The sequence below is a fragment of the Molothrus aeneus genome, chromosome 6 (assembly GCF_037042795.1).
Source record: "Molothrus aeneus isolate 106 chromosome 6, BPBGC_Maene_1.0, whole genome shotgun sequence".
Lineage (NCBI taxonomy): Eukaryota > Metazoa > Chordata > Aves > Passeriformes > Icteridae > Molothrus > Molothrus aeneus.
Window position 1 is genome coordinate 23,151,688 of NC_089651.1, and position 144,179 is coordinate 23,295,866.

Sequence of the window (144,179 nt, forward strand, 5' to 3'; positions counted from 1 at the left end):
AGCCATATTTGGATGTTTCAAACTGCTTTTATTAGGCTTGATAGCCATAAGGAGTTTAAAATGAGCACCTTACATTAAACTTTGTCTTCAAGACATAGTCTCAAAAGAGCAACTAGAAAGTTCCTGCTGACCATCTTAACAGTAATTTTTTTCAAGTGCATCTACATGAGGACTTCAGTGTAGGTGTGTTTAATCTAGAGTTACACTGAATCAGGAGATGTAATCAGGCAACGATGACTTTACTGTGGTTAGCTGCTGTTTCCCTCCCTGGTGTATTAAAACTATCTGAAGCATATCTGACTACAATCCACTGGAGTACTGGCAACAGACCACTGAGAAATAGATATACATGATGAACAGAACTTTTCCCACAGCTTCACCATCTTCCAGCAGTTATGGACTAAGCACTATTACAGCAAAATTCAATTAATTTATAATTACACAGCAATAATGATTATGTTTTCTTTTTCTCTGAACATCTGTTAGAAAATGTTTGCATCCTCACTGAACATTAGTCAAACACCTGCTTCTCTGAGCTGTGATGCTGCAGGGAATCATTCTCCAACAGGGGTTTGATATGTGCTCAAAAGGGAATGAGTATCTTTGCCTTTAATTAACACAGAGAAATGTAATAATACCAAAATCCTCTAACACCTCTTGGAAGCTGAAACATAAACTTAAGTTCTCTTTCACACTGAGCTGAACCACTTGAAGACATTTCAAAATAAGTATCAACACCAATTATGAGGGGTTTTGTATCATTAATCTTCAGGGCTCAGAATTCCTCCTCCTCTTTGACACATTTCATTTCCTATAAAATCAGGACTCAAGCATATTAGAGTAGTTTAAGTGCTTGTGCTTTGACTTCGCACATGCAATTCAATCTATGTTTCCCATTCTCATTCCTCGTATATAAATTCTACCTTGTTTTTACAAGAAATTGTCAATTACTTGGACTGAAAATAGATAAAATGTACATGACCACACTTAGAAAACAGTAATATTGTGTTTAACAAAATCTTATTAAATGATTACTGTTAATAAATGGTGACACAGTCTGAACTCAAACACGAGGTTCTTATGTTTCACATATTTTAAGGCTTGTATTACACACTGGTAGGCTAAAAGCTGTTAGTCCTGCCACTGGCCTAATCTAAATGATGTCAGGGCAGCTGCAAATAGAGATCACCACCTGGTGACATTTTCATGAGTAATGTTTAGGACCATTAGCATTTTTCAGAATATATGCGCTCAAATTAGGCACGTTTCCCAGCCACTACAGCTTTATCAGTGCCAACTTCTGGAGGCCAACATGGCTCCTGAAAATAAAGAAATACAGAGGAAACCATAGTATACATAAATGACAATGCAGTTGAATAAATGATAATGGAAAAGTAGTGAATGAACCAGAATATGAGACATTGTTATAACTTCAGTAAAGAAATTAGCAAGCTGCAGCAGGTGGTTACAACCATACCTACGGGGAGAGTTCAGCTCCTGCTCCTTTATTCTCTTTCTGGAGTGAGACTTCTGAACACCAGTTTTTTACAGTAAACCTCTCCATACACACAAAAAGCCACGGCCCTCATTAAACAAACTGCTACATCTCAATTACCATTTCAGATACTATATTGCCAAAGTGCAGTCTCCATCAAGAAACAATTCTAGCATTACTTATGCACAGGCTATTGATATAACCATTTGGAAAACAAATTTCAGGGATTTCTTCTCTAACCACAAGAATACATGGAACAGTGCTGGATGTGAGGGTTTCATTGCACAACAAAGCAAACTGCTAGCTGAGTTATGTTTAGCACCTGTCTCCTAAACTTGCGTAAAGATTAAACTAATTTTGGCCTGAAGCACTTAAATTCTGCAAGGGGTAACTGGGTTTTACTAAGTTGCATCTTTTAATTCTGCTGAGCCAGAGAAGGACTTTTGTAACTTTTCTCAGCTATACTACCACACTGCAATAATAGCTATGGATAGTGGGTGGCTGGTGCTGATGGAGACAAGGCTTTGCAGTAGTGCTAGAATCACTGCCATTATCCTGAGCTAAACTTTGTATCTAGTTCAAAATTTTGAGATCTCAGGTCTCCTTAGGGCCTCATGCTAGCATTATATAATTTAATGACAAAGGAAAAGTCACACTGGTTTCAAGAAAATAATTAAGCAGGCTCCAGTTCTGGTAAGATCATAATATAAAACTATATGGATCTTGGAACCAAAAGAATTGGGGCTAGATGGTAAAAACATTATTTATTCACACTGTTATCTACACATTTAGAGTGGTCACCATGATTTCTAAATACCTGGACAATAAGGAAAAAAAATCCTAACATGAGTGACTTAAATTTTCTCATAAAAGAACCCAGTCTGCCCTTACAACATTCTCTCAAAATACAAAGTCTAAAAATAACATTGACAGAATGATATATACACACATTCTAGAACATGGATAAATAATCATTAGTCTGTGATGGCTAAACCAGAAAACTGTCACTATGAATTTGGGAAAATTGTGTGGGGAAAAAGCATTGCTAATTATTTAATCTCTTAATAAGGCTGTAAGGGAAAGAACAAAGAACTGATCTGGGTTTCTTGCCCTAAACCCTCAGAAAGAGCTATTACAGACCAAGAGTGTAGTGGCTGATAACTAAAACATCCATGACCCCTCATACTGACTAGCAGAATAAATATATAACTATCAAGAGAAGAGCAGATGCACAACTATCTCAATATTAAAACCCTAATTATTAAAAAATACATATCCATTAAGTATCTTATTTTTTCCTAAAGTCTTGCTATAATGTGCACTCCACTGGGGCTGGGCAGGCACCTAGATCAAGAAAACCGAGGCTCTTCAATTCCTAAGTACACTTCAGAACGACTTAAAGGAAACACTCTATGCTTATTTCTTTTTCATTATGGAGTTCATGAGGTATAAAGAAATAGAAAGCAAGTGGAGAGCTGGGGAAACTCGAATACATTAGGGAACAGCACACAACAAACATAACTGTTAAAGGCAATTAGCTTTTCTCTTTCTTGACCTGCTTATTCCTATTCAGTTGACATTTTATTCCAATCAATGAGTGCGGTAAGAAATCAGTCCTTTTCCAGAACTGATGGAAGGAATGACTAAATAAAAAACATACCCAGAAAAATAATTGTTAAACATATTTTGGAAAAGGTCTCTAGAGAAATCTATGTTATTTTCTTGTACTGGCCAATGAGTTAAGCTGGTGAAAATTTTTGGACATGCTTGGATTACACTGAGCAGTCCTGTCCTTGATCATTTACAGCACTGCACTCCACTCATATCTAGTTTGAAATTTTCGGGTGCAAACTGTAAGACTTATAAGACTCTCAAAAGAGACAAAATATGAACAGCTTAATTCCAAACCAAGTCAAGATTACAGTCATTATGATACCTGAGCTGTGTACATTTATCGGTATTTTTAGGAGCTTTGGTTAGGATTCAATGAAAATTTTGTAATGATGAAACACAGACTATATGCATGTGTCTAGGGCCTTCTGATACCAAAATTTTCAAAAGACTCTTCTAGCTACTGCAGTCTTAAAAATGCATACATATCACAAAAAGACAAAGGCAACACATGCATGAAGAATATTACAAAGAAAAAAACTTGGAAATTTTAATGGAGTATAAGACAAGGGATACTGCCTTTTAAGGGACAGAAGACTCTAATTGATGGCACAAGGTAAATCCTTGGAGTGGTCCAAAACTTCCAAAGAAAACTATGACAAAAACTACACTCATTATCATCAGAAGCTGCAGTTAAACAAACAACTTTATTTCCATATCTATTTTTTTGTAGATATTTTTCCTGGTATTCAGATTAATCTTTACTTGAATGTAGCCTGTATAGATCAGAAATGCATACAAGAGCAATCTTTCTAGATGCTGTTGAAAAATGTTACAGCATGAAACAAATACTTTGTCATCAGTCAGAAAATCACTGTTTTCCCCACAAAGCTCTCAGATGATTTGAACTACCCTGTGGACTAAGCTTCTCTTGTCTATGAAGAAATTGCCAGAATAAAATGCTTCAGCTAAATTTCTGACACGTCTCAGTAGCAAAAGAATTTTAAGGAACGTTTCCATCAGCACACCTCCCTGGAATCAAAAATGCATGCTCAGGGAAACAAGTATTCCAACAGCCTCTGATAAAAGGCTTGTTGCCTTCCTTTGCAAACAGATCCATCACTAAATGGTACTACCACTGAAAATAAGGATCACTCATCTAAGCAATTTTCAATTGTGATTCCTGGAAAAACATTTTCTCTAATTGCAAGCATGCTAGAGATACTTAACTTCAGTATTGATATGATAATCTGATGATGCTCTCAGGCATTCATTCCAGAGCACTAACAATAATAATGTATACAGAAGGAAAAAGGATTCATGGAATTTGGAACACCCTTCTTTGCTTGTGTATATATTACTATATTGTCATACATAAACAGAAGCTTGATCTATGTGAGGAATTCTAAGAAAGGATTACATCAGCAACATAAAATTCCTCAGACTAGTAGTAATAGTAGAAATACATGGGTACAGTGCACTGTTCTGATATACACTTGGAAAACTGAATCCTCCCCAGACAGAATCTCAAAACTCCAGATCAGAGAGTTTTCACTGAAATCATTATGAGCATTTTTGTCCAATAACATGTTCTTAAGTGATTTGTAAGATTCAACTAGTCTTTGACTCTGCTTCCAATAGTAAAATGTAGTTCACATTCTTGATTACTCAGTCACTGAATAATTGCCATCAAAAGCAAGTGGCAGACTTCAAACTAAAACTGTTGATCATAGATGCTGTCCTTTATAAAAACCATCCCAGTTGGAGTGGACAGTGAATTCACAAATCATTTGCTAGCCATACTGCTGTGCAGTAAACACTGATACACTCTGTACTTCCCATGACTTGAAAATGATTAATTAACATGACACATCAATGTATCGCCTTATGCATAAACAGCTGTTCCTATGCTTTCCAGATGGATATACTTAAAGTTTTATCATTCATGTTATATGACACTCACAAGTGGTGATCCAAAAACCTCAAGGTACAAAACTACTAAATACTCTAAGAGAACATCAAGGTAATCTTGTAGTAAGACTAAAAAAGTCTTGAGACTAAATTTCATAGAGCTGTTCTGACAGGCAGCGTGCACACTAAAGAGTCTGTCCAGTTCTACAGACGCAAATTAATGCTGATTCCTTACAGATAAGCAGCAACTTACATGAGCTGTGAAACCAACAGGGGAAAACCAAATTATAATCCAGTGAATTTCCACTCTGGCACTCTCAGTACTCTTTCATGCAGTTCTACTCTTGGGAATTCAATAAGCTTTCTATTTTTTATTGTTTGTGCTAGGGCTAAATGATCTACTGTTTCTGGAAAACCTTTACTCCTCCTAGAAACCTTTTTGTCTATTATTTTGGGATTAAGAAGTCTGAACAAAAAGGATTTTTTTTCTTTCTGAGAACCTGAAATTTAAACATGTGATATATAGAATATAAAATCTGATTAAAAAATCAGATGTGTTTATAATATCTTTGCATTTAGTTTTCTGTTTTCAGTTTTTGTTCATATTCAGGGTTTTTTTGAGATATAAAGGCACAGAGTAGAAGACCACTCTGTGTATAAGCAGACACAGGGAGGCAATCAGTTGGAAACAAAAGAAGTTGGCAATAGCAGTAGAAAACTTGCTGGAGAAGTTATTGCATAAATGAAGAGAGTATAGGACATTGTGCCTTATACTAGCAGCATGCTAAGAAAACTTATTTACAACTGCCTTTCAATCAGACAACACTATTTCCTTGTTTCTAAATTCTAAAATTAATTCAAGCTGGATAAAAGAGACTTAGACAAAACAGTGGCAATGTTGAGAGAAAAAATCGTATCACATGGAATTAGCTCTAACTAGTTCTTTTGGACTCCATACATCTGCTGTCAGGAGGGGTTACCACTCTTTCTCAGACAGTAAAAAGAGACAGAAGTACTTTCAGAGACTTAAAGCTTACTTTCAGCACCAAATTTTTGGCAACAGCTAACAGTAGTAACTACTTGCTACAGGAGAAAAGTTAAAATCTACCTTGTGGATGTTTATGCCAGCAAGGCCAATCACAGCTACTTCAGAAATAAAATATCAGACTCTTATCAGTAAAGAATGATATTTTCTTTTTTTCCAACCACTGTGTGTGGCTTTACCAAAAGGAAATCTTTCAAGAGAAACTATTAAGAGGAAGTAGCATCAAAAGTGCTCTGAGGAAACCCAGACTGTTTTACTAGGGAGGCAGTACAGCAGAGTTACCTGCATTAACATGATACATCTTATCAGAAAGGAGCAGGACATTCCTGTGTCCATCCAGCATGAAGTCACAAGAAAATAATGTCTGTTAAATCAATCCTGAAGGGGCAGCCCAGGAAGAGAAAAACAACACGACCTTCAGTTAATTACAAGACTGGCACATCTTTGTATCAAGCCAAACATTACCTTGGTTGCATCCTGGTCTTCTTGAGGCTTTTTCAGATGCTTCAACAGATTTTATCCCTTCGTATAAGATACATAACTGTCTATGTGTGCAAGAATGAAAAAGGGCATGAGCAAGCTCTAGGCATTTCTCCAAAAGGTGAGAAAAGCATGTTATTCCAATGGCTCATTCACTTATTCTACTCAATTTTAAAAGCACAGAAATTAAGAATATACATTCCTGCTTGCTGCCAAAATTATCATTGACTAATATATACCAGACCAATCAGCATGGAAAAGAACCTGTTTCAATTCACAGTTAAGTAGATTTAGCATATACATGCTCACTTATTAACTTCCAAGAGGAGTGAGAGCACAAAAAGTACACAAGATAATTTCTTAAATCACTGTGCTGTTTCAGAACCATATATATAAATATACTAGCAATGAAAAAGGTCATCAGCATGTAGGAGATAGCTAAGATAAATTCCTGAATCTGACTTCTAATACTTGGATTCCTTGAGGGTTGAGGGTTTTTTTTCATGCACGCATAATGGCAAATAAGCAACATATATAAGTAAACAAAACAATAATGTTACATATATAAAAGCAAGCACTACAAAATCCGATTGAATTTAGTATTACAGACATAAATGTTTAAGCCATTTTATGGCTACAATTATAATCCACATTACTGTACTGCCTAGGGATCCTACTGAATGAAGAATCCCACTGCGACAAAGAGGTGGAAATACAAAAAAGGGCAACTCCTGGATCATAAATCTTAATAGTCTAAACACTGGACAAAAGGAATGAGCAATACACTCAGAAATATACAAACAAGCTAATACGAATCAGTGTAATAAAAAGCAGTCATAGCACATCACCAGCCCTAAAGAAACACATTTTGAGCAGGGAGATACATTGCAACTATAACTTTTTAATATTAAAAAAACAAAATTTTATGGCTTATAAACAAAAGGAGCAGTTAAGGGAACAAATCTACCAATCCTAAATTTATCACATAAAGATTTTCTAGCCCCTGTATAATCTCTACTGATGTACAGGTAATAAAAGGTCAAGCCAGCCTACCAAGTTTTTTTCTGTCTTTGCTGAATAACTGAATCTTATTCATAAGCAACCATCATTTTAAGAAAAGCTAGCACACCATCTGAGGCAAGAATGAAACTGTCTAATTCCACAAGGCTGAACTTACTGTGTATATAAATTTTATTCTCAAGCGAAAACAAAATTTTGTAGATGTTACAAACTGACCAGAGATTTAGAATTATAAACTCATCATCACAGGTCATTCTCCAGCAATAACCAGAAGTACTGAAGCAAACTACCTCCACCAACATAACACAGGCCCAATTCCTTCTTATTCACAAAGAAGTGAGTAGGATGTCCTGGTTTTTGGTCTCTTTCCATTCTTCCAGTTTGCTACTGCTTGGAAAGGTGTCAGCAAATATCCTTGGCTTCTTTAAGAGATGGATCTTCTGCAGACAGTCAAACTGGAGAGCAATCTATGCATTCAGTGGCTTCTCACAGCTGAGCTGCAATATCCTCACAGCTCTGCTTGCAGTGGACTACTTAACTGAGAACGGTGCAGCTGTATTATACAAACCTCCCCCATCTTGCCAGAGAGGAACACTAAACCTAAGTTAATAAAAAGGATTCCAAGGCTGAAGAGTAGCAAATTATCTGTATGGTCCTGTAAAAAGACTGCATCCACATTGTGTCTCTTGCAAATTAAGCTGCAGCCAAAAATAAATAGGGAATGCTATGAAAATACATCCTTCATCTGGTTAAGATACTTGTCATGGTATGAGTTGTAAACCTTATTATTAAAGACATTTCTATGCCTTGTAAGTCTTCTAAACACTTACCAGGCACAGCAGATTATAGTGTTTCGTCTTTGAATCCTTGACTATACTAATGAAGGACAAGACAAAAACGCATTTGTAAAAAATAAAAACAAAAATGCAAATATGCCAGAAATACAATTTACATGTTATTATGAAATACCATATACAGACTTGTCCCTTGGAATCCTGGTCAAGTAATGACCACCTGGTAGAGAAATCAAAATATGTGAAGCAGAAGGTTCATACAACCACAGCTGATCGAGATCAGATACAAGTAAGTGGTAGGGCTAACAGAAGAACAAAAAAAGTCAGAGTCTTCAGGAAATTTCAATCTATCTGCTTCTACTAAAATGGTGCAACTATAGTATGTCTTTAAGACAGTTAAGAGGTAATGGGATGAGGTCTGTTATATTTCTTGAAGAAAATGTAGCATATTTGGGACTTCATCTCACCATCCTCCAGAAAACGCTTCATAAATATACTAAACAAAATCTTGAGTCTGGATAAAGTGGAAAAATAATACAAAACTGAAAGTAAAACCATGTACATGTACTGCCAGCAGCTATAAAACACATAGAGTATAGTGCATTGGAGATGGCTCCTTCCCTCAACAGCACCTCCCAAGGAGCCAGCCTGAGTGTGACATTAATTCCGAGCAATGGCAAAGACATTTTTGTGCAAACAAATGACATGCCTTTGCATTAATCCAAACTTGTCTGAATTGCAGTGGCAATAGGATTCTGCTGACAAGCTGAGTCAAAGGAAACAAGCCTAAAAAAATAAAGGGATTCCAGTGAATAGCAAATATCACCAGCAGTCTGTGCACAGTACTGAAAGGGCTAAAGACCAGCAAACATCAGTGGAAGGGATTCAGTAGTAATGCTGAAAGACCTAAACATTCCATAGTAACGCTGAAAGACCTCTGTCTCAAGTACCTGGATTTCTAAATAATCTTGTACACAGTGAATGCAACCAGTAATGCAAGCAAGCAGACAAGCAACTCTTTTCTGCAGACTTGGGAATCTTATACTAACCTCTTATTTGTATCATGCAATGGCATGTTTCATGCTTTTAAGAAATGAACAGGATACTATGAAGTCAAACACAACCAGTATGCATTTCATATTTATAAATTATTTTCTTTGCTTCAGTCTTGCTGCAGGTAAGCTTGCAGGTAGATAGGGAGAACCTTGACAAAAGTCTGGAGACTATAATTACAATTCTAGGGGGTGCCTTAGGGAAGTAGAATTTAAGTGAGCTTTAAATGTAATTTTAATGCCATACAATAAGAAAACCAAACAACCTTTTGAGCCCTTTGACAACCTGCTCCCACGCCACCAAAACAGGAATGAAACTGTAGTATAATAACAACCAATAATCAGAGTATGACCATGATGTTTATACACAACTCAGACTGGTATTAGGCAAAATCAAAAGGAGGATTGCAAATTCTATGTATGATTTCACTAGCAGAGGTGCTTAACCCAGTACAGAAATGTTTATTTGTGGCTTTATAAGATGATGTAGCAACTTATATTAAAAGCACAATATCATGTCTTATTACACTCTCTCTCCTTCCCATTTCCCAAACTAAGCAAATTATTTTTATCTGGGTTCCTCAGTCACATCAGAGATTACATTGTGAAGAAACTAATGATCTGGAAAAACCAAGTTCAATTCACTGTTATGAAAATGTTCTAAATGGTAGGTGCTATTCCACTGGCATGAAGAAAAATATCCCTCCCTCAGTATCAAGAATTTATCATGAATATTATCCACTTATTTTCTATTATGTCCCTAGCTCAGAAGACCCTTATTTTATAATTGGAAACCAAAGAAACATAAAACCCATTATGAAGGAAACATCTGCATTGCGAATATCTCTCTGTAAAAAAAGGTATCACCAGATCTCCTTTCAGAAAATTGGTAAAGGAGAAGAATCTGGTTTCCCTAAAGTTTTCTTAAAATTCAGTGATAGAAGGGTTAAACAAAAGACTTATCTGAAGGTAAACAAGGTAAACATTTAAAAATACGTAAAAACTTTGAAATAAAACATCATCCTTTTTGAACAAATCCATAATACTCAGCAGTTCACATGGGCAGGATATTGGCAGAGAAAGCCTGTAAATCTCACCCATCTAACCGTGGGCTGGCCTGAAAATCAGGAACTGAGGTCAGTGGTACAGCAATATCACAGAAGACCAGTTAACTGAATCACTCAAAATAAATTTCTTAGCTTCTAACCAGCATGTAGAATATGAAGTTTCCAAAGACGACATTTACCTGGCAAGCATTTACCGAGAATGTGACAGTGATAACGTAAAATAGCGAAGAATGCCAGAGTGCTGCTCATACTGGGTTTTATGTATGCAACATGCATACACACACATGCACCAAAGTTTCCTAAAGACAAAAAATTAAATTAAACAGCAGTTGTTTAAGGGGGTATGAAGGCTTGTTGTTTTATGGGTATCAGAGAAGGTGGTTTGGTATGCGGCAAAAATTAAAGACTAGATTGCTGCAGGGCTACAAGGTAAACAGAAGAAACAATGTATTCTTGCTTCCTCGCAAGCATTCTGGCTAGTAACTTAATGAGTTCATAGCCTTCAAAAGATTCAGCTTTCTCCCAGGTATTCAAAACAAAATTTTATTTCCTATTATTTCACTTTTCTGTGAGCTACAATAAAAATCTGGGGGGTCTCTTTTCCACATACCCATCGATCCTTCTATATTACCTGGACCCCACTGTACAGCGAGAATAAAGTCTCAAATATTCATTTTGTTTAATATAAAACAAAATCAGTTTTAATGTACCAATGTCCCAGGATTCCAAAATATAACTAATTGGTAGTCTTAAAGGAAACAAATCTCTAGAAACATGCATCCAGCAAGCAGGGTATTGCTAGATTTCTTCCTCTGAGAAGTACTGCACTTTGAGCACTAGAGGATCATATGACCCTGGGGAATAAGATCATAGCATCTACATTAGTACATTTTTGAATTATTAACAGTAATGCTGTAATTTTGTACAACTTCATGATCATTTTCTCAAAGATGATGACCTAATAATTCATTAGGTACTAAGAATATGTAAGGAGGTATGTGTACCTTGCCAATGTTTTGTCAGATACAGTCTGCTGAGAAATTGCCACATTATATAGGTACAGCTTCTACAACATCAGTGTTTTCAGTTCTCTCATTACCACACCTGCTTTTACCTTTGGGCTGATCTTGGATATTCTGTTATTCATCTTATTTAATTGTATTTTTAACTGAGTTACCTAACTACAGGAAAACTTTAGTGTTAATTTATTTATGAATACTATTTCTGAATCACACTCTAAGAAATGAGCTAGAAATGATGGGCTCTGAAGCTGTAAGTAAATAGCTTAAAAAATAAAACATTTTCAAAATCTATAAATCTATACCAATTAGCTAATGTAGTATTTGTGGAAAAACAACTAAACTAGTTTTTCAAAAAAAAAAAAAAAGCATTGATCTAATTGCTGAGGAAGAAATGTTCTAGAAATGGGTTTCTATTTTTTCAAGTTGAAAAGGAAAGTAGCAGTAGCTTTATATGTACAACTCAAAACAAGTTAAAAAAAAATTATTTATCCTACATTTGTACCTCTGAAATAAGCATTTGCCTGAATTAGTGGAAAATTTAACAGTATCACTTAGACAGGAAACTTACATAAAGCTGTTTCCTTACCAGCTCCAAAATACAGAAATGCCAGTTGACTCTAGGCATCTTTTGTTGCAAAAATTCATCTTTAGCACTTTTGGCTGCTCTTACTAACTTTCCATTATATTTCAATCAGTCTTTATATCTCATTTGGTATCTAAGCTCATTTTCACTGATATGTCTATTCAACACTATGGTAAATGTATATTTTTTTCCCTCAGAGATTTCAACTTTGATTTTGTTGTCCTTTTTCAAGATGCAAAATAATTTTTCAGTTGAGGGACATATTACTGGAGGGGATCTACAGGATTGGTCCTGAAAGCAATGTCAGAAAGTACTACTTTGTAATTCCTTCACATACCAATCCAGTTCCATCTCAGCACTATTTCAATTGGAAGCCTGCTGCTGAATGGAACATTTCCAGAGATTTCCTTTTAGTTTTCAGCCTAAAATTTATTCATGGTCAAGTGCACCCATTCGCTATGTAAACACTGTCCTTGGTCTATTCATAAATATAATTAAGCATATTTTTGCTTTGCTAAGGTCAACTAGCCATGCTGTTTTAACCTTTACTCATATGGCCTTTCCTCAGCCTTTGAACAGTAAACATTTTCTGCTCTCCAGTAATCCAAACTGGATTGCACTAGAAGCCATAAAATGCCATTAAATATTCTTTTTATTTGGAAACAATCTCTTGTCATCTTACATATTATATGTATCTATATATACAACCATCGAATCTATGAATTTGTTGGTAAGATTATTTTATAAATTATCTCTTTTCTTAATGAGAGCTGACTGGCATGAGATTTCAAAATACTAAGAAGTACTAATAATCTTACGACATGCATAAAACTTCATCCTTGTATATTTTCTTGTAACCTACTATTTTTGGGTAAGCTGTTAGATTTTTTTTAAGTAGTCCAGACTGACAGGTTCTATAAATGGGATAACCTGAAGTATTTTACTTAAAAGTAATTATATTCAATGCCAAAATTCTAAGTGGCCATCCATAATACCCTAAACCCTGAATTATTTTCAGAAGAGAAACAGAAAAGGTAAGAAAATAGTGTCAGAGGGTAAATGTAAGCAATTTAGCCACTGGAATAATCCTGCTGTTACTGACTGTCCACAAAGCTGAGCAGCGCTGTGCCCTACGCAACTGCTGTACTACACAAGTGTTTTAAAATTCAATGAAACTCCGGATACCTTTTCCTTCTTTTGTGTATTTTGTGTTGTTGGTTTTTTCAATCAAAGGCAATGTCCAGAAATTACCAGTACTAAAGAATCTGTTCATGGCATTGTTTACAAAAGCTCCTAAGAGACAGTGACTACTTGATTGTTGAATGTAACCTTTATTTTATTAATGATGAGAAGTAATCAATGGAATGCTAAAAAAACCCCCAAACTTGTAAAGAAATCTAGTCTGAAATCTGAATCTCTTGTTTGAAGCAAGTTCAGTGGTCATGGTAACACCAGATGAAAGTGGACTCTTGCCCATTGTGAAACAGGCATGGCTCTTCTAAAAAGGTCACAAACTTTTCAAATATAGGCACCATGTTTCAAATTTTGCACATACAAAATATGTTCATGTCACTCAAATTACACAATGTGGCAGTGTTATAAGTCTGAACATTATTGTCAATTAATGGCGGAGAAAAGAGCCCAAAGCTCACGTAAGACTAATGACCGGGACAACTCCTGAAAAGAGACAAGAAGTATAAAACAACAGTTTTCCTGCTGTACGTGGGTTTGTGTGTGCATGTGTGAGAGTGCATGTAACAAAAATGTTTAAGAGTAAGTTCAGACAATAGCCCATCCACTTGTTCTCAGCTTCTTGTCCAGTTTCATTGCAAAGGCTTTGATTTTAACCGCATGATAAAATGCAAATTCAAATCCCATAGAAACCAAAAGTTAGTGCGTTGTTGACTGGTTTGAACCAATCAAAACTGAGTTTTTTATAATAACTGCTGAACGTCTTCCTTTTAATCTACTTGTCAGCCTCTGGGTATGTAGGATACTTGACTGTCTCAATTTTCTCCTTAACTTTATAGGATGGGTACAGGCCTGTTCTTCCTAATTTTCTATTGATGCCTTTTGAGTAACCATCCCAGTGGTTTCCAGCTACTCCAATTATATCTCCAGGTTCCATAGGAATTTCATCAGCAGTTCGTGGATGATGAGCATAAATAGCAATCTGGTTGTGAGCATTCTGTCCCCCAAAGTAGTAGATATCATCCAAAGAATGGAAATATGCCGAAGCATCTGGATGCAATGTCTGCATAATTTCATAGGCAACTCGACAAACCTTAGAAATAAAAACAGAAGTCATTAATATTGTGTGAGACTGAAATATATCACAGAAATCAACAACTAATGTATAGTAATATTTCCCAAGAATATCAGGGTCTGGAATGTCTGGGTTAAAAAAAAACCAACAACTAATCAACCAACCAACAAAAACAGCCCCCCAAAAATAAACAAACGAAACCAAACCAAAAAAACTCCACAGAATCCCTGCATATTTGCTACTAAAAAGCATGAAATTTTGCAGAACCTTAATTAGGCCTCTGGTGATCAGATTTGGTAAGCAAACAAACAAATAAATAAATAAATAGATAGATAAATAATTAGTATCATCTACTCTTCAGTTTAAAATGAAAACATCTCTATGAACACTAGCAACTCTGCTTTTTAAAATTAATGATCTTTAGCCAATCAAATGTAAAAGCAACTTTTCTTTTTCTACTATAACCACTAAAAATTGCATTTTACTTCCCTTTGAACCTTTAGAATTTACATTTAAATTTATCCTGCAATAATGAAGCCTTGCATTTACTTTTCTAAAGGAAGTTCAAATTTTCACAACCAAACAGTTCCACAAGTCCAAGGCTTTAAAATGCTGTTTATATTAGTACAGTGATAGAATTGCTGGCAACTTAGAAGACAAATAAATGAAATTAATTCCATGAAGACAATTATTATGTCGGTGGGAAGATGCATTTTTACTTGTCATTGTACCCCATTTTATGAAGGGAATTTTCTTCAGACAGAACACATGTTCCCACATCAGAATTATATTGTATTTCTCAGAGTTGCCAGAAACACACAAGTATACCACTACATTAAAAAAAGTTTTTCAACAGCTGGCTAGAAGGCTCCTCTCTGTCAGGTGTCTGACTTGGCTGCTGTGGGTTTTCTGGTTTCTGACCTCCATTACTGTATCCTTCTCTAATTTCATGTAAGTTTGATAAAGGCTGATTAACAATACAGCAGATTTCTCCAATAAAAAGAAGCATTTCAGCTTTTTCATAATTTTCAGTCTATGTTAATATAGTAAAGCTTGATTTTACTTTTATTTTCTCCCTTTGAAGATACAGTGAATAGAACTTTGATCACTCATATGAGACATATTTGTACTTTCTTAGCTCCTTTGAGAGAGGCATTTTCTTTAAAAATGTAATAGATTTCCTTTTATCCCTCTGCATCTGAACTTTAAAAAAACTTTTCACAAGTACCTTTCAGAAGATCAGGCTGAAGTTAATTATTTCAAAGTACCTGTTACACACCACAATATAAAAACAACTTTGATTACCCATATATTTGCAAAAGGCTATTTATTTTATAGCTTCTGTGAGAGTGTATTTGTTTTGTTCTCTGCATGTGTGTGTACCCCAGGAAGAGACATACATAATACACACTATAATGATTTTAAATCTTTTCAGTAGAAATGCTTTAAGCAAGTGTTTTGTGCATATCTGACACAAAACATCCAGTGCCTTCACTCAGCAATTGTTTTCTTTGTAGCACCAAACCTGGGTGACTAAACTGTAAACTGTGAGGACAGCAGGCAAAACATCCACATGCAGAAATATAGCTGAAACCAGCCTCCCATTTTTTATTCCCAGATCCCATGTTCTGCAGCCTGTATACTTACCTGTACAATGAAAAAAACAAAGACTAATAAATTCTGGAAGAAAATGAAGTTATATCAGTCAGAGGGAGCTATGACTTCATGAACACTAAATGAAGAATGAAGAGACAAAAAAAATCTTTGTTCGAATGTGTAATCTTAATTCTACTGTGTTATGATTTGTGTAACTCCCATGCGGTTTTCCTATAAAATTAAAATAATCTATTCAATTAATGTGACGTTGCTGAATGTAGTGCCAAGGTAGGTTGTTTCCCTTGACTCTCCATTACATGATAGGACCAATTCTTTAACAACAGTATTTTAAAGAAATACCTATTCTTCAATTTCTACCAATGTTCTTTTAGTTAATTAATTTTTGTTAATTAATTCCTAACTAATACAGGGGAATTCCTGATTCTATTCACATATAGCATAATTTTCTCTTAATACCTCTGTTAAGAAGTTTAGAGTCTTTTTGGAAAATTATAAAACAAAGTCAGCATAGAATTGATTAATGAGAAAGTCCAAAACCACAATAGAAATAAATAAGAATACATTTTTAACTTTATTTTTTCTTCACACTTATTGGACAAAAGATGGTCATTAACTGACTTATTTTGCTTACCTTCAATGCCAAAGTAAATATCAAATAGTTTATTTAATTGATGAAAGGACAGGGATAGCAATTCAAATGTTAGAGATAAGAGAATCAAATTTAAAACCCCTTAAAAGAAAACTTTATGAATAGTGGGAAAACCTTGCAACAGACCTTAGAAAAGCCCAATATATGAAGATTCTGTAGAGATCCACAATGTTGCATGTCCAGAAAAACTGTATTAAATTATTTTTGAGGAGTTTGAATTATTACAGCACAATAAATTGCCTAGAATAAATTAATTACTGGACCAAATTCATAGTCCAGCTATTGACAGTAACACCCTAATATTGGATCTCCTATTCTTCAGTAGAATTTTCTACAACTCTAGAAGACCAAATATATTATCCAATAAACAAGTCTACTGTCAAATGCATGGTGAAAGAGAATGAGAGCTGTGCTCAAAGGCACCATGTACCTCAAAGGGGGTTTTGACAGGTTCCCTCCAAAGGTCTTGATCAACCTGTATCACCTTAAGTGTGTTCATGTATTTTAAACACATATTCTTTAACACTTAAAATTCAATTACAATATATTCTGGCCAAGCCATTTGCAGCTATATTTAAACTATGTTTACACCCAGAGTTTTATTTAAAGCAAACATTTATCACTTTTAACACAGCTATCTGAATATAACAATAGCAGAAACTGTTACAGATTTTTCACTATGTCTTTATCCAAGACTACATAATTCAAGACTACATAATTCTTCCTTCAGACTATGAACTGTCTCTACACCAATGCATGTGTGGCACTTAAGACATGCAGCTGTAGGTTTTGTTTCTTTCTCTGTGATATGCATTCAGTGGATGTGCTTCAGCTAAATCAAACATTATTATTAAACTGGATGGCTCCTCACAGCTCTTCTTAGTGAGAATTTTTACTTTGGATTTTACTCAGGTCCTTGGTCTGAAACAGCCTGTATTAATAACCTTCTAAATATGCTATAAAATGTCATTCTCTCCTACAGCATGTTGTGAATGGTAAATAAAGTGTATGCACAAGCATGATTGAAGGATAAGAGGTTTTTCTATATTTTTGTAGTGTTGCTGTCTTCTTGCTACAGCAATTGTATTAAGAATTGTGCCTGTCAAGGTCAATATATCACTGTATTGACCATATATTAATATGTGCTTGTTTCTATTTGTCATTACAGTGCAGCAGAAAATTTACATTTGAGGTTGTGGAAAACATTTAGTTTTTAAGTGAATTTTAACTTTTGAGTTTAGCATCCACTTACATCTAACAGTACAATCATGTGTCATTCTGTCACCTAAGAGAATAACAACAGCAGCAAGTAAAAAACATTCAATCTGATAGAAATCATGTCTTACCATATGTGAATTAGGTGGATCAGCACATTTGCTACATTAGCTTGGTAACTTTTTGCTGTGCTTTTCATCTTAAAACAATTTTTTATAAAGAGAAGCATGAAGAAAACTAAGATTTAGAACTGGTACATATAATCAACACTGTGTCTGCATTGCACATTACCTGGGATGAAAACGTACAGACCAGGAAGTCTGCCTGAGACAAGAAGTGAATATCCAGAATGACTCCTCTTAGGGAGTTTTCAGTGTATCGGTTATGGAGTCCAGCTGACCAGGATATGGAGTTATCACTGATAAATTCATAATTTGGATACCTGTGAAAAATACAATACACAGTTAATAGAATTGTTCTGTTTATTTTTTTTAAGAAGCATTACCTCTGCTGCAAGATAGGGTTGTTAATTCATTTTAGGTGAGTCTCTGCTTTACAGGAAATTAATTACAATTTTGCTGAACCCTCTAGAATGTCACTGCTGCCTCCAAGCATGCCCTCTCTTTATCAAGAAAAAATAATTAAATAAAAACATCCTGTACATCTGTCAGATACATAACAAAGTAGAAGTGAAAGACACAGTAGGAAGTATATACCACATTCTGCAAATGATTCTGATTTTAGATGAAATATACTCAGACCACTAAGTTTTCTCTACTGCCAAACAGGATATGGAATTCTGACTTTACTAGGCTACACTTACTACCATCTTATTAGATACTGATTGGGACAATGTGCAAAAAAAAACCAGTCACCTGTGAAAGGGACATATCAAATAAATGCATGTAAACTAATGAAAATAATAAAAAAGTCTTTCACAGTTCTTAAGGCCACGTGGAGAACAAATTTTGCAATTCACTGGTCATAAGGAAATAGATGTAAAATTCCACAGCAATACACTTTTCTTGACTTATTACAAAAAACATCAGTACTACTATAAGTAAAAAAGTTTTTTATTTTGAAATATGAAACCTTAGTTTATATCATATTAAAATAAAATATTTTCTCATGTAACAATGACTTAAAAATTTTTAAAAATCCTTTTTATTTTTTTCCACTCTTACGGGAACAGGAAGACGAGAAATCAAAAGAAGGTGGGGAAGAGAGAGAGAGAGAGAGAGTTAAAAATCTTTCCTCCCTGCACTTTACAGCCTCAGAGAAGGGTACAAATCAAGCACAGTTATAGGACTGTTTCAAGTTTCCATTGGTTTCAGAAGCTGATCAACTCGTGTAACTACAGCTTATCACTGCAGGTGCAAATCAAGGTGAGCCCCAGGCTCCTGTTCTCAACTGCTAGGCCTGTGGAGGTGTCCAGAACAGGCACTGAAAATTTTCTTCCCTCTGAAAGAATATTGTGAGTATATGTGTAAGCAGATTGAGTAAGAAATAATGTGTTTTCTCAGGTCTTGCTCTAAAAAAAGTTGGAAAATACATGAGCTGTTCATTAAGTTCTAGTACTTTGAAGCACTGCTGAATTCTGTATATCAGTCATACTATGACTTGGGGGGTGGGGAGGGTAAGCCAAACTGCACAGAGTAGAAAGGGAGAAAAGATATTAACCTGCTATTGTGGAAGTAAATAAATAGTAAAAAAAGGAGAAAAAAGAAAATACAGATGATGTTTTACAGGAAAACATTCTGGAAGGAAGCATGCCATTTGTTGAATTTTTGTGCTCATGTACTAAAGAACAATACCTAAATAGGTTCATATACAAACCAGAAATATATTAAATATGGTCTATTTAAGAATTTATGTATATATAATCTGTATTATTTTGAATACCTTAAGGAGTGAAGATACTGTAAGAGTATTATGGACTAAAAATACATGTACTAGACATTCAAAAATTTGCATGTGAAAACGATTAAATCAGCCAAAGAAAAAGCAATTTACACCATCCCTAACACATCACTTATCCAAGATAAATACCATGACCTCTGCTTACCAGAAGCTGTCAAATGCTTTAATCCCCTGATCATTACAGTTGTTGAACTCTCAACCCTGCTACTCTCTACTAAAGTTGTTCTACATGATCCTAATTCTGAAAATATATCACCTCTTTCCTTCTTTTGGAAATAGAACACAAACACTCTACAAACTGGTGGTAGTGACTGCACTATCTTTACTAATGTACTTGCAGTTGGTAGACATCTGTCTGCAAGGGAAGTTTCTGAAACTTAAGTCAAAACATTTCTGGTTTTATGACTATGATTAGTTTAAATACTTCTCTTGCTAGAAACAACATGCCTATTCATGTGAATGTTGGCTAAATTTTCTTTACTTAAATGCCAACGCTGTTTGACAGCCAGTCACTCTCTTGTAGAGAGATACAGTACCTAGGACTTACTGATATTATTGCACAAAATAATGAATGCAACATAAGCTACTGCAATGTGACAGCTGTTTCTATCAAAGCTTGGTAGTTCAATGTGACTAGAACATTTTTGTCAGAAGCGTAAACCAATTTATAGTTGATTTCACAAGAAGAGAAAGAAAAGCTTCTTTGCTGCCAAAACATGACCTTAACCTGCCTTCAGATGCTATTAAATGCCCAAACATCAAATTGCACCCTGCCTTCTGTGAAATCACAGGAAGTTTCAAATGCCTTCTACTCAAGGCATCTGAAGCTGCAAGCAACAGTAGGGTGCAAGCAACGTAGGAAATTATGTTTTAGTGTAAGCTGTGACCTGAAAACCCAGCAGTAACACATAAAAAATTCTTCAATACTTACAGATTCTATGCCTTTTAGGAAAAAACCATAAAATTAATGCTATATGAATGAACTGTACCATCCAAATTAAATAGTGATTTGAAATGGACTTGAGCTGCAATTCTTAATAAAATTCAGTATTGTTTTAATGAATAGGTTACAATTAGTTTTTTTTGCTATTAAAACCTTGAGATTATATGTTTACACAGGTAGAGCATCTCATTACTATTCACAAAGAATGCTAAGGTTTGAAAATTAAACAAAAATAAAGAAAAATGCATAACTAAGATTGTTACATCAATATTGAATTCTGTTATGTTACAAATAGTTCTTAAAGTTATTTAAGACAATATAATGAATTAAATATTATAACCTCAACTTCATATTACCTGTCTTTTCATTGTTTAGATTTGCACTTTAAATGCTATAATTGTTTCTACTATTATTCTTGCCTTTACACATACAAAAAAGGATTAGGTTGCCATCATCTGGAGTTGAGTATGTTCATTTAGTTTTCACAAAACACCATCATTTTAAACAGCAGCCTTTTATAAATATGAAAGAAAAACAGAAACAGCACAGTTGAAATAGGTTTTCAATGCCGTAGAAAATTATTCTACTACAAAATAACATTTTCTGCTTGCCTTGCATATGCCAAAGAAAATCTATTATATAGTATGTTATCTTACATATTTTTCCAAGAATGTCACCAGGAACAGAACAGTTCAAAAATTTGCCACTACTGAGTTGCTTTGATTTTAGAAAGTATTAATCAATTAATTAGAAGTATTAATTTACAAGGAAATACAGGCCATCTAGGAGTAAATGAAAGTTTACTGTGTATCCATGTTCTAGAGAGCTAGAAGAGGATAGAGGGACAAAAAAAAAGGGACAAATACACTGTAAGAAGTTGAGAATCCCTATATTTAAGGACAAAATTATTCAACATGTAGATGCAAGTCTTCTATGTTATCACTACGGAAGTCCTTCTGAAAGAGGGAAGAGCTGCACCATAAGCTTTTCAACCCACTTAAAAAAATTCCTCTGGCAAATGCTCACATTTTTTGGACAGGTTTTATATACTTCTTGATATATTAACCAGGTTTTACAATATTTCTAATTAGTTTCTTTTTAATATGTATGTTCAGTAATAAATGCTGTGTGTTTATTATTTATATTTTCTATTGTTTATGTATATATTATTTTTATTTAACTCCGTTCTACAGCATTGATTTGTTTTTACATAGTCACAGGTATCTTGTTCAACTCTTCCAGATTTTTAAGATTAAGCTTTGAAAAGCATACTTGGGAGAAAAAAAACCCAAAAAAGCATATCTGAGAGAAAAATCAAAATCACTGGAAAATTAAATGTAGTCTTAACTGAATAAAGGACTAAAAAATATTATACTAAAACTTGTGGTGCACAATAGTCAGAAACTGTAAAGCTAACCAGAAGGAAGGAAGGAACTGTAATATAAACATAATTCATCTTACTTGGATTTTGCCTCTTGCAACAAGGAAGGGTCATCTGTAGCCAAATACACTCTTTTTTTATCCACGTGCATCCTGCGAGCAAGAAGCTCAAAGCGCTCTTCCACGTGCACCATGTACTCTTCAATGGGGTGAAACGCTGCCTCAGTCCCCACCTTGTCTGTCCTTCGGACGTGGACACTGGAAAAGGGAAAATCTAGGAATTACATTTATAAACACTATACATACTTCAGCAAATGAAATTTTAGATTGAATGTATACATAAAATAACGAGGGATTAAAACTCATCCATGTCCATCATGACACACTGACAATATGAAGTCAGTCTGTTCTCAAAAGCAATATAATAATCTGACAAGGAAGGCAAAGGGTAACTGAAAGAAAGGAATGAAAGACATTGAATTATAGCATATAAGGTGGCATTCCTTTCAAGCACAAGGTTAAGTTATCTACTGAAGATAGATAATGCCTGATCCATACAGGTGAAAAGGAAAATAGGAGTATTTGCCTCGTATAATGCATAGTCTGAATTAAGGTAGTTACAAATGCATTTTTTTGACCTCCTTGAAATGTCTCCAGACACAGCAGCAGTGAGGTGCCCACTGGCTCAAGGACAAAAGCCAACTAACATTTGGATAACCTACTGTGTACTCCTAGATAAAGTTTAAGGATTGAAGGAAATTCTGGCAAAGGAAGAGGACTCCAGCACAGCAGACGCATTTTTCAGACTACATGATGGAAAAGCCTTTCTCCCACAAGCTGCTTTTTACTGCTTTTCTTCCTTCTCTCCATATCTCCCCACGCAGGCCTTTCCAATTCATCATTATAGCTGGGAAACAACAACTGCAAAAACACCAGCAGGGAAGGGAATGGCACATAACATGTTCATATGTAGCCAGTGATAAAATTAGTCGTGGCATGTAAATTATAGGCTTAGCCTTTTTTCTCTCAATGTAAAAGCTACAGGCACTGGAAAGAAGACATAGACAATAAAGTGCCTGGAATACAAGCTGTAAGGCAATTACACTAATGAAATTCTGTATTACCAGATGTGGAAGGACATCTGTTAAAAAACCTTCTGTTGAGCTGCCTTTTACATATCTGTCCAACGGCAGGTAGACAAGTGTGCTGAAGAAGTACTTGTAATCAACTTGTATTATGCACAGTTAAAAAATAAGAGCTTTATCTAGAAATCACATTCTCTCCCCACAAAATACTTAGAGACTCTGATTATCATCATAAAACAATTTTTTCCTGAACAAGAATCACTACATACACATATTAAAGGACAGACAGTTAAAAAGAAAACTAAATACCCACCCGATCACTGGATGTTTGAAACCAAGTTTCCTTGTGGCTTCCTCTATTTCCTTTTCTAGCCAAGGCTGTGGACGAATCAAGTATTTCACAAACTGTGAGACCCACCACACTGCAGGATCCCCATGTACACGAATTAGTCTATCAGCCAAGTCTTCAGGGACAGCCAAGGGCAAATAGGGTGGCCGTGGGTGTAAGCTGTCAACAATGGGAAGTTCCACCACCTGAACATCCTTATCATTAGTCTCACCTGTTTTAAAATATATACTATGATGAGTCAAGTACTTTACTTTATTCATAAGCTTTACCACTGGCAAATAATATCCCAAACATATCAATTCACCTGTATCTTCAATTTCAAAAAGACTACCTAAACCTTGCTCTACTTTTTCAAAAACAGCATTAACAAATCTAATAAAAATCATAATTTTAAATGAGATTTATATACAAGCTGGATCTAACAATGACCTCAAATAGAACAAAACTGAAAGTTCTTGAATTCTTAGCAGCTGCTAGTTAATAAAATATAAAATGTATTCCTGCTTATATATTGATACCTTCTTATATGCAACTATACCATTACTGTGTGCAAAGGCTTATCTGGTTACCTAAAATGTCTAAAATTCAGTTACTTCTTTAAAAATTAAACATTTTAAGGCATAGGAAATAGTTAAAAAAATAAATAGAGCTCTGCTGCTATTTTGACCCCCTTTTATTCAGTAAATATTTTTGTTCAGTGACTCCTCCCAGTAAATTTCAGATATCATTATAACCACTGAATTAGCTATTCTGTTGTTAGAAGAGGAGAAGGACAATTCCTGTCCTCAAGAACTTAAACTAAACTAGTAAATTAAAAAGACCATGGAAAACACAAGCACTGTATAAGCATGTGATGTACCTACAGGTAAGAATTTGTTATATTTAAAGTATTAACTACAGTAGAACATACAGATGGTTTAGATGGGATTTAAAAATTACACAAACACAACTGTCTACATAACTGGTAATTCAAAGCTATGTTCATATACTGAAAAAAATTATAATACATGGCAACATAAAAAAAAACATTAAATTTTTAAAGCACTGAACATTTAGCTAATATTTCTAGTATGCCCATTTCCTCCAAAATAATGTTTCCATTGTCTGTAGTATTTACTGGCAAAGATGGTTAGTTCTCCCTCTAGTGCTCACCAACCAGGAAAAAAAAAAACTGCTTTAAATATAAGCAAGTCAAACTCATATAACTTTTGATGACCAAATAAATCTTAATGCTGAAAAAAAATCAATTCAAGGAAGGAATAATGAGTTTAAGAACAATTAAAGATTCAAAAGGTTACAACACTTTTGCAAGACTAGTCAAAATTCTGCAGTAACTCTCTGAGATAGTTATTTAAATAAGGAATGTTTGTTATGCTCAGGTTTATTTCCAATTCATTTTTACCACATTTGGAAATCTATCTTCTAAGATGTCTCAATATGTAAGTATTTTACCACTGTATACCATCACTCTAAGGGATTCTTTAGAAGAATTTCCTATATTACAGGTATGGATGATTCTTTTTAATTCAAGAAGCCAGTTCATTTTTTTACCATCTATTAAATCACACTCACAGGAAAATATTTAATAAAAGTTCATTAATTCAGCAAAAATATTGAGCATTTAAAACTTCTTATAATATGATGGATAATACTTTATTAGTATGTCTTCAGAAAGCTGCAATAAAGAAAAGGAGCATGAAGCCAGGGAAGTGCTAAATGTGGTGCAAATGTGAAGTATCAGGCAAAAGTCTAGACAATAAATGTTTAGCTTGGGAATGGTAGGAAAGAGTGCTTGAGGTTCCATTACCTTTTTCCCCTCAGCTGAGAATGGGAGAAGAAACAGGATGGCAAATAAAACAATAGCAGTCTTAGCCAAGAGAAGAAAGAAAAGACTTCAATCTTAAGTTAGAGAAAGAAATTTGCTGCAAGCCTTTTATGGGGAAAAAAGCAGGTAATGCAAATTTGCATATAAAAGGTAGATTTTTATTAAGTACAGTATCACTGACAAGCTTTAAAACTTTGTTCTGTGACTGAATAAATGTGTTGGTCTGTAAACAGTCATTTGTAAAGTTTTGCTATTGATAAAGCTGATTGAGCAATCTGACCCACTATTTGACATTCCTACCCTGAAAAGCACTCAATACATTGTTCCATCCTATTTAAAGGATGAGCATGCTTCTAAAAATTTCCATAGGTTGTCTTAAGGTTTTGAAGAAAATGAGATTGGCCAGAAAGAACTAGGAAAACTCTCAGCATATATAGCAAACTATATTGAAGTATACCAAAATCACAGAATATCCAAAAAGATTGTGCAAAAGAATCAGATTTCATCTTTCAACTCTACATGATATGTTGTTTGAATAGTAACGAAGTTGCAAATGTATTTCATTAAGGAAAAACAATTTGATTGTTGTTGACACTACTAGGTTGAGTGTTGTCTTTAAAAAAATTTAAAAAAAAAATTTTACTCAAATCATAAATTTGGTCATGGCTATTTCAATTATGTTGTAGCATGTTAATTTCTTACATACAATCACCATCTGCTGATGTATATGTGTAGCTATGTGTACAATTCCAGAAAACCTTATGGCAACTCTCTAGACTGTATTAGCTGTACCATCATATCTCAATGAAGGAAAAACTCCCTATCAGTCTTCATTCACTTTTAAAAGTATGAGATAGTAGATGCAGTGAAAGGAAAACTGACAGCAACTGTTTGCTTTTGCACAGAACCAAACCAGTGTAGAGTAACTCCTTAGTAACCCTGAAGGAGTAAACAGCCTTGCAACAGCCATACAGGCAAAAGACAGCATTCTTACCCTACTGATCACTTTTTTTTTTCAGTATTTGTGAAAAGATTCCTAATAGGCAATGAGCTTGTCCTATTTTCAACAGGCATAGTTTAAAAAACTGTTATCCTTTTTTGGGCAGCAGGATATTGTTTCATTCTACTCAGAAATAAGCTGCAATCAAAATCAATGATTCAGGAGATAACCAAAACTCAGATTAACAGACAAGCAGATATATTAGAAAACTATAAGTCACATCACTGATTCATACGAATTTTCAACTGAAGATAATGAAACCAAGTTAAAAATACAGAATTAATTTTTAATCCACACTTCAGTTGTTAGCTACATTTTCTCTAATTTGTAAAATGTTTGAGTTTTTTCTACTTCACAGATGTATTTTGTTAAGTAACAGACAAGCCATAAAAGGTAATAATCCATACTAGTGTTTGCATATTTTTCTCATGTTGGAAATGTAAATCACAGCATCATCATGTCAATCAGGTCCAATTCCCTGCTCAGTGGTGGTACAATTTTGATATTTGATACAGAATCATAGAATTATTTAGGTAGTGAGATACCTCTAGAGTAGTTATACATAACTTACACGTCAGCAATACTTCAAGTTACTTCTGATGTGATTTATTTTACTTTTACAGTTGTCAAAATTTTTCACTATAATTCTATTTACAGCTTAACTTTCATATGACTCCAGGTGCTATTTTTCAGTTTGGAATAATCTAAATAATTGTCTTCCAGAGTTCTGCAACTTAATCCTGTTTTGGATTTTACTTCACTGAGCAACCAAAGATTGAGTGTTTTTGCAAGAGTCATAAAATACTGCAATATTGAAAACACACACTCTTACCATAACAACGTACTCAGGAGGAAGGTCCTGGACTGAAAATTATTTTAATTCAGATGACCGATGCCAGTTGTACCATCTAGCTCTTATTTATTACCAGTTTTTGGATATGTTCATCACTAATACATCAGTAACATAGTTTCAATTTTCACAAGACACACTGAATACTTTTTAAGCACTGCAATGAGCTCTGTGTGTTATAAAAAGCATAACTTTGCTTCATTGCAGTATCCCAATGTGCCCTAATCACTTTATACCCCTCAGGACTTATATAATTTTTGTGATTTGGCATAACCTTACCGTCTGTCTACTTCTCAAACTTACTCTAATTTAAAGCCTATTTAAAAAAATTTGCTGTTTGTATCTTTCTTATCAACTTCTTTTGGAAGCCTGAAAAATGTTGATTTGACTCAAAAAGATCTTTGGAATTTTGTCATTTTAGGTAAGCTTACTTTCTGCCATCTGAACACTGGCTCATACCTGCACTTGGATGGGCATTTTCATTGGGTGTTTATTAATTTCTTACCTGAAAGGAAGATGACATTTTACCACGCAATCACTACTATTAGTTAATGTTAACTGAAAACCTGTTTGATCATTCACTCTCCTGATATTTCAAAATTCATCAGCTAATTTTAATTTTTTCAAGAAGTCCTTAGAAGTATGCCAAAGAATGCCATGCTAAGGACATTCCTGTCTTGTAACTGAGAATTTCAATTTAATTTCAGTTTGTCTTGCTAGCAACACAACTGAATAAACTGATGTAAAAATGGAATAGCTTCCCTGCTTTTCTGTTTCTATAATATACTTAATTAAGCTGATATTAACTTGCATAGACTTATCACAGATCTACTTAACTAAGCTCTACAGCACAAAGACTGACTGCCAATTTGGAACCTTACCCAAGTGAACAACTCTAAATTCAACTGCAGGAGATGTCAGAGTGCTGGGAAAGCTGTTTGACTAGCACAGGGCACGGTGAGAGGACTGTGCTGAACTCTCTCAAGGCTCCTCAATGTCCTGCTGGTTCCTGTTATGTATTGCAAAAGACAGCAGGTTCAGGGCTTATGCTGATACTTCAGTGCTTTTCTTTTCAGACATAGTAAAAAATGAAAACGATGCAAAGTTATGTCATGTTATGCTCTTCATGAATACAAAGTTACCTCACAATATCTTTATGCCATAGTTGAACTATAAAATGTAATTGCCATGTGTGACGGTGTTCACAGGGCTTTTCAGGTGAGGGAAGAGACAAGAATGTTGACTCCATGTTCAGAAGGCTTGATTTATTATTTTATGATATATATTACATTAAGACTATACTAAAAAGAATAGAAGGAAAATTTTCATCTCAGAAGGCTAGCTAAGCTAAGAATAGAATGGAATGAATAATAAAGGTTTGTGTCTCAGACCGAGAGTCCAAGCTAACTGGGCTGGGATTGGCCATTAATTATAAACATCCAAGATGGGCCAATCACAGATCCACCTGTTGCATTCCACAGCAGCAGATAACCATTGTTTACATTTTGTTCCTGGAGCCTCTCAGCTTCTCAGGAAGAAAAAATCCTAAGAAAGGATTTTCATAAAAGATGTCTGCAACAGCCATGAGGTAAAAATCATATTTTTCTTTTAAACTAGTCAATGTAAAATACAACTCATAGATCTAAATGGGTTTTTTTCTCTAAGCTTTTACTTTGTACAATTTTAATACAGAATTTTTGAACTTGGTTTTCTGACCTATTTCTCACTAGTGTTCCACTTACTAAGTTTTTAATCATCCTTTATGTAATCAAGCCATTTAAGGCAGACAGGTGTTGAATAAATTTGGTGCAATTCTGATTTAAAGAAACTGAATATAGTCCTTCTTTTTCCCAGGTTTCACATGCCATATGGATAGTGTTGTCCCATTTGTCATCCCAAGGGGCTGAATCTTGATACCTTCAGGAGTGAATAAACCAAAATGTTTTCAAACATGCCAACATGCCTTCTATTACTTTTCTCAATCCAGCACTTCCAAGGCTTTTTTCCTGCAGTCTTTCCTCTCCTCTCCTGCACAACTCTTGCAACTACCCTCACTTGCTCTCACATCTCTTACCTCTCTGGGTACCGTTTGCGTGTTGAAAAGTGGCATCTGTGATCAGTCACTGCCTCTCACTTCCTCACAGGCCTGAATGTTGACTTCAGTTGCTCTTTACACACACACAATCTACCTATTTTGAGGACTTTTAACAAGACCTATTTATTTTAGTCAAATTTGGCCAAAATTCATCCAACATTCAGGACTTAAACGAAGTTAGGTTTAAGAAGAGCAGATAGAAAGGTAAAGCATGAGGACAAGACTTTTGCTCTCACAAGAAACTTGTCTAAAATAAATCTGTAAAGATATTATTTTATCATCTCCCTCCTGAAAAGTAGAACTTTAATGATAGTCTTTTCTGCTCCTGCAAAAACTGTAACTCCCAGAGCTACTGAACTACCAACATATCTTTGTAACACAAGTGACAGTATTGCAATAACATTTATTTTCCCATGTTATTCTGGTTCTTTGATAATCCTACCCATAATCAAAACCACAGCACAAAGATTAACAGTGCTCTTACTGTCCTAACAAGTGATGAGATTCCAGTGAATGCTTTCCCTTTTGACCTGATGGAGGTCTCAACTGAGCGCAACAATTTCTGCATTTGCAATAGCTCTCTCTTAAAAAACAAAAGCAGTGGGGCCTTTAGAGCCTCTTGTTCCCTCTCTAGCAGTTCGGGTGAGCTGCCTTATAAAGACCTATATTTCTGTTTCACTCTACTGAAAACTTCTCATCGCTTACCAGAAGCTTTATGTTGGCAACTGTCACATCACTTTGAGAGAGCATTAAAAAGTAAAGATTTTTCCCATCCTCAATTATTTAGATACCCAGCATGTCAGCTGGAAAGAGATCTGGAAACAGATTAAGAGATTGCACAAATGGACTTCACAGAGCAGTCAGAAGACCATCAAACTAGGTAGAAATCAAGAAGCTTACTAGCAATTTATTTTTCCTTTTATCTTTATATATTCAAACTGCTTTTGAACAATGCCCCATTTCATCTAAAGAGCTGATATGAAAGGGGTACCTGCTAAAGAGGAGCTCCAATTCCCTGGCTACCAGAAAATATCATGAAATGTATTTGCAAAGGCAAATACACTTCTATAAATGCAAAGGGGTTTTTCCATGTTACCCAAGTCTAGTAATTCAAGTAAACAGAATTGATGTTTTAAAAGTAAGATCATATTTACATTAGGATAGTTGAAATAACTCAGGAACACATAAAAAAGACCATTACAACTATATTGATGAAAAACCAGTATCGCATTTGATTTCAAACAATTGCACTGAAGCTTATTCTCTATTTCAGTGTAATGTTAATTATTATATATTTGAAAATAGTTCCAAATATTTGCTTTGAATATTAGGTTATCTTTTCTGGAATAGAAAATAGCTTATTTTTACAATAATCCTTCAACAGCTTCAGGGACTTATCTCTTGCCTGCATATGCTGACTGGACATACACTCAAGCCTGTAACAGGCATGTATAAGCATGTAAAAAACAAGACAACATGCAGATAGTACTTCATATTTCATGCCCTAGAAGCTTCCAACAGGTCGTGACAATGGAGTTTAATATTTGTAGCTGCCTGTCCAGGCATCTAATGGAGAAGCACTCCCAGTTTAGACAAGACATTTACTGTCTCTTTGAGATACTGGTTTATAACTCCTAATCTTGTATTGTTCTAATTTGAACACTTGGAGGACTCCTCTTTCAATGAATTAGTAGAAGTACCTCCATATGCAAGCCCAGATGGAACACAGCTCTCAAGGTATTTGTAGACAAAAGGACACTTTAGTTACCCATAACTAAAACAGGAGAGAATAAACCTTCCATGTTGTTTGAGATTCATAGCAGTGAAGCACACGTCACCTTAACAATGCATCTGAAAGAAACAAGGATGCATTCTACTTCCTATGGTGTACCAACATGAAAGGAGAAAATCAAGGGTGTAAGCCTGCAATAATGGAAAAGGAATTTTTTTTGATCTTCAGTCATAGGGGAAAATGTAAGGGAAGCATTAAGAAAAAAATCAAGAAAAATCACACAGAAATAGAGATGCTTGCTCCATAATTATTACAGTAACAAACTATTGTTAATTTTCACATTATAGGAAACTTAAAAGCACTAGTTTAATTAAGGCTACTTGCAAAAAAAACCCACCTGTTTTGTTCAGGTTTGTATTCAGGATTTATGTAATACCAGCTAAAGGGAAACATCTTCCAAAGATTTCTCTACAATTAGCACAATCATATTCATGGACATGCAGTGCCAAAAATGTGGTACTAAAGTAAGTAGTATTGTTTCATTTGAAATGCTAAATTAAATCAAATGTTAAAATTAATGTGGGTCTTCAAAAATGGCTAGATCAGTGCAATAAAAGGCAGCTTTTAAAATTTCTTATCTGTTCACAACACTAGAAATAAATCAGTTGGCTGAAGGCCCAAAGATTGAGAAATAAACATAAAAAATGCAAGAAAGTATTTCTGCCTTAAAAGTCTTACTTTAACTTTCAGTTGTTTCACATGGTGGAAGAACTTTATTCAGAACCATTTGCCTATAAGCAGCTTTTCAATATGACATTCTAAATCTAGACAAGAGATATATCTTGAGAATTAGCTGATATTTTAAGGTTCTCTTTTAATTCATTACTCAAATGTAAAAAGACAAAAACCTTTTAGGACTTGGTGAAGTTACACTGAAACGAATGAAATGCCCAGCCTTGTGCCACTGTAAAGAACTAAGAGTAGCTGCATGAAGAGGAAAAATGGCCACCAAAATAATTGATATATTCCCAAGCACCAGAGCCATAACCCATAGCACTGGCAGTGCTCTGGGATGTCTCCCACCTGGAAAAGACAGTAGTCATTTTCAAGATGTAGGAAGGGTTTGGATGACTTGAATTCAACTCCACACCTGCCAGCTCAGGCTACCCTTGTTTAAAGACTACTTTAAAATAGGTAATATTACTTAACTAGAACGTTGTAATGACCAGTGTAATACATTAAAAAGTTGTTCAAAACTTCAATGCAGGTTCTAATTCCCCAAAAACCTAACAATGCTTCAGTTTGGATTGAAATTTTTGCAGCCAAACAAAGAACTCAGATTCACATTTCAAACTTTGCAGTTTGTTTGAGACCTAACATACTTAGTTTACCTCATGCTATCTCTTCATATATTAAAAAAACCCTGATATTTTTCATTTGAGTACAAAACACACTATTCTTCCCTACTGTGCATGCTGGAGTACAACTTTTCAAGTAAAAAAATTTTGAAAAAAGCTTTTCAAAATAAAAATAAAATAAACTCTAATATTAAGCCAATTTGTAGCTCTTTTGCTTATTAAACAATCCTTAGAAGGGTGACAATTAAGCAAAAACATTTCTTCCAGTTTGTAATGGACATTTTGTTTACCAATCTGTAATTTTTCATCCATGATTTAATGCTCATGAGGAAAGTTTGCAATTAACCATTAACCTCCAGGTACTAGTTTGGCTACTACATTGTGGGGGGGCAACACCAACCTGTTAGGAAAAAGGGAAAGTCATGCTTCAAAGTGTAGTATTTCATGCAAACAGCATAAGATCTGTGATCAAATACATGATCGATTATTCCTACCACTGAACAGAACAAAGCCAAGAATCCTTTTCCCCACCTCCATGCACTCTTTGGATTTCTAAGTCTTCAGCTTCCCCTTATCAAGAAATGTAGGGAAAGAAGCCCCCGCTTTTTGGAAAGTAATTTTCTTCAGTCAGGGCACATTTAGGTTACCTTCCTTCATTTCAATGCAGTTAAAGAATTCTCATGGAACATGTTTCCTAATCTGTTTATAGTCCTGCCCATGCAAGGAACTATTATCAAACACTCAACTGCATTTTATGCAGACATCAAATCTCCACCTAAATTAGCAACGACAAAGACAACTCACTGTATACAAGCCCAATGTTTTTGCTTCTTTAACATTTTTTGACAGATAGCATGATTATATACATCAACCTTTAAAGAAATACAGACATTCTTACTTCTGTTGTCAGAAAATTTACTGGACAATAGCTGTATTTAAATTAAATTATTTCCCATTTATCTCCCATCCTGTTGAAAGATGCCACTGACATGCAAAACAACTTCCAAGAACACCATTCTTTTACCAAGAATGGATTAGATCTGATGTAATTCCTCATATAATTAGATGAGAATCAGTGGTACGTTTAGGCCACGTAAATGGCTTAATTGATTATAGCGTGAAAGAACACACAGATGTATTTTATTACAACCTCCTTAAAATACAAAGTAATTTAGTTTAGTATGGCAGATTTGGGACTGCACAAGTGAACTTCATGACACAAGTTTTAAGACAATACTAAAAGTATTACTACAAAACAAACAAATTAAAAAAAACCCATAGCCACTCCAAAACACAAAAAGGCAAATATTCTTCTGGTTGAAAATCCCCAAAAGAAATAAAGCTAGTTACAAGAAAAGACTTCATCTTCTGTAATTCCAATGTCAGATCGTGCCTTTTTTTTTTTTTGCTTTTCTGTTTCTGGACCCGTCGCCATAATAGGGGTCAACAGCAGCAGCGAGTCATTGTTAAAAGCAGACCTCATCTCTAATCAAAATAATCCAGCCACATCTTTGTCTAAAAGTAGAAATATTTCACATATAGAAACACCTATAAAATGTGGCAGGACCAGCTTTTAAAACTTGCTTTATTTTAGAACTGGTTTTTAATCTCCAACTGTAAAGCAGATTTTTTTGTCCTTGAATCAGTGTAGGTCTTTCTCAGAATCCTTTCATATTTATCAATATTCATTTGGAAGGCCAGATAACAGAAGTAGACAGTGTCCTGCAGCCCCTCTTTGCTCTGCACAGTGAAAATAGCTTCTTGCCATTATTCCATAACCCTCCACTCAGACATGAACAAGGATCACACTTAGCTCTTTTAGGCTACTGCATTGCTGTGAAAGCTCAGACCTACTTCATTAGAATTCCAAGGTCCTTTTAAAAGTTACCACTTCCTAAATATATTCTGTGTTTACTCAGACAAATGTCTTTACACAGAGTATCTTACAAGGCACCTTGAAGACAAAAAATCTACACAGCATCAGTAGCTTGATTTCAAGATTAACACAATTGAAAAAAGGGAAAATTCAGAGGTTGCTGTTCCACTCTGTTCTCTCAAATCACCATTCTCCAGCTTGCTTCATAGAAATGGAACTTGTTTGAATTAAAATGTAACTAATGAAAGCCACTCTATAAACACAATGTTAAGAATTAGAACTAGAAATTAATCCATTCTTTCAGCAAATGTTTATAAATAAGAGTGAGATGTGGGGGCAAAACATAATTCATACAATTGTATGCAAGTTAAAGTGGGTTTTTTTAGGCCAATACTAAATATTCAGCTGATTTCCATTAAAAACTACTGTCCGGGAATATCTAGTTCATGGAGTGAAACTTCTTAATTTATTGCAATTAATTCTGTACAACTTTTTATGGTTTGATTTTGCAATTTTTATTTAGTCCTTTTGATTGCTGTTGCCAGATAGACTTTAATAAATTAAACATTCATTTTGTGTACCCACAGTATCCTCATTCTTGAATTATACATATAAACATATTAGTTAATTTATATTTTAAGATTGTAGTTTAATTAATACTTAAAAGCTGGCACTACCAACAAATGAAGAGCTCTGCCATTTTCTCCCCTCTGGGTATCCCTTCCTCAAAAGCATTAATTCATCAAACCATAGTTAGAGGCAGCAAAATCAATATTCAAGGATAACTGCAGGAAACTTTGTTTCAGGTTTCCTTTTTCAAGTTATCTTTGATCTTTCTGGTTTTTAGGCCTTATGGGAAGGAGCACATACTGTTATTTAAAGCAAGTAGATGGCTTCTTTACCTCTACATCCCTTCATTCTCCAGCTTGACATGCAAATATGACTTCTAACAGTACATTAATCTGTCCTTCCTATTAATTCGTTTTCTTTTTCATTTATGATTTTTTGGTCTAGTTATTTTGTAGACCTCTTTCAATTTATTACTGGGGAATGCCACCATAACATCATAAATCAGCAAGGAAAAAATGGTAAGAAGAGGCTCCGTTTTAGCACACAGCAATGATAATAACATTATGACCTGGCAACTAATTAATTTAAAGAAAATCAATCAAAAATTTCATGATAAATATGTCTTCAGAAGTTCTCTACATTTTGGCTCTTATTACTAGTAAATCATTCACGCTTCTTATAAAATTTCCTCCTTAAATTATTTATAAAACTATATATATATTATTATATATATAGTTTGACCATAGCTTTCAAAGGAAAAACAAATTACAGGCAAGGTGCAATTACAGGCAAGATAACAATTTTAGAACTAAGAAGACAACCATCTCTCAAGATTTTTTTCTCTAGAATGACAGTATGAGTGAAACAAAGGACAAGGAAAACTTATGCCACAGTGTTGCATTTACAGAAATCTGCAATAGCATTCTCAATCATTTAATATGTTTAAGCCAGAAAAGCTGAACTTGATTCCAGAACTACCACATCAAACACAAAGAACAACTCCTCCAAGATGTGACATGGGCTGAGCTGACCCTTAATTCTTCAGCGATGAGAACACGTCTTACTAATCTTCTGCTATTGGGCAAGTATCAGCTTGCTCATTAAAAGTCACTCTACTTCCCAAATCCCAAAAACAAGCTTAGCTTTTATACCCAGTTAGGAGAGGACTGGACAAAGAAAATTCCAGAACTATATGCATTCTCAGCTTATATAAGCTTCTTAATTCTTGGAGAAGGTATTGCATTCTAAATTGTTTCACTGAAGATAAAGCTCAGAAAGTGCAAAATTTTGTGTTGCGAATAAAACTAAAAAATGTCAATCAGGAGGAATTAATAGATAAACAAATTTAAACAATTTTGTCATGAAGCACATTTTACTATATTATTATCTATTCAAGTCTACAAATTACATGAAAGCATAACTCTTAGAGGATATATTTTTCTGACTTGTTGGCCTATTTCCATAATTTACATTGAACACTTGCTAAAATTATTCATTAGTATGAATAGTTTTGAAACATAATTTTAAAAAATTTAGAAATCCCTACACTACATAGGAGAAATGTTTTGTTTATGAAAAATGAAAATTTATAAATGTCAATGCATTTGAATACATTTATTTTGAACTTATAGAAAATCTCACGCTGATTTTTCAGAATTTGTAGAGAAAAAAAATTAAACGCATGGTTTTGCAAACCAACTGCTCCTAACTAGAGTTAAGAATTTCAGACTTATTGGTCCCTGAAAAAACAGGCAATGAATAAACAGATATATAAGTAAATAAAAATCTATATAGATTTAGGGAGACATAAAAAGCTCACAGAAATCTTCAGCAAGATACACTGCCTCTAAAATTAATTTAGCAGTAATAATGACTCCCACTGAAGCCAGGCTGAGGCTAGTAAAGAGATCCCTTGTCAGAATCATTCATCCTCACTGACCAAGCCACTGCACAAGATGAGAATTTAACACAGTTTATAGCATGTGTGGCTGGCCAACATACCAACTACAGAAAGATTGTCTTTCATAACCCTCTAGCTCTAGAATACCAAAACTCAAATTAGTGGCATTCATTATTTAAAAAATAAAAAAAAAAAAAAATAAAAAAAAAAAAAAAAAAAGGAAAGTACCCAAACTGTAGGAACCTAAAATAAAGCATTATTTGTATTTTCATCAGCAAAAGCCTATATTGCAGGAAACCATCATCTATTTAAATAGATTTTCATTAAAATATATAACCTTTTGAAGCCATGTGTGCATGACTGAACTGTTTTCCAGCTTACTGGGCTCTGAAGTTGTTCACAAAACTGCCTGCATCTAAATTCTGGAGTCACATATAGGAGTCCACTGAGAACCATGTCCAGACTGTAGTCTCACTTACTAACTTATCCAAACACAAATAAAACTTAATCTGGAGTTCTCAATATCTGTTGTCCATTTATAGTTGTTTTTATAAAACATCCAACCATTCCTAAGAAACATATTTTGCAAAAAAAAAAAATCTCATTCACAAAAGCTAACTAGAATTCTCAAAGCTAATTTTGTAGCATCTTGAAGCTCTGAAGAACAGATGCTATTTCAATGTGCAAATGCTGTTTCAATGAGTAAACACACAAGTTTACATGCAACCTGTAAACCAGATTTTGTAAATCTGATTAAGTTAATTTCAGACCTGTAAAATTTTAATAGTTACTTTAAGATTCCATATGCACTGGGTATGCAGTGTCCTAGTGAAAAGACTGAAGATGTTGATATGTTTTGACTACCAATCACATGAAGAAATATGTCATTTAAAACAAACACTGTTTACTTTGACACAAACAAAGCTACCTGATCCTCCAAACATCAGTGTCCATCTACTAACTCTAGGCCAATTGTTCAGCATGATATAAGAAAGGAACAACTTGCTGATATACAAATAAAAATTCATATTTAACATTGCCATTATTTTTATAGCACGAATTTTGGATCTGTTCAGCTTGCATTAGGAGTTATTTCAACTATTTGTTTATTTTGTTGGGGTGTGACTATTGGACACCATTTCTTTTCTATTTCAATTGCTTAATATTGGAAACATTCTTTATTTCTTAAAAAGTTTATTAACAACACCCTCTATTTAATACTCTCCTCCCATGAAAATTAGAATATCTAGCAGAGAACACAGTAGCACCCTGGTGAAAAATTGTAATTTAAGTCTCAAATACTAAACTTTTGTATTATAAAGACTCTACCAATGCAGAGCTATCTTATGAAGGAATTTGTTTTTAAATACAGTGGGCAAATAAGATGCAGAAGGTGCTTACATACCCAGCTGCAGGCACAGTTCTCATGCTCCACACAACACCAAGGAGACAACAGATTAATTCTATGGGAACGAAGATGCACAGAAGCAGGAGAAGCGCCGTGGGTGGCCCAGCCTTACCTGACCAGTGGCCCGTGGTGGCACCCGCCCTGTCAGTGCAGGTCTCGCTGACGGGCCGGAACACGGTCTCCCAGCCGCCCGTGGCATAGCGCCAGTTCTGCGACTCCAGGATCAGCGTGCGCTGCGTGCCATACGCGATCATGAAGCAATACACCACGTGGTGAAGCTGGCAGCCATAGCCACAGCCTTTGTTGATGTTACACACGAGTTTCTTAGCTTTGCTGCAATCCTTCGGGTTCTGTAAGGATGGGTGAAAAAGTGGAGCTGAAGAGAAGCTACACCAAAGGCTTGCATTTTTCTGAAAAACTGGCAAATGTCATAAATCACAGAAGCCGCCCTGCTATAACACATCTCTGACTGGAGACTAAGCTTGGATGGATGACTAAGCTTCAGCTCCATGAAAATTTTATGTGAATTCTTCACTGCGAGCATGAACAGTTATTGAACATACTTCACTATCCTAATATAAAATAGAATACATTCAAGATTTTAAATTACTTTCTCATTTGTAAATCTGTCAGAAAAAGTCAACATTTGGACTCCGAGTTCACATTTCATCAACATGATTCTCAGTGTTAGAATGCTTTTTCCTTTGGCATTTTTTCAAGTTTGTTAGTTCTCTTTCAATAAGCATGCATGTCACCCAATAAAAGAAAATTTCCACCTGTCTACAACATACAGAATAAAAACAAATGGTACAGAATAAAACAAATGCTTATTAAGGGACTACTTCCCAGGCTAGCTGACCACATAGCAAATGTAGAATGTAAAACACATTCCCAAGCAGAATGATAAAGGACAGAATTTTAATCTGCATACACTTTCCATAAAATAACGTATTTCACTTCCACAAACCAAAAAAGCGTAAGATAGCAGGCAAATGCCTACATTATTTGAATGCTACGTTTAAAGGTACAAACTAATAAATATTTTCAGGCATGTGGAATTTTTAGGTATATGGACAACACAACATCATAATCAACAGAAGTTTTTCTTTACATAAAAGATAGTACTTTTTTTGTATTCATACTTGCATGGCTCTAGACATAGCTCTAAATTCCAGAAAGGTCTTCCACAAAATCTCAAGGATTAACATTTCATATAGGGGACAAGAATACTGATATTTGAGCATCAATATAAATTCTGTTTCTCTCACATCTAAACTTAAAATAAAATTTTCTGTAAATTAGCAACAGTCAAATCCAATCTTCAAAAAACAGTGATCCGTGTCCGGAGAACTGAAATCCCTCCTTCAAGTGATCTAAAAGATAATCTGAATATTCTGAGTCCTAAAAAAATTTAAAATAAAAATTTGTGCATTCAGTTATGTAAAGGAGGGGATGACAATTCAGATGGGGAGGGGTGGAGGTACCAAAACAAATCCAAAACTCTAAAACATGTGCTATACCATCAGCATTTTATTTTTTTCTTTTTAAATACACCTGATTCAAAGCCTAAGTAGGTATGAAAACAATAAATAAAATAAAATTTTTGTTCAAGATTTTTATTCCTGAGACCAGGACTTTTGTCATCACAAATTTAATGGAAAACTTGAGACTAAATCCAACAGGTATCTTTTGAAATTATAACAAATGCATTTCCCACAGTCTTCCAGAAGAGAAAGAGGGCCTTTCTAGTATTCTGTAGAATTTCAAATAGAAAGAACTCCATGAAAAAATACCTTCTCATATCATGATTATCAGCAGTATTATATTTTTATTATTACTATTGTCATTAATATTATCATATTTTGCTTGGTTTCAGTTATTAAACTGTTCTTATCTCAATACACAATGGAGTTTTTTTGAGGGTGGGTTTTTTTGTTTGTTTGGGTTTTTTTCCCCATTGATTCTCCTCCCTGTCCTACCAGGAAGGAGGAGGGAGTGTCTGGGGGGTATTTGTTACCAGCTTGGGTAAAGCTACAACATTATTCTTTTTGAAAGGAATAATGTCTGCGAATTTTTAGAAAATGACCTTAGATAAGCTTTCTACACTTGTAATTACCTCCAAATGCTTGTGTCCTCTAAAATGAAAGCATTTAATCAATGGCATATTTGAAATATTGTCAAGGTATGCCCTTCTGACTTTCTTTCATGTAAAGGCAAGCTTCATATAATAGCTTTTGAACAATATTATGGAAATCAAGTAGTAATCACACAATGGAATGTAATTTGATAGTGTGACTGCTTATCAACGTTAACATAATGCACTTACTTGGGATTTATCATTGTTTGTAGCCTTAACTAAAAACTATATATATTAGTATCAGTTTGTGACTTAAGGAAGCTATTTAACTAATTTCTTTATGACTGTGGTGTTTTTTCGAATTGCTGTATTCAAGTAGCAAAAAGACAAAGCACTATCTGAGCTTCAATTGTCTATTGAGAATTTTAAAAGAAAAGGAGAGTAGAGATACTTGGATATAGTGCAGTTTCAACTGGTTTCCAGAAAAAGGTGAAAATATTACCCGTTGATAAGGAAGAAAAGTTACATTTCAAGCATCAGAATAGTTTGGGTGTTCATAACCACAACTGCCAACCAAAGCAACCAGTATTGAGCTGATAAAGAATAACAATTTCAAAACCAACGAAGACTGGCAAAAGATTTTTCCTCCTGCCACAAAGTCACAGAAAAGGATTATAAATCCCTGATTTGAGTGGGTAGTACATTCTGTTCTCAACCATAATGACACTGCTGATCACACTCCTATCTCCAATTTAATGATCTATATAATCAAGAGAGGGATGAAAGGGACCTCCATGAATGTCAAGTCCTGTAAGGTAACAGCCATAAAACTGCAGTAAAAAGAAATACAAAAAAAATCCAAACAAAAATTAAACAAACCTACATAAAATCACAAACAAAAAACCTACACCTGACCAATTACACAAAACATACTTCAATATATAGAAGATTAGATCATCAAGCCATTCCAGAGTTTACACCTTTTATCTTCCTCAGAATAACTTCTATGAACAATGCAACTGAAAAAATTAACAAATTTTCAGAAAAGCAAAATGGTGAGAATTACCTATTTCTATGAAAGAGAATACCATCTAAAATAAAAGTAGATTTTTCAAATGGCAAGATGGATATAATGGTCTTCCATCACAAAGAACATGGGCATATACTGTTGCTCTCACAAAATTCAGGGTTTCCACTGTACTCCTCTTCCAGGGCTCTTGGTTGGCCTATTCACAGAAAGCAGGCTCAGGTGGGACTAATGTCCCAAGTGCTGCCTCAATGCCTCACCATCCTCCAGTGCTTTCAAGTGTGTAGTCAGCCATCAAAACAAATGACAAACTGGCAAAAGTAAACCCCACTCCTTAACATACATTTTACTGCATGAGAAACCGCTGTGTTGTTAATGAATTTACAGTTCAGAGAACTGAACACAGTTCAGAGAAATGTACTTAATCCAATGAATCACGACAGATTAGAGTGGAGTGGGCAAGCATTCTGCTACCATTTACTGAGTAACCTCATAAACACAGTAGGATGCTCATTAACAAAGTTGTTCTTTTTTTATATTTTTAACAGATGTTTTATTCTTTGATGCTACACAGTCTGCTGGAGAAGAAAGTCCCACTCAAAATCTTTGGAAAATCCCATTTTTTAGAGAAATGTCAAGAATTGGTGTTTCTCATCCTAGTTATCACAAATGTAATTAATACCATCTTCTATTCCCCTTATTTTGTGATGTCATTTGTAATCCTTCCTTTTCATAACAGCTCCCCTCAAGAATTTGGAGGCAGAAAAATTCCACGCAAAGAAACAAAAAATCCAAACAAACCCCCAGAAGTTTCTTTCAGCTGCGGGAAGAAAACATTCTTCTCTCCCTAGTCAGAAATAGTAGGTATTTGATTTGAGAGCCAGAGATCTCAAACCTTCCTCTAATATAAATTCCTCTAGTTTGCACCTACCCTTCTGTGACACAGAAGTTTCAGCTTGAGTGAAACATCCCAGCATGCACATGGACTTTAACACAACGTGTTCCTCAATCCTAGAGAAAGCCTCACACAGATATCAGCAGTAACCACACTTCCTTAGGTGGTTATTATACTAAAAACATATAATATGATTTGATTGATTACAGTTCTATAGGGTGCATCCCCTTGCATGTATGCAAAGTGCCCAAAACATTTTTTATTGCTTTTGTCATTTTAGTATGAGGACTTTTATTAAAAATATGAATCAGTAATTTTAATGTGAAGGAGAGAATTTAATACACTTTAAGACAGAAAAATCTAAGTGACGCATTGAACCACAAAAATACTGCAAAGTCCAGAAAGCTCAGAAAAAAGTCTTGTGACCAACTTTCTGCTCTTTGCATACATACAAAGCCCCAACTAAATAGTATAGCAGAATATGACTTGAATATGGCAAACTATGACTAATAGAATTGATGTGTTGTTGAGTATTTAGTAACCTTTCTCACCTGATTGCATTTTTAACCTTCAAAGCTGAACAAAAAGTTTTGGATTCTTTTTAAATCAGAGGCAAAAATATTCTGCTATTGTGAGACTGCATGCTGAATCACAAACTTCCTAAAATAAACAGAACAAAAATAGGCACAAAAGAGAAGGGACAGAAAACTTCTGCCTTCATAATTATTTATTCACTTGATTACAGCACCACAGGTGCTCTTATCTGACTTCTCTTGCACATTTTCTACACCTGTTTGATAAAAAACATCTCTGAAAATAAGGCCTTTTCCTTAAATATAAAGTCCTAGCTTTTAAAATGTTGCTCCAACTATAGGAGACTAGTTACATGTAGCCTCATTAAATCAAATTTATGGTAATGTCATCCAAATGAAGTAGCAGTCATCACTACTCACAATCATTCAGCTAAATGATTTCCCAGGGAGATGTCCCAAAATAATGCAGCTGTCAATGTTCAACATGTACCAGAAAAAAGCTATGCAGTACTTTCATATTTAACTAAAAAACAATTACAAATATGGCCCATATTTTTTTTTTTGCATCGACTTGAGGAACAAGGGTTGTTAAATTTTTTCATTTTATTTTATTTTTAATACAGCTTTATCATTAATAAAGGTATATAAATGTGTGTAATTTCAAACCATTTGACTGCTTTACGTTGGTGCATATTTGTTAAACAAATAATTTTGTGCTCTTTTTGATGACTAGCACAGTTATATTACTAAACAGGACAACAAATGGAAAGTGAAAGACAAGGAAAAGGTAGAGAAAGGCTACATTTATCAGCATGAAAAGTAGTTATGGTATACTACTGCCAAATAGTGGTATCAAAATGAAAAAATAAGGAACAGTTCTCAGAAAGGAGTTGAAGAAGGACAATAAAAGTGATGACTCCTGCACAATTTAGAGATGTTTTTTTCCTCAGAAGGGTGTCTTTTTTTATTTAATAAGCAACAAATACATAGCTTGGTCACAGAAGAGAAGGTTCTAACAGCTGAACTGTGATATAATGAAAATCTGAGAAACAAATTCAGCTATTTACACAAGAGAAAAGATTGGGCATTAGGAGTGACCATACAAAACAGCTCCACACATGCCATAAAAAATAAACCAAGTATGAATAAAACAGACTAAATTAAATATCTTTTTGATCACTACATAAATAGCTGCATGCATTCAGTCATGAAAAAAAGTCCCAACACCTTCAGATCACGTTTTATTTAGATTTTATTCACACACACACAAGCACATATATTAAGAAGTCCTTATCAACTCGAAAAAATGAGCATCTAGAGAAGTCTCAAACATCTGTTGAAACAATCTAGGACTAGACAATACACTATAGAAGCACTTCAACTTTGCTTCCCTATGTTTTTAAAAATGCACTGCTAGTTCAGAAGTTTTATACAAGGACTTTTAAATTTTTAAAACTATGCAAACAAATTAATGTGTTTTGATACTCTAAAGAATAAAATTAAAAAAAAAACAACCAGACAATTATTTTTTACAATAAAGTGAAGAATTCAAATAGGTAAGTACAGCCCAGTAAAACCCGTGGATCCAAAAAAAACACCCACAAAGAAACAAATAAATCAAAATAACCAACAACAAAAATACAAACCCCAATGATTTCCTTAGAATATTACCTGCCCTATACATATAAAATAATGTTTGAAACAAATGTAATAATTTATTTTCCACATAATACGTTCACATACCAACATTCATTTTTAAACTGTGATGTAATTATACTACAAGGTTTTAGCTAAGCACTACATTTGTAAGAAGAAAAAAATGTTTTCCTTGATTCAAAAGCTCTATACTCTTACCTGTAAATAAGTTATTCTTCTCTGTACCAAATCTGTTAGATCTTTGGCCTCTTTTTCTCGCCAATCTCCAGCTCCATCTGTTTGACTGAGGTAGTACAAGTCGGTCATTATTGACCTATAAACAACAGCAGAAAAGAATCTTAACATTAATAATTTGGAGCATTAAGTGAAATCAAAGACAAATTAAAGAAGTATTTCAATTGCAGCTTCAAAATCAGTTTCTTCATGCCACCTCCTTCTGCACAATTCAAACAGCAGCCAAGACAGACTGATTGCATCCTTCATCTAACAAATGTTCCACACCCATCAGCAATTAAAAATTAGAAATTCTAAACAGACTTATGGCCATGCAAGTCCATACTACAAAACATGAACTTTGAAGAATTATGAAATACTAAACTGAGATTATCTAATACATTAGAGATTCTCTTCTTAGGGCTATAACATTTCATTGGCCAAATAAGAGAATAAAAAACTCATCATCACAAAAATAAAAATGATATACGGCATTTGTTAAAATTTGCAGGTAAGTCAAAATTACTGATTTTGTCCAAACAGTACCACCCTGAAAAAAAAAATAAATCTCTGTGGCTTTTGGGAAGAAATAGAAAACTAGAGACAAACTATTCAAAGTGTTTCTAGAAATGTTAATGGTTATTCTAAAAGTAAAAGATGGCCCAACTCAGAAGCATTAATTTCAGAGTTGGTTTCATAGATTGAGAATATTTAATATTGCTAAACACTTCTCCATAACAATGCTAAAGTTATAAGTTTGAACCACTTTTCTTATTACTTTCATCTGAACTTCAGATGCTGCTTTTATTGCCTGAAATTCTTGATAAACCAAAAGTTTGAGCACTAGAAAGAGAAGCAACAGAACAAAGGCAGAGAAATTTGGGAGGTGACCAAAAAACAGTGTGAAGGTAAGAAAAATACATTTCCTAACAACATTTGAAGTGGTCTTGTCAGGCAGTTGGCAGCACTTGTTAGCACTGGAAGCACAAATCCAATTAGCCAAGGCTACCCCATGTCCATAATTGAGAGGCTGCATATCCCTACTAGGAAACTACTTCAATGACCCAATATTGAGGCAGTAAACATTGAGATAAAGCTAGAGCTGCCCTAATTTGATTTATCAGCAGAGTTATCAGAAAAACTTTTCTTGCTAATTTAATAACTGGATTTATGGATCTGTAATTTTATTCTCAAACATTCATTCTGGTCTTTATCCTCATGCTTCTACACAAGGTAACAGAGACACTGACTATAGCATCCACTATTATTGTATTAAACATTTTACCCAAATTATTCAGCAGCCGTAATCCTCACCTTCTGTCAATCAACTGGAGGAACCTTATCTACATTGTAATCTGAAACTATATAAAGTCGATTTTCTTTTAAAAGGTAATTGAGCTTGAAACACCCCATTGTGGCTTTGCATAAAAATTAATTTAAAGCATCACCAGGTAACTAGTTTTAAATCAGTAACTATTAAAGACACATAATACAGTAGCATGCACACACAGTTCAAAGAGAATTAGAACAGAACTAACAATGGATTAGCTCTAATACAATGCATTATATACAGATAACTGGACACATAAAGGGTTTGCTCTTAAGACAGTTTCCCTATTTACAGAAAACAAATAGGCTAGTAGGCATACTAGAAATGGAAACCAGTGCATTTTCTCAGGAGTTTAAATATGTTTTTCCTCCCAATCAGAAGGTAACCAAGTTGGGTGTTTAAAGAAAAAATACAAAGTCAAGGTTTCAAGGTTCAAACATTATTTTAAATCCTCTTTCATTAAAAGCAGCCATGCAACCACATAGTCACATTTTAAACCTTTTTCAAATGCTCTTTCATTAGCCTTAAACAAGTCATTTCACTACCTGTGATGCAAGTAACCAGTGTACTCTCCCTATATTTTATAGAAATATATTTCCATTAAATATTGGAAAAATAACCGAAAATACAAAGTTTACCAATTAAAAAACAACAATAAAAATTCTGTCAGCTCTTAAGTAATTTTTCCTATTTCTACAGAAAAAAGTGTTGCCCAAATTTTATTTTTATATTATTGGCTATGGTGACCACGACAAAGAAAAGGCAGTAGCTTAGTTTTAATAATCAGCCTTATGGATGAATTATAATTACTTTGATAATTTTTGAGGTAAGAGAAATGGGTGAGAGTGTCCTTACACAGCCTCAGTGACTCACCACATTAAGTAAAGGCAGCTTTGCTCAGTAGAAACCATAAAAAGTATCAAATGATTTGCAGGAAATGTTACAAATTCATGAAAGAGTTTTCAGACAGTATCCATAATCTTCTTTAAAAAAAAATTATAAAACCCTGAAGTAAACCAGGAAGTGAAAAATTCACAGGTGTTATCACAGAGAAATGATTAGAAAGTAGTGCTATTTTGAGACACAGTCACAGAGTGCTTTTTTCTTTGATTGTTACTGCTCAGAAATGTGCATTTTCTAGCTACATCTGCTAGGGTTTTTTGAGTGTGACAGATCAGTGTGATAACTTATTAATACAGACTTAGAAGAGACGCAAATACCAAAGAACCGGGTCGTGCTCCATGCTGAGAGTTAAAAGCACAGGGAGAGGTGATCCATGAGCCCAAGATAGCTCAGTGCAGACAAAGGATGAGCCTGCACAGGGTTATTAGAGGCTACTGCAGGTGCTGAAATGGCAGGAAACTTCACACAGTGGCACTGCAGATATCTACTGCATCAAACTTGCTCTGGGCTACTAACCAACAACATCAACTTGGTGCTGTTGTTGCTTCATTTCATAAAATAAATCTTGGAGCTGCACTTAGAAGTATTTTTTTCCTGGAAAGCAGAATGGAGGAAAAAATCTGTCTGTGTTTCATCTGTATTTGATTGCCAAAATAAAGGGGGAAGGGTGGGCGTTTTTAGCAATCAGTCTAGACATTTATTCCAGTCATATGAAAAAAATTAAATCTCCTAAAATTTTACATCAACAAATAAAAACTCAAAGGAAAATATGTAACTCAAAGGAAATAATGTGAAAATTTCTCCGAATACTGTGCATCAAATGTTGGTCAGTTACCACAAAATCCCTGATGACAGCTACTCCCTGGGAGAAGGAAGAGAACTAACTCAGTAACAGCCACCTTGCAAACAACATTTGTCAACACAGGAAACAACCATGACAACTAGAGGATTAATTTGCTCCGTTTTAATAACTCAATATCAAATAGTCTTTCCAATGTTTAGATGAATTTACTCTCAACAGCCCTCTTTCCTATAGCAACTATGAGAATACAATTATGTAATTCTCAAGGAAAATCTTGTGTTGGGCAACACTGTTTCTCAAACAGAATCAGTACTGAAATACTCGACAAATACTTAGGTGAGACCAGCACTGCCTTGGAGAAAATCCACACAGCTCCTAGGGCATAGCCAACAGTGATTAAAGCATCCAACAAGAAGGACTATCATGAGAGTAGTAAACAATTTGCTTAACATCACCAAAATGAACAAAGAACTCTAATACTTGTCCAGAACCAGAGAAACTAAAGCTTATCATCTCTTAAAAAGCAAGTCTTAATCTATGACCCTGAAGACTTTCCTCACCAACAAAACAAAATAAGCATGAGCCTCTCTCCTTACATAGGTACCTCATCATTTGATACCCACGTCTTTTTTTTCCCACATAAGGACAGCATGAAAAACTCCCTTAAGTACTTATAATAAACACTAATCTTTCTAATCCAAACAGTAGATTATAATATATATTAAAACTTCTGAGATATATTTATGTATATTTATGTGCATGTATATGTATAAAAGTAATACCAGCTGCACTTCCAGTGTTCCATTTATCTAAAATATAACTTTTTTAAGACAGCACTGTAAACAAAAAAGCATTTGACAACATTCAACAATTTGACAACATTCCTTTTTTTAAAGGAATTCAACAGGTTGAATTCCTTTAAAAAAATTCAAGAAGTGCACATGTACTTAAAAGACCAAACCAAACCAACAAACAAAACGGACAAGTAAAAAACAAAAGTGAAGAGAGAAAGGAAAGGATTTTATCGTAGAGTTTTAATCCAGAGTTTTATTCCAGGATGGTAGACCTCTGAATCTGTAACAGCTCCCAATAGAACCCCGACTGCATGGTCCCATCTCCTTTTAAGCCCCGGGGACAGGGGGAGGGGAAGGGAGAGGTGAGGCACCAACCAGGTGTGAGGAGGGGAAGGCTCAAGGGATACAGACACTTGGACAGGCCAATGAGCCCAGACCTGAGGGGCATCTTTTGAACTTCTGCCAACCACACCACTGACCCTGCTGGAATGTTAAGATTGATGGACAGCTCTTAGCAGGAGGGCAAAGGGGGAGGGGAAAGGAGAGGTTGGCACACCTGGGGGGTTGGGATAGGTGAAACAGGAAATGGCATCACACTGCAACATAAAAGAACAAAAAAACCAAACAAACAAAACCCCAAAACAGACCAAAAAAAAAAACAAAGCAAATACCCATGCTTCTCAAAGTGAATGACAAACATCTGATTTGCTCATTCCGAACTTATGTTCTGTTCCTTTCAGAGAAGCGAGCAGATGGACAGTGTGGAGGGAAGATGAGACTGCTCCTTCCCTGGGGAGGTACTGTGCATTGTAAGGGCAAAGAAGACCCCAGAGGCAGCAGTGCATCACATGCCAAAGGATGTGCACACAAAACGGGAATCTTCCTGCAATTCACACGAGACTGAAAGATTAAAGGGAAAGAAGGAGACAGCTCGACCACAAAGGTGCAGGAAAAAACTTCCTCAGGACTAAAGGCAACCAAATTGTGCATTCTGCAACACAAGATAATTCTACTGCTTGAAGGCAACACTGCAAATGCACCAGGAACACAGGCTGAATATCGTAGAAACATTTTTTTATCTGTTTTTTTCTAATGCAATTCCTTTTAATTTCTACACTACAAACAGATTGTCTAGATTCAGTTTAATAAAGACTAGTTTATGGCTGTTTGATTTTAGCTTAAATTACTTAAGTCTTCTTTGAGGACCTCACCAGATAGGAAGATCTACACAGATCTATTACAAAGACTAAACAGCCTTCAGATTATTCTATATTTAATAACCACCCGGACAACTGAAAGAATACTTGTACTCAATACAAAAATTCTCAGAGGAAAAAAAAAAGAGCAGTTGTGATTGCTTGCATGATATACAAACTTCTTTCAGTACCACAGTGAGATTCATCTCAACTTCCAGAGGTCTACAGGGCAGTTTTATAACTCCATGCGAAGGAGTTTATGCACCTCTCAAACGGGTTTCACCTCATCCTGAAGTACAGTGACATGTGAATTGTAAGGGTGTCAGAAATGGAGAAACTGGAAAATTAAGACTTAATGAATTTATAAGCATTGGTGTACAATGGAAAGGACTAAGGGAAAGAACTCATCCTGGAAGGCAGCAACGTAAGAACCTTCTGGCACCAAGCACACACATCATTATTCAAAGTTTCACTGTGGTGACTGCCTCATCCCGGCTTTATAAACAGAGCAATAACATGCACATAAGTGATTCTGTTACCATGACAAATGTCAGAAAGTCTGGTATTAGACTACTTGCTCCAGTTTTTAGCAGAGATAGTTTAAAAGGTACATAAGAATCCATGACCTAAAGTTCAAGAAACCCAGATGGAAATAAGTTATGTGGAAAAAAAATATTTCTGAGAGGAGATAACTATTGAAACTGCCCAGGGAAGTGACACTTCTCTGCCAATTCACTGTTCAAGTGAAGACCTCAAGTCTTTTGGAAAATTCCACTTCAGCCAAGCACTACTTTTATTTCAGTCAAATATATAAAACTGCACTTGGCAGAGAACTAATTGGATGAAATTTAATCATGTCTTCTATATAAATAATAACTCTCAATAATTGAATAGTCCCTTCTCACTTTCAACTCAATCAATCTGTGACAAAATGGATTTTGGAATTGTGGAATATTAAATTACAAAATTTAATGGACTATACTATTTGCCCATATTAATAACCAAATTCATATTGTCTTTATGTTTTAAATAGTTGTTTGCATTATTTCTAAGGAATTGAAAATTCTTATGATTTTTTCCCTTTACTATGTTATTATTTTCAAAGGCTCTTGCTTTATTACAGATGTTCATACACAGAGATCACAGCTTTTTTCAGGGCAATGATTTAAGGTAGTGTATTTAGTTAATTCAGCTATTTTTGTATAACCCTTTACTGATGAGACACAAACTGTCATTGCAATCCTGTTGGGAACAGTTATAATATGCTTAAAGACAGATGTCACTGAATTTTTAACAGTTCTTGGACTAATTTTGTTCAGCACAAACAAAACTCGTGCAGAATATTTTAATAAAATACAAAAGGTACTCCAACAATAAGGAGGCCTGATGATTGACAACAATGAAAAATATAATTGCCACACATCTTTGAACAATATAATGACAGTTAAATTAAAGGTCAGAACCAACTAATGAAAGTACCTTTCCTGATGACCCAAATCAGACAGAAATTCATCAATGCGTGTTTGCAGTTCACTTCCTTCTAGATTTTTTAACTTCTTCAGTTCACTCTGGAGGAAAAACCAAAGTTCCTTAGCCCCATTTTCAATCCTCCTTCTCAGTATTTCATGGTCTTTTCCAAGGCCGCCTACTTTAAAAAAAAAAAAAATGCATAAAAGCATCAGTAATTGTAGCTGAATTATTTGTTAAGAACCCAATACATCTGTGATATGAAATAGCAAAACATCAAAACTTGTTTTAGAATTAAAAGAAAAATTATCTACCAACCATCTCCTGTCCGCTTCTTATAGTTTTCTATCTGTTCTTTGGCCTTTAGAAGTTGCTCCTCTAAAGCATGTACCTTTCCTGCAGCTGGTCCCTGATCAATGGGACCATCTGGTATCCTAGGATACAGAAAATAAAGAAATTGCATAATTTATAAATATAATTATTTGATAAATTATTTGCATTAACAATTCAGCTCTCCACTCATTTTTTATTTCATACTGTTTTACTGACAAACCTTCATCAGATTTCCTTAAAACCAGGAGAAATTAAACATATTAACATAAAGATTTTAGAAGTCCAATCCCATAGGAGAAAAACAGTGCACAACACAGCTGCAAGGTCCTGATCCTAAACTGTGTTGTTTACAAGACTTCACTCACCAATAAAAGAACAATCCAAGGCTCTGCTTGTGAAAATAATATCTGTGGCAGTTTAACTGTTAACCCGACTGGCACACAAACAAATCCATTCTGCTCTTGAGCCCTGGCCATATCTTCTAGGAGAACCAGGGCTCCAACACTTGATCTCCAGTTATCTTAAGATCCAACTATCTTAAATGTACCACTATCATGATTTTTTTATGACAACTCTAGTATTCTGAAGTGCAGATCACCTAAAAACCCATCAGCAATTGCAACATCCATTTGTTAAATTTCTGATATGTGAGCACAGGAGAAGTATGGAAACACATATCCTGAAATCTATGAGCCATAAATCAGCCCTGAGGCCCTTACTGAAGTTTGTTCATCATCTCAACTTGAATCCACATATTAATAAAGCAAAATTATTAACATTTAAAAATTAGATGCTAACTTCTTCTTGCCTCAAATTTAATGCAGGGAAATTAAAAACCCTTTTCATTTCAAGAGAAATTACCCTTCTGGTTAAAAATCATTCCACATTTTATAATGTAAGAGCTGACCCCAGAAAGAAAAAGATACACAATGAGAAGTCTTTAGAACTGCAAAGAATACAGAATTCTTGCAAAATATGAAGATGATTCTTCTTTCATAAAGGAATATGAGCATAAAAAGAAACAGATACTCTCTCCACACACAAACACACAGAGTTTCACAGCACCCTACACAGGAAGAGTCCTTGACAGACAAAAGATGCCTCTGGCATAGAGAAAACAGTGGTTTGAGGGGGCACCTTCCCTGTAAAAAAGAAATTCAAGCATTCTAAATATTCTACTGAGATATTATTTCTTTAATGTCTCTCAGGTCTGGATAACTAAATTCCAATAAAATTTCAGGGACTGATGAAAAGTTCATTTTCCCTGGAACAGGTGAAGAGAATACCTAATGTGAGCATCAGAAAAGTGCATCACATGAAGCACAGCATTCAAGCATGTTTTTTCAGAAGGGAGTCGGAGAGATGGAGGAAGAAGCAGCTACATAGCCTGACAGAAATTCAGTAAAAAACTCTGCAGTCTTAAAGCTTCCCACTAAAGCTATCCTATCCCTATCCTACTAGGGATAATTAAATTACTGAAAAAAATATTTGTGTTCTAAAACTACCATGGTAAACAAAAAGGAATTATCATTAACTGCTTGTACATCTGCTTTTTCATGCAATGATGGAACAAGCATGTCAGAACTGTGCAAAATATCCTAATCTTAAGCATGTGCACTCCCTAAATATAATCTGTTTCAACAATCAATTTGTAAATTTGTTTCTACAACAAATGTATGGTGTTATATCCTACTGAGATCGAGTATTGGATTGCCATGTACAAGACGATACAAACAAGCCTTTAAAAAGTATATTGAAAAACATTTACATTCTTACACTAATTTAAAACCACCAGATGGAAATGTGTTTGTGATCTGCTAGCTTGGTACCACAATTTGAGTTGTGAAAGAACAACTAACCACAAAATTATGAGACAAAAATGGAACAGTTTATCCCGTACAAGTCACATACCCTAAAGGTAGAGTCTGTGAGGAACAATAGGGTGAAAGGATAGAAAATCATTACCATAAGAAGTCTTGAGACAGTGCACACATCCTCTTAGCATAAGGAAAGTCTGTAAAGTAGCAATTAGAGAATCCTACAGAAGGATGGTTGTGGATGATATGAAAGAAGCACAGTAATGTTGAGCATTTGATATAATTAAGATCTTAAAAAGAAAAGTACCATTTTGCCATTTAACATTCATCCTGCTTTGGCACACTGCAATAAAATTTTTTATTATACCTAGACTGTTAGATAAAAGAGGTGGGAGGGGGGGATATTCTCTAAGCTAGTTGCTTAGACTTCCAAAAATCACATCTTTTAAGGATTAAACAAAGATAGCTTATTCTTTTTTCAGTTGTGTCTCTACATCTGTTACCTCATCAGACTGGGAATTGCTGTCTTCCTCACTTTCATCCAGTCTCAAAATTAGGGAAAAGATTCTTCTCTGCAACCAGCACAGCTTGGCAGTTATTACCCTCTACAAGTACTTCAGCTGAGCTGGATATAACATTTGAGGGAAAAATGTTTGAATTAAATTCCTTGTCTAGTCTCATGGCATCCATGCAGGTAACTTCTAGTGCAGAATATCCTAGTAATTATGCGTACTCATGAATAAGAATGCCTGTTGAAAAACAGAAATTCTTATGGGAAAAAGAATTCTTACTGAAGTCCTGACAACTATTTTACTCCTTAAAATGTGAGAAGTGAGTTAGTAAGTTCATCTAAACTAGGATGATTCTAAGCAGTAATAAAAAAACCCACATCAGTAAGCATCTAGTACAGAGTATCCTTCACTTATTACTATGGTAAAACTGTCATTAAGTTATGAATCCAAAATAAACATCATTATAAGCCACTTAAATGGTCAATCAAGCTAATAAACAAAGCTTATTTCAATTCTCTATAGTTATAAGGTGTGATGTTTGCATACTACTTCCTACCATCTGATAGCAAATATAAATTATCTTTCCCATAATCAATTAATCAAATAAAGATATTACTGGATAACTCTAAACATCAAAAAGTTGTAGAGATAAACTGTTTCTGCTTTGTCCTTTGCTAACAACCCAGATTTTAAAAAAATAATTCTGTGCACATAATCCATATGACTGAGGCCACTTTCTCATCACCTTCAGGTGCAATGACAAAGGGGCAATGACAAAGCAATGGATCTCTAGTCTGGATCTCTGAAGGCAAAAAGAACCCCTTAAAAATTAATCATAGTGACATTCAATTTAGCCAGAAGAACTGCCATACTGTGTAAAATAATTGTAAAAATAGTTTTTAAAAATCCATAAATTATAAAAACCATTCTAACCTTTTCCTATTTCCAAGATATCTAAAAGGTTACACTAATTTATCAGCAAAAGGAAAAATGTAAGATTTCACTAGTTCATACTCAAATACTTTCTCATTCTTTCATTTATATCCAAGTTCTTTGTAAGGAACTAGGATTGTAACTACCTAAAGCCACATTATGATTGCCTTTTCCCCTCTCACTTTTTTCTCTTCCCAAGAAGAAAATCATGTTCAATAATTAATGACCACTAGCACACACAAACAAAAAGAACACAGGCTGTCACTTCATCCTCCTTAGATAAAACCTCCTCAGTAAATAAAACTGAAAGAAAGAGTCAATGTTATCTGCAAATAAAGAGCAACATCCCTTATCAATTTAGATCAGCATAGACCTGATCAGCACTGATTTATATCCACTGCACGCCTTGCTTCCCTTAACTCAGAATTGCACAAAAAACCAGTAAAAAGAGCAGAGGTGGCCACCATTTAGTTCAATTATCGTCATTCTTCCCACACTGTGCAATATCCTCAGCTTCAAACTTGAGATATTTTAAATACATGTAATAGGAAACTGTACTTTAGTATTTAAATTTTTATCAACCCAAAACCATTCTTCTATCCCAGCCCCTTTAATGTTTTCTACAGGTTTAAAGGACCTAAAAAATTGCCCAGAGTAATTGACAGAACTACTTTAATACAGTTGTTTAGGATTAATTGATCGTGAGTTTGGATTCTCTACCAGCCTCAGCACCAGCTACATTAAAGCAACTCTAGTGCTCTTTCAAAATTAAATCCGATCCCTTCTTTCTGAAGCTACACTAAGAAATGTAAGAATAATATGTAGGTGTTTGGTTTTATGTGTTTGATGACACTTTGACCCTTTTCCACCTCTGTTCTTCTTTATAACACACACTCCTAATTCAGAGTAAGAAACAGGCTATCATATTTATTAAGAGAATTTCAGGTTCCACAGAATGCAATATTTAAAAGAGTCTAGGAAGCAAATATAGTCCAAATGTGATGTATTCATAACATGAACACAGTATGAATCCATTTAACAAGATTTTCTATTCCCCTGAGGAGAACTCCAAAATTACTGGTTCCTAAACTGCCAGGTTTATCTTCCATCAAAATACCCTAAAATATAAAAATTTGACTACCACCCAGTAATACATAAAGAAGCACATGAATATTATGAAGCATTCATGTATTGCAAAAATAAAGAAAGCCTAGGACAAGGATGAAGGCATACACAGCTTCACAGTTTCCATCCAAGAAAATGGGACATTACAAAAGTTGTAATTTTAAGCTCTCCTATTCCTAAAAACCTTGTATCATCCATATGTAACAGGGACAGTCTTTGGAAGTCATATCATAATCCTAATAGAAAGCAAAACTTTTAGGTAAAAGTACTGGTTTTAGGAAACAACATTATGTAATACTTTTATTTGATTATTACTCTCTCTCAAGTTTCCTTTAAACAACTACAAAAATTGTAGTAAAGATTTCCAGTTTTGCAGTCACACCTACTACATCTGTAATAAGTGTCCTTGAAAGGGCTCTTCCAGGGCTACTGGATACAGAATAGTGAAAAAACAACCTATAAAAACTCAGATTTATTACTATTTTACACCAATGAAATCTAGAATGCTTCTCAAATCAACTCAGATCTGCTCACACAATATTGTTTATAATCATATACAGACTATGGTAACTCTCCAAACTCACCATGCCACAATATTCATGCACATAATTTTTAAAACTCAGACACTACAAAATACCTTTAATTCCATTTATCTTCTGCAACATTAACATACATCTGTGCTTCTTTCTAGCCCACAAGCAAGGTTTTTACAAAGCATCATATTGGCAAAAAAAAAAGTACAGTAACTTCTCACCTAAGGCTTTTTAAATACAACATAAAACTATGTGGTACCTGATGCAATTTCAAGTAATCAGAATTGCACCACAAAAGTGTACTCAGTTCCTAAAGGAATATTTTTTATTTCAGGCCATTTACAAAAAGATGTGACTGTTCCAACTTGCATTTTTGCAAAGGTACATCTTAGAAAATAAGTATTAAAAAATATGCTCACCAAAATTCCTTGCAAAAATATGAACTACTCTTAACCAATATGGGTAATAAATAAGAAGTATTTTTAAAATCATAAATTCATAAGAACGTATTTTTTGAAATCAAACATACAAACAGTTGCAGCAGATAGGAACCAGAATAACCCAAACAAGTACCTACCCCTGCCCTAAAACCCTAATTCTATTCCTTACACATCTTGTGTGAAAAGAAGCAATCAGGAGAAAATTACAAAATCGGATATTATTTAAGTATCACAGAGGAGAAAAGGATTAAGCATGATTTTATAAAGCCTTTTCACAGATATGATCTTTGTCAAGTTTTGAATGGTTGGCTGTGCATGCACATAAGGTGTGTTTCATAGGGTAGATTTTTGGTTTTCTTTTTGTTGTCGTCTTTGGGGATGAGGGGCTGCCACATAAATCAGCAGCAAAGGAAGATTCAAATCTCAGGGTGGAAAGATCACTTCTTGTCATTGCATGGTTGGCATTCATTAAGAGATGCAAACAAGCACAGTCCAGCTCCTGTTTTCAACCATCTGAGAAGATTTTTATCAGGTGATAAGGAAGTCTGAGGAGTCTCAGGAACCCATTATAATGGGAAAGTCCAGGCAATTGAAATGTACTGAAATGCATTTTACCATTTTAATTAACAATTAAAGATGAAATATCAATTTTCTCTAACTTCAAAATGGAAATTAAAAAACAACTTACACTTTTACTAAACTACTGATTCTTGTAACCACACCTGCCTTCTGCCCCTTCCTGCCTGCCCTAAATAGCTATTATTAATAGCACAACTATTCATTAGGATAATTTTCTAACATTTACAAAACTTCTTTGCCCACTAAGGTAAATTCTGTTAACTTGGAACTTTTTGCCAGGCAAACATTTTATCTAATAGTGCCAAAATACTTTCACTAGTATAGTTAACTAGTATTGTTAATCAGATGTTTGTCCATTGTTCCAATTTTACAGGTAGGCACTCTCATTTTGTATAAACTCCTCCACAAGTAACTTTAAGTTCTGATTTGGAATATTCCTAATTTCAGGAACGATCTTAGCCCCGTTGCATACTATAATATATTCTCTGTTTTAACCACACAAAATTTTTTATGTGCCGTTTTGTTCTCTAGATACAAAATCTTAGTGGAAAAGGGCAGCAAAATCAAGTTTTTACCTCATGCCTGTTATGAGCTCTATTGATGTAGAGAGTGCTGTTTTACCACTCAGATTTAACTGACACTATCAGTAATTAAAGTTTTCAGTACAAAACAAAATATTCTAGCAATTAAATAATATTCAAATCATAGTTTCAGTCTTTCTGTCTTTGATCAATAAAGCCTAAAATAAATTATGTCTTTACTTTAAGATGTAAACTGAAGCAAAAGTAATCTTTTCTGTCTAATTGGATTTTTGAATTTAAGAGGTATTTTCTTCCTATAATGTATGCTCACAGCAGCAGTGATCTCTTCCAGGACACAGATACTCAATCCATGGACTGCTGGTTAATGCCATGTTTTAAACAGACACAGTGCTACAAAACTATAAATGGGACAGTTTTAAAGCTAACAGCTATTTTCAACACAGCTTATTCTGTCTGGCAAACAAAGAAATGAAATACTGAAATTCTGTACCACATTGTATTATAATACTTTAATAACACAGGTTGACCAGGATATTTCTAAAACCTATTTGTGATGTTTCTACGTAAACAGTACCAAGGATTTGGCACAGCAAAAATAATGCAAAGGCCCTATATTGTCATGCATCATTTCCCTCAAAGTCCAGTACTTCAGCAATCTCACATTACTTCCAGAAAAAAACTATGCCTGAAGGTCTTCCCGTCTCAAGCTGGCTCACTCCTGGAGAGCACTGACAACTGAACCTGGATATGAGTCGCTGTTCTACTGGTATTTAAATTCATTTAGGCTTTCTCATGCCAGAATTTCAGATCCTCCTGTGGTTATGATATAGAAACACTCTGAGGAAATACACTCTCAGAAATATTGCTAAAGAACATATTTCCAAAAAAGCTGAACGGAGTCCAGTCAACACAGCTTTGCATCTAATTCCAGCATCCTGACACCATTAATGGAATCATAGAGAAGGAATGTGGAAATACTGTAGCATGTTTAAAGTAGGTATAAACTGAGGCTTTTCTTTTTATAAAGAATGGGAAATTATCAACAGCATAAGCTATCACTTAAACCTTGCCCACCAAAAATGTAATATTTATCTGAATATAGATATTTCACTAAAGGTTAGTAAAATATTGAAAGGTATTTAGAAAAATCATGACTGCCTAAAATATAGTTTAGCCTCTACTTAGCATTTCCTGCCTCTACTGCCTCCTTCTTGAGCAGCAAACAGTACCCTGCCACCAGTAAAATCATTTACTGTCTTCTAGCCACTGTGTAATTTGAATATTTCAATGACTCTTATATTTTAAATATTTTCAATATTTCAGTGTAATTGTAAAAAAGGAGATGATCCTACTTTTTTACAAGTGTTTCTACAAGTTTAGCAGCAACGCAAGGAAGAAAACTTAGATAAAAGGATTTGTATAATGCAGCAATCTATTGCAGATCATCTTCAGCAAGTCAGCATTTATCTTCAACAAGCTGTACAAATGTTTTCAGCAATTTTAAAATGAGCTCTTCCAATTACTGCGTGCAGAAATATAAAGAACTAGATGTTCTAATTTGTATGAATGTCATAATAATTGCACTTATTTGAAGTTGGCATTGAGGGCTGAATCACCTACAGAACTCTGTTATTGTGACAGTAACACTTCCACACCATTAAATGACTCTTAAGTAATGATTACATTAGACCAGAACTAAATGTACATTATTTATTTAGAAGTTTTGCAATATATTTTCATCTACTTAGAGCACAGATTAAAACATTAATATATACTTTTAAACGTGAAATACAATCTTGCAAAAATTCCCACAAACAACCCTTACAATTTAAATTCTGCTATTTCGTATTTCAAACATTTTCTGAGCAGTTTTATTTACTTTGAGATCCTACCTGAGAGATTCTGCCATGCGCCTTAAGTCTTCATTTTGCTGCTTTAACCGTTCCAGCTTAGCGAGGATCTTGGACAGCTCCCGGCTGGAGTGATCTGGGTGCTCGCTATCTCGTACCAGGTGCCCTCCAATATAGAACAGCAAAGTTCCCCAAGCAAAGAGGATGAGCATAATCCAACGCCAGGAACCAGTCCATGGCCGCATTTTCAGAAGTTCAATTCACTCCAGAACTGCTTCCACTCACAAAATAGCAAACATTTTCTTAGCTTGTACAAAGGTGGACAATTCCAGCTCCTCTGCTTCAACACATTGTACCAGAGAAAAACTATTTTCAGTGTTTGTCTTACTGCAACACCTTAAAGAAGATTCTTATAAGGCTGTACATAGAAAGCATTAATATTGCATCATTCTTCATTTATATTCTGCAGGAAAAAATGAAAATAAATCTGAAATTATAATTCTGATATGTAAAAATACGGTAGACTGCAATTGAGCTAAATGTATTTTCATTAACATTCATGAATGACAATTGAAAATGCTAGTACTTTCTGTCACAGAGACAAAGAAAAAAGCTTTTAACTTTCCAGAGAACATTATGCTGAATTCACGAATGAAAGACTGTGCAATTAATCCTGGCTTTGAAACAGCCAGAAGAAATGCTGTTTTTTATAACAGAAATATTTACCATTTCATGTGTCATTTCAGACATTAAAATTGCTTAAAAGTCACTCTGGTAAACTTAAAATTTTCCTTTACTATCAACAAATAGATTTTATTTAATTACAAATACATCTTCATTTTTTTCACTTTTATTAACTGTCTTCTCTATTTTTATCATGACTGCCACTCTAACAAATGAGTTATAGCCATTTTAACAGTATATTTTGTTATTTGCAAGTATTTAAAAATCAGGGCATGACTTTAGAAACACTTCTCTGCTGTTTCAAAACTATCAAACATATTTTGACAAGTTGTTATGATTAAAACTATAAAAAAAGCAAAAAATGCTTCAATGGTAATACCTTCTCTCACGAAAAAAAACCCCATGCCATTTAAAAGAATGCAAAATCACCTCAACTCATTTTCTACTTGGCAAAATATTCTACTAGGGAACAAATTTCTTCATCTATCTAGATCAAATTTTAACTGACAGCATGTCCAGAGTCTTCTTTAAGTACTTCTCCCCTTTCCTCCTCTTTCTCAGCAATGTAACATTCCTACCTTTTTCTAAGGGCACATATATGCCATTCTGACTCAATTTTCAAAGTAACCCATTTTTTGAATTCTCAAATCTCTAAATCCACGGTATTCCCTCTGAGATACCATCCACATCTACCTTCTCCCAAGTTATTCTTTTCTGTTTGATCCTTCTTTCACCTTAACTTCTTTTAATTTCATTTAGTTATTTTATTCTGTTCTCACTTATTTAAAGTCTAGAGCAAAATCTTCCTAAATTGCAATAACTTCCAAACTCATCCAGTTATGAAAATATGCCTGGAGCACACATTTCCAGATACAATAACTCTAACCTTGAAAATGCTCAGTGTTTTCAACAGCACTGAAAATGCTGAAAAATTTCTCAAGTTATCTTGAGAAGAGGGGTAGTTTGTATATGTTTAAAAGAGGCAAAAAAACCATCCAGTAATGACTGGTAAGATGGGACAGAATTGTTTACAGAGCACTTTGCAAGCAAAATATTGACTTTTTTTCTAATCTGGTTTTTATAAAATATAAGTTTAAGCAGACTCACAAATCAGATATCTTCTTTACCAGAGGCAGCGTTGGTCTGTCTCAAACAACAGTGTTAGTAGATCAGACAATCAAAAATCCACAAAATTGATATAACAAGTCATCAGGAACAGACGGTATTCTTCCAACAGTTCTAAAGAAGTTAAAGAATGCAATAGTTTAATTATTAACAGAGGTGTGCAACCTCTTACTCATAATGACTTTGTAGCAAAGGAATGGAAAATTTAAAAACTAAACTGAATTATTTCCAAGGTCTACAGCATGGAGCCCTGTAATTACAGACCAGGAAAATAACATATTTGTGTCAGCCAAACTGGCAGAAATAATAAGATGAAATAAATCTGCAGACATAAGGATGAAAGTAATCGAAGTATAAAAGTACTAACATTACTTTTAGAAAGACAAATTGTGCCCCATAAATTTATTAAAGTTCCTTTGAAGATGTAAATAAACACACAGGCAAGACAGAACTAGTTCTAATTGTTACATAATTTATTTGGTCAATGTGAATTTTCAAATAGCATTCAAGAAGATTCCCAAATTGTTCCAAAAAACCTAAGCTGAATGGAAGAAGAAAGATCCTCATGTGAGTGCCCACCCTATTAGAAGAGAAGAAATGTACAGTAAGACCAGACAATCAGTTTAAGTGGAAAGAGTAAGCAGGAACCTCTCTGCACCCACAGCAGACTCCATACAGCTAGACATATTCATAAATTTTTGGAAAACAAGGTGAAACATGAGGTGAAAAAATCTGATAGCAATGATCTGGAGGTCATCAAGATGTTTAATGAGGAAAAATGGGGAAAAAATCAGTTCATCAGTGTGCAGAGTTGTGTATAAATGACCTTTGAGGCCCGTTATGAATGGGCTTTAGCTGTGATTGGTAATTCTATGAAATATCAGTTCAGCACTGGGCTAATTGCAACAAAGTCCTCACAGGTTTTATCAGATTTCTCTCAATCTCTGAAGATTTCACTGTTCTTTTCATAAGTTAGGTCACAGTAGAGTTAAATATAAAGTACAGATGCTAAACTAGCTGAATGAATAGGAAGAATATTCTGAAAAAAACATTAAAAAGCCTATATCTCAAATGTGGTGTATCTAATTATACATGAGTTCCAACAGCACCTAACTATCAACTTTGTACTGTAACATGGCTTTCACACAAATTCTTTTATTTCACACTGTTCTGGAAATGCAAAATATCAACGTATTTGACATTCCAGGGAGGAGATATCCAGTATCCCTGGATATGCCCTCTCTAGAAGAGTTCAAAGCCAGGCTGGATGGAACTTTGAGCAACCTGACCTAGTGGCATCCCTGCTCATGGCAGGGCAGTTGGAACTAGATGATCTTTAAGGTTCCTTCCAACCAAACCATTCTGTCATTCTGTGATTCATTATTTCAAAGTTCACACAAGATCTGTATATAAATCAAAACAAAGGAGGAATCATCACATTTTAAAAACTGTTCATTTTTTATAGCTTGTCTCAGGTTTCTGAGACATGCAGACGTATGCCACAGCTATCTGCCTGACAGAAAGTCAAGAGGTAATGTCAATATTTATACTTGTTTAATTTTCTACAGCTGTTTATGAGGTTTCATACTGTGAACTAAGTTCAAGACTGCTAAGACTGAAAGTATGAGCCTTGAGTTAGAAAAAAACCCCACAGCAGCAGCCCACAAATGCAGAAATTCAAACCTGTCATGGATCATAACATGGTTATCAACACCATCTGACACTGAACATCTAAATAAGAGTCCATCACACCTAAAAGGTGGGGCAGAGCAGTAGCAATTATTTTATTTTATTAAGGAGGAGACAGAAAAATACCTAAACAGCAATTATCAGTGTTATAAATTTATGTTAGAATTATATAATGAAGGTCCGTTATCTAAGCATATTATGTTCATTTTATTTTACCAGAAAAAGCCATGAATTTTAATTTAGTAGTTAGTTATCCCCTGAGATTTAGCATGATTTCTTGTCTTACATTTGATTAGAGTTACCCATAAACTTACATTTTCCAGGGCATAAATACATTACATAGTATATTGGTAATTAGTTAATTTTTTCCTTCAATTTTAGATTAGTTCTTGTTTCCTTTCTAGGGTATCCTGAGAACAGTCAACTACATTCTTACAATGTTACTCTCTAAAATATGTAAAAAAAAAAATATCTTTTTCAAAAGGCTTACCCTGGATATATGGAATGAAAAAGAATGTGTTCCTCTATTCTTCCCAGCAGCTCTAGAGCAATCTTTCAAGCTAATTTTCTTAACAAATTTCATCACTACACACAGTTAAGAGGGTTTTTCAACCTGATCCCTCAGGTAAATCATGTCCCACTTATAAGAGCCCAGCTAGCAACCACGGAAATCCCAGTCACAGGTGCTAGGCAAGGCAAAGCTCAGTAGGAGCAGCAGCTTCCATCAGTACAGTAAATCAAAGCAGCTTTAATGCCAGCATCAATGTGGGACTGCAGATGCCACAGTGAACTTGGTAACCTTCAGTCATTCCTCAATGTATGCTTGTAAAGACACAACTTTTAGCTGCCATGAAATAAAGCAATTTGGTACGACATTAACAGTACAAAGTCTTCCATATACAAATTTAAAAGGTCTCCTGGCTCCCTAAGAGAGAAGATGAAAAGACTACAGATATCTATAAAATTTTCTCAACATAATGAGAAATAAACAGCACAGTGATGTTGATTAAAATGAATGCTTTTTGGTTTTAAATGTAGAAGTTCTCTATCACTCCTTATAAATTGATTTGTTACTTCAGCTACTAAAGACATCAAACCAATATCAGGAAAAAGTTTTGTAGAATAAGAATGTAATAACATTAAAAGCAAATGCTGAGTTGAAAGCATCACGTACAGTAAGCTATTTTTCAGGTTTAATTTAATCTTCTAGGTTTATTATAAAAAGTCGCTACAAAATTTGCAGCATTAGCTATGAAATAAAATAGGTCTGGTAAGTAGTGGCTACCATAAATCATTGGGAATACATAATGTTCAATGCATCAATTGAATGAAAAATAACATTGTGAGAAAGGAATTCAAGTTAAAATTTATTTTTTGTTAAGTGCATAGCACAGAAAATGTGGTTAGTGTCACAAACTTATTTAGACTCCACGAAGAAGAGACAGAATATTTACCTAAAATAAGGGTCTGCTTCAAGCCTTAATTGGGAAATCAAATTGTGCACATGTAAGCCACAGTTGATTGTAAGAATGTGAAAAAGTATTGTTGCCAAATTAACAGCAAAAATTTGGTTAAAAAACAACATTGCGACAATGGAATGCACTGAATGACTAAGTGAAAACAACTAAATGAAACACTAAAGAGACTTGATTTAAATGATAACTAAAAAAGTGACTGAAGCGTAGCAACAATATCTTAATGAGAAATAATGTGTATCCATGTCGAAGTTATTTTGCTATAGCAAAAATATTTTGCTATAGCAAAAATGATTAATCAAAAAAAAGAATAATCAAAAAAAATATATACTATCTTTCTTCATCTTGCTCCCACAAAGCCTTCAAGTTATTTTAAAGCTTTAAAAGGTACTTAAGAATTAAAAACTTTAATAGCTCAATACTATATAATTTCAAATTCTTCAATAGCTTAAATAAGGCTCTTTTTAATGCACTATTCCAAACATGCTTTCAATAGTAAATTCAGTGACATAGTGTGTATTTTCTCCTTGTGCTTTTCTGCTTCCTACAGAATTACAGCCCTAGAATAGCATTATGATTTTTCTTGGCAATGTACAGTTTCAAGTTATTTTAGATTAAATTCAAAGCAAACTAAGCAAGTCTACTTTTGGCTCAACCACCTACTGGCCTAGGAAAAAAGTGTACCTTATGTAAGCTGAAAGGGAGAAAATTACTCAAAAAGTAAAACACACACATCACTTTAGCTAACATATACGGGACTATATTTAAGGCATGTACATCATCTAAAATTGTACAATGTACAAAACATGAAATTCATTCCACTCTAAGAGCCATCACAATGACTTACCATTAACTGTGAGACACTTAAAAAGCATGTTACAGCAGACTTAGAACTTACACTGAATCCTCAGAACATTGTTAGTTTCTCTTAAAAGTTAACTTAAAAGATATTAAGATTTCATATTTTTAAGATTTCACTAACTAAAACTACCTTCTTATGAAAGTATTCTACTCTAAGTAATGTTAGCCTGTTGTACTCTCATAAAAATGAAAATTAAAACCAACTTTCTGATTCCAGTTCCTATTTAAGAATAATGTGATGGCACAGCCTCTGACAAAGGATTAGAGCCTAAGGAAATAATCCTTTTAGGATATTAAAATAAAACTAAGGATCAAAGGACAAAAGTAACAAGTAAATCCTGCTGTAGCGTTTGATAAAAATAAGCAAACCTTACAAATATTAATCACAATGTATGCAATGCATTCTTTATGAAGACTTACACAGTAATTGAATCAAAATTCTGCATGTAACATAAGGCATTGCTGGTGTCTCATGTGAACCAAATACTTGCTTTTCTCTCTTGGACCTGCCTCGTGTGATGTATCCCAAAACAGGATTTCTCTTTTCATGGCTGCTTTGCTCTGGCAGTCAGCAACCATTTTACAAGGACATAATACATTCAAACCTTTTTGCATCTCTCTCTCTTCAAAGTTATAAGCTCCTATTTTAGATAGAGAAATTGTTATTTTTCATCCTTTTTTATGTTATTACACTTTATCCCATTCTACCACTGCAGTATACCACATAAAAAACGCTTGTACATTTTTCTGACCCCATCAGAACCCTCCTCTATTTTGTGACCTATATTTCATTATAAACTATTATATTTTTGTGACATTGTCACTACTGAAAATATCCAAGATGAATAACACATATAATCAATTGCATTAACAGGGTTTCCCCTCCAGGTTGATACTCTTCCTTGCAGCACAAGTCCCTGTCACTTCATCCCTTCAGCTACTTCCTTTTCCAACAAATGATTCTATTTTCATCCACAATTTCTCTCACTCAATATAGAACTTTCTATGTGCCAAGAAATGCTGAAAGGGATACATACACATTATCTCCCCAACTGTGTTTCATTGCGAAATTGACCCCATTGAAACAGTAAGTAAAACCGAAATAATACAGATCAAAAAATATTTGATAACAATTGTATGCAGCATTTATCTAATTTCCCATTTATATCTACCTCTACTTTGTTAACCATCATTTCTTTGAAATTTTTCTCCATGCTTTGCACACTACTGTGATCAAGCCAGGACTGGTAATTATTTCTAATTCTAGCATTCATATATATCAATCCCAAGAGACCTTTTCCCATTTAGTCGCAAACATTTTTAGAATCGTGACTGGAAACAATTTGGAAAGCATTTCATTCATCTATAACTTTTTAATTACCTTTATTAACATACAAATTATATCTATTGTTTTCTTCAACCAGAGAAGAGAAACCCATTGACAGAGCATGTATTAATGCTTGTGTTCTAGAAGTATCCAAAATGAAGTTCATTTAGTTTCCTTGTCAAGTTCACTGTTTAGTTATAATTTTCTCCCCATAAAAACTATCCACTTCCTCTTTTTCTGGAACAAGGATATAAAATTCATAGTATTCCATATACATACTTAATTATTGTAGAAATTTACTTCTTTTTTCTTGACTTCTATTCACATACATCATAGGCCATTAGTAGACAGACTCGCTCACTATTTACTCATACATGCACAACTCCCTCTTTACTAGAGTTTCTCTCTGTAAAAGTCTAATTTTATATCTGTACAGATTGCCCTGAGCCATTTGAATAATATTCTCTTCATATAGTCCCTTACATTTGTACATGAATAAATACATCTATGCGTCTGATATAATCTGCAGATTATTCTCAAATTAAACATTTGAGAAGAGAGATGGTACTGAGGGACTTCCTTAACTGTGTCAAAGCTGCAGGGCCACTCATTTGGTTAGAAAACAAAATCTTAACCAATCAGAACAAGCTTTGGAGAAAGACACAATGTGATTTATCCTTCCTGAAATTTCACTGAAGAGGTTCTGTCACAGAATGTAGAAGCTTGATGATTTTTCAGACTTACAGAGACTAAGAAAAAGCTAAATTAATAGGACCTGAGGAATTAAAACCTCAAGTCTAAATGCAAGATTATCAACTTGAGATGAGTCATCTGAAGATTCATTTAAAAGCTTTAGCACAATACATATTATAATACAGACAAAACATTCAAAGCAGGGGAATGTAGGGGAAGATTCTGGTATTCTGCTCAGCTGAGCAGCACAGAAACTATTTTCAATTTAACAGGTATTTTATACCTGTTAACAGCTTTGCAAAAATTTGAAATGAAAACACCTTCAGAATGGAAGGCAAAGGAATAAATAGACAAATATTCAGAACGACCAATTAGTAATCTTGTGACATTTATTCTTCTTTTAGGAAGTCAATATTTACTGATGCAACCAAAATAAATCAACAGGATGAGCACATGTAGAATACAAAGTAAGAGATCGTCAACAGTTCAAGAGTTGCTTCATTTGCAACCAGAGCAGCATTAATAAGTTTCCTAAAAAGACAAAACAGAGATCACCAAACCAAGGTGGCTACGGCTTTTTTCTAGTTCTTAAGGTGGTGCATAGCAGAAAAACTGAAGCTGGGAGAATAATTAAAGTGCAATTTCCCTCACAAGTCCAAGCTCAATCAGAATCATGTAGGAAAGTAATTAAGGAATGTATGCAATTATTTCCTATAAACCTCCTCCTCCTCCATCAGTGATCCCTAACTACCACAAATACCTGAGTTGTTATCAAGAATAATAATCTTTGAAGCACTGAAAAAGGTCTTGGTCTTTGCTCTTTCAACCCAAAATAATTTCTAATATTACTTTCTATTTTATTATATTCCTTTACCTTACCTTCTTGCTGTTCAAAATAGTACAAATTACTCAGGTAATTTCTGGATTTTTATCCTTTGCAAGTCTAAATATTCACCATTAAAAAAAAAAACCAGAAACAAAACCAAAACAAAATGAAGCCAAAACAAACAAAAAAAGCCCACAAAACCAAAACCCACATACTTAGGAAGTTTCACATCAATAAATCAATCAGATGTTAATGGAAGTGATTCCTCAAAAAAAAAAAAAAAAAAAAGTGGCTATGATAAATACAAATGTTTGATGCAAATTTTTTGAAAAAGTAGAAAAGATTAATTCAGAATATCTAGAAAAATAAATCTGCAGGACAATTTCTAGTTATTCATTTTTCATGACCAAAAAAACAGTTCATTATTAAAAGTTCCCATGATAGCTTATTCTATACAACATGTCACATTGGATTAAATTCTTTGTATTTAGTACATCAAATGGTCACACTGGTGAAAGTGCAGCAAAAAGTGTCAGTGAAGTCTCCATCCTGGGAGGCTAGGCAAAGACCCAGGCAATGAACTCCATTCAACCCTACCTTGATCACTGCAGTTGGGCTAGAAGATCCCCAAAGAAACTTCCTAAAGCCAGCTATGATGTGATTCCATGAAATAAAATAATTTTTACAAATTTTGGTGTGTAAAAAATATTAATCTAAAAGGCATAACATGCAAATATACAATGTATTTTATCAGTCACATAAACAGCAGTACATTTTAAAAAATCCTAATTTTGTGACACAAATGAAGAATGGCTTACCCTGTCCACAACAGAAGGAAGGAAACACAACTGCATCATGGAGCTTGGAGGTTAACATGTAATTCCACTATTCCAGCAGTCAGTGAGATTAGTAACTGTTTGAAAGAAAAAAAGAAGTCCCTTCAATTTCACATTCTGTAAGAACAACTTCCTTTTGATTTACTCTTTATCATAAGAGTGAGAAAGAATCTAATGCTTGCTTTTAAAATACCACATTTTCTGCTTGTTATTTAGCTAATCACAAAGATCCACAAAGATCAATCCACAACTGATCCACAAAGATCAATCACTCAATCAGAACATTTTTAACTACCATCTTTCATTATATCTAGATTAAGATACAATGTGATCTAGTAACCAAAGAATTAAATCAAAGAATATTTTAGGCTCTGTATTGATTTTATGAGTACATTTTACAAGTCAGTCTCACCAGGCCCCAATTTCCCTTGTCAATATTTGCAAACTTCAAAATTATGTTTGAAGTTGATTCATTAATATTTACAGATACCATCAAATTTGCAGCTGAAAGATGTTGTACATGTTGAATGAGAGATATAAATCTGCATAATCAATTAAAGCAGTTCAGCCACTTAGCAGTTTTGTCAAATAATTGTTTACCCCTCTCTAAGCATTACTCCCTGTTCAAAATATCAGGCAAAACTTTGAAATGGAAAAAAATTAAAAATAAAATCCAAGATAGAATATTTAACCTTAATTTTAATAAAATTAATAGAAGAATATTAATACATTCTCTCATATCTTTTATAATTTATGTATTTTTATCATTTATAAAAATTATGAATATGTTAAGGAAAGAATTTTCTTTCAATCAAAATTTTAAAATTCACTAGAATAACCACTGGAAAAATCACAGATCTGGAAATTTGGAGAAAACAAAATACAAATAAGTTGAACAGCTCTTTAAAAGTATTCCATAGCAAAAGAATACAACTTCCAAAATTTCAAGGAAATTCCTGCTATCTTCCAAAGAAACATAAGCTTTCTTCATGCAGTTCAAGGCTTAAAGGCACTGAATTAACTGTGAGCAAGTAGAAGCAACAGTACACTCACAATGATAATGTGGGCAGAGAAAACCTTGTAAACACTTTTTTCCCTTTTCTTCTTTCTTCCCTATTCACTGAGTTTGCAAAACTTAAAGTGTTAATTATCCTAACTGTTACTCTAATAAAACTGAGCACTTTTTCAATTAAAAAACATTTGGTTTCCTTTGAAGAGCTAATTACATGGAGAACGCCTAAGGTGAACCACATAAAAATTATGGCAAATTCAGGGTCCTATGCCCCTGTAGTTACTAAATTTATTTCTACTGGAAGAAAAAAACTCCAAAGCACACACACACCATAACAAAAAACACAATGGAGTTAAGTACTAATCCTACTTCAACTACATAGCTTTTGGTTAGAGATAAAAAGCAAACTATCAAACCACCAATTTAGGTACTTTTAGTATCAGAGACCAAATATTCCTCAAAATTATGCTACATGAACACCTAAAGGTTCAGTTATCACAACAGCAGTGGCTTGGAGGAGTCCATTCCCACAGCCCTTGGGGGCTTTTAACCTAAAGCTATACATAGAGCATTGACCTTGAAAGAGTTTATCAGGGGTTAAGAATCTAATCAGAAGTAATTACTTTTCTAAACTAGATAAAAGAATCAACAGTACATCAGTAGTAACAAATTACAGTTTGAAAATAATAAGCACTCCTTCATATTAGATACAGTAATAAATATAAGTGCTCATAGTTCTTGTAGCATATTACATTTGAAAGCTTAAAAAAGATACAGTAATTTCTCTTCTTTTTTTTAAATCAATGTTATTTGGAACAAAAGAGGGAATTGTACCTTGAAAGAAAAAGAGCAGAGTACTTGACAAATATATACAAGATTTTCTGTCAAACAGACAAAAACTTATTGGTGATTCTTCTTTTAGAATGATAAAAGAGTCAATTACAGAAACAATGCACTCCTCCAAGGAAATTACATATATGGATTCATTTTAATAAGCAATGGATAAAACAGTCTTCACTTTTACAGTCCTTTTTAACTACTAGGATAATACATTAACCAGAAACACAGTGAAGTGAGAAGTTACCTTCGTTTAATCTGAACTAATGAAATGTCTTTGTAAAATAAAAATTACCTCAAAAAATGAACAGGACAATCACATGATAGTAAAGGTTTATTTTCTCTTGTTTACTTACTGTGTTGACTCCATAGAACCCTATTCTAATAAAAGCCATTGATGAATAATAAAATTTCAAACCTCTAACATCAAGCATGATCTTCCTCCACAGTAATAAATTAATAATCTACTGATAATCCTTGCAGAAGCCTCATTCCAAAAAAAAAACAAACCAGGAAGAGAATCTTTGGAAGCAATGAAGTAAAAGATCAGACTATGGAACTTAGAAGGACATAGTTTATGTGTTATAAAAAGAAAGAATTTGTGACATTGAATTGTTTTTCACACTTGTGAATAAACACATAACAAACTCTGGGAATCAGGAGTTCCACCTGGATAAATTTGGCTGATGAGGTAGGAGAAAGTAGTTCCTAAACAAATAAGTGCAAAACAGATACAGGAAACAGCCACTGAAATACATGATTTCATTAAGTAAAGGACTCCCAATTGCTTATTCCCTTTTAATTAAAGCACCAAAAATGCATTCAAAAATGTACAGTAGTTGAATCAAGAAGCTGAACAGAATCAGGCTTTCTGCCCTGCATTAGTCATTTGAGAGTTAACAAACAGAAATGGTGCATCCCTTTCTTAACAGACTTAATAGAATATTTGCCTCCTGCTTCAGTGCTCATCTGGGACCAAAGCACAGCCGCCTCTTCTTGGGGAAAGTGCAGTGCCCTATCAGTAGAATAATCTGGATGTCTTGGGAAAGGAACAGAGAGGGAGAAAAGAAACAACCTTAAGGTAATATTTGACTTTTCCATTCTTGTTTCTGCTGCAGCGCTCCACTAAACTTTCCTTTCTTTTCCACTTCCTTCCCCGTGTCATTCCTTAATGGCTGCAGACATCAGAAGCAAGATCAGAGGTAAGATCTTTTCTCTTTTGGCTGCCATCAAAGCAACATGCAAAAATCTAATAACCAGGAAACTTAACATCAGTCTGTTCACAACTCAGCTGGATGTTTATAAATCAAGATGAAAAACAGGTAGATGAGAGAGCTGCCGAGTTTGTAATAGTTATGCAAAAATGCATGACACTTGGCAGCCATAAGAAAACTGAAGTGATATATGCAACCAGGAGGTTTTGCAAAATCAAAGCATAGTGAAGGCTATATGGCATTCAGATGCTGGGGAGAAAAAAAAAAACAGTCACAGAACTGAGCTAAAAGACTTTCTTCTTATACATGGCAGGCTTGGGGTCTGGGTGATTTGATAGAAATGCTGGAATACAGTTTTGAGTGGGCCACATCAGGGAAAGAATGTCAAATGGGATCATTAACTAAATAATTAGACTTGCTTTTTTATTACCATTTTCTAGTTCAAATTGAACCATGTTTTATGCAGTATTTTTATTAGAGCAAGACAAATTTTACTGGGGATTGCAAATATGATAAAAAGGTATCTGCCTTAACTTCAATTCCACTGCGGCAAAATATACGAATCTTAGCCTGCAAAAATTTCCCTTGGCACTCCAGTTTCCTTTTACTTGGGATACAGAACTTTACACATAAAAAAGCCCCAAAAAAGGCACCTAACAAGCTAATTCAAGTAGCCATTTACTTGTATTAGCATATAGGTTCACGCTGTCTAATTTACACTGGTTTACAGCTTTTGTAGTGCTCCATGCCACCAAAATTTAATTGCTTTCTGCGTGTGATCCTCACCATCCCCACAGCTCAAGTGTACCACTGATCTAAGATCTATTCATTTATTTAAAAGTGAAAGAAGTGAAAAACTCAAAGCACTTTGTACAATAGGAAAGCTAAGAATAAAATAGAACTATGAAGCTGCAAGTCCAAACCTCACATAATGCTGCCAATGCCTTTTCCTCTCAAAATTGGCGTGACACATTATTAAGGAAAAATGACAGATGAGTCTAAAACTTGCTGAGTTTAAAACACCTTTGAAAGTATTAGCTTCTTGCTTAGCTCCTTTTATGTCCTTTTAAACTTAATACTTTAGGTTTACACTGTTAATCAGAATTCCCATTTTTAGTTATAACAACTATCCCTAATGCATAAATTTCCTGTCAAACCATGGCAAGTGTTTAGCAACTATCAGCTTTAATGAGTGAGCTATTTTCTTTTATTTTTAAGATGGGATTTTTGTGTCTCTGTGCCCAGATATATGTAACTTTTTCTACAGCAATTAAAGCAAGCTTGAAGTTTTTTTACCAAAGAATACTTTTTTTAATAAGGTAAACATTCTAAAAAAAAGATTTTAAATTAATTTTCCATATAAAGTCTGTAATTCTTAAAGCAATATTAATACTTTACAGTAACAAAAGACTTAAAAGTTAAATTTGCATATCTTCTCAAAGGAATTCTAGTGAAATCCCATTCAAGTATTTCAGACTGATAATGACTAACAAAATGCAGGATTTTAAATCACCATTTGAATCAATCTGGAAGTCAAGCACTTGTAGGAAAAACCTAAAATTGTGTTATTCTTACTGTTTCCTACACAGGCACACAAAAAGGCATTTCCTTCATAGAATAATTGTGCATAAACTCATTATTTGTGAGAAAAGCAGTATTTTCCTTTGTGGTGAACACATTATAATAAGGATGTGAACATCATAGCCAGCAGCTCCTGTGTTTAGCAGCTTTACAGCAGTATCTCACAATTCCTTAACTTGCAAGTTAGGCTTTTTCCACCTACTCTTTTATAGCAGGTATTACGGTCTTGTTCCTACTCTCAGTGCAGGCTTTTTCTAGCCCTTCAGCTTCCTTCACTCCTGAATAGCTCAGGCTAATTTTAGCAACAATAACAAGAAAAAATCAAGGATGTCCATTATCCTCCATACTGGAATTTAAAAGAGCTCTCCATGGTTCTGAGCTACCTCCTGCCAGTCTCACACACTCACACACACACTCTTTTGTACTCAAGTCTGTCTAAGGCCCAAATACAGATAGTAGGCTTTTGGTTTATAAATCTTTGTATTCTTTTTAAAGCAACCAACCCTGCCTTAGCAAATTGAGTCTCAGGATGGAATTTCCTAGGATTTTAAAGGAGAGTCCGGATGGCATTTAGAGTTCTGTTCCACAAGGAATGGGGGCATAAAGGATCTACATCTCTAGCCCTTAGTTACTCACAAAATCAAAAAAAGCAACAAGGAAACAAGAAAATCAATCTGCTCCCCCACTTGAAAATTGCAAATGAAGATTATAACAAACGGCAGCAGTAGATTAGAAGGCAGGGGCTACCCCATTATGCTGCATTGTACACATGATTATCTACATAGAGGTAGGTAAATGAGGAACTTAAGTGAAACAGTGGCTTTTGAAGTTAGTTTTGCTAAAATCAGAATATTCTAGACAGACAAGTAGACTCATACAATCATAAAAGTTTTTAGGTTGGAAAAGACCTCTTCGATCATGCAGTCCAACCATTAACCCAGCATTGCCAAGGCCACCATCAAACAATGTCCTAAAGTGCTGCATCTACACATAAGTACAACAAACAAATTTTTTAATACTTTGAGCACTCTGGGGTCCCAAGACAAGGGGGCCTCAAAAAAACTTTGACAAAATAAATGGTCCCATAAATAGATGATCCTGACATCCTTCTTATGTAGAGACTAGCAGGGATTCTAAAGGATAGAAGGCAGGTTACACAATAAGGTATAAAATATCACCTGTATAAGATAACTAGCTGTTTAACACTACTGAATGCTCTGTGGTGAAGTGACTGCTGAGAATAAAGACAGAATTCTATAAGAAAACTAGATGGTCTTTTAGAAAATGGTGGGAAGGAGCTGGTGACTTCAAGTCCACAACCATTAGAAGCAGCAGAAAAGAAGTCTTTGGAGTACAATTTAAGCTGCTTTGTAAAATATCAATGAACAAGTTTTTGCTTCCTATGACACACATAACCAAGCAGAGAGGTCATGATGAAGCTTAATTAGAAGATACTAAATTGACAACCTACAGAAGTTTTGAGAAGCCAATTCTTACATGCATACAAACTATATCAAATATTTTTAAAGCATGGTGGAACTGAAAGACTTGACACAGATGTCATAAGTGCAAATTATGCATGAGATGAATATTAAAGCACATTAAATACAGGACCACCGCAGGAAAAGTTAAATGAAATAAATGCATTTGCAGTTACTAGAAGGAACTTAAATTGATGACTACATTGAAATCTTTATTCACAAAGAAGATGACAGAAGAATTCTTGCAGCTAGGAAACTACAATACTCATCAGAAACAATAGGCACATCAATTAACACCAGATACTGGGAAATAAAGAACATTGTTTTTCTGAGGGATGTCATGCCTCAGAAGGTGACTAAGTTTTATAAATTAAATTATCATGGAATTAGGGAGACCTGGTTGATGTAAAACATTAGGATTTTAAAAAGGCACTACTAGATTGTGAAAGTCACCATAATTAAAATGTTTTGAGTTTAAAGAACTTGATATATTGAAGAAAGAAGACTTAGATATTCTTTCTACAAAAATCCATGCATGGATACTATACTGCATCTGTCTTAGAACAACCCAAGTCCTGGAAGCTCAGAAAACAAGCTAGAAGGGTCATGGCTGCTTGCTTCCACTTCTACAGATAACTGCTACTGACATTTGAGTAGGACAGGGAGCCTTCACAGACAAAAGCTCAAATCACATTCATTTTAAATATGACTTTTTCTGCCTGGATCTTATGTAGGCGTGGTCACAGTTGAAAATCTATTCAGTAAGTGAAGGAAAAAAGTGAAGAAAACTGCAACAAAATACAGTAAATAAACAGAACTCAGCCCTTTCTGATAGAGTTCTGATACTGTTCTTAAGAGTCTTCAAGACATCTAATATCTTGAACTTGATCTGCTGAAGCACCAGAGTTAGGGAGAATATTTTTACTGACAGAATTTCAAAAGCAATTATTTGGGAGTTGGCTGGAATGGTACAGGGCATGTGTAAGCATTTGGAAGTAGGTAGCAAGAGCTGCATTCTGCAGATATACAACAAACTCATACTGCTGGAGTATTTAGGGAAAACTTTTTCAAAACTAAACCTTACCAATGTCAATGTTAATACAGATTAAATATATTATAGAGAAAATAAATTTTACTTTTAATATTGCTTTCTCTCATACTCTTCTTTTTATGAAAAGCAGCAGTAAAACATAGAAAGAAAGAAGTCACAATGTGTGACCAGTCGTGAAAATGAAGAAAGATGATTCAGCACAAGCATTTCTACAAAAAGAAAACAGTTATGAAAGATACTTGGATGGTAAACTAAAACATGAAACATAACATTTTACCTGTAGTTTATAAAACGATCAGTATTGCAGCTTAGAAGAAACAAGCTTATCACATTCTGTCTGTAACTTTGTTCTAATCATAGAGCTTTCCATCCCCCATAACAAATTTATTAAAAAATCCCAATAATAAGTTTTGTAAATGCAGTGATTACTATGTTCTCCTACAAACTAACAAAGCATTATTAGGACGAACACAGTTAAAGGCTCCAAAAAGCAGTCTATTAGGAAAAGAAGATTGAAGAAATCTTGTAATTGTATGTGACTTTTATATCCTAATGAAATCCATGCACATGAACATTTTGTGTTCATATTTAAATTTAGGAACCTCACCTCACTTAAAAGACAGGTAGACTGCACTTTTCAGAACCGTGTAATAAACAAAAGTGCTCACAGGGTGTCACGTGCTGCTGCTGGTATAATTAAGTCCTTCTGTATTCAAAGGACTTACTGTTCCTGCTTTGCACCCCTAACTTAGATCCTGATCCTGCAACCAGCATTCATAGAAGCATCCATACACATCCAAAGTGTCAGCTGCAATCAATGCAGGAGAATTCTCAGAAACAAAACACAAACCCATACTACCTATGTGATTTCAAACGTTTTCATTTTCTGAAAACTGGTCTGAATTATTGCTAATCTTTTCAGATCCAATCATCAGTTCAGAGGAAAGCTATTCATTTTTCCTTTTTCTATTTACATGCATTTCTGTAACTGATGTCAAATAAATTAACTATTTACTAAATACACTCATCGGAGGGGGGAAAGCCCACAAACACCAACACTGCATTCTCAGCACAATAGTGCCTCACCCATTTTCTAACCACATTAAACAGAGGAAAAGAATTAGATTGCCAAAACATCAAAACCCAGAGACTTCATTTAATATATACGTAATCATAAAGCATTACATTTCACGTCAGAGCAGGGGAAAAAGTACATTTAGATGATAGTAAAATTTGTTTTCAAAGTTCAGGCAACTATAGGTTTTAAATTCTAAAAATTCTTTATGTTTGCTATTTAGATACCCCAGAAGTGTAGTATATAGGGAAACATGAACTGAAAATTGGACAAATAACGCTGATAAAGTGGTAACTGATTTTCTCCCTGCATTCAATCCATCACTACACAATACTACCAACATAACTGGCACCTGGAATTCCTACTTCAGAACAGACTCCTTATGCTCAATTGACCTTCTCAGATATACCAGCCCTCCAGCAGTTTTTACCTGCTGCATATACATGTTCTTTCAAAGAGACGGAATCAAACGGCCACCAAAATTCTGACTGCACTTTACAATCTGTAAAATTCAATCTGTATTTTACAGATTTAAAATCTGCAATACAACCTTTATTTTACAATTTTCTTTTTCTCAACCCTCTATAACTTGCAAACATCGACTTGTTTGCAAAGACATGAGAATCAAAATATCATTACAATATCTCAGATGCAATTCTAATTCTGTCTCCTCTGCTCACAGTTAATTCAAATTTGATATAAACCTAAATGATCTTGGACCACATACATGTGGCTGTTTTCAGATTTTTCATAAAGGCACCAACTTGAAACGTAATACTAATATGGTTCCTCTGAAAATAAATTTTATGGTCTGTTCAGCCACCTTTTCAGGTGTTGATTAATTCCCCATAAATGACTTCAAGACTGTTAGTAGCTGCCACTACATTTATTTGGAGTAAAACCTTAGTCTTTTCCTTGATGAAGTTAAACAGCTTCTATGGCTGAAGGAATGTTCACATTGAAGTTCTTTCAGAAGAGGTGCAAAAATTTTGGGATAACATTTCTCCTTTTTAACTTCAGAACAAAACAAGGTGATAAATTCCTTCAATAAATTATAAAACCAAGGTTAAACAAGAATGCTGTGCTTTTTATTTTCACCTAGAGCAGCATCACTAATTACTACTGGCATTGCTATCTTGCCTTTCACTACCAAAGTGTTTGTTCAACACAAGTGAATGATAAGTCTTTTGCTGTGGTCAGTAGAATTCTTTCGCAGTTTAAAATATTTACAGCTCTGGTTGCAAGATATTCTGCTTCACAACATAACCATCACTTTTCTGAAGCACAGTGGTGATGGACATCAGTTTCCTTATATCGGGAGGTTAAAACTGATGTAAGCTTTCTCAAATAAATGAAACTTTAAAAAACAGCTACCAGAATATGACAGTGAGATGAATTTTGCTATCTACTTACTAAATATATTTCAAATCAACATTAAAGACAACAATATTGAGGGAAAGACAGTCAAGAGTAACCAGACATTTATTGAAAAATTTCACATCCTATTACTGCACTAGCCCAGGATGTGTTTATTAGCCTAAATTAGCTAATTTTCAAATACAAGATATGTAGCAAAATATTCTTGTTTTCTTTTGAAAAACAACAGAGTGGAAAGCATGTAATTTATGGTTGTAAATATTTACTCATTATTTCCCAGAAACATGTAACATTACAGAAAGGCTCCCTAATGACATATGAAAAGAAGCACTACTTCCTACTTCTATACAACATCACTTATAAATAGTCTAAATATTTATTAATTAATTTCATAAGACTTCCCTAGGAAAAACTCTCTATGCAACAACTGATGGAAGAGTAATATCATACACTGTGTTTATCTCACTGTGATTTTCACAGCTGGTTCCAGAGATAAATAAATAATTTGGATCCAGAGTGAGCTTAAAGATCTTTATTCATTTCAGCCATACAAAAGAAGTTAAGCTTTTTTAAAACAGCATGCAATGGAATATGTATTTTAAATATACTAGCAGTATACCTTGTCTTTTACAGCAATGATGGTAGATGAAAGTCTAAGACTTTCAAAAGGTGATCAAGAATTCAACACTGGTATTTAAAAAAAAAACAGACAACCTTGATTTGCTTTAAATGGATCCATTACTAGACATACTGTACCATGTAACACATATCATATATCTTCATGGAATGCTACATGCACAGGTTCATTTAGTAACATTCAGAATTTTTTATTCATTACCTGACCACAGGAAGAGCTCTTCCCAAATCTCAATATGTACTCACTTCCAGCTTCTTTCACCCCCTATCTATATTAGAGAAACACACACACAAAAATAATTAAAATGAAAACATTGTGCCAAGATTTGGTCATAAATATAATGCTAAACTTTCCTATGTAGGTTCTATCCAGAAAAGCTCAAGAGATTCTATTTTTCAGACAATTTATTCTTATGATGAAGTACACATGACCCAGCACAGGCCCTGGAGCAGGATAAGATGAAACCTTGCATTACACTGTTACCATTATGAAAAATAACCATATATTCTGGGGTTTTCTTCTATTCCATTATGGGGCTACAAATTCACAAAAAAACCTGTTTCTCTTTTCTCCCCAAAATTTCATTTTTCTAAAAGCAATTGTTGAAGAGCCTTGCCAAAAACAGGCAATTTAATTACAGTTTATTGATCAGGTCACCTCTGCATTGGCTCTTCTTCAACATACCATACTTGAACACACATCCAATAACCCTCTTCATGGTTGTGTTTAATAGGAGTTAAACTTGAGGTCTTTTAACTCAAAGACCATCTTCGGAATTCTTGTATAATGAGGTTCCATTAAGTACAGCACGTTCCAGTTTCCTGGCATCGAGACCAACATAAGCAACAGTTACACGAGGAAGTCAGTTCTACAGATGCAATTGAAAGGACCTGATCCCAGTACAGGAGTACAGCCAACTAAGATGAAGGTGTAACCTATGAAGGAGTCACATTTACAGGGAGTAATATGGGCCATTTTGCAGTGCTGTTGAGAAAGATTTCTCACATGCAATAAAGACTATTGGAACAGTTTGGTTAAGGTTTCTTTTCGATGTTTGGGGTTTTTTTGGTTTTTTTTTATTTTTTTCTCTTTTTTTTTTTGGTGGGTTTTTTTGGTGTTTTTTTTTGTTTTGTTTTGGTTTTGTTTTTTGGTTTTTTTTGTTAGTTTGATTGTTTGTTGGTTTGGAGCATTTTAATGTTTTAAGTGTTGAGCTGACTCTTCTCTCCTGCCCCATCCTCTCAGATTTTCTCTGCTCGACCAAAAAGATTATAGATCAAACACATTGAATGTTAGGATACCAATAAAAAGAATGGAAATGGATATATCATTATAATCACACACCACCAGAACATTCTTAACTTACAGTTCTGAGCTTTCTAGAAATGAGAGTCATTATTTTAAAATGTTTGTGGAGACTTATCAACAAGAAAATGGGGGAATGGGAATCAATTCTGACAATAAACAAAGAAAAACATTATGTCCCCACAAACACTTTTCAACCAGCTCATCCAAATCATTCCAAAAACAATATATTTGAGATTAAAAAAAACTCACAACATTTTATTAATTATCTGGTTATTAGATTGTTATGAAATAATTTGTCTTCCTTGTTTGCTTAGGAAAAATGCATTTTTATACTTCATTCCTTAATCTTGTCTAATTAAATGACAGGTGGAGAAAGATAAAAACTTGCTCACATGGCAAAAAAGTCTAGAATCCTCCTCACAATTTGACTGCATAGACTGGGCCAGAGGAACAGAGGAAAAAAAAGGTAAAATCCTTCTTGCCTTGAAGAACACTCAACACTCTGAGAAACAGAATTGAGAAATTTAGCAGCTGAAGAAAGATAATCAATTCATAAACACAACAATCTTACTAGATGAAAGAAACACTTGATTACTCATCGTAACAGGCCAGGAATTAGACCAAAAAAAGTTACATCCTTAAGCAGAGTACAGAATAAATTACATTTTAGAAAAAGTACTCTAGATATGAACAAAACAGAAAACAGAAAAAAAAATTCTTCATACTATGACTGCTAAAAAGATAAAAAAATTTTAAAAAATTATTTTCTGTGTGCATATGGATATATGCTCCTAACATGTCTAAAGAAATGGCAGAGTTTAAAATACTGTTGAAATACAAGACAGCAACGGAAGTAGTTGGCCATGACTTAGTGAGCAACTACATGGAAAGAGCACATACATGCACAGGAGTACTGAATTGCATCAAAATTCTGATTACTTTCTATATCGAGCTATCAATTAATTTTTCTGATGCTTCTTTACAAAAGAGATTTGAGTCTCAGTGCACAGAGGTCTTGAGAAAATCCATATATTTTTAGGAAAGCACACAACACCTACTCATTCTATTTGGCATGCACTAGGAAAAGATCCCATTCTCTCTGCAACCCACTCCATGTCTAGATGACATGTTTACAACAGTTACAGTTACTCAATTATGAAAAAGTTGATGCAAAGGAATAAATGAAAAGCAGGCAATAAGCAATAGAAGACAAATGGAAAAACCCTCAAGTTCTGCTAAATTTAAGAGATTTGCAGAGTTCAAGACAGAAAGATCAGAGCTCCAAAAAGGCATGGGGAAGAAAAAAAGCTGAACAAGAGGTGGAAAGCTTATGTTAAAATACCCTCTGAAGCCTTTAGAATGCATGAACTACATGCCACTGATTTTCTGAACAGAGTTCAAGTTATCCATTTTCTTGACCTTGCTTCAAGCTATCCTCCCTGTTCTAGTGAGACACCCAAACATTAAGCCCACTCAAATATATGCTGCTGTAAAATTCTCCCAAACTCTGAGATTATTTTTCACTGGGCACATCCTAACAACACTCTCTGGAATATTCCTATTGGACTAAAGAGCCAAAACTAACAAGCTGCTAGCTGAAAAATCAAAGGATCAGTGAAACACTTCTGATGTAGTGACTTTTGACTTCAAGTGTATGCTTTAGAACAGTTTTCAGAAATATACCATTTCAAATAAACAATGTAGTACTGATCTAGAATGAATGTTCAATTTTCAGGTTTTGCAAAATAACTTCCAAAAATATCTGCATTAATTTTTCCCATCCAATGGAGCTTAGTAACTCAGATTCATTATACAGATCATTTTACATCAGAACACATTTTAAGAAATACATGTTAGTTAACAGCAACAATTATTAATTGAAAAACAGAGATTCCAGGTATATGTTAATTAGTTTCCTGGAATATCTGGTACACTAGGATAAAACGTTATAAAATAATAAGAAAACATGTAGATCAGCAAACTGAAAACAACTAGAAAAATTGTTTGAATGGAACCACTGGGACAAAATTAGTGCAAGCATTTTTAATCTGAACATTAATTTAAAATAGAAATGGTTAAGTAGCAGAAAAATACAAAGACCATAAAATATTTTTTCAGCAAAATAACTTAAGAACCCATTCTAATAGTACTGCTACACTAGAAAAAGTTTTATTCCATTTATTCTTTATTCCCAAAAGTATACTGGAATAGACTTTCATACTGCTGCTAAGAGTGGCCTATCACAGCACACGTATACTTGTTTTTGTAAATATTCTGGCCCTGTTCACAAGATCTTGTAACCACAGAAAGGTGCACAATACAGCTGACATTCCAGAGCCTTCTTTGTCACTGACTATGATTAATGAACTGTTTTACAATGCTCTGTGGGATGCTAATCACAGCATTCAGAAAATTATGAGGACTCAAGAGTCCACTTCCCACAACTTCATTAGTGGCTTTTTAGTGTCCCCTTTATGAAATACATGTGGCTCATCACGCCAGTTTTCATTCAGCCACTCTCCAGAAGATACATGAATTCTTCTCAGAGGAATGTTATGAACATGTAACAATAGCCTACATAATTTTTCCTTTTTTTTTTGACTTCAGCAACTACCAAAACACATTGAAATGAAGATAATCAAGAAGAAAGGATGCATGACACAGATGGTACACAAAACCATCAAATGCTGCACGTGTTCACTGACCACCTGCGCAGTGCTGAGTGGTGCTTTCAGGTCTGCGAGAAAAGCACTGAGTTGTAAGTTCACTCACTCTTACAGTTACAGGACAATCAGCAATCTCCTTGCACCCTTCAGACTAGGTTCATGCCAAACACAACTGCACATAATGCTGATGACATAATCAAAGTCATATGACAACAGCGCAAAATCGAAAGATTGCCCTCCATGAGCCTGCAGTTCCAGATGACTATCTGCTTGAAGGGAAATATAAAGTAAATAGCTATTCTCATACATTTAGAGACACTAAAAACATGACCTTTGCCCAGCACTGCAACTGTACACATGCAGGAAAAAGCACATTTTAACACAAAGGAATTTCTACACTGTGATGAATCAAGAGAAGAGATATATACAGTAGTTCTGCCTTCCTAAGCCCATGTTAAGTGTAGAGGGGAAAGGAGTACTTTTCCATGGTTAAAAAAAAAAAAAAAGAATACCACTAATATTAATATGGTTGGGAAGGAAGGTGCAAAAAGCAGCCCTTTAAAAAAAGAACTTTGTGCAAACATTAGCATATTTCCTGGAAAGTGGAAAGCATGTTCAGTGGAAGAGTTGCAAAGCCAACATTCACTCAGAAGGATTCTACCATTAGCTCAACAGGTGAAAAATCTATACACCATTTAGAAAGAAGAAAGGAGTAATACAACTACTGCATAAGAAGATGCAATACAATGCCTGAAAATGCATTTGGCTGGCAGAAAAGGAGCTGGTAATGCCTTGAGACAAGGATGGATTTCACAGATTTGTATTCCTGTTACTGTGATACATTGTGTTTTACATAGTATTTGTGACAAAAGTGTTACCAGTAACATGCTGACCTGGGTGAGGTTATATTAATAGCCTGCCCCCAGAGGGGAATACAGCACTGGGAATTGGACTGGGATTGCTCCGTGACAGTCTCTAATACCTTAGTTTCCTGAGCCACAACATGAGGTCTCAGCTCCATCTGCAAGCTCAATGGCAATCCTTGCTTTCTTTCCATCTAATGTAGATATTCTGCTGTACTGTCTTGCTGCACTCGAATACATCATGACTACCATCTTTGCTTTGTGATCCGATGATCACACACTTTCTCCTATTTCTTGCATCAGGACCATACATGTTCTCCAAGAAAAGGCACATGTTTCTACTAAAACCATCCATGAGGTTTAAACACATTAAAAGTGAAAATGAGAACAAATGATTCCCAGATAAATTGCTCGACTACTTAGTTACAAAATGTCTGTTTTCAGCTCTCACCAATGCCTTTTCATTTAGGCTTAAAGTTCAAATCTTCAAAACTGCTTGAGTAACACTTTAACAGAACAAGCTTCTTAAATCTCTAAAATGAGATATACTTTCCCAGAACCTGCATTTTTACAGCTCTCTTCTAAACCTCTTAAGACTATTTCTGACTAATCTTAGGAACCCCAAACTAGCCATTATACACTCACCACAGCCCATTCTATTGTATACAGCAGTTAATATCACCTCCCCTACACCCCTTTTACTGCTTATGTTACTCAAAACCATTGTCTCTAATCCGTAAGTGCAATCTACAATATTGGTCTCTAGACCTGAGATCACACATTTGGCTCTATCCAAATACTTTCCAGTTCAACTTGCCAAGCAATTTAACAGTTAGTGATCTCTTTCTATCAAATTTAGACATTTATTAGGAGCAATGTATTCTTCCCAAGAGCTAAAGCCAATGACCAAGAACCTCCTGCCATGTAGCAATGAGGGAGCCTTCCTTAGAGTTTGAAAGTTCCCTCCTTACTGACAGGTTTTTGGATTCATTAACCAATTTTAATACAATTAACATGAGTTAGGACAAATATACTTAGGCAAAATCAATCTGATTAAGGCAGTATCATTAGGATCGGTTTCAAGTGAATCACCCTACAATTAACCTCTGTCTTGATTAGATTTTTTTCCACATACTGGCAAACATCTAATTTTTCTCATTCCCCTTAGACTTGGCTAATTTCAACATTTGTTTAAGAAAAAAAGAAATAACAAAAAAACCCCACCAAGACTGAAGTGCAAAAACAATTAAATGAAGATTTTCTTATGCTAACAGGATCTGCCAATTTCAGATGTGTTTATTAGGCACCATTTAATATAATCCAAACTATAAAGAAGTGCTGAATTATCAGTGTAGCATAATTACATAATTTTAAAAAAGAGCAAAGCCAAAAGAACAGCAGAATATTTCTATACTGTAGGTGTGACCTTGACACTTATCCACATCTTGTTTTTCTCCCTGTGGCAAGTACAATTCCTTTCACTCAGCAGCAAAAAGTGTGCAAGACTATCACCCCCTCTTACCATTTCATCTAAAAATTATAATACTAAATAAAAATTCATAACTCACAGATACCTTTATCCCACATACTCTATCTCTCTGTATTTCATACTATAAACCTAATTTTAAAAACCCTGTGATGTACATCCTCACCTATTTAACTGAAAGAACTTGTGAAGCAGGAAACTTCTTGTCTGGCTAGTTCTTCTGATCTTGTCCCCTTAATGAATGTGTCATTACAAAAGTTTAGTTTCAAATAACAGACTAATCCTAGACATTTTAAAAGGTACAGACTACCAGTGGTATTTGAAATTTGGCTTTTCAGGCACTGTAAAATAGTACTAATTAGAGCCAAATAATATCCACCAGGTTATCATGCCAAGTTTTTTTCAAATATTCAGTTAATGTTTTAGATTTGGACTATTTAAGTTTAAACTCAGATGCATTCAAGATAAAATGTTACTTGGTCCATTGAAAGAAGTATTTAAGCTAAAAAAAAAAAAAAAAAAAACCAAAATAAGAAACACTGCAATATGCAGAAAGAGATCCTATGCTCCTTCTCAGCATCCTTTGCAAAAAGTTGTTCTCCCTATGCTTCATTCACAAAAAGAGATCGATAATAAGGGGGAAAAAAATTTTACTCCTTAATTAGCCTCTTATTATTTCAACCTCTCCTCACAGGTCTTGGATGAAACATTATACTTTCAATACTATTTTCTTCTGGATTCTCCAATTCAGCAAGATAATTCTGATTTCTTGGCATGCATTAAGTGCATGGTTCCAAACTGGACACAATGACCTAGCCGACTCCATTTCTACTCTAGGTTGTGCAGAGAGATCCACATCAGTTTTACAGTGCTGAATGACAGCGCTTTTATTTTTTTATTTTACATTTATTTATCCTGGTGTGATGTTACATTCTTAGAACTATTTTTTGTGCACAATACTCTTGATTTAAGGAAGCTCTTAACCCTCAATTTCTTTCTTCAGAACTCTCAGCCATTCCTTATCCTCCCTGTGTACTCCCCTGTGTTGCAGCTTGAATTGCTGCTAGTAAAGTCCAGGGTAAAGAAGCCAAAAAAGGCTTTTACATAATATCCACAGATGTTCAATTCAGCCGCACTCTGACACCCACTCCCCCCCAAGGTCCCGCTCTCTCCCCCTGGGGCCTCCCAGCTGACCTTGGTCTCCAGGCAGCATCAAGGTAAGGCCCAATCAGGGAAAAGGAGGGAGAGCCTCAGGAGCACCTATGTTCAGGCATAGGAACAGGGGAAGGAGCTAATGGGGTGTAACTTAGAAGAAGCCCCTCCAGGGCCTCCACACCCCTGTTTTCTTTTTCTTTAATCTAAAATCAGGATTTTAAATTTGCCCTTAATGGCTTGAATCCCATTTTTCTCTGCTCATTCTAAGTTCTTGCTTCATGTTAAATTCTCCTCCAATCTTCCAACCTCTCTGCAGTGTCTCAGCCTGGTATCATATTTTTCACTGTAGCAAACATGTGTGTCAATGGATCCATTAGCATCCTCTTTTCTTGAAAAGAAAAACGTAAAAGACTGTTGTTTGTGCCTCTGCATCAGAAATTACTTATCTAGAACACACTTTTAATAAAGAATATAGTTCAGAGAGACAGAGGAGCAGGAAGCAATTTTTCAAAGAAGAATCCAAGCTAAAAGACTACCAGAATAGAAGAGCACACTGAAGGCAAATGTTAGAACAAGAAACAGACTTTGCTGATCCTCAGGCAAGAGGGAAAGTAGCAAGTAAGATCAAAGATACTTCAGAACCACAGAGGGACAGTTCTAATAAAATGGCAGGGTTAAATCAGCAACATACCCTCCTGAAAAGGTATTTTCCATCAGGAATGATACACTGATCTATTTAGATATGTAGAAACAGAGAATATGTATCTGAGATTTTAGGTGCCCTTACAATAAATAAAGCTCAAGGTATACAGGCCTTTTCCAGAGATTAGTTTGTCTTGAAAGGCCTATCGCAGATTAATCTAACTTACAGAATATCCGAGAACAGATAAGAAAGTGTTTTAGAATGCAATAAAAAATGTTGATTTTATCTTTATTTCTCAACCAACTACAAAACAGCAGTTCATAGATGGAATGGATTAGACTAAGTGTGAAATATGATTTGGGGAAAAAAAAGGAAAGGCTACCATGGAAACATTTTTATATCTGAAAAGCATCAGGAAAAAATATCAAATAAGTATATGGATGATAATACAGTTTCCTCAAGCCATACTGTGATAGCAGAACATAATTCCAAATGCAGCTTATTAAAAAATCTGACTGGAAGCAGGAATCCAACACGATCCATGGATTGGATAACCAACTATGCAATCCAAGTAGGGGAAGATATCACCTCACTGTAGTGCTCAATTACTTGTCTCAACCACCATCACTCCCTAGATCTCACCTAGACACTGAGCCCAAATCAGCTTTCCTCCACTGCTCAAGCTTCCTCAGCAGTTGAGCAATGCATATACCAAACCACTGGCTTAACTATAGCTCCAGGCACTGCAGTTTATAGAACTGCTCAAATCCTTTTAATTACCCTCCCACACAAACTAACAGAAAAGGCAAGAAGAGGTTTCACGCAGTTCTCAAGCACTGTGCCTCTTTCTTGCTAAAGAAAGGAACGCATCTCTGCTAAAGACAGTCAAACCATCACCACAGCTTCCGGACAAAGCAAGTTAGTGTGAACACAGAACAACAGGAAGTACAAAAGTAATTACATATGCATGCATGCCTGCAAGCAGGCTCTCACAAGGAAATAGATTTTAATTTACAAAACTTCAAATCAAGATACAAATTGTTCTATTACATAACATCATGTACAAGGGACCAGCCAATTCTGACTACAAGTGAGGTTTTCAGAAGTCATGAAAGTTCTCCTACCTTTCATTTATTTTCAGAGCCTGGAGCACACAGATACTACACATGGGGCTAGAGAGTTGGAGGGTGAGGTGGAGGAAAGACTGTACAGATTTCCTAGCTCCCTGCTAAGATTTTTTTCCATCTGAATCATTGTTTCTACTCCATATCAATAAACCACTCTGCAATGGCTGGGAGGGATCTGGCAAGATCAGCCACTTCTAGTCTGAAACATCCACAGAAGCCTGTTTTCTCCAAAGTCAAACCATGTATTCCCAGCCTAACAACTCCAAGAGAGCATTACCACAAACTGCTGGGCAAATCCATGGACTGGCAGCTGCCTGAAGGGCGAGGTTACACTGCTACATGGCCACACTTACTCCTGCCTGCAGAGTCTCTCTGCTTCTTCTGCACTTTGGAACTTCTTTGAACAATCATCTGAGCTGATCTATCCCAAAAGACAAGAAACAAAACCTTTTCTCTGGATTTGTGAGATAAATCAGGTAACTCGTTTCAGTAGGAGTCAGATAGAGAAGAAAGCTGGGTTCAGGAAATGGAAACAAGTCCTCTCACCAACAGGAAACAGTCACAACAGCTAACCCTGGACACACCACCTGGACACTTGGAAAGCTATCACCATATTCTTTCTTCTGGCCTGGTCAGAAGGTCCCTAGAACATTATTTGAAATCCCACTTTTTTTCTTTTTTTTTTTTTTTTAATAAACTATCCATTAAACTCCTACAATACCACAATACTTCTAATGCTAAAAGTGCATAAAATAATTCAAAATAATTGAGAGCACTTTAGATGTTGCCAGCTTGACAAGCACTAGTGAAGTTGAGTGAACTGTAAAAGCATCAAATCTGCTACAAATTTGCTTGAACTCTTAGTCTTATTTGTTCAATTGTGGAAGTTTAAGAAATTTTCACAACTTTCTTATCATAGTTAAGAATACTGATCATAACAGTCTTTTCTACAGTTACATCAAAGAAAGAATAATGTCATAATATTCTTGGTTTCCAAGTTCACACCTGGATTCATGTTTCAGTGAAGGTCACTTCATTCTTTAAGCATTCTTCTCAAAATGAAGAGAGTTACCTTTCTGCTAACTTATATTTCAATAAAAATAATGTGTCCTCAAACATGATGTGGTGGTTTGACAGGAAATGTGTTTTTTGGAGATGCTGTGTTTTTGGCCAATGGATATTCAGACTTTAATATTAGCATTTAACCTGACCATTGAGACATGGACACGCCTCTGAGAACACGGGGTTAAAAGCAGAGCTCTCCCCTGGGAGGGGCCTCTTGGGTTTCCGGCGGGAAAGAGTTCGGGTCTGTCCCCTGTCCCAGCTGCTGGCTGGGCAGGGGGAGGGGAAAGCCATGTGGCCGGGAGAGGTAGGCCTGAGCCCGGGGGTGGAAAGGTGGAAGAGAGAGAGAGAGAGAGAGACACCGGGAGCCATCAGGCAGCCCCCCCTGAGAGACACAGAGAGAGAGAGAGAGAGACACCGGGAGCCATCAGGCAGCCCCCCCTGAGAGACACAGAGAGAGAGAGAGAGAGAGAGCCGCTGCCTGGGACTGTAACCTTGAGACTGGATAAACGTGGGCCTGTGCCGGCAGCACGGCTAAGACGGAGAAGAGGGGGGGGTTCAGCCGGCCGCTTGTAGGAGCTTTTAACCCCTTTTTGGAGAATGAGAACTTTACAGAACATTGACCTTTTCTAGAAGATAGAGTAGAAGATGAAGAAAGAAATGGGCCAGTGTGAGAGAAGTCTGGGCGAGTGAGAGATAGTAGAAGAATAGAGAAGAATCCTAGTAAGAAGAGATGATAGAGTGGCTTTTGCTAGACTCTTTTTGTATAGCCATAGACAGAACCATGTTCCTTGTGATACAGAGACTGCATTCTAGGGAGAAGCAAAAGCCTCAGAACCAAGAGAGTTCAGTGTTAATGCCCCTCGGCCCCAGGGGGTGAAAATATAGAGGAGACAGGTGTCCCAAAAGAGAGATTGTAGAGACAAGTGTCCCAAAAGAGAAACTGTGCCTTTTTTAGATCGAGACAGAGCATCCTTAAAAGACAACCCTAGAAGCAGTTCTGGTCCATGTTCAGTAGTGAGAGCACTGGACATGAAAAAGAAGAAGTCACGACGGCAAATGTACTCCGGGCGGTGCCACGAGTGACACAGAAACACACGAAGCTTCAGCTGTGTTTCCAGAAGAAGCCCATAGCACAAGAAAGACTCCTCTCCTCTTGATGAACTGAAGATTGATTGTCTAAAAAGTGGTGCTGGACCGAGAGTTAGTGATTTGAAGAACCAAATATATTGTGTTAGAAATTTGGTGGGGGGGGAGGAGGAAATGCACTTGTGAAGTTTTCATTTTCCCTGTGTGTGTGTTCCTTTTTATCTGTAGTTGTAGAGTAGTTAATAAAGTTCTAGTTCTTTTTCCCTAAGTAAGAGCCTGCTTTGCTTATTCCTGGTCACATCTCACAGCAGAAACCAGAGAGAAAGTATCTTCATAGAAGCACTGGCATTGTGCCAGTGTCAAACCATGACACATGACTATTATGGTACTTGCCCACACCTTCAAAACCATAAGAATCTGAAGCACTGGATCTGAGATATCCCAGAGCACACAATACTTTCCACCCACAACAGCTTAGTTGCTTATAACTCTTGAAAAACTTCATGGAGTAGGGCCTGTGCACAGCTTCTGCAGAAGACCAGCTTACCTCTGAAAAATACATGTAATATCTGCAATACAGATGGAAAGGGCCCAGAAATACTGCCAGAGAAATACAGGATTTAGTACATAAGACAGAGGATACATAATGAACCTACCAAAGAATTTCTCTTTTTAGAGATGAGAGGCAAAGAGGAGAAGGGAGAGAAATAGGTGTATGGAGAAACAAAAGGTGAAACAGGTATCTGATTGACCCATTCTGTCAGTGATCACTGAAAAGTAAAGGACCTGACGTCTCTTTTCCAGTTTCCTCTTCTCAGCTGACAAACACTTATCAACAGAGCAGTTTTCAATTGTGAAGGCAACATCACAAAGAATGAGAAGTACTTACTTACAAGCAATAATTATTGTTCAAATTAATACTTTCAGGGATTCTTCTTCCTCACTTTCATTTTGAAGCATAGGCAAGTCTCTGAAAGTAGAAGAGGAAAAGCTCATCAGTTTTTATCACAGAATCATTTAGTTTAGAAAAGACCTTGAAGATCATCAAGTCCAGCCATAAACCTACCACTACCAAGTCTACCACTAAACCATGTCCTTAAGAGCCACATTTACATATCTTTTAAACTCACCCAGGGATGGAGGTCAACAACTTCCCTGGGCAGCCTGTTACAGCGCTTGACAACTCCTTCAGTGAAGAAAAAACTATTTTAAACAGCAAGAAATTGGTTGTTGAAAAAGCTTATTTGTGAACCTGACTTCAAGGCAAGGAATGAAAGGAAAAAAAAAGAAACAGGAAACCAATTAAAGCAACAATAGTACCAGGAACAGGAACAAAGGCAAAAAAAAATAAAATGCTTCAGATAACTGACTTTTACGATAATTACAATTCTGCCAAATTACTCTTATTTTTGAATGAAAATTAAGTGATTTCTATTTCAAAGAGAAGCTTCAGCAGCTGTACTGTTAAAGGTGAATTGGCAACTCTAAAGCTCTCAAAAGCAGCAACAGTGATAAAAAACAAATCTGGATTCTGTGTTTTCCTATTCATGTAATAAATTATTTAAAGAAATCAGCACCTACAAAGTCAGAGCCCATGAACTTCCAAAAATGGAAAGCCTGAGGGAAACAGGAAGATAGCCTATTTTCACTTCTATTTGAGGTTGATAGTCCGGGTATACTTGGCTAAGGCACACAATGAAAAGGTTATGGCTTTTGATGTGATAAAGTATCTCAGAAACCAAAAAATACAACCCAGTTGCTCCATGTATAAAAAGCAAAATCAGAAAAAAAAATTCATTCTTGTATTGTAGCACCCATCAAATCAGCTACACTGCCTGCTTCACAAAAATTGAGAGGTGAAACTTTCAGCTGAAGGTGACTTAAGAAGCCAAGCAGAAGAAAATTCAGTCCACATGCTGCAAGAGGTAGCCCTACATGGAACACAGTAGAGCATAGTCTAGAATGATGCTTATTCTTACTTTTGTATGAAGCATTATGATGTATTTTCTTCCAAGTTCATATTTCCAGCCTCATTAACAAGGAGAAGGTAGTACATTATGTGAGCCATACATATGGAAAAATAGATTTAGACAGATTGGCTCATGGTAAACATGAAGTGGAAACATTTACATTTCATGTAACAAAAAGAACCATTATTAAATTTACAAGTCGATTTATTTGTAAGCAGCAGAATTGCAAGCAGTACCAAAAGGCCTTCCAGTCTTACCAGGCTGGACAAATCCCCATGGCCTACATTACTAATAGGACAGAAATAAAGCTCTTTGGGTTTTTTCCCACAGTTCCATAAAAAGAATGCAGTCACTTTACATAAATTGTGATTATCTTAAAACAGCCTGTCTACTCTGAAACATTCAAAACTACCAAAAAGTTTACAATTTTATAGCCCAGTATTGCTGTAAAAATCCCTGAGATTTGAATTCTGTTCATAATGTAAAAACTGAAAAGTATTTTAAAAAATCTTTGCATTTCTGTTTCAACCACCTCAAGAGTATTTACAAACATCACTAATTAGACAGTTGTTCCTTCCAGATAAATTTGCTCTCTAACACAGATATTTTTGGATATAAAGGTCATGAAGTGAACTTACAGATAGAAAGTTTTAGTTATGCCCAGTTCTGACTTTGAATTGCTGGATGTACAAAGACTAGTCATTACCATTTTTCTCTTTTTTTTTTTAATTCATGTATTTATTAAAAAATATATATTTCCTTATAAAGAATTCAATAACATCTGCAGTGTTCAATCCAGTCTCCTGCATTGCAACCAAAACCAAGTCCAAAACATTTCATCAACACTTTTCATATAATTTAAGTTGCATTTCAAAAAGACACAAGATTTGAAAGAACAAAAGCAAGGTCGTAGAGTTCAAGGATGCCATGCTTTAGTGACTACAGAAGCGTAACATGAAAATACCTATATCAATTAGGAATACAGAAGGTTGCAGCAAGGAGGAAGAAAAAAGGAAACACTTTTCCCATCCTTTCTCCATTTGACTGGGGCAAACTGATTTAATTCTGAACACAGACACTGGACCCATATGCCAGGCCAGGACTACTTTCCCAATGCCACAGGATGAACCAGACACGTCACTCAAAATCCCACCTTTAGAGAATGCAAATTGTCTCTGCTTCAGAAGAAGATAAACTATGCACTAAGAACAGAAAAAAAATAAAAACAATAAACATTCCCTTCGGATATGGACAGGATACCAGTGGAAGATCTGAGGAACAGAATTTGAACTGAAAACTGAAAATTTTATGACAAATAACAATCATATACTTCCTTATCTGCTCTACTCTCTGAGTCCAGGATCAACCTCATCATCTTACACAGTATCCTTAGATAAATATATAAAAGATCATCTTGAGCCACTGAGTTTCTTTCTCCCCATTTCTGGGACTAAACCTCATCCTCTGATTTTCAAACAAGATTTGCTCATAAATTTATGCCTCAGATATATTTATTTTCAGATGTTTCTCTCCCATATATGCTCTCACACGCAATAAAGACGATTGTTATTTCTTCACAGGTGCTACTTGCCAAATGCTTTCTTTCTCTTTAAGAAGGCAAGTTCAGCCCAACCAGTTCTTATCCAAATGACTTGCTCTTTTCTGAGTGTGACTGTGATCAGAGCTAATGCCAATCTAAATGTAAATCAACGAATGCTTTATTGGCTGGTCCTAACAATCTGTTTTTCAAAGCTAGAAAGCAGCTGGTGTGGTTTGGAACCATGTTACTCTCACCAAGCCACATCATCTGAGAAGGAGGTAGATCAGGAGCTGGGTCATACAACAGCAATCTGCCTCTGGTGACCAGTCTGGGTCTATCCAGAGTTCTCACCAGTGCTCAAGTACGTGAATTTGCAACCTATATTTTATTTATTCAACATTTTCTATTACTCCAAACACACAAAGCTACTCCTAAGCATGATAATCCTACCTTCTCTAGTACAAGCAATCTCTGAAGCACACAGACCAGCTTTTTAGTAAAGTCACCCGCATTTTCCACTGCCAGCTCTAGAGTTTCAAGTTTCAAGAGAAGTGACTGAACCTATGGTAGGGAGAACATTGCATGAAAAGAATCTATTTTAAACAACTTAAAACATTGAAACACCACAAAACCACTTCCAACAAACAAACTAAATCAGTAAACTGGTAAAGAAAAAGAAATGGAAAATTATTCCTTCTGTAAGCCCAAGTGAGGCTCAGAACACGATTCTTCCAGTTTTAAGAGATAATGTATGTCTCTAATGAAGAAGTCAAATTTCCTTAAACAAATATGGAAAGAAAAACATCCCATGGAGACAGAAGGAAAGCTATTCTTTTTAACGTATATATTTAAAAAAATCATATAGGGTTTTCTATATACATTACATAATAGTTTGGGGTTTGGTTTTGTTGCTTTTTTTTCCTTCAGATTCCTTACTGCTAAGAGTGAAAAAAGCAGGCATATGCAAGGTACAAAGTCAAATCATCAAACTTCTACTGCCAGAGAAGCAGCTCCCAGGAATCATCTGTTTTGCAGAGAAGTGCACAGGATTCTTTCTGCAGTTCAATTTGGTATAGGAGGTTCCCCTTCAAACAAGCTTTGATTACCACTGGTTTGAGAAGGACATAGAAGTTGGTCAATGAAATTCCACTTTCAGTCAAGCCAGATCTGGGAGCATTATTCCTCAATATTCATCAAAATAAGTATAAAAGACAAAGATCTCCCCACACTTGTTTTTCTTTGTAACACAGTACTTTGCCACTTTGACCTTGTTCTAAGAGTACACCATTTTTAACAGCATAAATAACAATTAGGAACAAAACTTAGTATCATTAAGTGCTTATCCTTTAGAGAAGAAAATAAAAAAATAACTGCTTTAAGGTACAAAGGTTCTTCGTGATATTGAAATTTTGACACATAATGGCTTCTCAAGGCACAAACTCAGACCACTCTACAAAACTGATGCAGTACACAAAACAGTGCACAATCCCCGACTTCTTTCATGGACATATTAAAGGGTCAAATGAAGAATTGAATTACAAAATAACATCTCAAATATAAACACATTTTTAACCTATCCACTTGCCAGGAGGCAGGTGACTCAGAAGGTAATAAACCGATTATTGCACAGTTCTCAAGTTCTTTCCTGCTCTTCTCCTTCAAGACACAATGGCCCAACCACTTGACTCATTTCTCCCTTTTATTTACATGGCCCTAGCTGACACATCCCATTACACCTAGAAGACACATCACTATTGCTCAGCGTCTGCAGGCCTACATTTTTCACTTTACAGAATTTCCTGTATGCTAGAGTAACATTGCTAATGCATTACACTATTGCACATATGATGCAAATTTGGGGAAAATTTGGAAAAACATTTCAAGCACTGGACCTCTTTTAGTTCTCTCAAATCCAGGAAAACATATGCTTCTTTTCCCCAGAGTTCCACTTTTTCTCAGCCATGTGAAGTGCCATCTGTGCTTCCCAGCCTGGCAGGCTAAAACTCTGCTGTCATTCAAATCACCAGTGAGCAAATTAAAGGCAAAGACTGTCCTCTTTAATAAAATAACCAGACTTACAAATGGCAACCTAGATCATAGCTCCAAAGGAATGAGTGGCAAGCGCGGGTAGCTAAAGGGTCACAGGGAGGAGAAGGTGGCAAACAGTAGAATAACAATAACTCCAGAGCTTCTTTGTAAACTTCTGCTTCTAGCAAGCTAACACAAGAACTATGGGAATTAAAAAAAGGGTAGCTGGAAATCTTGGAAAGTAAACAAAAATATAACTCAACTGACACAAGACATCTCGTGAGATACTCCATCCTGTCAGAAGGCATACTTGGCTCAGGGAGGATAGATATATAGGGTGGGGCAGGAAGTCTTCTCTTGAATATCTTCAGATTAGTCTGCTCTGAAATACAGAATGCAAAAGAAGCCAAACACTCCACATAACATCAGAATGGGAAAGTTACAATGAGCAGGAAAATGTAGACCTCCTACAAATTACAAAACCAGAAAATTTAAGTGGATGAGGGAGTTGGATAGACTGTTGAGATTGTTTATTTCCTTTTTTTTTGGTTGTTGGATATAATTTGGGTTTTTTTCTAGACAGCTAGCAGAATTATTCAAAGCATCAGATTTAATATTAATGATTCACAGAGTAGACCTCTTAGGAAGCAGATCACAGATAAAACTGAGTTAACCCCTAGTTAGTAACTGGCTTAACAATTGCATTTACAAAAGTTAACCTGAAAGGTTACATCAATATATTAATGACTAAAATTTTCCCAGACACTGAAATGCAAATCATCAGGTCAGAACAAGTCCCGAAATACTTTTGATAAAGGCCAACTGCACTCTCCCAACCTCTGGGAACAATCTGAGGGTTATCACATGGCTGGGAAAACTTCCAAAGCACTGCGCACACAGCTACCTGTTTTAAGGCTGAAAGATTAACAGAAAGGACAAATCTCAATCTGTGCCAGCTGTCCTCAGTAACAGACAATGGTCCACTTTATTAGTGATGATGCAGTCAAAAGGGATTTGAAATTAAACCAGCTTAAGGAAACTAAAATTAAGTGCAGATAAAGTCTGGAAAAGTACATTAAAAAAAAGAGGAGGAAGTAGTAACTATCTTTAGAAATTCAACCAAAAGAACGAGAAAATTTAAAGGAAAGAAAATCACATAGAAAGAACACTCTGTAGACACTGGCTAATGAATGAAAATACTGGAAAAAAAGATGTCAGGAAAACCCAATTAAGAATGCTGTTAAGTGAGAATACAGTCAACATATAGAAGAAATAACAGTCTACAAGCTGAAATCTTGGCAAAACCCATTCATTTAAAATCAGGTCAAGAAACAAATATTTTTTTTAAAAAGGCTTTGAATTTGAGGGAGGAAATTTGTTCATTCAGTACAGCCTCATGTTTATTTGTTACCAGTTGCAGTAATTAGTTCAAAAGACAAAGTTCATCCTACTAAAAGACAATGTTTGACAGTCACAGGAAAAAAAAATCAGCAAGCTTCACAGAATAAAGACAGTACCATATATTTCACTGAAAAACAACTGTGATATTGAAAACACAACACAAAGGAACATGGCTGTAAGCCAATTAAAAAAAAGGTCTTATTTGTTTCTAGTTCCTATTTACATCAAAAAGCTAGAGAATCTTGCTATTAATTTGGCAGGATCATTTTAAACTGTGGAATTTAATTCACACTATCAAAGTTCTGACATAAAGCAGGTAAAGTTTTTTAAAAATTAAAAAAGTGTACACCTTACACTGCAAATACCAGCTACCCCTACAAATACCATTACTCAAGTCTTTTAATGTCAGAGATAATTTATATTGAAAGAGATGTGATCACACAAGAGAAATACCAACAGAATTATTAAAAATCCTCTACATAGGAATTGAAACAACTCATTTAGTAAATTAAAAGAAAGAAACCACATCTTCTATTGTGCCTTAGATGCCTCACCTTTTTCAGAAGGTAGAAAAAAATGAAGAAAGAAAAGGGTAAGTTCTTCAAACCTACCCACAGTGAGCACATGGTTTGATTTTGCTATGGAAATTTTACTAAGAATTCATACGTAATTTCATCTTTCCTTTAAAGCTTTTCAAACAAGAACCAAATAAAAATCATAGCACTTTATTTCAAAGTCTATCATCAATCAGCTTGAGTGATTCTGCTTTTATTAACTGACTGGTCAAGTAGCAGTGCATTAACAAGATTGTGGTCAACCTCACTGCTGTGACTCAGACCCATACCAGCAGCTGTGCAGATTTCAAAGATAGTATCAATTCTGTTCTGCTGCCACTGCTCCTCCGTGGGAAGGCTAAGAACAGATGCAAGCAGCATTCAGCAACCAGGAAGCTGAGAAAAAAAGGAACAAACAACACTGCTTCCCTTGAGAGCAGTGCAGCTTCATGTTTATCAGACATGGTAAATGTTCATGTTTGTCAGACAGGTTAATCAAAGGTAGATCTTCAAACAAATCTTCAAGCAAAGTCAAGAAAACTATCAAATTTAAGATCCTTGGAATTAGGATCAAAGAAGTGGTCAGGGATTTTCAACAATAAAATCTGAAAGACCTTTCTGCAATGTCTGTTAATGAAGAAAGTGCCTGATAATGAAGAAAGCTGAAAATCTGTATTAAATATAATTCCATCAGTATTAATATTATACAGAAAACCCATGTAATTTATATCATTCAGTGCAGCAGAAAATGCCTTTGAATATATTCCTTGATACTACACACCAAGTTTTACAGAACTTAAATGTTAGGGGAAAAAAACGTACTAATACTAGAGTACATTTCATTTCAGAGAGATTTCAGGTCTTTTAATTTGCTGGTATTTGAAAAATTTTTGACATCTTTTCCTTGAGCAGGCTTCACCACAAACAGAGTAAAGCAGTGTGATATTAAGAGCCTATTCCTTCAAACGTACACTTCAATGTTCCTCCTGAAGTGGTTGTTATTTCCCTGTCTCCCACTTTTACTATCAACTAGCCAATCTTGTATAACTTTCTCACTCCTCTCATGCTTAATTTATGAAGAAAATATTTAGCAAATTATACATATGTCCTTCCTACTTAGGGATAAAAAGCAAAAAAGTTACATGTTGATTTTCAACCAAGTTGAATTTCATCTTTTTTTCTCTTTCAGTTTATAAGGTATGAGGGAGAGCAGACAGACACAGGAACAAATTTACTGTGGGTTAAAGGCTCCACAAAAAAGTGCTTCATTCATACCCAAAGCAAGAACACATTGGTAGTAAGTTAGGTTTCCTTACAATACCCAATGCCTGTGGTAAAAGCCACCCTATCTAACCAGCATAATCTGGTATAATTATATATTTTTGTATATACCTCCATCTATATGCATATAATATGGATAAGTTTAATCTATACTATACATATAACCCAGTTTTCAAACAGCAAAGAACTTTATAAATTGTCCTGAGCATCACTTCTGTTTCCCTTTGAACAGCTGCTTCATTTAACCATAGATCACCCTTTCCCATCAGTCAAGGGATGCTGGCAGACACCAAGCCAAGAAAACAAGGCAATACTCAAACACCAAGAGATACAGAATTATGAAAATGGGGTTTCTGCTAAATCCTGATCCCAGTAACAGGACAGTAGGAAAAGAAAAGGGAGTATATGGATGAACTCTGGGGAACATGAAGTAAAATACATTGAGACAACATTACAAAAACCTATATGTAATCTTAAGCCTGATATCCAAGCAAAATTTGTAGCAGCTTTCACTGTACATTTAGTTTTACAGAGACACAGTTTGACATCAGTGCTGTCCATCAGTGAACTCATTAGAGAGCCTGCTGGATAAAGAAGGACAAACTTGTCACTACATTTCATACATTTCCATCAGGAAATAGTCTAAAGCTGAGAAAGTACAAGATAAAAGACAGATGAGAGACAAAATTGTTGAAGCTCAAAATGCACCCTCAAGTACTGACTCTGCCTTCTAAATAACTTTACTAACACATACTATATGTGCTGTCACCAATTACACATATGTAATTAGTGCAATTAAGAGGAGACAGACACCTGTAATAGTACAAGTGTCATTAGAAATCAGTTCAAATGACAATATTCCATTTTGGTTTACCATTGTTTATTCTTATATACTGTCACACTCAATTTTTTTATGTTAGTACATACTAACTGCACATCTGGGACTATCTACCTTCAAAATAACAGTAAGTCTTCACACAGCATGTCCAAGCACAGCTGAAGAATTCTCAGATGGAAATCCACAGTTCACAGCATTTTTTTACCTACAATCACATTTGACCTAACATAAGAATAAAAAAAAGCCATAATAGAGCCCTGAGCTCTAGATACAATTCAACACCAGGTGATGGCAGTTAATAAACACCATATTAATAAAATATTTTCAAGCAAAAACCAAGAAAATAACTGTCCAAAGGAGCACTCCAAATGCTTCCATTTCCCAGTACTAATGATTTCAAAAAGAACAGTTAAAACTATAACCTTTTTTGATAAGGTATGCTTAAACCAGATAAATAATCAATTTCATTGTGGTTGCTTCTGCCAGGGACAGTAAGAAGTTAAGTACTACTGTAGAAGACTTCAAGAGAAAAGCCACTAACAAAGGTTAGCAATCTAAAGATTTCCTATTTGCTTATGACTTCAAGGTCTTGCATAACAAATGGCACAGAGAACATTAGGTACACAAGCAGGTTTTTACTGTCTTAGAAGTCAGATTACAGTAAACCCCTTTAAGAAACAAAAACCTGGCTAAATATATTTGACTTACAGTTGCCAGTGAGTTTTACCCACTATTTACAAACTTCTCTGCAAGAAACGATTTTCAGGAACACCGAAGTTGCACCTTTGCTGTCTAACACAGTATGACCATATTGTAGCATTTCACATCAGTGTCACAAAGAAATATACTTAAATGAAAATTTAGGAACTGTGAAAAACAGTTTCTGTATTTGTACTTGCTATATAAACATGAAGAAATTCAAAAGGCCTGACTCAGCGTGAAAGCCATTCAGAATCTGCATGCACCTTCAAAATAGCACTGTGAAATATGCTTACTATTTTTCCACTTATTTCTAAATATAACCATGTAATTGATACCCTGGTTAACATTTCTGATGGGACACTAAAATATTACCTCCATTTACTAGCTCAGACTTTTGAAAGCATAAAAAGTTAGTCTATAAAAAAGTTAGTCTCTAAGTCTATAAAATCTAAAGCCCAAGATTAGCCATTTCATTTTCTAAACAATCTATAGCAAAACACCTCTCCTATGAGGAAAGACTGACAGAATTGTGATTGTTCAGCCTGAAAAAGAGAAGGCTTCAGGGTAACCTAAATGCTGCCTTCCAGTACCTGAAGGGAGTCTAGTGAAAGGTATCCCTGCCCATGGCAGGGGGGGGTGGAGCTGAATGATCTTTAAGGTCTGTTCCTACACAAACCCTTCTATGACTCCATGACATTCAGGATATCATACCAATGCCTTAATCAGCATGGCATGACTTGAAAACACCTGAAAATCTGTACCACAGTCCACTTTATGCTCCTCTTCCAAATCTCTCCTCTAAGAAAAGGGCTCTCCACTGCAGAAAGCAGGATGTTAGGTAAGCAAGAGAAAACCTGGAATCAGACAGGCCAAGGTACTACAAAAGACATCCCCAAAGTTAACAAATATAAAAGGACCACTCAAAGATCAGGTGGGGGGGAGGGGGGGGGAATCAATGTCACATCAGCAAAAACTGCAGCTCAAAAGGACTTAGATTTAATCTTTTTCTAATGATGTCCACTTGACATTAAAAGTTGGATAAAAGGGGATTTTAACCACAGGTGAAACCTGTGACTGTGAACAAACCAACACTGGAGACATGCATGCAGTTAACCAATCCACTCAGCCAGCATACAAACATGTCAGTTCCCCTTCCATTCTTGTGAAGAATGAGCAAGCCCACCCCAAATAGCCACAGCACCTAAACTGCAAGCCTGAGACCAATACAGTTGAAATAGTAAATGTACTCACAATCTACATAAGAACATGTGCCACAAAAGGCACAGTCTTGGAAGTCTGAACTGAAAATAAGTTGGTCACAAAACTGTGACTGTCTCTTCAAAGCCAGGACAGCAGGATCTTATCTGCTGCAGGACGTCAAGACACAGTGGATTTGGAAGAAAAAATCAATGCTCTGTAAAACAGTATTTCAAACTCATTCTTCAGAAAGTGTAGCGTCAAAACATCTCTGGTGAAGAGATGCCAGCATACCCTGTTACATCTCAACACATGGTTTTATGACCCTGTGCCAGATTTCAGTCCTTGGGATATTTCCTATTCTTGTTCCAACAGCTTGAAGCACCTAGATGTGTTCAGCCTAAGGATAAACTTTGAGTGACTTTGTGCACACATACAGAAGGGTCTTAAGAACAAGCAACTGAGCACAGACCATGTTCTCTCAGCTCTTCTGTAGACACAGAATCTGCAGAATTATTAACATTACCTATGCATGATTCTGCAGTATGTTGTACGGGAAAATCAAACAAGCATTTTAAATTATGCTGATCTCTCCGTATCTCATATGTATGCCTGGCTCCTTGAGAGACAAACATTTCTGTGCTCTACTTATATTGAATTCCTCATCTGTAAGAGCACTATCTGTTGTAATTAAGTGAAGAAGGATAAAAGGGCTTTCTCACATGCATTACAAGGATCCTGCGCCACTGAAAAAATAGTTACATCAGAAAAAGAACATTAACAACCTGCTAGGGGACATCCCCTGCTCCCTAGGAAGTACACAAAGCATATATCTGCAGAATTTGAAAAAATTGTCATAGGGTGTAATGTAAGCTGCCATATCACCAAAATTGCCATCCATCTTTACAGCCTGGCAGAGCAAACTTCAGAGTATTGATACCTAGTCCAGCACCACCTCATTGATGTTAAAAGCTAAAAACCATTGCAAAGAGAATGTCTAGCAGTTCAATCCAAAATCCAGACTGCTGAGTAGGCATCAGCAATGAAGAATAACTCAAGGAGAACATCTTTCAATGCCACTGAATGCCTCCAGTGGGCCACGTGAGGAAGAAGGTGTAATTCATGCTGTCCTAGCTGCTATAACTTAAAAACACCCCAAGCAATAGACACATCAAAAAGTCAGATGCTGTACTGTTAAAAAACAAATCCCAAGATAACTGTGAAACAGATTTAGTTATTGAAGAGAAATGTGAAGACATGCATTGAGAAGACTGTAAACTGTGAACAAGTCATTCTAAACCCCAGACTACAGAAAAGGGAAGGGCAGAGGCTATCTAACCTTCAAAAAAATACTGAGACATGGCACAATACCACAAAGGTGTCCTAGTGAAACTCTCAAAAGTAAGGAAAACATTTCTGTTTAAGTTTTTCTCCTGTATATTCAAATCTTGCCCTAAATAAGAAACAAATGCTTGCCTAGACAGCTGAGAGAAACCAAAGACATAGGTGCCCTGCCATGAATCGTTTTATACAACTAGGGCTGGGAGAAAATCAAAAAGGGGGTGGGGGAAGAGAGTATTCATCAACACATTACAGCCACATTAGATCACTGTATCCTTGAGGGGGAACAGTTTTTGCTATTGCTGTGTGAGCACTGATTGTCAAACAAACAAAGTTGTTTAGCAAGCACCCAAAAGGAGAAAAAAATATCAGCTAAGTACAGCATATCAGGTGTACTACACATTTTATCATCATAAATAGAGGCACAGAGCTAAAGGTTCCAGGCAGTCTGAAAGCTCACATTCTGAACTTGGTCAACAGGATTTTTCCTTAGAGGCAAAGGGTTTTAAGAAGAAATTTTTGTAATTGAATACATTAATAATTTAAACAAATATTTTTATGACATGTTTTAGAAACTCTTCAATAAATAGCATATTGGATAAATACTTTAATATTTTTTACATCAATTAAAAAAAACCTTCAAAAAATAAATTCCAAAAAGCTTAACAAATATATCAGTACCCCTACAACCTTTGAAAAGTTACTGTGTGACTGTGCAAACAAACTATGGTGAAGTACAACAAAAGTAATATAACAAACTAAAGATGAACTTTGGGAGGTTATTGGAAGAGAATTCCTACTGCTCTTTTACAAAACCTTTTGTAAGAGCAATGCTTTGAAGAAAGAGTTTAATTCACAGCAAGTCAAAATTGATGTCCATAAGATATTCACAGCAATGTTCCACAAGCTTCTAAAGAGTCTGTGGCATACAGAATTAATAATGTCATGGTGATATTTATTGCTATTAACTGCCTCACAAAAGAAATTCTCTAACATTACAGAAAATTATTCATCATACTGTAAGATTATGAAGCAAACATATAATGAAAGCACTCTCCTAAAAAGCATTTACATTCAGAGTATTGCTACCACAAAGCAATTGTAAAAGCACAAACTTCATCAAGCTTTAGAATGACCAACAGATGAAGTATTTTTACAAAGTGATATATTCTGAAAATAAATTATGCACATTATGCTTATAAATATCTAATATTTGAAGGAACTAAATACAATCATTGATTCATGGAAACTACGCTTTGCTACAGAAATCACCATTTGTTTTAGGGAAGATATGTAAAGAGGACAGGTTAGCAAATACCAATGAAGAGGCAAAAACCTCAGAAAAAGATCATTCCTCATATAACATCTCATACTCAGATAACAAAAAAGAAAAATAAATTTTAACTATACATGTACACCCAGCCTGTTATTTCATAGTAATTCTCTGCAACAGGCAAGTCTTCTGATTTGAAGACTTTTAGCCAAAAGTCTTCCAAAACAGTTACTGGGCTCTTTGCATCTTAGGACTACTTCTCTTCCTTTATTTATTCCTCACCCTGAAAATGTGGCAAGGGAGGGAGAAAAGAGCAGGAAGAAGAAATAATCATCTGAGGGATCTAGTATACAATATTTGGGGGGGCGGGGGAAGGGGGGTGGAAATCAGAATTGATTGCATCTGATTTAACAGGCTGTCAGAAAATCATCACCTTGAAATGATGCATTATGAGCTACATAATATGAATATACATACATATCATGACAAACAACCAAGAGAGATCACCAATTTTTAAGGCTGACAGATACTTCCTTATAAAAGAATAATTTTTTAGTTTAAGTTGCCAAAAGCTTTTCAAGATGACCCATTCTGTTCCAGGTGTCCATGCCTAAGCTGGTTCAAAGTTTACATGGTATGCAAAACATATTTTTCCTCCTTCCAAGGAAAGCTACATAAAAATACACTTTTGCCTCATTACAAAAGGTTTTCTTCAAAAGGTTTAATCACTCATATGCTTTACGCTCTACATGCATCTTTCTAAGAGTCAGTGAAATGCTTTCCCTGACATACAAGTGATGCTTTTGTCAAGCTCACTGTAATGTTACTGTTACTGATTTTGTTTTGATATGTTGCAGCTGAGCCACCTACATATTCTGTCTGTACTTATTCCATTCCTGTAACACTTCTGGGAACTAAAGATCCACAGGATAACATAGCTTAGAAGGGACCTTCACATGTCCCTCAGTCCAATCTCCTACTCGAAGTCAGATATAAGAATGGGTTGCTCAGCTTTCCTATTTGGGTCCTGAAAACCTTTAAGACAGAAGCTACACACTTCTCAGGGCAACCTCCTACACAGCTTCAATATTCCCCACGGAAAGAGTTTTTCTTTATATCAAGCCTGAACCTTCTGTGTTTCAATTGATGAACACCATCTCATGTCCTCACCCCACAAATCTCAGTAAAAGAGCCTGACTCCATCTTCTTGGTGATGTCCTCAAAAAAAACCCAGTATGTTGTTTTTTGATCCCACTGAGATCATCTGTTTCTCCAGCTGAAAAAACCCATCTCTCTCAGCCTCTCCTCACAGGATGAGTGTTCCAGTTCCCTAATCATCTTCGTAGTCCTCCACCAATTTCACTTTTACTTATCAATGTCTTTCCTGTATTGAGAGTCCCAAAACAGGGCACAGCACTCTAGATGCAGTCTCATGAGCACCAAGTAGAGAGCAATAACCACTTCCCTCCATCTGCTGGCTATATTCCTTCTCATAGAATCCAGGATGTTGCTGCCCTTCATTTTTTTAGGCTGAGAGAGCCAGGCTTGTGGAGAATGAGAGGAAAAGGGAGAGGAAAAGGAGAGAAGGCTCCTGTGAAACCTTAGAGCACTTTCCAGTACCTAAAGGGGGTCTACATGACAGCTGGAGAGACACTTCTGACAAGGGCATGCAGTGATAGGGCAAGGCGGAATCGCCTTCAGCTGAAAGAGGGAAAGTTTAGATAAGACACTAGGAAGAAATTTTTTACTGTGAAAATGGTGGAACTCTGGACCAGATTGCCCAGCAAGGTTGTGGATACCCCATCCCTGGAAGTGTACAAAGCCAGGGTGGATGGGGCTCTGAGCAACCTGGTCTAGTGGAAGGTGTCCCTGCCCGTGGTGGGGGGTTGGAATTGGACGATCTTTTATGTCCTTTTGTATAGGGTGTGACTGAGATAGAGTTCATTTTTTTTTCCCTTTTCCATAGTAGCCCTCAGTGCTTTACATTGGTAGCTGGGAACCCCTCCATGATTCTGCAGGGGCATGCTGCTGCTGATCCATGGGCAGAGTGCTGTCTGCCAAGACCCCAGGTTTCTCCAACAGAGCTGCTTTCCAGCCTGTCAGTCCCCAGCCTGTATCACTGCAAGGTGCTCCTGTTTCACCAGTGTAGGACTCTGCAGCTGTTCTTGAATAAAGCTCCAGATGGGCCTTGTGTTCACAGCGACAAAGTCCCCCCTGAATAGCAGCCCCATCATCAAGCACAACTATCTCCCCCCAGTTTGGTGTCATCTGCAAGCACAAGAGCACACTTTGTCACTATTCAGCACAAACCCCTGCAGTACCCCTCTTGTTACCAACCTCCCTATATGACACACTAAGCACTTCTTTCTGAATCTATCCATCCAGTCTTTTTTGTATCTCCTAGTTCTCCAGCAATCTGTTCTGTCCAAATCTGGATACAAGAATATCAGTGGAGATTGAGTTGAAAATCTTGCTGAAGTCCAGGAAAATTAAATCCACTGTTCTTACCTCTTCCAAATATTCAGTCAGCTTACCATAGAAGGCAATCTGCCTTGTCATGCATGATTTACCTTTGACAAATCCATGTTTATTGCTCCCATTCACTTCCTTCTTGTGACCAGAAATGTGTTCCAAGAAAACCCATGTCCCTATTTTCCCAGGGACAAAAAGGAAGCTACTCAGTTTGTAGTTCTTTGGGCTGTATTTTGGCCTTTTCTGGAGGGTGCAACATATGCATTTGTTCAGCCATTGAGAGGGTTGCCTGGTATCCAAGATGCTTCAGAGATGCTAGGGAAGGACCTTGCTGTGACACTGGCCAGCTCTATCAACCTTCACTGGCACAGTCCTTTAGGCCCCATGCACTAGTAGGATTTGAGTCATCTCAATAATCCCCAGCTGAATCCTCAGCCACTGCTGGCAGCTGCTCTCCTGATAAGCACAAGGCCTGGGAGACCTTGCTGGTGATGCTCACTAAGGAACAGAAGGATCAGGGTACCCCAGCCTTATCTGGATCCACTGTCACTGTGACACATCACATTCCAAAAGAAGCTTGTATTTTACTTGTCCAGCTTTTCACTACTCAAGTACTAGAATGTTAAGTTGGACTGTTCCATTCCCCCAAAACTCTTCTTGCTGCCCTTGATCTCCCTCCTAAGCATCATCTCTAGGTGAGCATTGGCTCTCTTGATGTCATCCCTACATACCAGGACAATTTTTCTAAATTTTTCCTTTGTAGCCTGTCCCAGCTGCCCCTGTTGGTATATCCCATTTTTGTACTGTAGCTCAGACATGAGTTCCCCACAAAGTCTTGATAGGCCTGCTTGCTTTCCCAACTATCAGGATGGATCACTGGCATCTAAATTTATTCTCAGTGATACCCCTGCTGGATCCAACAAGTATGAAAACATAAACTATCCATGTAAACAAAAGGAAAAGAGAGGAACCAATAAAATTTGACTAAAGAAAGAACTGCAATGTGGGAAAAAGCTGATACAGTTGACACAATGAACACAATCTTGAGTTTGAGATACAGACCAAGTCTGAGACGGCTGGGAAGACAGGCATGAAAAGAAAAAAACAAATTCAGATGAGGGAAGCCAGGAAGAATGAAGCAAAAATTTGAAGGGGGAAAACTACAGAATACAGAACTACAGGAGCCAGTGGAAATGCACAACACAGAGAGGAGAGATCCTTTTTATGACAGAAAACTGGATGTGAAACTGAGGATAGTGGACAGAAACCTGAGACAGCAGACAGGACTGTGAAAGGATTCAAACAGTGAAAGAAACTCAGATAAATAACTTATTAGTTAGAACCTCTATGCACACTGGATAGTACTGGATGCCAGATAAGAAGCCCTTTAGCAAGAAACAAACTGTTTACATGGGGAAAATAGAATTGTGATAAAAATTTCAGGATAGGGCAAAGAAGATTGGGACAGGGATATCACAGAAGGAATAAGCAGAAAAATCAGCATCCAACAGAATATATTCACTCCCAGAGCCTGGAATAGAGCCCAAGATTCCAGAATTTCATCTATACTTTCAAACACTTCAGAATCTCAGAAAACCATACATAGACAACATCATTTGGAGTACAGCTGAATAACAAATTACTAGAATCACATTCCCAGCTAGCTCAAGTGGCACAAGTTGCACGGCAAAATAGACAAATTTCAGCATTTTTAGAGACTTACAGGCGTATTAGTCATATGTGCAATCCCACAGGACAGAGGGTTTCCTCCTGTCTATCAGGTTTGCTGACTTTTTTTTTAAATCTAGAATGTCGAACATTTTGGTTATGTGCAAAGAATTTCATGGAGTTTTAAACAGCTGACTATCAAAAACCTACCCATCGGTTAAAAAAATATATATAGTCACATCACAAAAATTAAAGGTTATTTGATCTTGTTCTCTGTGCCCTTGTGCTCAAGGTCCTCCTGCTGTGTTACTGAACAACGTGTTAGAAAAACAATAAACAACAAGATTATATTATATAGGGACCTTGCCATATGCACTGCAAATGTTGGCAAGTGTGTTGTTAATAAGACAGGTATTGTAGAAAAAGTGAGGGAATTAATACTGTCCTGGATTTTTTTTTCTTCTTTCTTGCACACAAATCATCTTTAAAAGAAAAAAATATATCAAAACCCCCCGACAAACTTTTAATGAGCAATCCACTCTTCATCAAAATAATGGACTTAGTACCTTGGGGTTAACACTGCAACAGAGCTAAGTATTTATCCCTGCAGTCTAAATCAACACACGCCATACTACAAATCAAGCAATGAGGTCTTTCCTAGATGTGCATTCATGGATCCCTGTTGAGGGGTTTATTAAAAACAAGTAAAAAAAAGCCAGATTATTGTTAGTAAATTAGACCTTTATGGGAAAACAACTTAGAATACATAAATCATTAAAACACTGATAGATTATTTTGAAAAATCATATCATAAAGTTCCTAAATTGGATATTCAACACAAAGGAATACATAATATATCTCAGGAGACTTATGTGAAAATATTACTAGTGAAACATGCAGGCACTAGAGACTGAAGGTAATGAAACAGCAAAAGAGGAAATTAAGAAAGTACAATATGAACAGCACATAAAAAAATATTCAGGCCACACATTATTTGATACCAAGAAAAAGGATTCAGTATGGCACACTGAACACCATCTATGCCATTCTACGCTATAAACTGAAAGCAACATTGTAGGGAAAAACATAAAATTTAACCCTACATTTATAGGCCACATTACATTTCTTACAAGAATCTCTGATTCTGCCATTTCATGATGTGTAAGAGCTTAATCTTGCAACTTCAAAGTTCTTTGGATACAGTTTTTGTTGCACAACAGCAAAATACATACTCTATTTCCCAGAAAAAAATCACACATCACTTCACTTTCAGATTATTTTCATCATACAAGAGATGCATATTAATGCAATCATACATAGCATGCATCATCTATATTTGTTTTCCTTAATGTATTAGAAGCATATTCTATGACCAGACAACAAGATTTAATTCAGTTTTGCTTTGACACTAGCTCCCCCTCCAGACCAGTCTAAGATTATAGTCATGACTTTTTACTTTAATTTTGACTGCAACAAGATATAAATACTCAAATCCAAACCTTCTTCTTCTTTATCCATTGAAATGACAATGAACAGACTGATTTGATAAACTATAAATAAAATTATCATTTATTATTTTTAACTGCATACATTCCAAGCCTGGGAAAATAATTTGGTTTAGAAAAGATCTGACAGATAAAGCACCTATTCCATACAGCCACACAAAGACAGAAATGGATCAAAAAAACAATTTCTACAATATGAATGGTGTGCAATATTTGTAATATATAAGCATTCAATTATACAATCAAGTCTCTATTTGAAGTTGCAATAAAGTGATCATAAACCACAGATGTCAAACCAAAGGGATGCCCCTATGTGGTTTAGTGCAGCCTTTACCAATTCACTTAAGGTGAAGTAGCTCTATTTCTACTCCAGCATGTATAGCTAACATATTTTTTTCTTGTATTTCCTAGAACTACTGTACTTTCAGTTGTTCAGCTAACTAAACCACCAAAATTTTAAACAAATGAAGACAATGGGCTAAAAGGAAAAGAAAGCTACAACTCCCAACTGACCTTCTTGTTGTCAAATGTCCTGGCAGCTACATCACTGAAAGAGTGAATTTGCCTGATTAAACACTCCAAGTTGATTCCTGCCCTTCTCTCATTGTTGAACTTTTTGCTCAGAAAATATGGGTAATTAATTGTACTTCCAACTTTGAAAAAGGTTGTCTTATTACATGTAGTTGGGAAAATATGCAAACTTTGCAATATGCTAGTGTGCCTGCTTAAGGTAAATATTCATATAAAACCCTAACAAGCATCACTAAAAATCTGGCAGTAAGCATACCTGCAATAACCGGAGAAACAGATGCTACTGGAAATACATCAAAGCAGAGTCACCAACTCCCCATAACCAGTTTTCTTTAATAATGAAAGGAATTGTAACAGTCATCTGTAAAAGCACCCCAAGCACCAGCAGCACAGGCAAGTTGGCCACTTATTTGCTTTTGCAGTTCAGACTTCTCTGAAGTTTTTGATGACTTGCAGGGGAAAATTACTTGGAAAAATAAATAAGATTAATACTACAAAATCAAGAAACCTTTTCACACTCACTCTTTCTGAAGTATTTACACCAGTAACTTTCAGGCCTAGACATAAAGATCCTGTACTTGGGGACAGAAAGAGTATGTGTGTGTGTATGTAGACATGTATACTGAAACATACAATTTTCAGCTGATGCGTATGTTTCAGTGTACAAACACACATACACAGAACAAGAGGTGCCAAGTGCTAATAGAAGATCGCAGATAAAGTACACGACTGTTCTGAGCACAGGGTTGTTCGCCACATCCATGTACACACAGCATGTGCATCATGTGTGCGTTGAGGGCGCAAGGACAGCAGGTACTGCCCCGAGGAAGTTACAGTCTTCAACAAGCAATTTTACAGCTCATGCCTTTGCCCTTAGGCTTCTTGGTACACTCCGCACCACAGCACTATAGTTTCTGCCTCTTGTACCCTCAACCAGGAGCTTCTGAAAGCAGAGAGTCACAGCCTGGTCTTTGCAGTGCATCAAGAACACACTGCGCGCACTACTTGCACACACGTGTGAAAGACCTGAGCATAATCAAGCACTAACTCGCCTAAGGCTAAATCGCCAGAGCCTTACCAGTAACAGGATCCACGACCAAAACCAATTGTGTCGAAATACAGGAAAGGTCGCCGTGGGAAAAGCCCCAGGCAACAACCGAAGGCTCTGTACCCGTGTCAGGCAAGCACTTCCTCGAGGAACCAGGCGGCCCCAAAGCGTGAGGTCCGTCCTCACAGCCCACGTTCACCGTGTATTCCTCCCTGCCAAAAGCAGGCGTCCCCTCGGGCGGCCGCAGTTCCCGGGACAAGGAAAGTTGGAGGCCGCCCCCCGCGCCCTGCGGCCGCGGCGCACGGGACGGCGGCAGCCGCGCTCCGCGCTGCGGGAACCCCGCTGTCCGCGCCGCGCCCGGGGCTCGCACGCATCTCCCTCCCGGGCCCGGCCCGGCCCCGCCGCTCACGGTGATGCCCCGGCCGCTCGCCGAGCCCCGGCCTCCCCTTCCTCCGCCGCGCTCTCCGGCGGCCTCAGGCCCCAGCAGCGACCCTCAGGTGAGGGAGCCTACGGGGACCCCGGCACACGGCAGGGACCGGCCCCCTCCCCGCCATCACCACCCCGGCGGCGGCGACAGTGGTTGCTGAGCAGCGCCCGAGTCGCAAAAGCGGCGGCGCCAGGCCCGGGGGAGAGATGGGGAGCGCTCGCCGGAGCAGCCCGGTCTCGCCTCGGTACCCGCTTCCCTGCCGCCGCGGCTGCCGCTCAGCCCCCGCATCCCCTTACCAGAGTGCCGGCGCCGCCGGCGGAGCCCGCGCTGCCGCTGCCACGGGTGCCGGGCGGGGGGGCGTCGGAGCTGGCGGGCGGGGAGCGGCGGGAGCAGACGGAAGCAGGAACCCGTCGGCGGCGGAGCGGAGCCGGCGGGGATGGGGCGCGGGGCGCGGGCAGGGCGCGCGCCGAGGGCGGGGAGCGGCGCGCGGGAGCCGTGACAGCGGCGCACGGCCCGGGCAGCGCGCGCCCCCGCGAGCGCGGTAGGAAGAGCCGCGCCGCGGGCGCGCGCCTGCCGGGGGAAGCAGCCTATGGGAGCGCGAGCCGGGCCCCGGTGCCGCGGGAGCGCCCCCGTCACGGAGCGACGGAGCGCGCATGCGCGCCCCGGACCTTCCAGCGCCGCCGCTGCCCCCGCCCCGCCGCCTCCTCCCGCGCGCCCCCGCCCCGGGAGCGGCCGGGACGGGCGGGACGGGCTCGGCAGCGTCCCCGCATCGCTGTGCGGGGCTGTCCCCGCCGCGCGGGGGACCGCGGGGCGGCCGGCGGCGAGAGCCCGGGGAGCGGCCGCGTTTACCCCGGCGATGGGCGTGAGCGCGGAGCAGCAGCGCCCGCTGAGCGCCGCCGCGGCGCTCCTGCCTCCCGCGAGGGAGCGCGGCGGAGACCGGGCGCGGGGGCGGCGTTCCAGGGCACCCCTGAAATGCCGCTTGATCCCTCCGGGAAGGCGTCCCTGCCCCGCACGGCTCTGTCCCCGGCAGCGATGCCGACCCGCGGGCAGGGCCGCCCGCAGCCCCAGGTGCTGCCCGCAACAGGCTGGTCCCGCCCGCAGCGCCAGCGCATCCTGCCCGGGAACAGACTTAGTGGTTTTAATGCAAAGATCCCTAGAAAAGACAGAAATCTCACGAAATTTTCTATTATGAGAGAAAAAGGAGTGCTCTGTGTCTGCTGGGTAACAGCAGGACTAGAGAGAGGCCCGCTCTCGTCCAAGCATCCTTGACTGTTCCGCCTTTGTGGCTTACAGAACTTTCCCAAAAGTGCACTTAAACGAGTGAACTCGGATGGATGCGGAATTTTAGCTATAGTATCCTAAAGATTCATCTGGGGAAGCTATGTACATATTATAAGTTTGCAACGTGCACCGGTAATGTTTCAGTGTGCTTGGGAGACGAAATGGCGGAGATGGGAAGGGAGCATGTGAAGTAGAAATTGTAATAGGAGTATGTTCGAAGATACTGTGATTTCGGTTAAAGCCAGAGCTGGTAAGGATGGATACTTTGTAACTATCACATCCTTTTTGCGCCCCTCCCAGAGCTTAGAAGAGCTGTCCTGCATATTGGTGTTCTGTCCTATATTCCTTCACACTTGTCTTCCCTGGTTTATTTCACTAGCCCTCTTGTTGGTTTTTGGTTTTGTTGGTTTTTGTTTTGTTGGGGTTTTTTTCCCCAGAAGTTGTAAACATTCACAAATGAGCTTGTAAGGTGTGAGACATTCTGCCAGTGTCTGTTGTTTTTTTCTCTCTTGACTTCATACGTTCTGGATCAGCTGCGTGCTAACATGGCGCTTGGGGCACAACCACCACCAGCATTGTCTGGGGGATGCCAAGAAGAGTTACAATATTCTGTGCCCATAGCAACCTTCCAGAGAGATCTGGAAATGCAGAAATAATTAATATATCTTTTTTCCCTAAGGTTTTGATTCCTAACTGACAATAATAGAGATTAGTTGAGAAATTGAGACGATAAGCAGATTGCTGATGGTTGTCAAGCGCTGAGTGCAGTTGCTAGCTCCTGTGACTGCAACAGTTGTTATATCTACTAACAATTATATTGCCTACAAATTTAGTTAAGGATTTATATTCCAAAATCCAGTTCCATAAATCAAAAACATTTTAAAAGTCTAGGTATATGCAAATGGGCCAAAAGTGTGTGCAGTGCAGGGAAGGGAAGGAAGCCCCCATGCCTGGAAATATGCAATGTGTCAGGTTGAACGGGTCTTTGAGCAATCTGATCTGGCTGAAGATGTCCCTGCTTATTGCAGGGGGTTTGGACTAGATGGCCTTTAAAGGCCCCTTTCCAACACAAATCATTCTGTGACTCGAAGCTGATGATCCAGAAACCAAGGCATGGCTTTCCAAATGATATATTTAACTGCATGTTGCCTTTGCTTGGAGGATGCCACCTAGAGAAGGATTCTAAAAGACAGTAAAATTGCTCAGGAGACTTCTGAAAAGTGGAGATGTTGTGGTGGGTCTTTTCTGTCTGGTAGGAAAATACTATTTTATGGACATAAATCTGATTATTAACCCACAAAATATTAGGGTACTTTCAATGCAGACAGTTCTTAGATACAATGTTTGCAAACTGGACAAAAATCAGGCCAAAATAGATGGGCTCTTTCATTGATACACTCGTGCTGATTTCAGTTGTACTTACTGTGATGTGAAATTAAGTTCATTTCAAATAATTGTTTAATACAATGAGGAAACTACTGCTGGTTTACTTGCTTTCAAGCCCATGATATTCTCTGCTACAGGTTTATGATCTTAAATCGAAGAAAATTACACAGTACCATGCCCAGCATCCACTGGAGATACCAGTGGGTAAAATGTGATCAATCTGCACATGACTTGTACAGTTAGGAGTTATTTTTATTTATATTGCAATTCTAACCATGTTATAACACCTACTGCTATCAGCCTTATTTTTATTTTGAGCAATTTGTGACCTGAGCTGTGCTAAGCCATGACATAATGGGAGAAAGAAAATTAAATTACTAGGGGGAGAGATGAAAAGCTAGTGAGGGGAGTGCTGTTACAGAGCACTAACTTTTTACAAATGCTAAATGCAGCAGGTACATACAATTTGAAGTACATTTCCCAAATTATACTGAAAGGCCAGCAGCTAATTTCATTTTCACCACAAAAAGCTCATTTTTAGGTGTAGAATGCCTCTTGTGACTCCAACAACTTCTTCATCCCATGACCAAGGGGCAGAGCCTTAGTTTGTTAGTGCTCTGAAATGCTTGGGAAGGGAAATTTACACTAGAATATGGGACAATTTTTCACCACCGTGGTTAGGAAATTAATTTTCTTAAACAATTTTAAGGTGGATTCTAGTTCGGATTGTGGAGTGTACAGTTTCTAGCACTCAGTCTCACAGCCTAATGAATCACTTTTACCTGATACAGACCCAAAATCTACTGGAGTCAGCTAATTTTTTCCACTTGGCAAGAAGGTGGTAGGACTTTTACATAGCAGGTGGAATCTCAGCAGGGCAACTCTAGTTTCACTTTGATGAGACATCCTGCCACCTGTCTCAGAAGTTCCTCTGATTAGCAATGTGAGTTAAAATGGAATGTAAAGGTATTTTGGCTTTTTCCCCCAAACACATGAACACATACTGTAGTCCACATTTAAACCTCCCTAGAAGCAAAATTCTACTTTTGTGAACTTTCTATTTCTCTGTGCAGTGTTAACAAGTTGTCTCTTATTCTTCATTATCTCTGAACCCCAGAGCCATAAAGCACTCTTAATGGATAACAACAACTCCTCCAAAAAGTACCTTAAATCCTTATCCCTTTATATTAAATGACTAGAAGCACATTCAGTTTTTAGCTATCGCAGTAGTAAAAGTAAACTTAAAAGAAAGAATCACCAGAGCTGGAAGGGATGTTAAAAAAAAGTACTTCTCAGATTAATTTTTTTTTTTTTAATTAAGCATCAGTTAGTGGCTTTGATTACTTTAGGTTTTGTGGACACTTTTTATTTATTGCAGTATAACTGTACCTTGGAAATACTTCATTATAAAGACATCCAATTCTTCAGGTGACACCAGAGTTAAACCACACACTTATCGGAATCCTCCCATATGCAGCTTGGTGCTGCAGATTGGCTTCATTTCATACCAACTATTCTATATTACCTGTTGCAGACCACTGTAAAATGGTAATACTCAAGGATCACTAAAATTAAGATCAGAACAGAAGAGTGTTACAGATATTTTTCTCTTTGCTTGCTATAAAGAATAATACAGCTTCTAGCATCATTTATCCAAGCTTTGTTTTGTCATTTGAAGTAGGAAGAAGACATGGGTAGGACCAGCTCAAGAACCAGTATATTCAAGAAAGAAATGTAGAAATTATGTTTGAAAAAAAAATGCAACTGGAGTGGAAGGGTGTTATGCCTTTGTCCCTCTTAAATAAAGATTTTATATACTAAGGAGGATGAGTTGGGAAAAAAACCCCAAAAATCTAAATCAGTTAATTTTTCCTCCATGTAGAAGTCAACATGCTATGAGTACCCATACACTGCACCACTCAGGAAACTGCAGAAATGCAACTGTAACATAAGAATTACAGAAAATATGTCACAAGGGTTAAAGGTAGTTCAAGACACAATAGGAATGAGATTACAGAAACTGCCAATATTACATAAAACTTTAAAAAAAATTCTAAGACTATTACTAATCATTTAATATAAAACCAAATTTCTTAAATTCTAAAGAACATTTTAAAGGATCCATCAAATGTTTCTGTTGTAGCCCTCAGAATTTTTCCTGCTTTTTCCACTTGAAATCAGATCTTGTACTTGTCTCAGCTTCACATAGAAAAGAATTTCAAATACTTGAAACACCCCTCCCAAGTTAGTAGTGTTGTAAGAAAATTTTAAAACATTTTTACTAAGACTTATATCTGTGTCTATTAAAGGATATCATGAAAATTTATTTCTGCTTTTCCAGGAAATGCCAGCAGGTACAGCCAGTCACTGTAAGTGCACTACAAAGCAATGGTTCCTCCTCTGTGGAAGAAAAAAAAAACAACAAAACAAACAAACAAAAAAAAATCTGAATTACTGAGATGCTTTGCTGTTAAAAGATGTGAGATAGTGCTTCATCATAACATACAGAAGTACTTGCAGCTGCAGAGCAACTCAAGAAACTTTCCTGTCCCATTAACGAAAACACTTTCAGTTTCCAGCTTGAAGCAGGTGAAACCATAACAAACATTGCACAAGGACTGTTTATCTGTGCCCAAAGCATTTGAATAAAGTGTTTATATGAATCAGGACAAACTTACTTTTTCTTGACACTTCCACATTTACAGTTCTTCTCCTTGAATTGTAGTCTGATTTGACTACAAATCAGCAGTTTGTTTCTGTCTATTTACTGGTTTTATTTCAAGCAAAGGCTTAAAGGTCAAAAGGAACAAAGGGCAAAGACAATTAAAATATGCTGGATAAGTTGTGTAATCAAAAAATCATCTTGTGAATGTTCATTAAATATCAGAGATGCCTATGATTATGTGGAAAATACAGCTGCACAGTGGTATCTCTTCTGAGGAAATGAAGCAGGGACAGCTTCACTAACAGCAGTAGTCTCTACATCTCAGCAGAACAGAGACCATTCTTGTGTTATATTGGAAAGACAGAAATGTAAATGCAAAGGCAAAAGGATCTTCTCCATGTGTACATTCTTTCTTTAAACTGAGCCTCAAGTAGTACAGCTGTGTAAACACAGTCATTTGTCCCTGCAGATGAGTAAGTAATATACAGATTATCCAAAACTTGTGATTTGGATTATCCAAAACTATGCACAGTAAAAGCTACTTCAGGATTAAAATCCAACAATGTAACTTGCATTACAAACTGGATGAGCTGCAATGTAGACACTAACACCTGAAGTTGGCCCAGCACTTCCCACTTTAAGATCTCATTTCAGTTGCTGACAGCAGAAATACTTGTTTTCATAAACTCTCAGCTGCTTAGACCAGCATTTTTAAAGCTCTGTCCCTTTTTTCTCAAGTGCCTTAAGTTTCAGAGTGACTGTTTCAAATTTGTCAGGATTATGCAGGTAAAAAAAATGTGCCTTTAGTTTTTCCTTTAAGAATCTATGCGTATTTAGCCAGACTACTCCTATAAGGAGCAAGGAGGAGGATATGATTTTAAAAATCAGATGTTTCACACCCTCATAACTGCCATATAAACAAATTGAGTTTTGCAACTAGATTTTCATATCAAATTTTCCAAATATGCTAATGGATATGTCCTGCTCTTTTAATGGGACCTAATCTGAAACAGAGTTTCTGGTCTCACTGTATATGGAGGCAAAAAGAAGGAAGTCCTCTCTCTCATGTTTCACATCATCTCCATGCATTTCTTACACCTGGAGTAGCTAGGGTATCCTTACAGACAGACAAACTCATCACTTTTTCTACTGTAAAATACTAGAAGAAGCAGCATTTCTAGAGCTGAGTAGTAATTACAAACTTCTAAATATGTCATTGTGGTGTTGCTAAGATGCTAATTGCCTCAACATTTCAAGGTTTCCTTGCTCAGATTTATTTTATAATAATTGAATGCAAGACATTCAAAAGAGTGCTGGTGTCTACACTATTTTCATAGTACTTTACAGCTGTATTAATTCTCTCTTCTGGACTTCTTTCCATCAAGGGAGAAAATGCACTTGTTTATCACCCATACATTTTCACATTAAAATTTCCTATCTTTACTCAGCTCCTATTTCTGCCACAAGAGGGAAGGGGAAAGTGCTACATTTTTTTGAATGCTTGACTCTGCAAGAATGTTTCTTCAGAGTAATTTTTGGTTTGTATACATCCAGAGGGGAATAAATAAAGCTACTGGGTTGCCAATGTTTTTATACAACAGGTCCAGCTCTCTTGCTTTAAGATCTTAGCCCTTGGATTTAGGTTTTTGCTAACTCACTTAGTGATTTATTCCAGATTGATGATTTATCTTTGCATTGGACATGAAAATTCCCACTTGCTTATTTGCTTCCTTTCTCAGATCAAGTTCCCAACCCCAACAGATTTGTGTAAATAAATGTATCATTTCTTGTAAGATTTTCAATATTGCAATTTAACAATAGCATTATCAGATAATTTCTAGGTATTCATGGAGAACAAGAACTTATCTGAGAGCCTTATCTGTGTGCTCACAGGGTGTGGTGATTCCATTAGCTTTCCAAACAATGGATTTCCTGTGAAGGTAAACTTACGCTCAAGAACAGCCCGGTCTGGTTTACAGCCTGAAATAGAAATGTGAAACATTTTATCTGTGGCTTACAAAGAGAGTACTATCGGCTTTTCAAATAATAACCCCAGCTGTCCTATTTCTCAGCAAGGCCTTTGCAAGAGGTTTATGCACACACTTTCAAAGAATGAGCAGCCAATAAAAGATCAGATCTGCTGGAGAAGGACAGTCTGCTGCACTGGCCTGGCATGTCACATGGAATGCTGCTGCATTCTGGACAGAAATACTTCTGTAAACTAAAACCAGGCAAGACCAACATATTTTATTCAATTAAGCTTTCATTAGACTCAATTATTTTGTTTTCTTTTTGACTAATATATGTAAATTTATTATTACATTAGTAGCTGCAATTGAAATAGTTCTTAAATTTCCCAAGGGCATTTCATTGTTATTGCGTCTATCAGTATTTGGCACAAATGGAAAAACAGCTAATAAGCAACCAAATCAATTTCTGGGTGCAATTTACTTATCAGCCCATTCTCATGTCACATGTCCCACATGTAACTTGAACGACCAGTTTTTCCTTCCATTAGCAAGTAGATTAACAAAAAGGATCTACCTCCTAGCAAGCGCCAGATAAGCCAGATACTGTACCCCACCTGGAAATTTAACAGTTATATGCAGGGTCTTCACTAGAGTTGCATTCCTGTTTGTAGCAGCATTGACACAAAGTAAAGATTGTGACTAACAATTAATTATGGCTTTGTATCTCATTAAAAAAAAAAAGAAAAACAAAAACAGAAAAGAAATAAAGCCTTCACTTCCACCAGCTCTTCTACAGTTGAAGCAAAACATCTACTTGCGGCTCTGGAAGTGGGTCTTGCTGCAGTGATGGATGTACTCAAGACTTTATTTCTAATTTATTAAACTGTATTAACCCTGGGAGAAAAAAAAAACAAAAACAAAAAAAAAAAAAAAACCACAAAAACAATCAAAAAAACCCCCAGCCTCCAGATGGTTAAAAACATACCAGGCTCTTTGCTGGGAATGAAAGGCTGTAGGGAATGAAGGGCTGTTGTGAGCAAGCTACTCTGGTATGCCCATCTGTGTTGTTTCTCCACCAAATGCCAAGGTTGTTTAAGGTTCTGCTTCTAACATCCAGCATTCCCACTTGGTGGCAGCTCCCTTACTGTCCCATTGAAATCACAAATCTGTCAGCTATTGGAGAGAAACAAAGTTTTTGTCAGTAATGCTCAGAGGCACTGCACTGTTACCAGGCTTTAGAACTGGCTATCTCATTTTGTAATTTTATCTGGATTCTTTTGATAATCAATTTACTTCTAACCTTAAGGAAGGAAAATTATTCAATATAGTTAGAAAAGCCAAATGATTAAGGTTTCTCAAGTAATTTTGAAAAACATATTGCATGATATGAAGAATTGTTTTCCTTGCTAACCTTTCACCTTTCTTGAATTAACATTCAAGCGGTTACTTCAGAGCATCTCTAACAACCAGCAGCGGGGGGGGGGGGGGGGGGGGAGTTCAATTCCAGTAATATACAGGTACACTTCTTGTAAAGTCTGATAGTTCTTAGATTAAGTATGTAAGCATTGCCTAAGGCAGCCTTCTCTCCTCAGTTGTGCCAGATTAAGCTGAGCGCTGAGCTGTTGCAACGCCTTTTAGCAAAACAGAAAGCAGCAGAGCAAGGCCAGGTTAGGACCTGGTTACTACCAAAGGCAGTTACTGATCTGGCCAATGCTGAAAGAGGATTAAAAGACTCACTCTTTCTCTCTAAGCAAATATGTGTTTGGCTGCTGTAGCAGTGTTTATTGGCACTAATCATGAGCAATCTACTGTTTGCAAGCTTTTTCCAATTCTGAGGTAAGATTTGGATACGAATATGGTGCATGTGTGAGTTTAAAATGTATTTTATCTAAACTGGTAGCACAAAACTTTAATTTGCACAGGGAATCAAGACAGAAGTGGTTTGGGAATTATGTCCCAACTAATTTGGGAATTATGCTCAAAAGTCTGCAGTACATAAGTACAGATTCCTACCTCATAAGGACTCAAAATGGGTGAGCCTGTTTTTGTGCTCTTCCCTTTCCCAGTATGCTGTAGATGGTAGATAGACTGAGCTAGGAACACATATTTAATCTATCTAGTCTTATCTTAACAGAGGTAACCAAAATTCTTTCCTAATTCCGCCTAACTGAATGTATCTTTGCAGGGTGGCCACAAAACAACTGATAAGTTGCAGTATTTTACTCCACCCTCTTTGATGGGTAGTGCAGCAAAGCAATCTTATAAAGCCAACATGGTCTACATTTATATTGTGTTCAAATAAGGCTTGCTATTGGTCTGAACTCAAAGAGTTGCCTCCAGGGAAGAGTTGAAGAAAGCTTAGCTCCTCTGTCATTGGAGACATCAAGGGTGGAAAGTTTACATAATCTTTTACAAACATGATTTAATACAAATTATAATTTCCTTTTAAGGTTTCTATTTCCTCTTGATCCTACAGCCAAGTTCATATTTGATAAGAGAAATAGGAGTGCCATGAGAGAGAACTGGTAAAAACTGATATATCTAAATACAGCTTAAACACTGAAGACAAAAACACTTTAATGGCAGCACAGATCTTGGAGCAGAAAAATTTATATAGCAGGGTTCAATCATTCCAGGGTTCCTCTACAGCAATGCCAGAAAGGATAGCCACAATCCAGAAAGTCTTCAAACCTGTAGTAATGATTATAAGATTGTTTTTTATTTTCTATTTCACACTTGAGTAAGACAAAACTTTACATAGCTAAAATAATGCAATTAGAGAATTAAATAATAAATTGTATTGTTGTGAAGTACCTGTACATGTATTCCCAGCCACTGCAAATATGTTAGTCAGTCAAAACCCAAAAAGGATTTGGATGCATAAGCAACTTAGGAGTACTTTCTAAAGGCAGAGTCCCAGAGGGTGACCAGCAGCAGCTCATGGAAAGAAATGTGTGTGCCCATCTGACTGACATTATATTTTACATATCCAGGGTAAGCAAAGCAGCTTCTGTTCCCACCTAAACAAATGATGCAGGTCATGTTTCATCTGCCAATGACTTCTTTGAGTTCTGTGTGGCAGTCAGCCATACCTCGCTCTCATCATCAATATAGCTGTAAAAATATGTACAAAACCTTTGACCATTTCACATAGTAAAATAGTACAGCTGTTCTTGTTAACAAGTTTCTAAATATTCTGAATCAGAATATGCACATGTAAAAGAACATTTTAAATCTCTGCTGCAATAGTTTGAAACGTTTCAAAATATCCACTGGCATGAACAAACTAGCTGCTATTGCCAGAAATTATTATTGGTCCCTATTGAAGAGAAACTTTAATGCTATTGTGTTCCTCTGAGTGTGGGTAGTCTCCTTCTGAAGAAAGAGAAATATGTGAAGTGGCTTTTGCTAGTTTTGCTGGATAATCATGTAATTCGTGCAATCTGCCTTTCACCAAGACCAACTGCTTCCTTGGGCTGAAGTACCTATGAGCTTCACCAGCACTGTAAAACTGATCTGGATTTCCTGTCGAAATCTTATTTTTTCCAATCTCAACTTTCCAATTTTGTCCAATCTCCAACTTATTCTGTCCAGATTTTAAATTTGGTTTTTGTCTACTTTTGAAATTTTGTGCCAAGTAAATGGTAAAACTCTACTCCATCACTCTGATGGACAGGTGTGGAACTGGTGCGCTGGAGTGCGTGTAGCATGTTGTGTAGCACAGCTACACTATAAGCCATATACCACTCTAACCCATGTACCCACTATAACTGTTAACCCATGCCTTTGGCAGGGCAGCCACACAAAACCTGACACATTTTGTATGCAAAAACCTGCCAGGATAAACCCACTGTTAGATATACCTTGCAAATGTAGACAAATGTGGTTACAGTAGATGAACTGGAATGAAGATGTTTCTCCTGTCAGCTCTGCTGTTGATTTTTTGTGTGAACTTTGATCATTTTATAGCTCTATTCGTCATTACTTTTCCTGCTCTTATCTGAAGAATGGTGAGATAACAACTCTCTCAAAGGCAGCGAGCCAACATGTGCCAAAGAGATCTGAAATCACCAGATAGAAGGTGGCTCTCACAGGACAGCAATGGGATGTATCAAATATCGATGCTACAGTTACTTTTTAAATAGTACTGGACACTGGATTTTCATCAGAATTTATTGGAAAGTTTTATTTCTCTGTTGGCATGACAAAGATGTTCTTTTATTGGTATCTTGGGGAGGTTAATTGCATTGGAGTGTTTTGTTTTAAAGTTCAAACCTTCAGTGAATGCAGGCAAGCTGCTTTTTTATCATAAGATTTCATCACACACCCTGTTCCTGGGGGATTATTTGGTTGTTAACAGTCCTATTGGTTCAAATTTTATATTCTCTGGTATTGCCACCTTTCTTCAACTCTTGAACTCTAACAGACACACACCCTGTGTAGGCTCTGAATGTAGGTTTTATTGAACAGGTGAAATATTAACTGAGCCGTAATAAGCCCCATACAGTGCTCAGTAAATGACACATGTATATTGTTTTGGAAAATGCTCTGAGATCTTGCAGGGTGAGGAATTGAAAATACTCCTTGTTACATAGATGCCTTTGCATAATGGACCTCAGGTACCACAGAGTCAGTTTAGAAGCCAAAAGAGAATATAAGGCCACACTTCCCAAAATGGTGCTATATGCATACCTAGGGAACGCTCCATGGCTACCAGTTTTCTAAAGGAAAATGTCAGAAATGTGTACACAGAACAGAATAATTCCTGTGTTCATGTAAGTGTGAATAGTGTCAAGCTCCGTGCAGCTTTTCCACCTGGCACACTGTGTGCATTTTTAAATAAGGCTTCAGAAATTAGACAATCATGTAGCACAGAAGGCAGTTCATTGCAGGAGGCTAACCAGCTTAATTCCTGCTAATGGTATGGTTTTGGCAGTAATTTCATAAGGAATTGGTCCTTTTCCTTGACATCAAGAGGAAGATATGGCCTGGAATCCACACTGAGGGGTGTGAGTGACAAGCAGTTTGGAAAAGGTTTACATCCTGTGCCATGCATAATTTAGGGAAACTGGTAGAAACTCTTATTGTTTGATAAATCAGCTGATCGTGTAAGTAACTGAGACAGCAGCATAGGCACTAATGTCTCAAGCTGGCACTATGAAATAGAAGTAGTGAAATTATTCTGAAAGTGTTGGAAACAATAGAACCTCTTAATAATTTTAGTTAGTGGTTTTAATTAACTTCTAAATTAATTGTTTAATTGTTACCTATATATATATTACAAATAGTATGCTATTCTTAAATTACTCTTAGCCAGCATTTAGCAAAGTTGTCATAAGCAGCTAGTGTGGGAATAGAGCTTGGGAAAATTAATGAAACTAAGTTTTGCTAAGCTAACCTTGATATGCTTCAATGAACAAGGCCTGGTAGAGAGTGATGTATTGTTGAAATTGGATACAAGAAGCACAGAATTTATGGATTACAAAGACTTTTGCAGAAACCAGAAGATAGAGAAGAAGCTAATAAAGACTCAGTATATGAGTGTTGAAAAGTCTCTACCTGGAAAAAAATACTAAAAAGACTGAAAAATATAAACTCATTAGCATGAGAAGTGAGAAAACAATAACTGATAGAAAACATGATACTGATTAATGAAAGACAATTATTAAAAGTTATTTAGAAACAATGAACATTAATTTCTTTGTTTGCTAAAAATGTGTGAATGAGTTTTGTATCTGCATTTGTGTAGAGGCCTGAATTTTGTTGGCCACACACACGCCTCCAGGCTAGGAATAAAGTAATGCCTTACTCACTGACACTAAAAAGACAGTGTTAGAGTCTTATTTATCCTGACAGTTTCGGAGGATTTGGTTGCTAAAACGTCATTTAGCATTCAGGGCCCTGCCTCTGCTGTGACTTGCCGTAGCCTCTCAGCAGTCCCTGTGTCTTCTGAAGACACTGCTTAAGGTTCCCTGTAAGCTGAGACTAATAGAGCAGTGCCAAAGAAAGATCTGCAGCTAGCTAAATAACCAAATAACCTGTCTGCCACAGCATATGTCTCTATCATCTGTTCAGTAATAAAAGGCATTTAATTAGTTAAGTGTGAGAGTCTATATCTCTGGTCAACCTTTAGTTTCATTGCCTTAGCAAAATCAGCTGGTTAAAACTGGACATCTCTTTCTCTGAAGGAATGGAAACTATGATATGACAATAAACTCTTCAGGCTGTCACCCTCTACCCAAAGTTTTCTAAGCCAAAAAGAAGCTAAAATCCATTCTCATAAAGGCACAAAATTTGGCTCAAAAGGCAACAAGGAATGACAGAGTTGTTTTATATCTTAAATGTGAAATACAGTTTGTCACGTGCCAAGTTTGAATGCAGAAGTCAGTTATCTGACTTGCTTCCTGTTAAATGTTATCTCGTTCAGAAATTGCAAACAAGATCTTTATTGCATTATTGTCTCAGATGACTGTTCAAACTATTGAAAAGGGGCACATGTGTGGCTCAAAGTTAATATTTATGCACTGAATTCCAGCAATAGAACTGTGACCAGACCTACAAAGCATAGCCCAGCTGTGCACTCTGTGTGCCAGTTCCTTGGGTGGTGCTTGGACTGTTGCAACATTGCAGTGCTAATATTCCCCAAAGCTCTTGCTGGCAGTTTTAAGGCATGATGTAACAAATCTTCTGCGGGTGGAATGTTGCCCAGCTCTGAGGGAGTTTGCTTGGTTTGGTTTTGGCTTCTGCATAAACAATTTGCATGTTGATTTTTAACATGGTAATTAAAAAGGCGGGCTGTGCCTACACCATTTCCTGTTTCTTCCACAGATTTCTTGAATAAAGCATTTAGTCAGTTTCACTTCGCTTTATTTTATGATCTTCCTTTGTTTCATTACAGTTCACATTTAATTTGAATGCTACTGAACATTTCTTCCAAATATACACAATGTAAAGGACTTTTAATTTATAGAGACTACTCATCCATGCCAATCACTGTTATCAGATGTGCACTGAAATATTCACTGACTGAAATATGCTGTGTTCTCATACTACCCATGGAATAAATTACATAAGGCACTCCTGTTTCCATAATCCAAATTCTCACCAGAATTACCAGATCAGTAATATCAGACCAAAATCAATTGGCAAGTAGGCCCAAGTCCAAAAAGGACAAAACACAGCTCTACTTTGTTTTACACACTTGTCTTTATCCTTTGATTCTGTACAGAGATTATGTTGAATATTCAGGTTATTGATTTTCTTTAAGCTTGGCTACAAAAGTTATAAAAATCTTCAAACATTTATTAAATTTATATCATCATCAATAAACAGAAAGGCAAATCCCCAGTAACAGCTTCATTTGGTCTAAACAGAGCTTCTTTGAAAACAGCAAATTTACAGATTTGCACCATTCCAGGATCAGACATACATGTACACAGAATTATACAGAAGTTAAATATTTCCATGCAATAGAAGCTGTGGAGTCAGCTGTTCTAAAAGCTACCAAACAATTTCTACTATGAAAGGGCAGAAAGGTCTAATCTAGCAGTAATGCTGAAAGGTAAAAGGAAATATTTTCATTTAGAGCATGATTTAAATTAGTTAGGGCTCCCAGGTCTGGAAAAGAATGGATTGGATTGGATTGGATTGGATTGGATTGGATTGGATTGGATTGGATTGGATTGGACTGGATTGGATTGGAGGGGACCTTACTGATCATCTAGAGAAGAGGCTAGCAGCAGCCAGGTTCAAAGCAAACAAGAAAGGTAATTTTTCATGTGACAGGTGGTGGACCTGTGCAACATCTTGTCACAATTGCAGATAGTAAAGCTCACAGGGGCACAAAGAGAGGTCTTCTAAGGGTTACTTAAGACTGCCAAAAATTCAGCCCAAGGAAAGATGGCTGGAAACAGCTGGAGTGCAGGAATGTGTTAGGAGAAAGGTCATTCCTGCCTGCCTTGTGCTTCTTTCCTGGGCCTCTCTGTATGGCCAGTGCTGGGCATGGGTCACTGGGCTAGCTGGGCCTCTTATCTGACCCAGAACACCCAGTACAGGTTCTTAGATGAGTCAGGTTCTTGGGTGAAAACATCAGTGATGCGTTTCAGAGTAAATGAAGCCTTATCTCCTTGACCCCATCTAATAGTAAGCTTAACCATCTCTTCCTGTTCTAGAGCAGCACACTACCAAATAAGCCTGTTCTACAATTTGCTCCTAAATCAGCCCTCATAATCACAGCATGGCAAAATCTGGATATGCTAATTTTTAATCAAATAAATTACCAACAAGTGCAAATTTGAAATACCAGCAAATACGTAGCCTAGTAGTCTGACATCCTCACACTCTGGCTAATTGATTCCTGTGTAACCTCAAAGAATTAATAATACATTATATGATATACAGAATACATAACTGTTGGTATTCAAAGGTGTCACTACATAGAATTTATATTGGTTATGTTTTTTCTTGATTGAGTCATGCAATTATTCAAACAATGACAAAAAACTTACATGGTGGTGTGGTATAAAATCGTCTTCATGTACTAACAGGAGAAGGAGCGAAGAGGGATAAATAATTAGGAAACAGCTTCCTAAACAATTATGAAAGCTTTGATTCAAATTTGATTTTTGTTCAAATTGCTTTACTTGTAAAGTGAGGTGACTCCATCATCACAAGTCCTGCTGCAGAGTGGTCTGGGGAAACCATTAACGCACTAACAGAGACTAATGGGCTTGTCCACAAGAAGTAATCAGTGCACAATAAAGCAGGAGATAAATCCACAGCATCTCAGCCAGCTTGCAATAATTATTATAGTCTATTTCCACATGCAGGAAAAAATTAATGTCACAGTATTTTATATCTGACAACTTAGACTTACACAAAGTTATAAATAAGCGACAGACACTGTGAGAAGTATCATGGTCTCTAACTGCTGAAAACCTTCTCTCTATTGTCTAAAAATCATCTTTAGTCACCTGAAGTTTTTCCACCTTCACCTACAGAAAACATTGTAGTTGCCCACATGAGGCACTGCACAGAGGTTATTTTATTAAGGAAATTTTGCATATACAGAAAAAACATTTTTCTTTGAAATACACTTGCAGGTATTAATTGTAAAGCTGGGGGAGGCTATGCTGGGTTTGACTGGAAGAAAGTACAGGTCTTTGAAAGTCATTGAGCTTTTCCATAGATTGTTCATACACAAGTGCATATCCATGAAGAAGCACAGTGGTTTGTTGGTTAGTAAACCAGGGGAGAAGAAGAAATCTACCAACAGCACCACACTGAATTCACAGCCATAGGAATAGGTAGAAAAACCAGATCCACAAAGTCAGTCTTGGTAGGTGAACTCACCTTTACAACTCTGGGAGAGTTTTCAGGGGAGCTGCAGACTCAGTATCTGTCTTCTGCCAGCTTTATGACATGAATAATTTCCATTCAGTGTGTGTGCTTGGACACATATGCACTCTGAATAAACAGATCACCCACAGACTCTCCAGTATCTTTTACAAGTATCATCAAAATCAACTCAAAATCTCAAAATGGAGATTAATCAAAAAGATGTTGTGATGATACTGAAGCAGGTTCAGTGGTCTCTCTGGTCCACATGTAGTGGCCACATGTTCCCAAACAACCTAGACACAAACAAGAATAAAACAAACTGTGGATTAAATATTTTGCCCATCCTCTGGTACAAGCTGATATGGATCTTATTTGTATTTATGAAAGAATTAAAGCCATTTCAGTAATGTCACATTTCATTCAGTATGCATTTGCATGTTAGCTATCAGGTAAAATCTCTTTTTCAGAGTAGATTTTGTTAAAAGCCTCCATGAAAACCAGCACTATATCTTTACTGTTTAGATGGGCTTGGCTTACTCTTGTTCTTGCTCAGACTGTAAAATAAAAGAGGAGCTTACTGGGATGCAGTGCTATAAAACTGGGGTGTTTACTATATCCTTTTAGCAATTTTTAGTCCTAAATTATGTATAGACACTTCATCTTATTATGGATCTTTGTAGGATTATGGCCCAGAGAAGCCTTGTTTTGAAAGAAATATATGGCAGGGAGGTAAGGCAAAATACTGCCTTAAATACTGTTAGGTGCCATTGAGTTCACCTCATTTGGCAACATCTTTCAGCAACCCTGGTTGCACTGCAGTTTGTTGCAATAGTTATCAGTTATTAATTATTACATTTCCTACAGTCTCTTATATTGTATTAATACAGTAATCCATGTGAAGAAGACAAAGAAGGGCTCATTGGCCAAAAAAAGGTAGAGGTAGTAAGCAAGAGGAGAACTGTTCACAAACTGCTGGGACACAAACTGGGGACATTAAATACACACAAGGCAGAATCTGCTCAAAGATACAGAGCTGCCTGTAAGAGAAAAATCTACTGTAAGGAATAACATAAAACCAGACACCCAGACAGTGTTACTTCATGGAGTCAGAATTCCAGGGAAAGAGTTTGTATATCAACTTTTCTTGTATGTACACCAAAATCAACCACAAGCAATTTTGTGTAGATAATTTCTGGATTCCTCTAGAATGCATGTTAATTATTGCAAGTGTTTTTAATTAATCAGAATTTTAAATATGGGAAACACGCTTTATGCAATAGTAATGGGGTTCTACAGAAGCTTAAGCTTTTAACTACTCAAAGTATAACATAAAAAGGTTGTGTTCCATTTTAATTTACTATTCAAAGCTTTGCTATAATTTTGTGCAAACAGGCAATGAGGGACCACTAAAATGCAACTAGTCCTGCTGGCACAACCCTGCAATGAATTTAACATAAAGGTCTGTTTCTCTAATGCTAATTTAGTGAGGCTATAATCTGAAAGCAGAAACAGATTTAAATGAGATAATGGCAGAGGTTTACACTGTTTTTATTCTCTGCTACGGAAGATCTGGGGAAAATATTCCACCAAAGTGGCTGCACTTCACACAATTTCCTGGATAAAGTTTATTGAATAAAATCCCACAAATTTAAAAGGAAATGCCAGAAAACTGAAATCAACAACAAACAGAAAACTGAAGAAAAGCAAAATAAATCAAGTGAGGAAAGGTTTGGCATTTAATCCAGGGGCAAGGGAGATTTTGAGAAGACTTAAGAACGTAAGGCAATAAAGAGAGTATGCTTCTTTACTGTTTTCACTAAAACAGTCTAAAGCAAAGAATGAACATTGGGATATCTGAGGTACAAAATCAGTGCCATTGAGATATTAATCAATTTACCCTTTTTTTCCTGCACCTGATTCAGTGTGTCTGCAACGTCTGCTAGATTCCACTTGAAATGCTCATATGAAGAAGATTCTCATTGATGAAATATGTGGGCCTACTTTTATTTTTGTTTAACTATATTTATATGTACCCATAATTGCTTCACCTTTCTCCTACGTGTTTCATACAGTCAATGTTTCCTGTAACTAAAGTAGGCACTTTTTAACTACTTGTCTGCACAGACTCTAGAAAAATAGTGACCTGGAGAATCTCTCCACATTTCACTGCAATTACATAACCATTACTATTAGCCTCAACTGCTACCCACTTCCATAAGCTATTTTATCATAGACAGATAATTTCATAGTTCCTACAAGCAGTGCATAAGAAGCAGATTGTGACTTAACAGCAAATAACTATTTGACCAAAACACTAAAATTTGATGGCAATTACATGAATGGTAGTGCATTACAAGGCAACCAGCTATTATAAATCTAAACCATAAACTGCTCTCCACACAATAGGTTTTGACACATATATTAAATAATATTTTGAGAAGCTTTCTTTTTGTAGCCTGATTTAAAGACTAAAATCCAGGTTAAAAAACATATTTCAAAACTCTCCACCTATTGGTCAGAACTGAGGTTATTGCCTGTCAAGTATGATGTGCCCATTTATCTCATGTTAGTATAAGAGCTATGGTCTGGCCTGATCTGATCGTACACAAGTAAGCTACAATTTCCTTGCTCCTATTTACTTGATTTCCTTTTGCTCAATTTAGGTGTGAAAGTGGGAGCTGAAGCTCCTGTCACTCAGGAGCTCTTACTGGTTGTGGAAATGAAGCTACCTGTTGTAACGCTGGACCTGTAATACTTCACAGGCTGAAGTACTAAGAAAATTTTCTGCAGAAATTGCTCAGGGCAAAATCAAATTCTCACTTAGTACAGGATCTTAATTTTACTCCTATCCAGGCAGTTGTGTGTGGTCTCTGGGATTTATGAAATACAGTGATTGAAAACTCTGCTGGAGAGATTGCTCTATGTGCTCCTGGACTGAAAATGAGGAGCATCCCTCATAACCAGGCCCACTAGAGAGCATCTATTCTCTGCCGCTTCTCTCCATCTGTCATTCAATTATAAAAGACTTCTATCCTTGATTTCTTGCATCAGTTATATTTTTATTTCAGGCGGTAAGAAAGTCTCTCTTCAAGTATATGATTTAGGATCTTACCTCTGAAATGCTGAATTTAACTCATTGTTGGTATTTATGAAACAATTCAGATGGTATTCCAGGACGAAGGAACAATTTATCCTGATCTTTTTGTTTTCATGTTTCATTGTTTTTTAATAGATTTCCATACCAAGTGTTGAAATTCTTCTGTTCAGAAGGTCCCAACTTAATTTCCCACTATTTTTTAAATACTATTGAGAGGTCATTGAGAATAAAATAAGCAAAATAAGACTTGTAGGACTTGAAAGCCATACAGCCTTCTCATTGCATGAACTATAGTGCAGAATAACTTTACATGTCTCAGAAACAGATCTGCATAATATGAGAAAGATTTCTTCTGTATGTGACAGAACTGTGAACATTTATATGAAAATTTTTCAAGTCTGATAAGAGGGCAGATCAGTTTTCACTGTGGCTATGAATTAATTTACAAGGTTTCAGAAAGGTTCTATATTCTTCCCTTCTCTTCCAGATAAATCAATGCCTGGGGTTTTTTTTTTGTTTTTTAGTTCTGCATTTAAAAGGCAATTTTCTCCTTACAGAGGCAAAGACTATAAAGAAAGTGCTCAGGGATGGTGGCAGTCACCAGCAGCTACAAAACTTCAGGAACTGACATTCATGAGAAGAGTCCTCAGACAGAAAATAAGAGAAATAGAAGCATTAAGGGAGAAGACAATGCATAAAGGTGAAAGGAGACATGAAGAGGGATACCTTGAAGAAGTCAAGATGCAGAAAGAATGGATTCACAAACGGAGTTCAAACCAGAAACCTGAGTGACTTAAAATTTGTATGAAACATTTTGATAAAGCCAAGATAAAAGTAGATAAAAGTAGATATGAAATAAAAAAGTAAAACTTCAAAGTTAAATAATAAAACACTGAGTTAAAGAGTGAAAAAGGAGCAGCTCCATGAGCAACAGAATTCCTGATGTCTGATTTCTTAAAAATGTGTTGCTTATGACTACACTTTCCTTTGTCAAGGAAAATGCAAACTCTGACTGAAGTTTTTCCTGATGTTGACAAATAATTAATAATTGTACATTCACTGGAACAGGGAGCACATGCTGCAGCCTTTCCAGCAGAAAAGGCAAGTGCAAATCTTTTTTCCTCACCCAGTCATCAATCTTCATGAAAACTGCAGGAAGTTGGTAGCTTTTAAGATCTTCACTGTTATTGCTGAGGTTTCAGCTTACCAATGGGTTAAAGAATGGGTCATTAGATTTAGATGCTCACATAAACACACACATAGCTGAATCAAATAAGCCTTAAGAAATAAGACAAATTGGGTGGAACAAATCCCAGTGGAAGAAGAGCTGGGGTTATGGAGTGGAAAGGAGATGAATGAGGCAAGACAAAGAGAAAACTGACTTTGTCATGGCTCCAGGAAAAATAGTGAAAGAGGAGGTAAAACATATTAAGACGGTGTTTAATAGAGACCTGAGAAGAAGGCAGAAGAGACTGATTTATTGAAAAGCAGGAGAAAGGGATGGGATGTGAAAAGGCTCTGTCTGACTGCTTCTGAAGTAGGAAGGGAAGAGGAAGCTCTGGCTCCCCAGTGATAGGCAATATGGAATAAGAGCTTTGAAGGGAGAAGAGAGCTCAGTAAACTGGAGGAGATAATGAGAAGAAAAGTGAGTATATGCAGCAGTGGAAAATACAGTAGAGCCACCTTACGGAAGTGACAGAAGGCAGTAGGCCCAGCAGCTAAGGACAGAGATGGGGAAATGATAGGCTGACATAAGGATGAGCTGTGTGAAGACAATTGGGTAATGGGCATTAGATCACTTCTGCCTTGCAACTGTGTGCCAGGGCGTGAGGATGAGGCTGGAAAGGGCTGGCAGGCCTGCTCAGGTACTCTGTGCTGTGGATACTGCCAAAGGGGCAGGTGGAGCATAACTGGAAAATGCTTTGTTCATGAGAGAAATATTGAATTATATCTGGTAATTATACAGCAAGGGAACTAATGATAATGATGTGACTGTGTATCAGTGTCTCTGAGAGTATTAATTAATAATTTTTACCAGTCAAAGATGGTTGTGAACTCTCCAACAAGATATGGCTTCATCAGAGCAGGCTGGTATCAGCACTGGGATGAAATCTGCATCTTTGTTGAATCATGGAGTGGGCTTCCAAGGGACTGCCAGGCATCCAGCCCCTACAAGCAAGGCAGCCAACTGGCTTGGGGGCCTAGAAACTCTGAAACTGCTTCCAGAGGGCAGACACATCCCAGCAATCCAGATCTGGGAAGGGAGCAGGCACTGAGCAAAATTAACACAATCATGAAAATCACAGCTGCTATTCAGGAGGTGGGCAGCATTGAGCCCAGTGAGCACCACACCAATTTCAGCCAGCAGCTGCCAGGGGTCATACTTCATTTCAGAAATCCCATGTGTTGGTATTTGCAGACTGTCTTTTCAACAAAAAATCCATCTCACAGGAAACATCAGAAAATGGTGTCTTTCCCAGTCTAAATAAAATATATCTGTATTTCTAAGACTTGTCTTTGTTTGCCACATATATTTACTATTTACAGGATCATAGGTTTCTGAGTCATTGTGAATCATTAAAAAGTTTTTGCACTTGGAAATTTGTGCATCATTCTTCAACACACATCACTGATTTAATAATGGACATAAAATCTTTCTGGCATGACTTGAGTCTTCTCAAATGCAGTGCATGTGAAGGGGAAAAGACCCTCAGCTGATGCTGTTCCAGATCAGCAAAGGTGCAGAACAGACAAATACAAACTGAGTCAATAAACTGTAAATGTTCATCATTGGTGTTTTCTGAGGAAATATTTGTTCCTCAACCCAAGAGAAGTTTCAAAAATTTCAACCTATGATTTACTGCACTTGTATTTCACCATCTGAAAATTGGAAACAGACTTCTATACTCTGAGATGCAATCCCAATAATTTTAGTGTATACATAAGCCAGAAGATGCCTGTGGATCTTTTCTTGGGGACAGCGTGGAGGAGAATTTTTTTGTTGTTTGGATACAGCTTCACTAAAACCCAAGCTTTCTAAACACACGAAAGAAGACACAAAATTAAAGAGTTACTTTTCTTCCAAAAGGTTTCTTCAGCTAATTTTTCCTCCCTCTCACTATTTATGGCATCCCATTTCTTGACTTTCTCTATCATGTTCTCTGAGGTTGCTGCAATGTCCTGTCCTTCACACAGTCGAGGTTAGCCACAGTGACGTTACAGCAGCCTGCACGAGGATGATAAAAGCAGATTTGCTTCTCTGTCAGCCACTGCTGAAACACAGACATTGGAAACTGGTTAAGATCATAGGGTTTGTTTCTTGCAGTGACAAGCTGGCAGGAGCTACTCTCCTTGTTACTTATCAGGAAGAAGTTAGCTGCCTTTAACATGATCTCTTCTTGCTGCTGTCTTAACTGTTCTTTCAGTATCATTCTGACATAGACCAAGTCTAAAATGTCACCTTATCATGTTGCATGTTGTAGTTTAGAAAGAAATATTTCTATTACAAGAAAAAATAACCTTCTTTATCTGGCTTTAGGATGTTAAGTATAAAATGGAAAATATAGAAAAAATATTTAACCCTCAACTGTGAGTACTATGTAACTGTAAGGTTATCTTTACTAGTACCATTACTGTCTCACATTTCAAGTATTTATAAGATAGACTCATCCTTCTAGATATAAACATTTTCCCTATGTTATTTATGTGTTTGGTGTTATACATAGATGAGCTTTGGGACAAGGATTTTATAGCAAGTTTCTGGTCTATGACAAAACAAAAATAATGACCAAGCCCTTTCTGAGCAAGGAACTGTAGAATCATGGCCATCTGGAAGAGATCATTTGCTGATATAACCACATTTGTTTTCTCTCACAGGTCTAACGGTCAATTTTAATCTGTTGCTCTGGATTTCTTATGTATAGGAGAGAAGTGTTTAATATAGCAAAAAAAAAATCGGTATTAACCAGTGGTTAGTTCAAGGAAACACACAATGCTGGATGCAGTCTTGACCATCTTGTTCACAGCCTTGGATGGGGTAATTTCCAAGGAAGATATACTGGTAGGTCAGTCCAGAATGCTCTGATGGGTATAACTGGACAAATGATAAAGACTTCTCAACTATAATTGGAAAAAAGTGTTCCACCTGCCACAGGCTGCTGTTTTCTTCCTGCTCCCAAGCAGTGTGAATCTTGTAATCAATAAATAAATAGGACCGTACAGATCTTTTGTCTGCAAGAAGCACGTACAGCTGTGTGGGAAATGAAGCTGGAACAATATAAAACTCCCAGCTAAATACGGTTTGAGCATTGGAATAAACTGGGTTAAGCTCCCTGAAGAAAACCACAAGTTAACTATTAACAAGTCTGCAAAGCTGAATGGAGGAGACCAGAAGGAGACAACCAGCCACAACAAAACAGTGACTAATTGTGTGCAGTCATGACATTCAATAAACAGCAGGTTAGAAGAGGATGTGATGGCTAAATATAATATATTAGTGTCACAGCTGCCACTGTCTATATCACTTTTCTCCTTGTTTTCAAGATGAGATTAACTGTATTATCTATAAATAGACCAGACTGTGCAAGTCCTTTACCTACAAATAGCACACACAGTTCTTCCCAAAGCACCTTGCTCAGGCTGGTCTGAGCAAAAGGAAAGATGTGCTGTAATGGTGGAGAAGATGCTGGTGATGGTGGCTGCTGAGGCTGAAATCTTCCATGCAGCCACAAACCTGCAACAGCAATGGTACAAAGTTCTTCCAGACTTTGTCATTATTGTTATTTTATGTTGATCACATGAGATAACTCTGCAGGTGAAAGATATATCTATAAATCTTGTGGCATGGTTTGACACTGACACAATGCCAGTGCCTCCATGAGAATACTCTCTCCCTGATTTCTGCTGTGAGATGTGACCAGGAATAAGCAAAGCAGGCTCCCACTTAGGAAAAAAAAATATTAAATAAACTACAAGGGGAAGGAAAAAATAGTAATACACAAGGAAAATGAAAACTTCACAAATACCTCTCTTCCTCCTCCTCCTCCCCACCAAATTCCCAATACAATACATCCCCCAAATCATCGACTCTCGGTCCGGCACCACCCTTCAGAATACTCAATCCTCAGTTCATCAAGAGGAGAAGGAGTCCTTCTTGTGCCAATGGTGACCTCTTCCTTTCATGTCCAGTGCTCTCACCACTGAACACGGACCAGAGCTGCTTCTAGGGTCGTCTTTTAAGGATGCTTCGTCCCACTCCAAAAAGGCACAGTCTCAACTTTGAGACATCTGTCCCCCCCATATTTTTCACCCCCTGGGGCTGAGGGGTACCCACACCAAACCCTCTTGGTCCTGAGGCATTGCCTCCCCCTAGAATGCAGTCCCTGTATCACAAGGAACATGGCTCTGTCCACGGCTACACAAAAAGAGTCCAGCAAAAGCTACTCCATCATCTCTTCCACCTGAGTTCTTCTCTATTTCTCTCGTGACCCATTTCCTCTTATCTCATCTCTAGCTCTCTTCTCATTCAGCTCCAGGAGGATTAGCATTCATAAGGTTTCCATCATCCAAGAAAAGGGTTAAAAAAATCTGAGGCTCTGTCTGTCCAGAACTCCCATGGCTGCCCTGCCGGGCACTTTCTCGCCGCCTCCCCTTTCTCCTTCTCGGCCGGCCACTATTAAACTTCAAGGTGGCACAAGCACAGGCACAGGCTCTCTCTCTGTCTCTCCTGGGGGGGGGTGGCTGCCCGATGCCTCTCAGTGCTCCTCCACCCTTCCATCCTGCAGGGGCCTTCCCCTCCCTTCTCTCCAGGCCCGGCCTACCTCACCCGGCCCCATGGCTGCCCCTGGGCCTACCTCACCCGGCCGCATGGCTGCCCCTGGGCCTACCTCACCCGGCCCCATGGCTGCCCCTGGGCCTACCTCACCCGGCCCCATGGCTGCCCCTGCCCTGCCCAGCCCACAGCCGGGCAGGGCAGCTCTGAACCTTTCCCTGACTGGAACCCAAGAGAGCCTCCCAGGGGAGAGCCCTGCTTTAACCCCGTGTGCTCAGAGGCGGATCCAATGTCCCAATGGCCACATTAGGTGCCAATATTAAAATCTGAGCACCCATTGGCCTGACCAGAGCATCCCAGAATACATATTTCCTGTCAAACCACCACACCTTGGCATCTTATTTCCTTGGTTACCAAGTGCGACCTTGATACTACTTCCAGTTTCTAGCCGCTAGAAAATGGATTGCATAATCATATACCAAGACAAATGTATACCCTTAAGTAATCAAACCTGCTGGAATAAAATGAAGTAGTTGAGAACACAGTGAGATATTTTCCAGAAGGAATAAAGAGCTACTTCCAGCAGTTGGCAAAAATCATCCAGAAAAAAATCAGTGTTTATTTTTAATCTTGCACATATCTTTTCTATCAGCACTTTCTGTGATTTTTCTGCTTAGTTGGGTCTCATAGTCCTCTCCACACAAAATCCTGTAATCATTCTCTGATAGCCATTATCGTCAAAAATCAAGAACCTCTTTAAAGCTAAGTTTCTTCCAAGCAATTTATTCCATTTCCCAGAATGATACAAGAGTCTCAGTTTGCATTTCATGCTTCAGAAATGAACCTTCTCCTTCACCAAATCAAGAGAAACAGTTGCCTTTTCCTCCATGTGAAGCAATTCAGAAATCCATACTTGCTTTCTCCTTCCTACCCTGTTCAATCCCCTTGCTCCCTTTCCCATCTTACAGAAGGGTGCATTCAGAGTCCAGTGGAACAAGGTAGGCAACCCCTGGCCAGAAGCAGGTTTGTACCCAACACCATGGTCAGCCAGGTTGTGCTCGTTCATAAGCAGAAACAATCCCCATCCCTCCCCACCCTGCCTTGGGGCCCAGGGAAGCTGGCCAGTCACACATGCAACCCATCCCTTCTGCCGCAACAGCAGGCAGGATGTCAAAGTTAAAGACATCTGGGCTTTGGTCACATGCATCTGATCAGGAAAAGACATTGGAGTTCCATCTCCCTGTCTGCTTCCTGTGGGAGTGCTGAAAGGAGCTACAAATGCATTTGTACCCATGTAAAATTCTCCCTGACCTTTGTGTCATTGGCATTATGCTGTGCTAGAAAAATATATTTATTTTACAGTGGAATTCTAATGGAAGTCAGGAAGAGCTCCCTGAAGAAACACAGATACTCCTTCATTTTAAAAATCTGAACAAACAATAAGTTGTTACTCAACAGTAAGTTGAAACAAGTACTTTTTCTAGATCAAAGTGCTGTCTATTTATAGTAATAGTTTCATTATGATACAAACAGAAGATACTCTGATCTAGCAAACAGATAACATTTCTCAACCATTACAAAATAGCAAACTCAATTCATTATTTTTGAAGTAAACACAGCTCTTTTACCATCAAATATGGCAGTAGTAACATTAAACATTCATTAGTAGTTAAAACTTAGGGAACAAATACATTAAAGTAAAAACATCCCATGCTAAATTGAAATACCAAAATTCTGAAATTAATTTTTCCAAAACCAGTTTTCATTTTATTACATTTTCCTGGGGAATATTTACTGAAATTTGGAAGTTCACACACAAAAAAAAAATTTGAGACATTTAACTGCCAAGCTGTTTTGATTACATTTTTTTGGCCAGTGCTATACTTCTGGAATTTTACTTTACATATCCGTACATGAAGTGTCCCATTCTGCATGGAAGAGGAGAAATCCTCATTCAGCTTTAGAGCTGCAGTGAAATCAGCTGTTCCAATCTTAGGTCAGGCATGTTGCCACCAGCTCAACAGCATTTTTGCCACCTAAAGGCAAATGATCAGTAGCAGCCCTTATCTCGTGCCAAATTCAAATCCAGGTGCTGGTGAGCCTCTACTACCTACAGACACTACTCTGGAGATGTGAAACTCCCAGCCCTTGCTTCTAGAGTAGCTCTGCTCTGTACCATTTGAAGTATCCATTAGCACCAATCCAAGAGGTGGATGGCTTTTACTGCAGGTAAACTGAGGCATGAAGTAATTAACCTTAGGTGGTAAACATTACCCTGAAATTACAGAAGTCTGAAATATAAGCATCCTCTTTGGAAGAGAGTTCTGAATTTGGTATCCCTTGCAGCTGGACTAGAGAGGCTGTCTTCATATCTTCTCTAAAAAGTGCACACAAGCTGACCAAACAGTAAACAGGAGTCTGGATGTCAGGCACATGGCAGACAAGATGGGATTCAGGAGACCTGCTCTTGCCTACTTGTGTCTATCTTCTGCTCCTTAACACTTGGTCAATATGGAATGCCAGGAAAGCAAACAAGCTCCAGTATGTCTGAGCTCTGAGAGACTGTGTCCAGCTTGAGACAACTCACATGGCCAGTCTAGCTGACCATCCCTTCAGCAGGGCAGCATTTTCATTACAAAATAACATTCAAATTGAAACATTGTCATTTATTGATCCACAGAGTTGCTTATAAACATTTTAGGCTATACAGCAATCAATGTCTGTACTCCTGGAGGCCTTCAAGTGGTCTCAGTGGTCCCAGATTCATAGGCATGGAAGCAGAAAGCTGTGCCATTTTCTGTGATAGCCTGAGAAGCCTGAAGCCATGGATCAGAGTCCATGGCTTGAAAGCAGTCTCACAGGAAAGACCAGAGATGCCCAATTCTGTGGACTCCTGGTCTATCTGCACATCCATATGAACAAGGAGTAGGGGAGCCCAGTGGCTTTATGCCTTGGGCTGTTTTCAGGGAAGGCAACCAGTCTCATCAGCCTTAGCAGCAGCTGAAGAAAACTGGCATCCTTCCCCATACAGAGAAGTGTACTGCTGTGAAGGTTTTCAGTGGCTCTGTTTCTTTGACTGGATTATGTCTCTGATTTTTTTTTCTTACATTTTGAGTAACTGTGCTGACAAAACTAGTTTATGGTTTAAACCAAAACTCAGTTTAAAGCAAAAATATACTGAAGTAATCCCAAGAGGTCAAGGAACTCATTCATTCAATAACAGAATTCCCAAAGGCTCTGTGTGTGCCTGCTCTTTTATCATTTTTGGGCAGGTTTTCTTGCCTTCATAAAGATCACTGCAGCTTCTATTTAATGTAATGACTTTTAGAGAAACAATGGCAGGATTTCACAAGGGCACAGAGGCACTCAGACCCTTAACCATTTTGGGACAGTCGTGCAAGAGACAAGCTCACCAATCTGAAAGATAAAAGAGGAAGATGATGCAAAGTAATATTAGCACGAAAGTATTCACCAATCTGAATCCTCAGGACCATGTTAATACATTAAATAGCATTTTCACCAATTCATGGTGCATATTATCCGCACTATGAGAAAAGGAAACTAGGAAGAGAATCACAAAAAGAGCTGAAAGGATCTTTTCCATAAGAAGTCTATGAAAAAAAAATATGACTGGATGCCCTGAGGTTTTAGTCTCATCTAGTGTACCACTAGTTTTGGACTTGATGGTATTTAAAAGAGTATTGTGTCATGTTCCACTATGATGTCACTTAATGACATCAGTCAGGATGTGAGAGGCTCTGTGTAAATGCAGCAGAATTCAAACACCTTGCTCAGATTTATGAAATTTTCTTTCAGTTAATTTCTCATTCACTGGGTAATCATATTTTCATGCTATTTCACGTAGGAGAACATGAAAAACAAAGGGACAAATTTAAGACAGTCAATTACTCTTTATATATCTCATAATAATTGTACATTGAATTGAGGATCTATTACATTGCTATATATTGCATATATACCTACATAATTTACCACTTAACTATTTGGGTCAAGAATTACTGACTTTCAGTTCATAACATCTCTATTGCACTTACCAGTGTAAAAAGATGAAAGAATTACTAAGACCTAGACAGTTCCTGACACTTAAGTCTTTGCTGTGGTAGGAACAACAGTAACACACCTCCAGAATCACCCTGTTGGTATTCCAGTTAACCAAACCCAGAGTGTGAGTCATACCTCCTGCTGTCAACAGTGCATCGGTCATCCACAGGATTTGCCCTCACAAGAGTGAGAGCTGGCTTTGTAACCTGACTTCCTGCTGGGAGACAGCATTGTCTGAGGAACCAAAAGTCTGCTGAAGAAGGCCCTCCTTGGTGTCTCTAGCCCTGGCCCTGGTCAGGTGCCAGGCACTGCAGCACTTGTTTTTGTGCCCTGAGAGGCAGGGAGCTGATGGAATTCATGCTACAATCGCTTCTGCTCCTGGGTGAGGTTGTACTGACTTCAATTACAGCTTATGTTGACAGGAGCTGACTTAAACAAGGATTAAATATAGCTGTGCTTCAGTGTGACTATTCACACATACAAAGAAGGTGATGAAAAATAAATGGAGTGTATTATAGTTTTGGTGTTTTTTTTGCTTCGTAATATATTTAAAAGCTATCTCCCACTGCTGTTCTCTTTTTCCAAATTTGACTGGAAGCTGGGACCTAATTCTCTGCTGCTTTGCATTTAACAGGGAAAAAATGCTGCTATCACAAGTTAGGTTTCTGCAACTCCCGGTCTTTAAATATGTAAATACAAGGGTATCGCTGAGAATCAGACCTAGACAGCAAGATTTTTAGCTGAAGTCAAATAAGCTCTTCTGATTTACCCAAACTGATTACCCCAATTTGGTCTTTACTCAAAGCTTAATGTGCTTCATGTTTGAACTTCCCAAAGAAATCTGACAGTAACTGACTGACAAGCCCACAGCTGCATAACAAAGCAGCTTGCACTTTTCATTTGCAATCATATTTAGTTAAGGAAAGCAAATTCTCCATTCATGTGAGCTATCCAACAGAGGCAGAGAGAAGACAATACAAAGAAACTCATGGGTAGCTTTTGCCACATGTCCATTTAACTGTCACTTGAAGACAGAATCACTCAATTATCACGACAGTGATTACTGATTAATACTAAATATTTTAATTTCAGCCTTCTGGATGATTTTTATCGTCCTTGTCAATTGTGATTAATCAGATATTTGCTCCAAAATACCAGATACCAATGAACACCTTTCTTCCCTGTCAGCGTTCACAAATCCTACTTAAATAAAGCTTCACCACTACACCAGACATAAAGATTCTCAAAAATTATCTGTCTGCATGCAAGAAAGCTCAGTAATTTCACAGATAAACAGTAGGCTTCAGTTAAACCTCACATATACTAGCATTTTTCAAGGCTTTGGTTGGTCTTGTCCCATTTTTTTCTCTAGCTGGGGGTGCAGTGCTCTCCAAGAACCTCCCAGTACCTCACTATGAGTTGCCTGAAAATGCAAGATGACTGCAGAATGATGCAGACTTTCTCCAAGAGATTAAAAACATGCAAATGGCATCTAAACCACTGATATAATGAAAATCCCAGACAGCTCATCTATTTGGCAAAGACAGACTCTGTAAGTGGGGGTCACAGAGGTTAGAAATTTGAGTGATTTCAATGAATGTGTCCAGCCAGCCACACTACACTTTAAAGACAAAAATGGTATAGTTAAAGAGCAAGGCTGTTTACAACTTTAGAGCATTTTAGAAAATAAGCTCTAGTGAACAAGAAAATCAAGACAATTTGTTTTGCTGCAAGAGCTAGCATGAAACAGGTTTAAAAATGTCTGATTCTAATATAAGGAAAAAGCCTGGTGAACTCAGCAAGACAATGAAATTCTTAAAAATGAAGGAGACATGAACAAATGGATGTGCTCATAAATGCTGCATAATGTTTGAGATACAGTCATCTCCCTGATTATAAGAACACTTCACTCTGGTGACAGAAGGCTTGCTGATCATCAACTTGTCACAAAGAGCCAATTTTAAAACTTAAACCAAATATG

The 144,179-nt window shown here is 36.5% G+C and overlaps 1 protein-coding gene across 3 annotated transcripts; it reads right to left on the reverse strand.

Annotated features, from left to right (window-relative positions):
- Positions 1-13,395: 13,395 nt before the first annotated feature.
- On the reverse strand, positions 13,396-112,977 carry FUT8 (fucosyltransferase 8). 3 transcript variants are annotated; one of them, XM_066551908.1, is made up of 14 exons: positions 112,925-112,963; positions 91,746-91,822; positions 79,658-79,724; positions 69,174-69,268; positions 61,467-61,598; positions 59,718-60,138; positions 51,330-51,445; positions 51,024-51,192; positions 44,505-44,619; positions 38,231-38,468; positions 23,469-23,715; positions 22,152-22,328; positions 18,119-18,269; positions 13,396-14,364 (listed from the first exon to the last, which is right to left on the reverse strand). In XM_066551908.1, exons 6-14 carry the CDS (start codon positions 59,918-59,920, stop codon positions 14,047-14,049), a joined length of 1,734 nt encoding a protein of 577 aa, XP_066408005.1. In that variant the 5' UTR covers positions 59,921-60,138; positions 61,467-61,598; positions 69,174-69,268; positions 79,658-79,724; positions 91,746-91,822; positions 112,925-112,963; the 3' UTR covers positions 13,396-14,046. The 3 variants fall into 3 exon arrangements, with proteins under 3 accessions (XP_066408005.1, XP_066408006.1, XP_066408004.1); XM_066551909.1 differs by lacking the exon at positions 79,658-79,724 and having other exon boundaries at positions 51,024-51,189; positions 112,925-112,977; XM_066551907.1 differs by lacking the exon at positions 79,658-79,724 and having other exon boundaries at positions 112,925-112,976.
- Positions 112,978-144,179: the final 31,202 nt, after the last annotated feature.

Coding starts and splice junctions, on each gene's coding strand:
- FUT8 (XM_066551907.1), bottom strand. CDS start 59,920: ATGCGGCCATGGACTGGTTCCTGGCGTTGGATTATGCTCATCCTCTTT. Junction 51,446..59,717: donor CGCATGGCAGAATCTCTCAG/GTAGGATCTCAA, acceptor TCTGTATCCTAG/GATACCAGATGGTCCCATTG. Junction 18,270..22,151: donor TTGCAAGAGGCAAAATCCAA/GTAAGATGAATT, acceptor TATTTTTCACAG/GTATCCAAATTATGAATTTA.